At 48.2% G+C, this 124,770-nt stretch overlaps 5 protein-coding genes across 10 annotated transcripts; 3 read left to right on the forward strand and 2 right to left on the reverse strand.

The window, feature by feature from the left end:
* Positions 1–5,957: 5,957 nt before the first annotated feature.
* Positions 5,958–10,970, forward strand: ARPC5 (actin related protein 2/3 complex subunit 5). Its single transcript, XM_063165467.1, has 4 exons — positions 5,958–6,130; positions 7,126–7,198; positions 8,780–8,956; positions 9,728–10,970. The coding sequence occupies exons 1-4, from the start codon at positions 5,988–5,990 to the stop codon at positions 9,788–9,790; spliced, it is 456 nt and encodes a 151-aa protein (XP_063021537.1). The 5' UTR covers positions 5,958–5,987; the 3' UTR covers positions 9,791–10,970.
* A 2,656-nt stretch (positions 10,971–13,626) lies between these two features.
* On the forward strand, positions 13,627–22,153 carry NCF2 (neutrophil cytosolic factor 2). 2 transcript variants are annotated; one of them, XM_063165468.1, is made up of 15 exons: positions 13,627–13,899; positions 14,332–14,414; positions 14,722–14,830; positions 15,037–15,174; positions 15,472–15,579; positions 16,533–16,592; positions 17,384–17,427; positions 17,533–17,674; positions 17,863–17,925; positions 18,283–18,361; positions 19,510–19,553; positions 20,061–20,197; positions 20,268–20,379; positions 20,599–20,761; positions 21,938–22,153. In XM_063165468.1, the coding sequence occupies exons 1-15, from the start codon at positions 13,726–13,728 to the stop codon at positions 22,033–22,035; spliced, it is 1,554 nt and encodes a 517-aa protein (XP_063021538.1). In that variant the 5' UTR covers positions 13,627–13,725; the 3' UTR covers positions 22,036–22,153. The 2 variants fall into 2 exon arrangements, with proteins under 2 accessions (XP_063021538.1, XP_063021539.1); XM_063165469.1 differs by having other exon boundaries at positions 15,040–15,174.
* Positions 22,154–23,154: 1,001 nt separating this feature from the next.
* Positions 23,155–74,518, reverse strand: SMG7 (SMG7 nonsense mediated mRNA decay factor). Of its 5 annotated transcripts, none has more exons than XM_063165472.1 (24): positions 74,436–74,518; positions 53,626–53,657; positions 52,278–52,395; positions 51,134–51,266; positions 48,182–48,353; positions 47,287–47,358; positions 46,202–46,352; positions 45,740–45,875; positions 43,552–43,714; positions 42,337–42,493; positions 40,043–40,113; positions 39,828–39,888; positions 39,319–39,438; positions 39,061–39,082; positions 38,647–38,976; positions 34,895–35,039; positions 33,292–33,683; positions 32,180–32,545; positions 30,574–30,723; positions 28,128–28,208; positions 27,432–27,591; positions 25,971–26,141; positions 25,707–25,858; positions 23,155–25,215 (listed from the first exon to the last, which is right to left on the reverse strand). In XM_063165472.1, the coding sequence occupies exons 1-24, from the start codon at positions 74,462–74,464 to the stop codon at positions 25,102–25,104; spliced, it is 3,498 nt and encodes a 1,165-aa protein (XP_063021542.1). In that variant the 5' UTR covers positions 74,465–74,518; the 3' UTR covers positions 23,155–25,101. The 5 variants fall into 5 exon arrangements, with proteins under 5 accessions (XP_063021542.1, XP_063021543.1, XP_063021541.1 ...); XM_063165473.1 differs by having other exon boundaries at positions 33,292–33,425; positions 33,543–33,683; positions 38,647–39,082; XM_063165471.1 differs by having other exon boundaries at positions 38,647–39,082; positions 42,340–42,493.
* Positions 74,519–80,548: 6,030 nt separating this feature from the next.
* On the forward strand, positions 80,549–104,129 carry NMNAT2 (nicotinamide nucleotide adenylyltransferase 2). The gene is made up of 11 exons (XM_063165478.1): positions 80,549–80,707; positions 95,032–95,120; positions 95,827–95,894; positions 96,549–96,627; positions 97,645–97,774; positions 98,400–98,480; positions 98,592–98,636; positions 99,446–99,522; positions 100,788–100,889; positions 101,121–101,188; positions 101,311–104,129. Exons 1-11 carry the CDS (start codon positions 80,623–80,625, stop codon positions 101,411–101,413), a joined length of 927 nt encoding a protein of 308 aa, XP_063021548.1. The 5' UTR covers positions 80,549–80,622; the 3' UTR covers positions 101,414–104,129.
* A 136-nt stretch (positions 104,130–104,265) lies between these two features.
* On the reverse strand, positions 104,266–120,670 carry LAMC2 (laminin subunit gamma 2; the record flags this gene model as incomplete). The annotated part of the gene is made up of 23 exons (XM_063165477.1): positions 104,266–106,120; positions 106,329–106,428; positions 106,516–106,674; positions 107,218–107,417; positions 107,505–107,619; positions 108,085–108,234; positions 108,446–108,590; positions 109,347–109,481; positions 109,837–109,916; positions 110,186–110,391; positions 110,513–110,663; positions 110,946–111,082; positions 111,293–111,526; positions 111,982–112,161; positions 112,944–113,162; positions 113,432–113,544; positions 113,896–114,085; positions 114,196–114,318; positions 114,758–114,894; positions 115,351–115,449; positions 116,301–116,430; positions 116,617–116,805; positions 120,610–120,670. Coding segments are annotated over 23 exons (3,504 nt in total), but the record flags the coding sequence as incomplete, so codon positions are not given.
* Between the last annotated feature and the right edge of the window lie 4,100 nt (positions 120,671–124,770).

Genomic DNA, 124,770 nt, shown 5'->3' on the forward strand with positions numbered 1-124,770 from the left:
GTGTGCACACTAATCATTTGACCCCAAATCTTAAATTATTTTCTGAACTGGTATTTTCTAAGAATAAAATATGTCTCTTTGAGTCCCAAGAATCATCTGCATTTTAAAGGGAAAGAAGATGAAGCAGAATATTATATATATATATATGTTTTATATATGTGTGTGAAATCTATTTGTTATGTGCAGTATAGGAAAGGTCTCGTCTCCTTCCATCTCTAAACTTTCATTTTCTTCCTCCATATTTTCAATCTGTAAACACAGGCTCTTGGCAAGTTCCCTGGCTCTTTCTTAGGGCAAGAGGAAATCTGTCCAATTGTTTGACAAACAAAACATCCTGATAACATTTTATAATTAATATGTAAGAATTTCTCCGCCTGTAATCTCTGGTGTGGCCACACTCAATAGAATGGGATTATTTTTTCTTTTAATAATCAAAATCCAGGGTTATTTCTGTAATTTTTCCTTATGATTTTTGCTGTCCTAAAATTTAACTTGGTTACCCTGTCTATGTCATGTCCTTAATTGTCATTTCCCTTACAGACTGCTTGGTGCTCTGCAGGTTTTGATTCTACTCTTAATAGACAGAAAATGTAAAAACACTTCTTTTCAGGCATATAGAAAGGGAAACAATCAAGATAATGAAGCCCTGGAAAAATCTCTGGAAGTGAGGTGATAATTCCAATCACTTTGAGGCTAAACAAGCCACATGAGGTAAATTTACTGGAATGGTTTTGTCTGACTTTCCCAGGAGCTCAAGCAGGAAACATTCCCAGCTGAGGACCTAAACCTGGCTAATCTTTATGGCCCCTTGGCAGAGTGCAGAGCTCCAGGGCTCCAGAGCCAGGAGCAGCACTCCTGTGGCATGAGATATCCCATATCCTCCTGTGTTCAATGAGCTGGAGAGCAGGCAGCGTGGTTCAGATGGTCTGCATATGGTTATGAGCAGCTGTGGACAGATCTTGCTTCTTCCCTCAGATCCTTTGTTTCTTATTTTTTAAACCTTAGGGCTGCACAGGAACATCAAGTCTCTGGCTCATTACGGGGCCATGTGACTGCTCTGGACTTTGAACTCAGATAAACTCCCTACTGAATGAAAACGTGTAAAATGCTTCCAGCAGAGATTATTTTGCACCAAGCTGTACTAAGAAATGCAGCAAAATTTCAACACTCACATTTCAGAGGCACAAAAGAGAGGAACCATCCTTGTCCTGAGTGCAGCGTTTGGGGGAAGCTCCAGAGTGCACCTCCCTTTCCCCCATGCACACAGCAACACTTCTACCAGCCTGTGGAAGCAGATCATGGTTTAGTTTGGGGAGTAAAACATCCTGATTCCATATAATCACACATCAGCTTCTGTCTAATCAATGCACACAATTTTGCTTCCAAAAGACATCTTCAGAAATCCCAAAACCACACGCTGACATCAGTAAAATCAGGTCCAAACTGGCCGCGTTGGGATGGATCAGAATTTCTGCATGCTTTTAGCCTGGAGAGATACCAGAGTTTATCTAATATTTGGATAAAGAAAAAGAAAATCCCAGCCCGGATCATTAGGGTGCTTTTCCCTAGGTGCAGACCATATGGCTTGGACTCTGGCTCACTTCCAGACAGAGTCATTAGAGACTGTTTTCCCTGTGGTTTTCACTGGATAAAGCACTCCTCTCCAGTTCCTCCTGTGAACATTTGTACCTTGTCATGGGGCACTAATCAGCACCTCCTGCCCTCTGCCCCAGACAGGCATTTCAGCAAAAAGTTAAATAATTTCTTAAAGTTGTATTATATCCTAGTCTCTTCCAAATGTAGTTGGGAGGGGCAGAGATAGAATTATAATTTTAAGTATATTTGGAGAGACAGATGGAGATAGAGAGATAGATAAACAAGGATTTGTTAACAGTCATTTTGAGTTCCTAGGGATGCATCAGACACTCTCTCCTGTATCAGAATGGTGGCTCATGGAGAGGCACAGCATCGGCAAAGGAGACAAAGGCTGATGCTGCACATCCAGAAATGCACTTTGGTTGTGGGAAAATTAATGTATCCATTGGGGTAGTTTGGGATTTGACTCCCATCCAGTAAGGATGTGATACTGTTGACTGAGGAGATTGAAATTTTGACAGGTTTTTATCAGGACAAAGTACCAAGCAAAGAAAAAGAGGCAAGTTTCAGGGGAAGATGTAAAATTTCCAGTGCCTCTGGTTGAAAACATCTAGAGACACTTAAACGGAGCTGGAGAAGCAATTGGCTCCATCCAGCAGAAAACACCACACATCCCCGAGGTGCGACATTGCCCTCCTGTGGCCATCCCAACTCTGCAGGAACACCAGCAGGGACGGGAACCGGAACGTTATCCCACATTCGCAGCTTTTTCAATTGTCTCCAGCACTGGCAGCCTCCAGGAGAGCTGGCAGCTGGTGACACCTTTCCTGACACCCCTCTCCAAAGAAAAACACTCGTTCTCCAGAGCTGCCCTCCCTTATGCCAGGGAGCAGAGGCATTTTCCATTTCCCCAGGCACGGCACTGCCAGGGTGACCTGCCCTGCACAGAACAGAGCACAACTGGCCATCCAAAATGTACAGCAACACCAGAAATGACAAATGGAACATTCCTGATGTCAGGAAGCCAGTCTTTAGGAGAAATCTGAATGAGAACAGCACAATGGTCTGGATCAGGAAGGAACTACAGCAGATATATATGCAAAAATATATGAGGACAATGTACAGAAGTTAGTATAGAGTCAGGAGCGGAAAGCAAAGCAAATTAACAAAATTATTAATTTGAGGAAAAAATTAAATACTGACAGAGGGCAAAACAGGGTGGAATACAGAATGAACTGTGATAAAATATGCAGATGGCGATGTTTTACAGTGGAGCAGCAACAGAATTAAACTGGATTCAGGAATGATGAGGGGCAATGAGAGCAGCAAACACAATTAATTTCCTGCTTGAGCCAAAAGCTGTTCATCCACACAAAATTTGTGTTTGCCCTCCTCTGGCACCCTGGTACAAATCACCATTGAGCTTACTCACAGAATGGCTCAGTGCTTCCCGGAATTACAGCCTCAGGGAGGGCGACACAAACTTCCTAAGAAAGGGAAAACCTTGGTGCAGAAGTACAACAGGAGTTTTCTGTCCAGCTGGCACATCAGGCAGATAAACACACAAATCATTTGGAAAGAAACTCAGATGGACATTTCTTATAACACCCAGATTTCAGCTATAACAATCTTGTAGCAAAACTTCACTAATAAAAAAGGGCAATAGTATAACTTGATAAATGAAAAAAAATATTGACAGGCACAGAACAGCAACTCAACTCCCACAGATGCCTGACCCCACAAAGGCAAATTCTGTTTGTGTTCCTGTCTCCCAGAAACTGGCACCTGGAAACATCTAAAGAACCTGCCTGCTGTCACCATCTCAGCTGGGAAAGATCCTTTTGCACTGAACTGCCCAGACAAGGGAGGAACCTTCTTCTGCACCACAGCATTTGCAAAGAAAGACTGCAACAGCCCTAAAGTGGAAAGCTAAAAAGCCACTGAAGGAAATCAGATAAATATTTGCTATTACCCTGAGCTGGACCTGCTGACATGATAATTGTACCTTTTAAAGTTCTTTTTTTGATGGTGTTTGCATGGGTTTTTTTTTGCCATATTGAATCGTGGAATCACCTGACATGAACAATCCTGAAAAGTGTGGCTGTTTCTATTATGCAGTTTATCCTCCCAAGGGTAAAAGAGAAATTTTTGCTCTTTTTTTAGCAAAAAGGATTATTTGTGAATAATGCCCCCAAGCTCCAAGAGTTTTTTTTTCTCTGTATCATGAACCAAGTTTCCACATGCTGCTGCAAATTTCAGTAGCTTCTTGAAGAGACTGTTTATTTATGTATAACATACTTTGTGTGTGGCATGACAGGGGCAGCCCCTCATCACCCAGCTCAGCCAGCAGGCACACAAAACCTACATCAAATTAACCAAACAGGAATTTAAACATCTCTTAGGACCGCCTTTCCCCAAGGAAAGCAGGGGACACCAGCTGGACAGCAGAATTTAAAGGCTCTTTCCTCTCTCAGCCAGCCTCCCAAAAGCCTTTCCCAGCCATCTGCTTCCCCTGATGTCTCCAAGCCAAGGAGGGCTTTCCCCATGTGCATTTCTGCCCTCTCAGAGGGAACAGCTATACCCCACACCCAGAAATATAGTAAGGCATTTAAAAATGCCAAAGGAATAATTCAGTGGAAAGTGCTCATTGTGAAGTGTTTCCCTATGGCACACACCTGCTCTGAGGATGGCACAGATCTGTCCACTTTTTGGTGTGAAACTGAGAACACAGATGGCAAAAAACAAAGTCCTCTCCTGCCAAATTTAACCCATGGAATAACTGTGGGTCTCAAATAATGGATTATGAGCATACTTTTCGTTTAATCCTCTACCTCATAAGCCAGAGCAGCAAACCCTGAGCCTCAGTACTCCCTGCCCATGGCAGGCAGCTGGAACTACATGACCTTTAAGGTCCCTTCCAACCCAAACCATTCTGTGACTCCCTGACAGTCCATTTACCTCCTGCAATTACTTTGTTGCCCTTAAGCCAATTTCCAGCAGAAAAATGCCAGCAGTCCCCAAGCTACAGCCACAGCTACGGCTGGACTGCAGCTTCCCAGGCTGAGGCAACTCTGGTGGAACATGTGACATATCCTAAATTCCTCCTCTGCCAAGGAGGTGGGTGGTCCTGCAGGTAGGGCTGATACAGGAATACATTTCCCCACCTGCTGTTTTCTGCATAATAAGGGGGGTGGTGGTGGGTGTAATATATGTGTGTATATATATGTATGTGTGTGTCTGTGTCTATTTTTTTTTCCAGGGCCGCTGTTTTCTATTAACAGGAATCTCACAAAGCTGTGTAATTTCCTAATTCATAATAGGATATTTATTATCTACACAGGCCAAGTGTAACTTAAAAACAAATAACAGTCAAGGTGTGGCTGTTTTTTAACCTGCAAGGTCACTAGGTGCTGTTGGAGTAGGAGCTCCCTGAGCAGTCTGGGCAGGGCAGCTCTGAGCTCACCTGGAGCCACATGGGTCCTGCCCAGCCTGGCGCTGTCCTGGGGGGACACAGGGACCCAGACAAGTTCGGGAAGAGCTCATGGGAATCTCATGGAATTTAACAAAGCCAAGTGCTGGCGCTGCACCTGGCTCAGGGCAGCCCCTGGGGTCAGTCCAGGCTGGGAGGAGCAGATGGAACAGCGCTGGGAGAAGGGTTTGGGGGTGCTGGGGGTGAGAGCTGGAGCTGCCCCAGCCCTGAACCCCTGCCCTGGGCTGAGCCCCAGCCTGGGCAGCAGGGGAGGGATTGGGATCGTGCCCCTGTGCCCCTGAGCATGGTGAGACCCCACCTGCAGAGCTGCCCCAGCACAGGGAGGAGCTGGAGCTGCTGCAGAGAGCCCAGGGCAGGCACCAGGATGGGCAGAGGGATGGAGCAGCTCTGCTGGCAGGGAAGGCTGGGAGAGCTGGGATTGTGCAGCCTGGAGCAGCTTTGGGGTGACCCCACTGGGGCCTTGCAGTGCCTGAAGGAGCTGATGGGAATACCCGACTTCAATTCGGGTATGGGCCGTTTACTTAAGAATTGGATTCAATGATGCTTGTGGGTCTTTTCCAACTCAGAACATTCTGTGAATCTGTGAAACTTCAAACTGAAAGATACTAAGTTTAGATTGGCTGCTGGGAAGCAGTTGTTCCCCGAGAGTGAGGGCCTGGCACAGGTTTCCCAGAGAAGCTGTGGCCGCCCCATCTCTGGCAGCCTCCGAGGCCAGGCCGGAGGGCGGCTGGAGCAGCCTGGTTCTGTGGGAGGTGTCCCTGGCCGGGCGGGTGGGCTGGGCTGGGCTCGGAGCTCCCTCCAGCCCCCTCAGGCTCCGCTCTCTGACAGCGCTGCCGCTGCGCCGGCGCCGCTGGGGCGGGGCGGGCCGGGCCGGCGGCGGCTGCGCGGGGCGGGCGCGGCCATGGCGAAGCACACGGTGTCCTCGGCGCGGTTCCGCCGGGTGGACGTGGACGAGTACGACGAGAACAAGTTCGTGGATGAGGAGGACGGGGGCGACGGGCAAGCGGGGCCTGATGAGGGCGAGGTGGACTCGTGCCTGCGACAATATCCTGAGGGCAGCGGCGGGGGCGGAGCGGGCGCGGCCGCCGCCGGGGCGGCCTTATAGGGGAACATCCGTGAGCGGCACCGCGGCGGGCGGGAAGCGCTGGGACGGGCTGAAGGGGAAGGGGCTGAAGGGGAGAGGGGCTGGCAGGATAAGGGAGAACGCTGAACGGGGAAAGGGCTGACAGCAGGAAGAGGCTGAGGGGGAAGGAGCTGGCAGCAGGAAGATGCTGAAGGGGGAAGGAGCTGGCAGCAGGAAGAGACTGACAGCAGGAAGAGGCTGAATGGCTGGCGGAGGGAAGGGGAAGAGGCTGAAGGGGGAAGGGGCTGACAGAGGGAAGAGGCTGAATGGAGAAGGAGCTGGCAGCAAGAAGAGGCTGAATGGAGAAGGGGCTGGCAGAGGCAAGAGGCTGAAGGGGGAAGGGGCTGGCAGAGGCAAGAGGCTGAAGGGAGAAGGGGCTGGCAGAGGCAAGAGGCTGAAGGAGGAGGGGCTGGCCGTGGAAGGCGGCCCACCTTCCTCCCCTGCCCGCAGCAGCCGCAGTGCCCCAGGGCAGCGCGCAGGGAGATGTCCCGGGGGATGCAGACAGGGGGTTCCTGTGCCCAAAAGAGCTCCCCATGCCTGCTGCCAGGGCTGCCTTGCCCTGCTGGCCCTTGGTCACTTTTCCCTGGGCTGCTGGGGCTGGATGTGACAAGCTGAGGCCTGTTCTCGAGGGCTGCAGATTGCAGAAGTGATGGGTACTGGTTTCTTTTGTTTTGACGCACATTCAGGGAAAGGCCTAGGAAGTATTCAACAGTCCTGGAACTATACAGCTGCTTGTTGATGCTGCTCCTGCCTCAAGTGGCCTGAAAATTGCTGTCTTAGGCTGTAATGTCTTCTTAGCTGGTGAGGCAATCGCTGCATCAGAGTGTTTTCAGTCATGCACAAGCCAGCTACAGCTATAGCTGTCCTGGTACTTGATGTCCATGTACTTGGTGTCTGGTCCTTAACCATCTGGCACAGGGAACATGATGGCAGCACTGCAGGCAGCTCTGAAGAACCCTCCCATCAACACAAAGAACCAGGCAGTGAAGGTAAAATAGCGACTGTTTGCTCATGGGTTACTCCCTAAAAATCCTCTCCTGTCTCTGTTACCTCTGTGCCACTAGTTGTACCTTGAGGAGGTCACAGGAGTAGAATTTAGAGTATCCTCTGATATTGAGACATCCATGACCACAAGTGTTTTAATCTTGTTCAAAATACTGTAGCTCAGATATAGTACTGTCCACGTACCTTTCCCTTGGTGGGTCTCCTACCAGTGCTGGTCGTGCTTTGTGTGCCCAGGTGTCACCAGGTGCCTGTGTCTGACTCAGACCAGACATGGCAGCTCACAGAGGTAATCGTTGTATGCTCAGGGAGCCAGGCTTGCAGTTCTCACCTCTGACTAATGAAACCACCAGCAGTGAGCCTGCAAAAAAGGAAGAATTGTTTTTTGTCACATCCAATCAAAATGAAGCTGTTAAAACCTCAGGAGAAGCAAGCCCTCCCCCTGTGACAGTGTGGGAGTCTGCTGGGTACGTGCATTTCTGACTGTCCCCAGCATGGATCCTGAATAGCTCATGATTGCAGTGGTGGGAGGAACAGGCTGATAAGATATGGCACTGCCCAGCTGCTGAGTGCCTGCAGTCACTTCTCCCTGCCCAAGGAGAGGCCCCGGGGCATGGTTCCTGGCAGAGCTGTTCCTGCAGCCCCAGCCCTTTCCTGCAGGGTGTTACAGAGCTCTGAGAACCAGCTGTTACAAATAGAGCTGTACTGCTTTGTCCTCACATTAATGACTTGTTTCCATTAGCCTCTATTTAAGGATTTAAGAATACACTTGGTGGTGGAATTGAAGAGGGTAGAATGACTGAACATTAATACCTCTCTTAATTTTTTGTTATCTTAAAACTTACATAATTTTGCTTACAGTCATGTGAGAAGTCTTGCTAAGCCAAGTGGTTATGGGATATTAAATTGGGCAGGAAAACTGACATCCACAGTTTCTGTAGGGGGAAGGTGCCTGAGGTATTTGTGTGATGGAATTATTCAAAAGTCCAGCAACCCTGAGGCATTCTTCTCTCATGCTGCCTCAGTTAGTGATGGATGAACAGGAGGAGCTGCTCCTTGCTGATGACATCCAGATCAAAAGTTATTAATTCTTAATATTAATGGCCAGTCTGCATCCACTGGGACTGCTTGGAAAGCACATGGCTTCCAGCAGTCACCTCCTCCAGGCTGCCAATGGCATTTCCCTGGATCACATTAGTGGTTGTGAGATATGGAAAACGCTCTGGTGGGAAGGGGGGGGCAGACAAGCACTTGATTGTTATAATTATTTTGGAACTTGATAGATCTTGAGCTTCCATATGAGCATTTACAATTTAGCCACAATTAAGGGGTGCAGAATTGCAAACACTACAAAGGCAGAAAAACTAAAGCAGGGCAAATGTGTTGAACTCTTACCTTGTTTATCCATGGGAGGATGTGTTTGTTATACTTTGCTATGACAAGCTCTTCACACACCATCCTCTTCAGAGGTGTTAATGATAAAAATGCTCTAATTCAGTTTGCCTGAGAGAGGAGCAGTGTTTGGCTGTGCCTCACAGCAGGATGGTTGTGTGTGTGCCTGTTGACAGGACCGTGCTGAGAGCATCGTGCTGAAGGTGCTCATCTCCTTCAAAGCCAACGACATCGAGAAGGCGGTGCAGTCACTGGACAAGAACGGGGTGGACCTGCTCATGAAGTACATCTACAAGGGCTTTGAGAGCCCCTCTGACAACAGCAGTGCTGTGCTGCTGCAGTGGCACGAGAAGGTGGGTGCCTGGGGACAGCTCCTGCCCTGAGCCTGGCAAGAACCCCCTCCTGGCTGGTGGGACTCTAGTGCCAGATTCAGGCTGTGAATGTGGAGCTCACAGCTGAGTTATACCTCCTGCCGCTGCTGCTTCCTTGGGTAAACACCCAACAGTCAAAATTTGGGTTTCTCTTAGACTGAGGCAAATAAAATAGTTTCATCCATTCATTCAAGGAGAATTTCTTTCCTGGAGGCAAGCAAAATTTGCAGCTTGGTTATGCAGGGAAATGAAAGCTTAATTAAACTTAAAAAGCTTTCTTGAAATTGAGTGTGATTATCGTACCCTGGCACCCTGGCTGCTTGTGTTTCGTGGAGGGCAGGCAGATACTCATGTACAGTATAAATGTGATCCAAGTAATTTCATAGACTCCCAGGATGGTTTTGATTGGAAGGGACCTTGAAGTTTATCTCATTCCACAGACAGGGACACCTTCCACTAGCCCAGGTTGCTCCAAGCCCTGTCCAACCCAGCTTTGGGCATTTCCAGAGATAGGGCAGCCACAGCTCCTCTGGCAAATCTGTACCAGGGCCTCCCCACCCTCACAGGGAAGGATTTCTTCCTGATACCTACCTCTACTCCCTGTCAGTTTGAAGCCTTTCCCCCTCATTCTGTCACTCCAGGCTATGTTCAAAGTCCCTCTGCATCATCCTTATCAGCCTGTTTGGGTCCTGAAGGGAGCTCCAGGCTGCAGCTGCCCTGGCCTGCTGTTCACTGCCCCGTTTCCTTTCCCAGGCGCTGGCTGCTGGCGGCGTTGGGTCCATCGTGCGTGTTCTGACTGCCAGGAAGACAGTGTGACTCCAGCAGGGAGCGTTGGTGTGACTCCAGCAGGGAGCACCAGCCCTGACCCCCTGGCACAGCCGCCCCCGGGCAGCTCTGCCCCCCAGCTTTGCCTTCGCCCTGCTGCTTCTGTCATACCCCACCAATGATGCATCGTGATCTCTTCTGCAGTTCAATCCTGGAAAATTATGAAGGTGCAATTTTACTTCTAACAGGAATCTTTGGTACTCGCCAGCCTTTCAGCGACATATTCAGTGATGTAAACAATTTGGTGTTTAGAGTGATTTGCATTTGTGTGTAATTGTGGCAGATTTGGACCTGACTCTCTGAGCAAGTGCTAAGGGACACAGGGCAATGTCTTAATTTTTTGCTAGCCATGCAGCGTTTTGAGCTAAAATCTTGTATTTGAGAAGTGGGGCAGCTATTATTGACACAGGTAACTGGACCATATTGCCTTTGGTCAACCTCTGACCCTACATCTGTGAACAGGAGAGAAAAAAAGCTCTTTTCCAACCCCAATTATCATTCCAGAGAGCTGAGTATTTTCCTTAACCTGCTCAGGTTCCTTGCCATCAGTCTGATGCTGGGTCCACAGTGGGAAGGTCACAGTGGGATGGAGTTGTCCATCATGCAGTTTAGAAAAAAGGTTAATGGTCCATTTACACTGGAGCCCAGCCCAGTGAACTCTTCTTATTTTGGGGAGCAAAGCTCCTGAGGAGAAGAAGAAAAAGCAGCTTTTACACAGCAAATCACCTTTCAGCAATTGGAAAGTGATTTGGTTTTGTCAAGCACAACTAAATGGCTGCTTGGGGTAGTGTGAGAAACATATCCTGGTATCGACACCATCCTTGCAGAGCCTCCCCTATTTTGTTTTCTGGGTGTGTAGGGTCTGTAAGGATACCAGACAGTTCACATTCCTGTTGCATTGTGCCTCATCATGTTATCTAGTGGGCCAGTCAGGTTCCCAAACAAAGAGAATTTTAAAGAATTAGGAAAGCCCAGGGCATCCCAGACCACGGATCACCGTAGAAGGTTTAGGGCCAGGACTGAAATATATGTGTTTTAATTTCACTATTTTACTACAGTTCAGTTGTGTAAAACTGTTGGGGACCTTGTGAAATCTTTGCTGTTTTTTGATATCTGCTTTGTTTTTGTAATAATAATAAAGACCAGACAATAAATCATCACTGAATATTTACTCACTGTGTCTGACATGCCTTCAGTGGGGACCAGGAACCAGCACAGCTGCCCCTAAACCATTCAGTGCCTCCCGAATTCTCTTCCTAGGATGCTTCTGTTTGCTCGCTGCCTCCAGAAGAACACAGGCACAACCACAGGAGGCACTGCGATCACCAGGTGAGAGACCCAACCTTGCTACAGAAAGGATCCAGGTTTCACCCATAGATCTGTACAGAAATTCTGGTTGTGCAGTGAGGGTTCTGTCCTTACAGCTCTGCCAGGAACTGTGATTGGCTCCTCTGGTTCTTTCTGCTTGCCCAGATCTGGGTAAAGACATCGATGAACCTCATTTAAACAAATAAGCTGTAATCCCAGAGAAGTGGAAAGTATTTTCCAAAGCAATTGATGCCAAAGCAGACCAGCTGCCTCTAGATGGCATTAGATGAATGAAGTGAATAAATGGAGTGGTCTTAAGGTTCTGCAGATCCCCTTGTGTGAGGCTGTGATGGACTTAGGAACATTTACAGAACATGTACATCCATGTTTCTGTTCAGGGATGTGCTAAAACACACATTGATATGGGGATAGGGCAGGATTTGCAGGGGCAGCTCTGCTGGTAATGAGTGACAGGAGGGGAAAAAGTAAATCTAGTCTTAAAAAACAGCTTTTCCTCCAAATCGTGCCTTGCTTGCATTGGTGGATGGGTTCAGATTCCTGCTAGGAGAACGAAACCTTCAATGGAGAGCCTCATGCAGGTCAGACTGGGAAGGGTGACAGGGCTTACAGAGTTCTGCTGCCTTCAGCTCTAGCCAGAGCATGTGGCCATGGCACCTTCTCATCACCTGCTTTTGTGCTAGTCGAGACCTGCTGCTGTCCTCACATCCACCTCAGTGTCTGCCTCCATTTGGGAAAAGAGCCAAAACCCCCAGGTCCTGAGCAGAGAGCTCCAACTTGCCTTCCTGGGAACGAGCTGGACATGCTCCTCCACTTCTCCTGCCCAGTAAAACTCAGAAAAAGATCTTCCCTCCTGCATAATGGGGGGCTCTTTGTGCCTGAATCAGTCTTTGTTGACTCTTCAGAAATTATGAACTTGTACCTATTGTAGCTGTACAAAGTCAAAAGCTGTGCACTGCACCCCAGCTGGATTTTGGACATTTCATATTGGTGAACTGGGTTTGCTGGATTCCAGGAGTCTTCCACAGGAAATGTCACCATCTCTGTTACTCACTTCCTGTTGGACGTTATCGTAGAAGAAACGAGTTTACCTACTGAGTCAGCTTTGGGCAGAGAAAGGGGAACAAGAGACTCACTCTTGCTACAACGGCTGTGTTTATCACAGCTCTGAAATCTCACTGTTAATTACAAATACCCAGCTGCTGTCAGCATCACAATGGGGATGATCTCTCATCCTCCTCCAGCTCCCCTTGTACTGCTTTTGGGATAAACTTGACTGAGCAGTGCACCAATTCCCATAATTAAATGAGCAGGAAATTAAGCCTCCAATAAGGTGAACCATTTGCTGCTCCATGGGGTGTCCCATCCCTCACAGGAATCAGAAAAGGCACCTAGAGGGGTGTTTTTACACTCACCATGTTGTTATTCCTGCCCTTTTACCTGGGCATCACTTCAGCTTGCTGCATCTCCCTCTGCTTTCCTGGAGATCAGAGTCTTGCTGTGGGAAGCCCATAGGAGGCAGGGGGGATGCTGAGGGCACACATGCAGCTGGAGAACCAGAGAGCCCCAGGCTCAGAGTTCTGTTTGCTCCTACTTTGGATTAAAACCCCAGTCTTTGCTGCTCTGGGGCACAGGTTTCTCCATCAGCAGTACTCAGAAGTCACCTCCCAGCCTCCCTCCCACTGCTGGAGTTACGTAATTTGCTAGGGAAGTTTTGGTAAAGGCACAAGGGCTGAGTCTTGCTGACATATTTTAAGCTCTTACAAAATATACATCACATTGCTGGTAGATGGGGCAGAGGCAAAGTACTTTCAAAAATGCCTAAAAACCATGTGTTCCAAACCTGTGAGTCAGCAGCAGGTCAGAATTCTGCTGTCACCACGTGCCCTGCGCTCATCTCTTGGCTCTGTGCTCCCAGCAGTGCTCCAGAGCCAGTCATGCTTCCTTGGCCCTGAAACACCTGGACAGAAGAGGTGATGGGCTGAGCCCTGGGAACACGGTGCAGCACAGCCACTGCCCCAGGAACCCCGTCCATGGGCAGCCCTTAGCAGGGAACTCGACACAGGGACAACATGGTGGGGTCAGGAAGGACAGAGGGTTTCCTAGGCACTGCCTTGGGCTCTATTTCACCTCCCCGCTCAGGCAGACAGGGGAGCCCCAGGGCTGTGCCTGCCAGGAATTGTCGGCAGGAGCCGCTTGGCAATGATGAGGCTGCGCTTTGCAGGGCACCGAGGTGCCCGCAGCCGCAGCCCAGCGCTCATCCTGGGATTTTGCAGCCTGAAATTTGACCTGATGAACTACCCAGCTGACAAAATCCATGGTTCCTAGTGTAAAAATGGGAAGATCAAAACCCGAGCAGGCGAGGAGCGGCTGCCCGAGAGGAGCAGGGATGCAGCCCGTGGCCACCGCAGTGTCACACGCAGCTTCTGCCCCACCTCCCCACGCCGGGGCTGATGCGAGCGGGGCCACTTCCTGCCGGGTTAGTGACACGGCGGGGAAGGCAGAAGTGCAGGCAGAAGGGAGCCAGAGAGGCCGAGCTGCGCCACAGGGAAGGACAGCGACAGGGTGAGACGACACGGGGATCCCTCTGCCACCACGCCATGTCCCTGGTGGAGACGATCCGGCTGTGGCAAGAAGGGGTGTGCGCTGCGGACAGGAAGGAGTGGAGCGCTGCCCTGGACGCCTTCTCGGCCGTCCAGAACCCCCCTGCCAAAATCTGCTTTAACATCGGCTGCATCCAGCTTGTCCTGGGGAAGCTGGCCGAGGCGGAGGAGGTAAGGTACAGCCCCTAGGGCCGCTCATCCTCCCCTCTGGGACTTGCCCAGGGGCTGGAAGGAATTAATAGCATCACACTCTAAGGGATGGATTGGGGGCCTTTTAAAGCTGTGAGGAAGGGGGCAGCCCGAGGCTGCCAAACCTGTTCTGCCAGTGAATCAGAGGTGAGGCAGCAGCAGTGGTACACAGCTCACTGCTCACTCTCCCTCTCTCCGGGAGGTGACAATGCTGGCATGGCTCCAGCTCAAAAAGCCCAGGAGCCTGGTCCAGGCTCTCCCCCATCCAGTGCCCAGTGCTGCAGGGAGACACAGCCCACAGAGCCCAGCCTGGGCAGCTCCGCTAAGGCAGGATAGGTACAACTGCTCTATGCCCTCAGTTTTGTTAAGGTGTCCCCTTTTTACCCACCCTTTGCCCCACTCCTACCTCTGCAGGCGTTCACCCGGAGCATCGGCTGTGACAAGCACCTGGCTGTGGCTTACTTCCAGCGGGGGACCGTGTTTTACCGGAGCCAGAAGTGAGTGGAAGGGTTTCAAGTTTCATTCTTGTCACTTATAGAGATGCCAGCCTTCATGTGAGGATGGCCCCAGGCAGGTTGGTGCCCCAGAGCCCAGACTGAAAGCCGCTGAGGTTAAACAGGCTCCTACTCTTCAGCACTGCAGTCTGGGATTAATATGAGCCTCAAAACCTCTCTCCTTCCCTGGGGTGTCTGAAACACTGCAAGGATAGAGAGGAGACCCTGAACTCACCAAGTCTGAGTACAGGCTTAGAGGCAGGCAGGTTGCCACCACGAGCTGGTGACACCTTCACCCTCTGCTCCCCAGCCATGGAAAGGCCATGGAGGATTTCAAAGAGGCGCTGGCCCAGCTGCGAGGGAACCAACTCATCGACTACAAGATCCTGGGGCTGCACTACCGGCTCTTTGCCTGCGAGGTGAGACATACCTGGCCACCAGCTGCACCCCAAACTCTGCTCTCCAGCCTTCTCCAGCATGAGAAATCTTAAGAGGACACAGCCAGCCTCTTTTGTACCTTGCAAAAACCAAGCAAGTGGGTGCAGTGCCACTGCCCCACTGCCCTTTCCTTTCCTGGCAGCTCTGGCTGCTCCAAGAGCTCTTTCCCTTGCTTCCATCCCTCCAGCAGATTCTCTACAACATTGCACTGGTGTATGCCACAACAGAGAACTGGGAGAAGGCTGAAGAGCACCTGACCCTGGCCATGAGCATGAAGAGTGAGCCCCAGCACAACAAGATAGACAGGGCAATGGAAGCCATCCTGGTATGGAGGAGCAGGTCTCACAGGGAGAGGGAGGGAAATCCCACTGACAGCACATCCAGCTTTTAGCAGGATTAAAATGACGTGGCAATGGTTATTGCAGTGGGACACGAGTCTGTGGGATGAGCTTTGGGTCACAGGGAGACAGGGATGGGAAGATGGGATTCCATGGACCGCACCTGGGCTGGAATTGGGCTGTCATGGTGGGGGTCTAGAGCAGGCCCCAAGCCCAGGGCAGAAGGCACATTCATCACTCCCTGCTCTCACCTCCAAAGTCTCCATGACTTGTCTGTGCCACAGAAGCAGAAGCTGTGTGAGCTGGTGGCCATTCCTGCAGGGAAGCTGTTCAGGCCAAATGAGAAGCAAGTGGCTCAGCTGGAGAAGAAGGACTACCTAGGAAAGGCAATGGTAAGAAAGATCTGTACTATTTATTCAGGCCAAGCCTGTGGGCTGAGAAGAGCTGCTGACTGCCTTCTCATCATCCCTCTGGGCTGCTGTCTGCTGCCTGGGAGGCAGCCAGAGACAGGGAGCTGGTCTCTGCCTCGGGGATCCCCCAGACATGGAGAGAGGGATGGCACACAGGGATCTCGTGGGAAACAGGGAGACTGCAAGAATACCAGAGCTAAAAGCATGTTCCTGCTGAGCATGGCCTATTTCCAGTTTGTCTCCTTAGTGAGACATGAAGGATAGTCAGCAATGAGCTGCAATGATCCCACTGGAGCTTCAGCTCATGCCAAGGCATTTTCAGGGATGGGGGAAAGGAGCTATTTAACATTTGACACCCACGACCAACCTCCAGCTCTTCCACCTCTCTGTCTGAAAAGAGCTTTTCAGCTCAGATAAGAAAGCAATCTTTTCTCATGTGAGTGTGCAAAATCCACCCACTGGGATACCACCTCTGGGTTCAGGCCCTGGGAGGCAGCACCCATCCAGAAAAGGAACCAGGCACTGGGGAATCAGACAGCTGAGAGCCAGGCAGCTCCTTGAGTGCCAGAAACATGCACAAAAACATGTTTCAACTTTCTAAATTACATTTAAGGTCACCTGTAGGAGGTATGGGCTTGAGCTGGACACTGGCTCCCTTCAACATTTGTTATTAAAACAGAATGGGAAACTTTAAGGTTTTAACACCTCAAACCACAGAAACAGCCAGGCTAAGAGCAGAAAACTTACCCCAGCTGAGAGGGAACCTTTGGTACCTGAGGCACTCAGTCCAAGATGCTTAACCTAAAATCATAGCCTCTCCAGAACTTAAAGCACCCTGAGCAGCTTGGCTTGGCCAGCAGCAAAGGAGGAGGGTGGACATCAGAGGTCTGAGAGGGGTCTAGGGCCACCAAGTCACTCTTTATCTCTGGCCCTAGGTGGTGGCCTCTGTGGTGGACAAGGATGATTTTTCAGGATTTGCTCCCCTGCAGCCACAGGTAAGATCTGTCAGTGAACAGCATGAACAGCATGCTCAGGGCAGAGTGACATGGGGGCTGTCGCCCACTCTGGGGAGCACCCTTACCACCCTGAACTCTGTGCCACCACCGTGGGGAGGAGGCAGGCACTGCTTCCATGGATCCACTGCTCCCTCCACCATCAGGAAGCTCATCCCAACCCCACCCACAGCTGGGGCTGAGGTTAGGCTGGTTCCCTGCATGGGGAAGCAGTGGGTGGGGTGATGGCTCTCTGCAGGGAGCTGTCTCTGACCCTCCCCAAAGGAATCATTAGGGATCCTCTGCCTAACAATAGCAGTTTTATTCTCACTTTGCACCCTCCTGCCTTTCCACAACTCCTTAGCATTTTCCATGCCATTTTCCAGATGATGTAATGGCATCTTCCCATTCCCAAATGTGGCAAGAGTTTTTCCAGGAGAGTTTTTTGGGTGGATATGGGGAAACACAGCACAGCACCACTGCACAAGATAAATGACAACCTTCTCAATGCAGACAGCATTGACAATTTCAATCCTCTGTGAACTGAAACTAAAATCAGGAGTGAAAAGAGGATCATGCCTCTGAAAGCCAACTGTATGTTGAAGAGTGTGGAAACTGGTCCTTAGAAGGAACAAAGCCAGTGATATTCCTCATGGCACTTAAGGCACCACCTGCATGTGGAGGAAGGAACAGTGTTGGGGTGAGAGCATGGTAAAAGCCTGCAGGACATTTCTTCAAAGCAAACAAAATCCTCTGACTTACTGGTATTTTCCTTCTTGTCTTCCTGTTGGCAGGCCTCTGGTCCTCCACCCAGGCCCAAGACCCCAGAAATCCTCAGGTCAGTTGTATGAAAGATGGATCACCCATGCAGCCAGGCACAACCCCATCCTGCACTCACACAGCATCACCAACATCCTGACCTGTGCACTGCTCCCACCCCCAGGGCCCTCACAGGGCAGCCACACCGTGTCATGTACGAGTTCATTCCCGAGACTGAGGAGGAGCTGCAGGTCCTGCCAGGAAACATTGTCTTTGTCCTGAAGAAAGAGAAGGACAATTGGGCTACAGTGATGTTCAATGGAAAGGTATACCAGGAGTGTGCTGGACAGGAGGGGCAGACAGCAGATTATGGCTGAGATTCTGCTAAACTAAACTTCAAGCCCCAGGAACCCTCCTGGATGCAGGGGAGGGTGAGGACACATCCAGTTGTGTCCTCCAGCAGTGGGTTGCCTTCTTGCCAAGCAATCACTACACAGCTCTTCTCCCCCTGCAGAAAGGGATTGTCCCCTGCAACTTCCTCGAGCCTGTGGAGCTCCACAATAAGCTGCACATCCAGGTGAGGCAGCCCAGGAGGAAATGGTGTCCTGGGGAGGGCAGATCTTGAAATATTCACCCAACACCTGCCTCCCAGTGGGACCCATATATGTGACTCCCTCCTCCTCATGATGATGGCGTTGGTTCTTCTGGCCCATGGTCACCTTATCATGAGACCTGCACAATCTGTGCTGGTGGCACCCTAGCGGTGGTGGGCAATGCTGGGGAGATAATGGATCTAGCTAAGTGACCCCTCCCCTGTTCAATACCCCAAACAGACTTGGGGAAAAGCAGGTTGGAGGGGAGCTGCACAAGGCAGCAGCACCCCAGTCCCTCAGTGAGGGTGGGACTGACAGCTCTGTCTCTTCCCATGGCACAGGAGGAAGCCCCTGTGGAAGCCAAGATCCCCGAGTCACCCACCCGCAGTGCGCCAGAGAGGCCGCGGCGGCTGGCGCCAGGTCAGTGAGGGCAGCTGAGGGCATGGGGACACAGGGTGACATCCTCACCCTCAGCAGGCTGAGGTGGCACATCCTCACCCTTTGGGAGCAGCGTAGGGCTCATCTCCATCTCATTCCTGGCCCCTTTGCAGTCAAGGAATGGGAGACATTGCAACAGGAGGCAGAAACAGAACTGCAGTGCTGAGAATGGAGTAAAATAGCATCTGTGGGGTCCCTGAGGAAAGCAAGTCCCTCTGTGCTTTAATTAGCACAGGGAGTAATGAGGAAAAGGGCCTGGAGACAGGAATGGGGCAAGGACCAGCTTGAAGTAAAGGATTCCTTATAGGCTTCTCCTTCAAGCAGGGCATCCAAGATAGTTTCAGTGCTGCTTGAGCTGAACTAGGCTTGAAGGAGCTGTATTAATTACTACAGCTTAAAGGAGCTGTGTGAAGGGGAATCCTGGCTGGTGGTACCCAGCGTTCCACATCCCAAGCTCCCGTTCCCAACAGAGCGGCCTTGTAGAGAGTCCATGGGTAGAGCTGACACAGAAGAAGGCTGCGGCTCATGGAATTGAGGACAAACACCTCACACACACAAAACCCCCAATGATCATCTTTATGGCACCAAAAGCCATCTCAGGTCTATTAGTGGGACCATGTTCAACAGTGTAGCTTGGGCTCTTCCTGGAATGAGCACAGTTGTGCCAAAGCACTGCCAAAATGTAAATCAGATCCTCATGAAGAGGCTTCCACAAAGCTGCATGAAATCACCCTGCCTGGAGGCCTGAGTTTAGCTTTACAGCCCCATTGAACGACAGGGACTGCCTTTGGTTTTCAGGGATATCAAAGGAGCACAGACAATAAAACCAGCAGCTCTGTGTTGGTACTTTTTGGATCCATCCATGAAAGAATCCCACCCCTCATGCTCCCATCTCTGCAAGAGGGAAGGCACAGAGCCAAAACCTCTGCCCAGTGGTTGTATCTAGACCTTACAGAAGAACACCTGTGGCAGACGCTGTATCCATTCAAGGGATCGCTGCTGGCTCCAGGGCTGGCTGGTGTTGCTGGAGATCACGATGGGCTGCAGGAGGCCTGGCTGTGTGTTTATAAACATTTATCCCATCCCATTCCATTCCATCCCTCCTGAGCCACTTTTTTCCTCCTCCCCAGACCATGTTCCTGCTACCGTGGCGCAGCCAAGAGACACAGCAAAGGTAACATCCTGTGAATGCTGACCCCGAGGTCCTGCTCTCATACAAACCTGCTTCTACCAGGAGACTTAGGGATGCTTTTGGGAGTTCTCATCCTGGCCCCAGGTCAGGGGGCCACTGGATGACTCTCATCTTAGTCAACCTGAGGCACTTGAGAGGGAGAAATAGGAGAAAGCTTGACTGGAATGCACATAACTCCAGGGTATGGTCAGCACATCAGAAAGTCACACTGGGAAGAGATAGGAAAATACAGCAATTCCAACTAAAAAAAAAAAAAAAAAAAAAAAAAGAGGGACTTGGAGGGTGGGCACAGCTCTAATTTGATCACCCCAAAGCCACAATTTGGTGCCAAGTCCCTAATCTATTACTGAGCTCTCTCCTGAGACGAGCCTGGGTCTGCCAACCAATGTCCAAGGACGGCTGGGGAGGCACAATCTAACTCAGGCAACAGTTTCCACATGCCTGTGCTTGCCAAGCCACACAAGGTGACATCCCATTTCCTGCCTGCAGGAGGCTGAACCAACTGTCCTCAAGGTGCATTACAAATTCACAGTGGCCCTGAGAGTCGATCGAGGCCACTCCTACAGGGAGCTCCTGGAGCTGGTTTGCAGGAAGCTGGAGCTGCAGCCCGAGCACACGGAGCTGAGGTGAGGCACTGCCAGCCCCAGTGAGCCAGGGCTGGGCTCCAGCACTCCTCACCTGCATCCCCTGCACCAGGTACAAGCCTGTGGAGGGCCAGGAGCTGGTGACTCTGAGTGCAGAGAACGTGGAGGCAGCCTGGAGCCAGAGCAAGGACAACTGCCTGACAGTCTGGTGCAATGGCACAGAGGTCAGTGACAGCTACAGGCGGCAGCCACCTTCTCTTCCCTCCTGCCTTTCTTCTCCTTGCCACAAGAATGGCTTTGTGGCTTTCAACAGAAGCCAGCAACCTCATGAAAGGCAGAGGAGCAAAGAGAGAGGAGAAGAGAAGCAGAGCTCATGTCTCTTGCCCTGCTACAGAGGAAGAAAACCAAGAGGTTGTGTCCTCACCAGCTTGTTTCTTGCCCAGGGAGAGGGGTTTGTACCAGACAGCAAAGCAGAGGAGTCACTGCAGGAGGCAATGCCTGGGGAGACGGGACCCAAGCACGTTGTAGCTCAGTACAGTTATGAAGCCACCCAACCTGAAGACCTGGAGTTTCAGGCAGGAGACACGATCCTTGTTTTATCCAAAGGTAATTGTGCTCCTCCTGGGACAGGAGAGGGGAGGGACCCCCAGCTCTGGTGAGAGGGAGGGTGGTGTGGCAGCAGCAGAGCCCCTCCAGCTCTGCACTGGGATTCCCATCCACACATCCCTGTTACACACACTTCTTCCAACAGATTTTCATCACTCCTGTTTCCACCACAGCCCTCCCAAACATCTAAGACAGGAGCTACACTTGGACTGTGTTTAAGCTTATTGATCACCATGGACTCTTTCAAGGAGATATCTCATTTTAGCTTCCATCCCCACAATGGGAGCATGCTCTCACTCCCATTCCTTCCACCTGGAACCTTTTTTCATCTACTTTTCTTGTTAAGAGTAAAATCTTTCAATAGTCATTCAATATTAGCCCTTAGAGTTTCTATGGGAATTGAGGCTTAAATACAGACTAAATCTCAGGAAGATCAATATACACAGGGCACACTCCCCATCTCATTTGAGCCTCTGAGTGCAATCAAGACATCAGGAACAGGTTTTAAAGGAAAAACTCCCTTATATTTAGCTATCTGTAGTTATGTCACTGATTTCTGGTGGCTGGCAGGCTTTGGCAGTAGTACACAATCAGTCCCCCATGTAACCTTTCACAGGTTAGATTCTGCACCACACAATACTGATCATCCCCTCCACCCCAAAATCCTACTTTCCCCTTCATTGCTGAGCTAAATATTTCCCAGTACAAAGCTGGTTTTTGCCTCATTTGGTTCCCTCACAGCAAAACTGCCAGAGCTCCTAGGCTTTACTTAACCCAGGGTAAGGGCTGAGTGAGGGGGTTGGTTTAGGGTTTTTATGTGAACATGAGAAATAGCTGTACAAAACACTTCAGATGTATCCTGAAGAGGACAGACCAAGTATCAGATAATTTCCTCACTCTCCACACTCACTTTGTTTCCACTCAAGGCAGTTTCCAAGCCCCCTGGTCTCTATTTTGATCCCATTTCCCAACCCCATTTGATATTCCTTCTTACCTTACCACTTTACTGTCTTCCTCATTCCTCCCTTTCCTCCACATTCCACTCCCTGCTGGGTCTGCACAGCTCCAAGTTTTATCAGCAGAACACCATAAACAGTGATCTCAGGCCTGTCTGCAGCACATTATGCTCCTGTACATTCCTAGGGTCATAAGAACTGTGTCAATTTTCCCTTCCAGTGAATGAAGACTGGTTCGAAGGCAAGTGCAAGGGGAGGACTGGCATCTTCCCATCTGCATTTGTTCAACAGCCCAACACCGAACACCCAGAGAAGTGATCTCAGAAAAGCTTGAAGTTGTGGAGAGAAATTAACAATTCAACTGTTGCCATTATGTAGTCTGCATGTTAATCCCTGCATCTGAAAATAAACTTTAAATGTTATTGCTACTTGTATTAAAAGCTTTATATTTTCTCTTACCTTTTGTGTTGTTCTCTTAAAAAGGAACTTGTTAAGAAGTTGCTAATTCCTGTTAGGGATACATTCATTCCTAAATCCTGTGCTTGGAAAGAGACTTGCCATGTTCCCCCATCCTTAAAAAAGCTTTTATACAGCTGGGAACACCCACAAGAAGGTGGTGCAGCCTGCATTTGCAGCCCTGCCAGGAGATCCCAAAGGGGAAGCAAGTTCAGGAAGCTACAGACCAGGAAAGCAATTGCTTCCTTAAGACATCAGTGCCAACCCCAAGAACTTAGAAGACACCACACAGCCTCACCCTGCCCCAACCCACAATTCAAATTCACATGGACTTTTAAAATTCCACCAATAAAAGCAGACACATTTTCTTCAGCACTGGGAGCCGTACATCAAAGTTTCTCCTGATCAGTCAGAAGATACAGTAACTTTGAAAGACAGAGCCTGGAATTCCAGAGCTTTACTCCAAAGGTGCTAAGGGGGCTATCACACAAGTCCAGAAAACCCTACTGCCCCATTAACCTAAATATCACATTTCTTTTTAAAGGAACTTATTCTGGAGACAATAAACACTTGTAATTTCAAAACCAGAACATCTCTGGAGTTTCCTGTCACATACCTGGAAGCATGGAAACAGTGAACACACTAGTCTGCAGGCAAGTCATTGGCAGAAGGATCTGTGCCCTCCCTCTGCATACTGCATACACTGTACCAGGATGAGTCTGCAACTAGGGAGGAACTTTGTAAGCTGCTCCCATCTTACATATTTAGTTCAGTATGTAAAACACACTACACAGGCAGCACAAAACCACAACCAAATTATCTGTACCAAGCCCAAGCCACTGTGATTCATTTAGGTCTGTTTCAAATTAAAAAAAAAAAAATCAACTTCAAACATTCTTCTGGCTTCTACAGAAAAGTAATGCATTTTTAAAGGCCTGAAGCCAAGTCACACAGGAAATAAATGCTACACACAGACCTGGATGGAGAGAACATGGTTTAATTAAAGGCAAAGCTGATTTCGGCAGCTGCAGTTCTTGCACAGACAGACAGAAAACACAAAAAAAGCTTACAACACAAACCAGTTTCTGTTGGGGGCCCCTTGCCTTGCTCCTGCAGGTGCTGGAGGGCAGGGGGCTCAGATGCATTCCCGAGGCCGGGTGCTCATGCACAAGTGGAAGGGTGCAGCTGGACCTGCCCGGCCGGGAGTGAGGTGGTGCTCCTGGTCTGGGGTGCAAGAGTCAGTGACGGTGCAACACGGGGATGCCGCAGCTGCCTGGGCACACAGCTTGGACACACAGCGGGAGGGCTGGAGGGGACACACAGGGTGGGCTGGGTTACCACCGGGTGGGAACTTCACTTTTTGGACTTGTTAAAGGAAATACAGCTTTGAAATGCAACACAGAACAGTGATGTTGCTCAGGTGGAGCTCGTAGGGAGCTGCTCGCACCCCCGAGGGTATTGGGTCTCCTCCGCCTTCCCTTTTTGTATTCTCTGGGGCTGCCCAGACTCCAGCGTCACTTCGGCTCCTGCATGTGCTTTGTTCTGCAGCTGAATTCTAGCCCAGAGATCCTGAATCATCACACAAACTCCTACTGCTAAAAACAGCAAATGGACATTGAGTCTGTTCCTGTAACTTCCCTGGGAAATCTAACAAAAACGCTGTCCTTTTCTTTAACAAAACTTCCAGTCTTCCTTCCCCCTAATAAATAGCAAATAAAATGTTTTTTTTTCTTTTCCCTTCTGCACCTTTTCGTCTATGAACAGCACTGTGCTGTTTCCGTGTGTCCATGGGTGCCTTGGATTTGTTTCTGGCACTGAAAGCCTGGGGCTGCAGCTGGGACAGGTTTCTGCAGAGCTGACCTGTGCCTCACCGGGCGTGCGGATGCCCCATGCTGTCTGGGCTGGCTGTCGGATTCACCCAGCCCTGCTGGACCCCTGATTATTTTCTGCCATGGTAATGAAACTACGAGCGTTCAGCGAAGATGGGAGGATGGAAAGAGAAAAAAACAAAACCAAACCGAAACAAAACAAAACAAAAACCCATTGAAAGCTTTCTACCTACCTATTAAAATGAGTCAGGCTGTGAATGCACAGACTAGCCTGCCCTTTGCGGGGCTAGCCACTATGCTACAGTAAAATGTACAGGAATCACACATTAATTTAAAACCCCATAGCAGTTAACTTGCTTTTCAGCAGAGTGCTGTGAGGCCCCATGTCACCCCTTATAGCTCAAACACCTACTGAGAGAAGGACATTTCATGCTGGAGTCTCTAACCCACCCAAAGCCTCCGGGTGAAGCAGTGCCAAGTGCCAGACTCTCTTTCATGAAACTCCTTTGCTAGGCCGGGATGCAGAGCCCCACCTCATCACCACCCACTGTGACTGGAGCAGCAACTGGGGCTTTCATTGCTACACACTGACTATGAAGCACATCTGTGTACAGAATTCAGTGTGATCTTACTACTGAGATAGTAATAAAGATGTTTAGGAGTAATTTCAACTACATTCTCAGTCAGCGAAGCAATCATTAATGGATTCCTATTGTATCTCCCCAAAGAGAGGAAAAGGATTGAGAAGTTCTCATTGGCTTCTCCCATCTGCCCTTTGCTCTCAGCTTTTACTTCCCATGTGGCTGGGGACATGCACAATGGAGAAGGTGAGAGGCGGTGATATTGGGTTACTGAGTGAGCCAAACAGCAGTTCCTCTCTCCCTCCGAAGGGCCCGGGGGATGGGAGAGTTCCTGATGTTGTTTGCTTGCACTGCAGACGTTTTGTGCACACTCAGTGGGTTGGTGGAGCACTTACGCCCTCCTGACAGCAAGGAACAGAAGAGAGGGCTGCCACCTGCACAGGACTGCGTGTGCCAGTCCCACAGACCCAACATGCCATGGTTTATGGAGCCGTCGTTGTGAGGGTGTCTCCTCTGTCTCAATGCGGCGGGTTCATGGCACCTTGTCCGCGCTGCTGCTTCTGCTTCTGCTGCATCAACAGCTGCTCCAGGGCCGAGGGGCCGGGGTGCATCATGGAACTGGACCAGATGGACTAAAAACAAACAGCCAACACTAGCACCTCCTTGCATCACACAGGACCTCTGCCAGGTGGGAAAGCAGACACCATGTTGTATATGCTCCCTCCTTATCACTCATACCTGGCTTATCACGAAAGTTAACCAGGCTTCAAAGACGACCTTCTAAAAAGAGAATCCCTGGAAGAACTTTATCCTCCTCCAGAACTCTCATTACCATAAAAATTCATCCCACATTTACTATTACTAATTTTAGACTAGTCAAAGCTAATGTTAGAATTTCTTCCAGTTCTGCCAGCCTGGGCTTGTTCCACAAAATCTCAAAACCAGCAAGAACTGTAAATTTGTGACATCTTCCTGCATTGGTGGCACCTCCCACGCTGCCTTGTGTAAGTTAATCTGCAGGAAAAACTGGCACTGAACTCTGACACTTTCAACAGGCTAATGGCCATCACTTGATCATCCAGCCTGCAGACCCATCCCTGAGCACAGCCACAGCCAAACCCACCTTCAGGCTCTCCATAAGCACAGCAGAGGAGTCCTCCATGGCAGGAGGGCCTTGCACTGCCCAGGTACCACTGGGAGCACTGGACTGGTGCCAGCTGCTCTCTGAAGAGGACGATGTTGTTGGGAGATAGTCCAGACCAAACCCTCCCATTGCTAAAATGGCAGAAAGACAAGTTCAGAGTGAGATGGCAAGACCAGTGCAAAACAAGCATCATCAGATGATGGTGTCTGACAGCTCTGTGCTAACCTGGAACCCAGCACTTGCCTGGCTTATCTGTTTTCCAGCGGTCTGCAACTCTCCGGTCTCTGTTGTCCGGAGTCCCAATGGGTCCAAAGTTGGAGAAAGGAACAGAATTGTGGTTATGGGTTGGAGGGGAGCTTGGCAAGCTGCTGGGGTTGGAGGAGTGAGGAGACTGGCTGGCTGGTGTTGAATGATCTAGGGATTACAAGGGAAGAGGAAAAAAGGTCAGCAGAGACAGCACAAGCCTCCCAGTTTTGAATTTTTTAGTGCTGCTGCAAATTCTGCCATCACCCAGTTTGATACAATGCTGAAGGTCAGTTTTTATTCCCTCCATTACATGAATGTAATGCAAATTCCTAAATTCTGAGTGAAAAATTTATAAGAACAGAACGACTGTGTTTAATGCTTGCAAGAAAAACAAAACCCAAGACACCTCATGAGGGCTGGTTAGGCAAAGGCAGTTTCCCCCCGTCTCTTGAAGAACTTGCATCAAACTAAAAGAAGAACTGTCTCCAAGCTTGACAAACCAATTGAAAAATTAGATTAGACCTTGAGGAGTTTGCAAGTTTACAACTTCAACTCCCAGGTCTGAGAATGTTTTGTACTTATGTGAACCCTAAAACAATTGAGACCAGAACTCATAAGTGAGCAAAAGAGGAGAGGGAACATGAAGCAGGCTGTCCACAGGCAGAACAGAACAAATGAAGAGGTGAAGGGAGAGGGAGTTGAAGCCACTTGAGCCAAAAATCCTGCTAGAATAAAAGCACTTTGCAACTCCCTCCATCTCACCCACAACAGCTTCTCCTGGCTGGGTGCACAAGTCCCACCAAAGATCTCGTCCAGTGCAGGTGTTATTTAAAATCCACTTTTCTTAGACTCAACTAACTCCTCTTTCACACTCTTCTGAGATTAAAATCCAGATGTAATAGTTACGGTTTATGCCTTTAAGATAATTACTAACAAAGAAGCTGGTCTGCTTTATGGGCTGCTTAACATTAAAAAAAGAAATGCAACAAACTCCAGTACTGTTGTATTTTCCTCCATTCTTCCCTCATACAATTTCTTTTTTGAATATTTGCATTATGAAATCCAGTTCCTCCTGCTTTTTCCAAAAAAATGCAACACAAAGTATATGGATGTCTGAGTTAAAGCACTACTCCCAAATGGCTGTCAGGAAACCAAGTTAAAGAGATTTCAGGATTTATCACCTCCTACAACATTTATCCTGCTCAACTACTTAAATTAAAATCCAAGTTCTTACACTGTATTAATTACAAAATCCCCTCGTATTTCTGCAGATATATAAAGTAAAACAGAAACCTTCAGAGATCTTGCCAAGCAAGTTTGGGGTTTTTTTGGTTTTTTTTTTTTTTTTTTTTTTTTTTTTTTTTTTTTGTTTCCAGTTACATATAACTTGCAGTTGGTTTAGAATTAACTCAAATCCTCTTAAATCACTAGACACAAGAAATGCCGTACCAGGATTACCTGAGCTGGCTGGAAGGGATGGAGACCACGGAGTCCCTTCAAAGAGAGAATAGAGTGAAGTCTCCTGATGGGCAACTGAAGGGGTGACTTCTGTTTTTGTGCTGGTATTGATGTTTTTTCCATATACCTCATTGAACATGCTGTTGTTTGGGTATCTTTCCTGAAAAAAACCAAACAATATGAGAGCTTATGTGTTAGACTTATTTCAAACACTGAGACTGTACAAAGAAAACAATTCTAGTTCAAAATAGTTCCTAATTCCTTTTTCACTTCCTAGTCCCATCTTCTTTGACCATTTAAGTCCATGCTGAATCAAGACAGATTTCCCCTGGCTGAACTGCAAAGTCCTCACAAAATCTTGATTCCCAGTACTTAGAAAAGTTCTATCAAGACCCTGCTCAATTCTCTGGAAGAGAACGGGTATTATTGCTCTGGAAATAAAAACCTACACACCACAGCACCCTGAGATGCACTTTTCAGTCGATTTCATGGCTTCACTAAGAGCAAAGGGCCCCTGAACTCAGTAATAAGATCTGCAGAGATATAGCTAAGATGAATTTGGGAAGAAAACTGATAAATGCAAAGATTAGGGTTGATACAGAGTGGAATTACACAGTGTGGATTTCTTTCAGGTTTTCCACTGGCTTAATCACAAGCTGAAACAAGAAAAGGTGTTGGACTCTGGTTCACACTCACCTGATTTAGAGAAAAGCCGCTGAGGGACAGGAAAGATGATGACTGAGACATCAATTCTGATGGTTTTTCCAGCAGGGACTTCTTCAGAAAGCAAAAAGGGGGAAAGCACAGTTAGTGCTCAGCGTAGGGACCAGGAGGGAAGTGCATAATCAGAAACTGCCAAAGTGGTATTGGTCACATTTACAACTTGCCTTGCATTTTACCTCCAGTACCTTGGAGGACAGGGGAGGCAAGCTAACAAGTGCAAAATATCAGCAGTTTTCCTACTATCTGTAATTAATAATTTACAAATCAACAAACATTACAGCTGAGAGTCTCACACCCAGAACAGGTTTCAAATGCAAAGTCTAATACTGTGATACATCTAATGGGGAGGCTCCTGCCAAAAACACCTTATGGTTGTGTAAAACCTTGCACAAGTGAGACAGGACCCTTCCCAGTGACACAAGGACTCTTTCAAACAAGATTAGACTCTTGTATGTGGCTACTGACAGAGTATCTTTGCAGTTCTGAGAGCATCTCTGCTGTAGAGACATTCTTAGACAGCAAGAGCAGCTAAGTGTTTTTTAAATTAGGTTTAGTAGTCCAACTTCATTTAGCACTCTCTCATTTCCATTATAAATTACTTGTAGACAGGAAGGAAAAAAATATCCAACCCAAATGTTAAAAAGTAAGGTTCCAAAACTCTCCATGGATTTTACTTCCATGTAAAGATACTACGGGCCATGACCTTTCATCCAGCATGTATGCCACCTCCATCTCCCACAGTTGTTATTTCCAGCATAATATTTCTTGTCTTTCTGTTTGGGTTTTACTATGATTAAGGAGTGAAAAACAGGGTCTCTGAAATGAGCCTATTCAGAGAAAAAATAGCTAAGTTATCACTGACAGAAACCAAAGAAAAATTGTCAAGCTTGCCTGGTAGACAATGAACATCACCAAATCTAGGATGTGCATCACCAAGCCATAGCATTAGTAAAACCCTAAGTAAAAATGTGTGTGAACCAAAATAAAAGCTGTAGTCTTGTTACAAATAACCTCCTCTTGCACTCTCACCAGCTCAGCATGTCAGATGTTTTAAAATTTATTATTCAAACCACAAAAACCAGAACTAGCATCTTTCTGTCTTTAACACAGCCACAGTACCTGGAATACTTTTGCTTTCATCATGTAAACTTAAGACAAACAGCCTCATTTTCTTGGCAAGCAGCCCCATGCTTGTTAGATTTTCAAAGTGACAGCTCATTACTTTGAAAGCACATTTTAAAAGCCAGACAAAATTCCCACTCTGCATATCCACACGGCTTGCACAGCGAAGGATTTCCTTCCATTTGGCAGCAGACACAACAGTAGGAGCTTCAAAGGAAGCTGCTAAAGCAGCAGCTATTAGTTTCTTAGCAAAGTTATCTAATGAGACAGAAATTAGTATCTTTTGCAACTCCTTGGGATGGCAGGTAAAATAACTGAGGAAGAGACTTAATCAGAAATTTTGAGTGGTCACAAATAATTCTTTGTTACAGCTACTAATCTGAATCAGTATGATTTAATGAACATGCTTGTAGCTAAAGTAGAAAGGCATGCTGCACTTTCAGAGACAATTTAAAAATTCAACAGCTCTGAGACCTTCCAGCTAGTGAACTAGGAAGGTTTTAATACAAAAAAAATGTGGGCAAAAAAACTGCCCTGTCAAAAATTACTCTATTTCTATAAGAGTTATTGTGTATTTATCCAGTTAACTGCTATTTTCTTCCAAAGCCATCCTTCTTCTTTAAGAAACTCTTCTGCATTGAATAGGGGCAGCATCCCCCTGCCTCTATGGAATTTTTATATGCAGATTATAATCACAGAATCACATCACAGAATTGCAGAATGGCTTAGGTTGGAAGGGACCTTAAAACTCATCTCATTCCACCCCATGCCCAGGGACACCTTCCACTATCCCAGGCTGCTCCAAGCCCCATCCAACCTGGCCTTGGACACTTGCAGGGATGGGGCAGCCACAGCTTCTCCTCAACTTCACAGGGAAAAATTTCTTCCTAGTATCTCATCTAAACCTATCCTCTGTCAGTTTGAAGCCATTCCCTCTTGTCCTGTCACTACACCCTGGTTCTGATGACTCCCCACAGCTCTATCAGTGTCCCCAATCTTTATTACTAAACCCATACAACTGCAGAAGAGCAAGTGCATTAAATGACATACCATGATGCATTAACACCTCTCCTGTGGACTGTACTTACAAAAACCCCACAGTTACTCTGGTTTCTGAACAGATTAGCAGGCCTGGATTCAGCCCAAAAGCTGTAGTTTTCACCCCTGTGAAAACTAGCTCAAAGGTGAGGCAGGAAAGTGGACAGGAGGTATGGGGGAGAGAAAGGAATTTCACATTTCTTACAATTTCACAGAAGAAAGAGATGCCAGTTAAGAGTGAGAAGCAACAAATACATACAAAGAGGCTTCGTCCAGGAAGAGAGGCGAGAGGCCCCAGCAGAGCTGGGTAAAGATCAGGAGGATTAGAGAAAATCAGCTCTTCCTCCTCCTCCAAGGCAGCCAGACTCTTTAACAGGTCCGGAGGAAGCAGAGGGGAGCTCTTGGGGTCCTAGTGACAGAAATGAGCACAGTGAGACAACAGAAGGCAGAGAGAACAGCCAGAGCAGGAGAGAGAACAGCAAGAGGAAGGCAGAAAGCAGCATGCAGAGGGCGAGGTGAGAACGGTGCTGAGGCACACACTGAGAACTCTGAGCAGAAATAACCACGTGGCCAAATGTGCACGGGGAGAGGACCACGCACCCAAGTGACAGCAGGGAGCTTTAATCAGCAGAGCCAGTGCTTCCCCTTGCATCCATGCCACACACTGAATCTGCTTCCACGTGCAAGGACAACAAACAAAACCTTATCATCATTCTTCTACAGCTGACCTGGGAGTAACTTAGGTTTCAAGTAGAATCATGTTTGCATCATCTCCTTTTCCCTGCTTGTGGAGTTTAAATCCCATGAGACTCATTTCCACTGGTGACAGCTACTATGCCAATACACAGCTGACCAGCCCCCTGGGTCAGTAAAATCTGCTCAGTGCTGGTCAGACTGGACATCTTTATTTTTGTAAAGAGGGATACTTAAAGCACAAGCATCACAGGCATAGCTTCTCTCTGCAGCACAACGTTTCCCTTTTAAGAAAGAAGATCAGGCTTTGACCCTGTCTCTATCTAAAAACCACTACATGACACCAGGGTAGTACTGTGCATTGTCTGTACATGGTACTCCTGTACACTGTCTGGCTTTTCTCTTGGAAGGAAAAGTCAAGTGATACCAGCTGACCTTCTCAATGTCCTGAGTGCATTTACAGAGGCACACCCAACCAAAGGTTTAAAAGGCCTCTCTTTAAGCTTCCTTATAAACATCACCAAAAGCATTCACAGATGACTCCTGGACTGTTAATAAATAACAGTTGGTGGGTTTAACACCAACATGAATCATGATCACATGAAGAGAAGTATTCCATTTACTGCAACTGGGAGCTAAGGAAGCCATTTAGCTCCCTCAGTGTGGTGGAATTTTCAAGAACAAACAAACAAAAAAATTCCAAGACAAGACCACTGCTACCATCCTTGATTGCTCAACCTATTGTAGCCTCAGCCATTCAATTCACTATAGCAGTGTTAGGAGTTCACCTAAAGCGCAAGAATTCAACTGCAATTATTTGGGTGGCTTTTATGGTTTTTACCAGTTGCAGCCAAGCATCTTCCCCAAAACTATCAGCTGTCATGTTTATCAACCTGGCAGATACAGCACAGAGATGGATGTCACAGCCATACTGAACAAGACTTAGATTCACTTGAAACCAAATCTTTAAGAGACTGACACTACACACAGCCTACTAAAATGGGGAATTCATTACTTTGTGCTGGAACCCCAGGTACTGACACTCAGGTCCCTTCTAATTAAGTTTACACTGACCTACTTGGGACCACGGGGCATTCCTGAAACAGGGAAATGCCAAGAGTTGCCAGGAATACCAGAGCCTTACTTTTCCCCACTTGCAGCATGGCTCTTACCTCAAAGGTCATCCTGGAGACAGCGTCCTGCTCGGAGCGGAACACTCCCTGCCGCTTCCCCCTGCGGTCCATGCCCGACTGCTGGCTCATCACCCTGTTGTCCGTCATGCCATAGGAAGAGTCCCAGTAATATTCTGGCACCTTGACTTCTGAGGGGTTCTGGTTATATGGCTCCATTGGGAAAGGCTTCATTTTTTTCTCCAGAGGTTGCTGTTGCATCACAGGAGGCTGTAATGACTGTTCAAAGAGTTTGAGAGGGTCCTGGGCCTGCAGGTAATAGGGCTGCTTTACAGACATGATCTTCCCCAGGGAGCCTTGGACTTGAGGGGGGTTCCAGAGCTGCTTGGACGAGTCTGTCTGTGGATACTGAGGCAGAGACACAGGATTTCACCAGCAGGGAGGAACAACCCATGTTACCTGAATGCTTAACTCCATCCAAGCTGTCAGCCTGGCTCATGCATGATAGCAAATCAGAATGTTTGTGGAATGTCTGTGTTATTCATCAAAAACAATTTCCATAGGCATCTAATGCTCTCTAGTCAAGCCTTACACCAACAGCCAAGTATAATCCTTACTCTATCAAGATCCTTTTAACCCAAAAGCCTACAAACTAAACCTTCAGTAAGGTACTGAGCCAGCATTTTGCTGCCCAGAACACAAGCAGGGTCTCACCATTGGGTCCAGATTTGCCAGAAGGGAGATTTTCTCCAGCACAAGGTGAGCAAAGGAACTAAGAGCTGTAAGGGAACTGACACTGCAACCAGTTAGGCAAAGGAGAGTGCAGGTGGAGGTTCACACTCAGCCCTCATCACTCACACAAGAAAACCAGAAAGGCCTGAGAAAGACACACCACCTCCATACCTTGTCTGTATCAGAAATACACAGCAAACAGATGACAGAAAAGACATTCCATTCCAGTACATACCTTCCTTTCAGTTACAGCATCATATGTTCACACCAAATAAACTTCAGCTCATTTTCAAATTTGCCCAGAAGTTCACAATCAAAAAATTCTTTAATGACAATTTTGAAAGGTAATCCAGGAAGACAAGTTTTGAACATTGCCACTTATTTTTAAATAAAGCCCAGCATGTAGCACAGGCCAAGTTTACCTGCTGGAATCCAGAGTGGTGTGGTGGGCTCTTCCCCAGGCCCTGCACAGCTTTCGTGGGGGACTGCTGCTGCTGCTGCTGGGCCAGAGCTTGCACCTGTAACTGGCTTGTGGACTGTGCTGCTGTTGCCTGAGCTGGTAAAGATGAGAGGGGTTGCTGGGAAGGAGGTGGTGTTTGCTGAGGTCCCTGGGTCATTGGCCCTGGTCCAGAGGGCCGTTGCTGGCTGTAAGGAATGTGGGACTGTTTCCCACCTTGCACCTGGTTTCCTGCAGGCGAGTGAGCTGTGGGCTGGAGGAAGGTTCCTGGGACAGAAACACCACCTGGGAAGGTGTACCCCGTGCTCATGGAGAAAGCCACAGGAGGGGGGACAACATAGGCTGGAGGAGGAAATCCTGGAAAAGATTAAAAAAATGCACCTTTAATCACAATTTGACAGATCATACAACTCCCTCCAGCAAACTTTTAGTGGGGGGTTTTTCTTCCTATGCTGTTTATTTAGGAAAGGAGGCACCAGTCTGCACACATGCACTACAATGCTGTTCTTCACCTTGGCATGTGCGTGACTGTGATCACACAGGAATTCCAAATTTGTTTTGGAGCTTTCTTGCAATATTCCAGGAACTGATAGCAGTATCTGAGGGTCATATGTTTCCACATCCCTGTGTTCCCTGTCCCTCAGTCTCCCTGCTTTTTCTGACCCCCACTACCTTTTCCCTTCATTCTTCTTGGGTGTTTGATGCTTTACCCCCAAAGTTTCCTCCACTTCAAACACTTTCCAGGGACTAAACTTCTGCAGGAGCACACAGAAGCAATCAATACAATAAGTGTGTACTGCCTCCTCTCAGAGGATCACCAGTCTCTGGATCAATTTAGACAGAGACAGATGGTAACCAAACAAATCCTCATATCTGTAAGATCGATTCTTTCCCTGTAATTTACACTGAAAAGTCAGTTTGGAGGGCAAGCTTTAATTCTGTGTCTCACAGGTCAGATTTTATGCTGACTTTGGGACAGGGAAGATGCCCATCTATCTTATATTGAGGAGCTCTATGTAACACGTGCAGGGAAGACACAACTTCCAGTTATTCCCTGAGCAAACATGGATAGCAAGGTGTGACAGGCAGACTCCATAGCAAAATGGGACACACGACACAGCAACAGCAACAAGTAAGACCAGACAAATTACAGCTTCAAACATGAGCACCACTACAAAAGAAAGTGAGTTTTAAAGCAAGCAGTGTGATTGATCTTTTGCAATGGAGTGTGAAGCACAGGGAATGCTTCAGAAGCAGTGCTAGCAGAAAGCTTTGTCATGTTCAGACTAACTACAGGAAGAGCCTAGAGTGAAGTTCCTTGATCTTACACCCACTAAACCAGAAGGCAGGTGGCAGATTTCATGACAAACCTTGATTCAAAGCATAAGGGATCTTATTTATCTTGTTTCAGTTCTGCTATGCCCCTTTTTACCACTTGATAAGACGTTCAACAGGAAAATTCATGGTCATTAGCAGAGCCCCTACCTTGCAGAGGCTGTACCAACCACTATTACAGGATTTTCTTCAGTCAACAATAAATGACACTTCAAAAGAATGATGCAAATTACCTGGACGGCTAGGAAGGGGAGGAAAGGCTCCTGGGTGATGAATAGGGATGAACTGGGAACTGCTGGCCTGGCTTGGAGTCTGAGTTACAGGTGTTTTCCTGGCTTCAGATACCGGAGTCTTCCTCATCTCCGTCTGGGATTTCACCTGATACAAAAGAAAGTACGAAGAAATTAAATCACTTGTCCTAAATTTCCATATTAACCATATCATATCTCAAGCCAAAATTTAAACTCTCAGATTGTCTGAGCAATTCTTTTCTTTTCCCTAAGTAACTGAGAGACCTTTGGAACACAGAGCCCTCCTCACTGACCTCAGGCAGATTATCCTGCATGTCCTCAGGCACTTCTCACCTCACAACAGCACTCAAGGATATTTACTCAGAAGATGCAAGAGGCTCCTTCTCTAGCATGAGAGTGAGAAGCAGACACAGTATTCTCACGCCATTCAAGGAACTTACCATGCTGCTCACCTGCAGTGTTTGAAAACAAAAAGTGCAGATGCTGCTACGCTTCTAGGGCACTGCTCCATCCTAAGTTATTCTACTTACCTGCAGCACCTTAAAAAACAAGCACTGCCACACTCTTCCTGGGGAGTCCTCTCAGCCTAATCCATACAGTGGTGTATATGCACAAACTCCACACTATGGAATTCTTCTGACCCAGAGCATACAAGACAAACAGCAGAAGTGCTTCACCTCATTCAGTTGACTGTGTCACTGTGGGGTGTTATGTTACAAGAGCTGCACCAGTTAAAGGCAGAGAGAAGAATGGAATGTAATGTTTACCTTATTCTGAGTCTCCCGCGGTCTGGGTCTTCCTGGGGAGGAAGACAGAGGGGAAGACTACTTTCCCTTTCTGTTCAGCTCGGCAGAACTGCCTGGAATGCAAGATGGAGCAGGCAGGAAAAAGACAGCAAGCAAGGAACCCGGGCAATACAGAAAGGGCCCAGGAGCAGACCTGACACCAAGCCTCAAAGGTGAGTGAAAGAAAGGGTTGTATCAGGGATCAAATTAAAAAAAATCCAAACCAAACAACAACAATAACCCCTACACCATAACTGTGTGGGGTTTATTTAGACATGTAGTGCTGCTGAGTTGAAAGGAGTTACAGGACAGCTGTTTTCTGCCAAATTACAGTAGTAAAGGGATAGATGCATTCATATCCTTTCTTAAGTTCTTTTTCAAATTGAATTTCTCCATTTAGAAATTATGGGAGTGTAGGGTTCTTTCTGCATTTGTAAAATTGGGAGACTTGGGTGGGTTTTTCATTTCCCACTACAAAAAGTCTGGAGGGAACTCCACCTCAAGGTTCTGGCTGATGCCAAGCACCATGAACAATGCAGGCCCTTGCTCATGCTGCATCTCTTCACTCTCCATCACATTCAGCACATTTAACTTAGATTGTGCTGTCCCTTTCCCCTCCACAGTAAGCCAAATATTTTTACAACCCATATCAAGCACTATGCATTGTTTTATGGAAATGCTGGAGAATTCAAAGACATTCTTCCTGCCATGTCATTTTAAAACTCGAGCTCCATCCATCAAAACCTCAAGTATGCTATAACACATTTCCAGAGGATGGCTTCCAAAAGGCCCCCTGCATGATTTACAGTTAACTTTATAAAAACATAAATTACTAAAATCAATTAATCAAGACAAATTTCAGTTCCTTCCTCGCTTCTACTTGATATTACCGCAGAAGTGTCAATGCTACCAAGTATTTGCCCCCATAATAGCCCTAAGTGTTCCTACACAGTGCCTGAGAGAGGCACCATTTTATCACAGGGACCTCTTAAGACTACGCTACACTTTGAGTTAGTCTGCACTGAGCTTCCTTGGCTCCTAACATTGCCCTCCCTAGAGAGCAGAAATTCAACCCAGATCACATCCTGCCTGAGCAAGTTTCCCACGTATCTGCAAAGCAGGACTGATCACCTCTGTACCACATTCTTCACATTTTTGCCAAGTAAGAACTGCAGCATTTAAGCTTTTGAAGACAATGAACTATGTAGGAAATAAAGCATGAAACTGTCAGGAGTGCCAAAGCAGAACACAAACAGCCCATCAACTGGTATGAAACCTACACTGGTTTCTCAGTGTGGGGGGAAGGAAGCCCTCCCTCTATTCTGGAGCAGGTCTGGATAAGCAAGCCTACCAAATTATACAAAACAAAAGTTATTTCCCTGGACTTGTTGCCCTAAATAGAGCGGACAGAGTTAAAAAGCCAAAATTAATTTCTATTCAAGAACAGACAAACAATAACAGACAACATCAGAGCAGATTCTGCTACAGCTGGGTTTGTTGTATCTTAAGACTTAATCAAGCAAATTTATGATAAATAAGCTATTGTCCCTCTCCAGAAAGCTACACATAATCCTCAGATCTGGCAGGTTCTAATCCACCTGAAGTCCTTATTTTGCAAGACAGGGGCACAAAGACCAAAGCTGGGAGTTATGCTCAGACCTGCAATGACATTCCAGATCCATTTGACAAATAAATAAGAAACTTGCTATTCTAACTCATCTATGTTGGCTTTCAGATACCAGAATCACGTTCCATGACTCACTCCCTGGTTTCTGTAGCCTTTACAGAAATCCTCTGTACCATAGGTATGGCTCCCCTGCAAAACCAACTGAATAATGCTGCCAGTTCAGACATTCCATTTCATAACCAGGATATTTAACAGCAAATCATTAGGAGGAAAACAGGGAGAATAATCCAAGGCTCCTAAACAACACAAGCTGGAAAAACTGAAAGAGATGGTTTGTCTAGCCTGGGGAAAAGACCTCAATTGCACAGGCCTTTGGAGCAGCTGCAAAGAGGAAGAAGAGTTATTCTGCAGACCTGTCCTGGGCAGCAGTAATGGGCTTACACAGAGGCAAGGGACATAAGGTGCATTAGGAAATAATTTCCACTTGCAAGAACCATGAAGAACTAACAGTTTCTCTAGGGAAATAACAGAAATCTCCATCACTACCATTGTATTACCAGGAAATGACTGAGATACAGCCAAATTGTCCAGGTACAGATCAGATCAGCCCTGTCACTCTCTGCCCTCATTTACTACGACTCGGTGGAAGGCAGACCAGCAAATTCACTGTTTACTTGATATATTTCATATGTAATGCTCAAATAAATAGATAAAAAAGCATGCCTCTAAAAAATATAACTGGTAAAAGAGCAGCTGAAAACAAGCCATTATGACCAAGTGCCTGAGCACAGACTGATGATTTAAGAGCACAGTGGCTTTCTTTACTTTGACAGACACTTGGCTGCACCCACATTACAGAGGATCTTACTTCACATATATACAATTTGCTGCTTTTGTGACATGTTCAGTTTGTTGAATGTGCACCAGTCAAGTGAAGTGAAAATGCAGAGTACCCAGCTCCTTCACAACAGACCCCAGCAAGGCAAGACCATGACTATGACTTGGCCACATGAACTGCCTTGGTGACTTAAATATTTGTGGAATGGGTAGAAATCGGTTCTTTTTAGGACAGTTATAGCACCTCTCATTGAACTATTTTTCTCCCTCTCTCTCCCTTTTTAAGATAGCATCAAGGAAAAGCAAAGAGATGCTAAGATCACCATCATCTGGTCTTTGAGGTAGAAATATTTTATATTATTGAGCATTAGCTGCAGCTGCAGGGCCCACAGCAAGACCTCAGCTCTACCATAGACAAGCAGTGACTGCCCTGACACAGCATGGCACTGTTTTAGGCACAGTATCCCTCTGAGCTAAAGGCTTACCTGAACTGCCACATTCTGCTTTCCTGCTTCCTGCATCTTCTCCAAGACACATTTCTTGGTCTCATTCTTCCTTTTATTGTTATCCTTCTTGCCATCATTCTTATTTGCTACTATTCCTTTGCTAAAGTCCCGCCTCTCCCTCGCTATGTCCTTCGGGGGGTAGATGCGCCCTTGCTCTCTGTTCATCTCCCGGGGCTTGATATTCTCTTTGAAGGTGACCATGGGTTTTTCTCCTGCATCACAGCTGTTGCTCAGGCTTCTGCCAGAGGACAGCACTGATTTGAGTCCAGGGCTCCCATCAGCACACAGTGGCTCCACCATGGATGTCTCCTGCAAAGTGAGACTCTCTTTGGCTTCACTAGGGTCCTCCAGTAAGAGCTCCGGGATTTCTGTCACAAACAAGAGCTTTCCTACCTCATTTTCACATTGAATCAACCTGAAAAAGACAGCAAGGAATTAAAAAGCAAGTACACAAACTACATTACTTATCATAATCAGTCTGTGAAGGAATAGCATGCTGACCCACAGAACATGTTATTAGAGCTGTCAGCATCTTGTGCTCACATTACAGCTAACTGCTGTGGTGAACAGAGAGAAAAATAACACTCCACAGTGGCTCCTGTGTCACCTCAGCTTCCAGCAGCATGGCAAACACCAAGTACTTGCAATTACCTTGGCTGGTTATCAGCAATCCATTTGCCTGTGAAGATCAGGCGCTGCTGCCGTATCCGGCGTTGCTGCCCTTCTTTATCCCCTGTAATTGCCTGGTGGCCTTTGGAAAAATCCAAATTCCTAGTATTGAAGCAGAAGAGGGAATATTAATTACACAATTACCCTCTGCAATATCCTATTTTTCTAGAAATACATGTCAGCATTGCTCTATTAAAAGCTCTGAACTTTGACCAGATATTATTCAAAACATGGCTATTAAGAGATGTCTGATTTACACCTGTAATTCTCATCTGTTAAGATGCATCTACATTAAAGAGGTTCAGCAGGGTCATGAGCAATATTATAACCTCAAGAATTTCTCAGGGCTACACCATCCATTGCAGTTGTTTTGAGGAGACCAACACCAATACAGCAGTAAACAGACACAGATAAGATATTGTATGGAACAGGCCAATGTCTGTAAAGTTGTGACATCAGCAAGGGTGCAGGATTCTTCAGCGGTCACCCACCTGAATGAGGGCCTCAGAGCCAGGAATCCTTGCAACTCAAATTCTTCTGGAAGCGGGGTTGCTGGCAAACAGACAGTAAACAGCATAAGGACAGCATGAAAGCATTGAACACAGTATCTTATTGCTTATTTGCTCTTCAACTGTAACTCCCCACATCAGCAGGAAAAACATTGTTTTTCACAGTTCTTTACAGCACAGACCGTAAGTGTCCTTACCATTATTACTGGATAGATCTTCTTCATGAGGCTGGAAACTATTTAGAAGAGAGATCAGCCAGGGCCATACGCTAAAAATTAGAAAACAGGCAAACCCTGAGTGAAAACTGATAACATGGGATGTGTTTGCTTTACCAAAAACCACTGAATGCTGTTACCATCACAGTTTACATTAATCCTCTGATTCCCAAGAAAAGTTTCTTGCAAAGTGTGAGTGAACCACTTTCTTGAAAGAATTACTATTGCTAAAAAGCCAACCTAAAGTTCCCAAGGAAGCCAGGCTCTCAGAGCACAGACAGCAGGCCAGAGAGCCTGTTGTGAATTTAACCAGATAAAACTAAAGTGTGAGCAAGTGCTGCAAGCACCTGTCTGCAATTCATGCTTTGCAGTCCAAAGCTGATGGCTCTCAAGCCATTAGTCAATGAATCAGTTTAGGCAGCAAAAGAATTTAGGAAGACACAGCTGTGCAGAAGCACTTCTGCTCCATGAACAAGAACACTGCACTGTAGTGCTGGAGCCTTTACCACCAAGGGACGAGACTCTAAGTAAGGGCTGCACCAAGCAAGACCATTAAACTAGAGGTGAACTTGCAGTCCCCTGCCTTGCCCTCACAATACCAGTAACAAGCAATGATTGGAAATTCTTCCCAAAGGCCCTGGAGCAAACAATTTTAAAATCACACTGATCATTGTGATAATGTTTAACTGCTACCACCAGACTGCTTGCTCCTGCTTGCTAGAAGCTCCCACTCAAAAAGTAAAAAAAAAAAAATCCTTCTGCTTTAGTGATGGGCACCACAGAAACAATAGAAAACGATTTCAGGATTCCCACTGTGCTCAGTGTAGGAGAAATGAATGTGTTCCCCCCAGCAAGGCTTCCAGCCATCATCCAGCACAGAGCCTGGAGAATGCACCGTGCCCCTGACAGCACTGTACACCCTCAGCTGCTCTCCTGCATGGCTGCAGGCACAGACAGCATGATCTTCATGATTATTCTCTACACTACACTGAGCAACAGCTCCTTCCCATGACTGACACGGAACAAAAGAAGGAAAAACCACTCCAGATATCTTCAATAAGGCAAGTAAAGTCAATGATATGTTGTTCAGAAAATGGGATCCTTCAGAGAATCCCAGAATGGTTTGGGCCGGAAGGGACCTGCCATCCTGTGCCAAGGGCAGGGACACCTTCCACTACCCCGAGGTTGCTCCAAGCCCCACCCAGCCTGGCTTTGGGCACTTCTAGGGATGGAACAGCCACAGCTTCTCTGAGCAAGCTGAGCCAGAGCCTCACTGCCCTCACAGGGAAGGATTTCTTTCTAACCAATCTAAATCTGCCCTCCTTCAGCTTAAAGCCATTTACTCCATGAAGTACTACCTGCATGTCCTCTCTGCAGAGATTACTTGATATCAAGCAGGTATCTTGCCTATTAAAATACAGGCATAGGTCTTCCTTGAGGATGTGTGAATGACAAAAGTTGTCAACATCTCAAAACCACATCTGAACTCTTTTCCTTAATCTTGCCTTTAGGAATTCTGTGGTTTAAGCTCCCAAAACTCCACAGGGCTTTTTGTTTCTTATTTAACAAACCAAAGTTGTAGGCACCCCTGTTTCCTCATGCATCACACTGCTTTCCTTGGAGAGCCCATCTTAGGAACAATACTCATCCAGCTGCATCTGTCCCTCTGATCTTAAGAACCACTTTACAGAAACAGTTTCTTGAATCAAAACATTTATGAAAAGTTAACAGACTATTTAAAAAATTGTGAGTTTTGAGCAATTTAAGCCTTAATTTATGAGATTAGTGGCAAAAGTGAAAAAAGCAGAGCAACAGTCCAGAACAGTTATGCCTGCATTGATATTTAAAGAGCCCCTCTACTAAACTGAATTTAACTCCTAGGTGACTACATCACAGCACTGCCCAAGTGATGGTTTAGTGCATAAAATTAAGGCAAGTATTCTCCTGCCACTTCCCCCAGTAATCTGAGAAACCATCATACTAGATAAGACTACAGGAACACTCAGTAATTATGCTCAAACTGGACATTATAAAATAGATCCCCCAATTGTAAAAAACTTACAGGAAACCTAAACACAATTAAAAGAATCAATTTGCTCATGTAACCAACAAATCTCATGTTTTGCTTTATGAACCTTTTAGCACATACACTTTCTGTCATTTTGGTATCTGCAATGATGAGTTGTATGATCACTTTTCCCATGACTAATTTGTGGATCAACAGTAATTAGGACCTCCATGCAACAAAATGTAACAAGGGAAAGATGAACACTCACTACCGTCTCTCATCAACCACTGCCTCCTGGAAAACACTGGGCCTAAGTTTCAGCCAGTCCATGGAAACCTTCACAGCTGGAAGAGGATATGCAGCCCCAGAGTCCTCCTGGTAGTCATTTTGTAAAGGACACTTGCACAGAACTCCAAGAAATGACACTAGAAACAGAGTAAGAGGAAAAAAGCAAAAGAAAAAAACTCCATTATGTGGGAATGACACTTCAAAGTTGACCAAATAACTTAATCAAACATGTCCACCTTATAAACCCCTATTCTAAGACCTAGATCTTTAGACCAAAGCAGTCCAGCTACCTCATCTTAAACAGTCCACCAAGAGATCACAATACAGGGATTTTTAATAGTTTTCTACTATGGAGCAGGATCTTGATGTTTATATCTCTTCAACTGTCATGGCAAGTCATTTTGGCAAGTCAAAAAAATCAGCTGAAAAGCCCAGTGCAAAAACACCTCTTTATCAGAAATTATCAACACAACTACCTACCTCCACTTTATTCACTTCAACCAGCAGGCACACAAACGCACTGGAGCTCCACAGGCAGGCACCCAGCCCAGACCCCTTAGAGTAACCACACCCATGTGACCATGGTGCCTTCAGAATCAGCTCCAGGCTGGAATTTGGAGAAATCCAGCTATTCAGAAATTTAGGTGTTGACAAACAAGGCCAAGCTGACAACAGGCTCAATCAGGTTAAGCAAATCAGCATTATGTGGCTAGAGTCTAAAATGCTCTGCACTCTCACTTATCTCCTGGTTGATATTACCAAAGGCCAAGAAGCAGCTGAGGTCCTGGTTGACTCAACTTCAACTTCAGTCCTGTTGAATCAGAACCAGTTCCATTCAAAGCAACTCCAACTGTTTGCAGCTAACTGGGGAGCAGCCCCCAAGAGGGGTACTACTCACCACCAAGCTGGATCCAGCTTTGCACCCAAGTTAAAATGTTCTTTCAGAACCAGGAAAATGATGCAGAGTTCTGTAACGCTTCAAACAGAGTAAGTCTGAACACAGAAATCCAGTGTTAGTCAGCACTGCTGACAGAAATGATCCTGTGTGACCATCATCTCTCACAACTTTCTCCCTAATGTCTATTCTCAGCACTTACCTCAGCCAGCCATTAAGCTAGATCCTGACAGGAAATTACTAATGGATTCCACATTAAAACCAAGGGAACTACAAAAATCAATTAGCTCCCACACTTACTGAAGAGAGCCAGGAGCTGTGTCCAGCAGAGCTGCTCATCCTGGCTGTAGCTGTGCTGCTCCGTTTCGTTGCTGAAGTCCCGCAGGTGGTGCAGCTGGAACAGGTTGATCACAGTAATATGGACTAACTGCTGAGAGTTGAAGGCCTTCTGGAACAATAACCTCTGCAACAAACACACAGGGTGCACATATTTTCAGATGGCAAAACACATGCTTGAAAGGACTGGTAGGTGCTCCTTCACTGCTTGACTAACGTTTCTGCTCTTTCACAACATTCATTCTGGATTTTATTTTCAGGTCAGCCCTCCCAGCACAGCACTGGGCTCCCCAGGAGGACCCCACTGTTAAGCACAAAGTTTTTGCTTGCACACCAGCTCAGACACACAACAAATCAACATCCCCTTTGCATATGGTTCTCTTCCAGAGGAAGTGCTACTTGGAATGTGCACAGACAGCACTGCAAAGGCCCATGGATTCACTGGGTTTGTCTGCCCTTCAAAGAACCAGCATGGAGAAGGTGACATTTTAAAAAACACCCCAGGAAAATTTAACTACTGCATGGTTATGCATTCAAGACTAATTCCACACCTGACTTCATGGGTCACAAAATGCCTCAGTGGACTAAAATAGAGAGAGCTATTCACAAATGTCTTTCAGTAACTATGCTAGAAAAGACAGCTCTCTCAGGACAGGAAATGAGACTTCAAGCTTTTTGGGTGAAAAAAGGAGCTATCCTAAATCTCAGCAACACAACAATCAGGGAATCAGGTGAATTAACTCGTGTAAGCATCAGGAAAAGGTTTAAGCTCCACATTCACCCTTGACTCTCATTTAGGGCATGAAGCACGAGCACTGCACAGCTGACAACTGAGACTGGCAGAGCTGCCAGCAGCAGCACCCAGAGCCTGGCTGAATGCTCCCAATCCTGCAACTGCTCTCCTCAGAGTTAAAATGAGCCACAAAATTAAAATAATTCACAAGCATACAGCAAACTTCACATCCACATTCAACTTGGTGAAGTCAGAAGAGTTACTCTCTGATAAATTAGACCTTGTGTTGCATAATATAAACAAAAAAGGTAAACTAAGCAACAAAGCAGGGCTCAATTAGCTGTTTTAACACTCTGGATCAGTCCAGAAAATTAAGACTGTTCCACATGCCTGAGCAATGCTCATAATTATTGATTATAAGCACTGTGGAAAAAGCAGCACTTTTTCAACAGCCAGAATCACACACGGAAAGAGAGATACAATTATTTCATTTTGAAACATAAATTGCCAGGGTTGGAGCAGTCAATTCATAGAAAGTTCTGTGGATTTTTAAATTTATTTTAAAGACATTGTGAACCTAACTGTAGCAGCACAATTCAAGACAAAAAAGTATAAAAGGACTGTAAAGACCATTTGTGATTTTTTATATTGCTCAGACCACATTCCCCTTTCCTATTTTTGAAAAGCATCCACTGCTCTGCTGAACATATTCATCCTCCCTGATGCTTTTCCACAAATTAGGAAGCTGAAACAGAGCAGTTTCCAAAAGCCATTTACCAGTTAACACCATGTCCTCTCTGAAACGATACTACTTTGCATAAATACTTCATAAAATTCTTTTGTTTTGATCTTGGCTGTACTGTCCAACATAATGAGCTGGGTATGTAACCAATGGGACTCCTGAAATTTCCATGGAAAACGTGTTCAGCATAGTTCTAGTCTGCACAGAGTAAGGTTGTATGGGACACTTTTCAAGGGCAAACTGTTAACAGGAGAAGCAAGTTTCCCAAGGCAGATTAAAAGCAGCCTTAACAACCACTGGGAGTGAATGATAGACATCCAAAACATGAAGCTCTCTTAAATTCCTCAGGCCACCAAGCCAAGATTTCACAGCTTAATCAAGTCCTTTTTACAGGTATCCAAGAATTATCCAGGTTGAAGAGCAGAGAATCAACAGTGGTCACTGATTTCTCCTGTATCTCCACCAACAATGGACCATGTGTCAAATGGGAAAAATCCCTAATCTTGGCAGAAGTTACCAGAACTATCCACTGTCAGCTGCAATGCAAACCTTCCCTAACTGGCTACTTGAGCTTCCTGTATTTTATCATATGAAAGAATGATTAATGGACTGCAACTTCTGAACTCAGCTGGTAAAAATATTCTCAATATAGTAATTAATATGTTGTTACAACTAACCTTGAACTGTTCTTCCAGCTTTTCTCGAAGAGGGCTCAGCTTCTCCAAGCTCTTACTCAGGTACACATGGCCATGAAATTTAATAAATGCCTTGATGAAGTCAGACACGCTCCATCGAGTCTTCACCTCATCACGACTGCATTTAGAACAGACACACCTGATTCAGTCTTTGGAATTATACACAGCTGCACACAACACCCCAGAATTACTCCAAAATGAGGGAGGAATGTCCTGCAAAGTTACTTTTTGTGTTGGCATAATATGCTTATTTCCTGCATTCACTAATCACAATCAGGAGCATCATATTCTTTGTTCCATGCACCTCTGAGGATGCTCTGACTGGACAAGGGCTGAGGGATTTCTGTTTCCACTGCCAAATATGAGTAACTTCTAGCAAGGCAGGAACTTTTAGAAGAAATATCTTCCTACTCACCTGAGTGGCAATAATTTACTTAGTCTCACCTTTCCAGTGCTTTAGAAAGTGCTTTTTGTAGGTTAGTGGAGGCAGCTGGGAAAGGAAACTTCACAGCAATGCTTCTGCAGTAGTAGAAAATTGTGGTCAAGTGGTCTCCTTTGGAGGAAGCTAGGATAGCCAACTGATTATAAGGCTGACCTAAGGGAGAAAAACACAAGCTGTCCAACAAGGTTGTCCTGGGGGAAACATGCTAGATTTCAGAGTACATGTGGTCACCTGAAAAGGGAGCATAAAGTCCTCTGTTCTTCAACAGGCAAGGCTTAGGTGCATCTGCTGACCCTTCCATCCCAGCCTCAGATCTGAACCACTTCAGTGAAAAAGCTTCTAAATTTGTGGTGCATCAGCTGTTTGGAGGGTTTTGTCTGTTTGCTTGTGTTGCCTTTGTTGCTTGCTTTTTGTTTTGGGGTTTGGTCTTTTTGGTTGGGGGTTTTTGTTTGTCTGTCTTGTTGCCTTTTTTTTTTTTTTTTTTTTTTTTACTTTGGATGGAGAAGGATTGGGTATGGGGGTCTCTGATTTTGTTTGCTTGTTTGTTTCAGGGGGTTGAGTTTTTGTTTTGTTCAGTTAGAATGCAACTGGTTAAAAAATTGGATCACTGGTTTCAGCAGCCCAGCTCAAAAGTAACTTAACCTTTCATCACCATCCCTACATTTTGGGCCACTGGAAGACAATAGCTACAAAGCTAGATCCCTGGACTAAAGAACTCTAACTCCCATCAGAAACTGTAAATTGGCATGGGAATAAACAATAAAAAAAATGCTGGTGTAAAGCAAGTTTTCATTAATTGTACTTTATAAAGCATGAATGTAACAGAGTATGGCAGTAGTGAAGCCTTGGAGTAAAGCTGTGTATTACTTCCCTTGTTTCTAAACCTGCACAAAAGGAAGCAACACAGATCATGCAAATAACCATTATCTACATGATTTACTGATGGGTGAGGCTTTGTTGTATGATTGTGTGGAGAATTGGGAGAGGGATATTTATGTAAAAGCCCAGGTTTTCAACTGCCAGAGAAGAAAACAATACCCCAAATCTTCCTTTGGAATTATGAACTGGAAAGGTATCCCAGACTCACCATTAGAAGGGACAAGCTGAGCTGCATGTCTATAGTAAGACTCTGCCTGGCTGGTCTGATTCCTATAGCGAGCTAAGAAAACAGCAAAAAAACCCAAGTTGAGGCACAAAACTCCAGTCTCCTGCAGTTACTTTCATAAAATGCAACTTACCAGAAGAGCATTTCACTAGCATTACAGGAATAAGCATCAGAAGAATGGGCAATTACACCAAACAGAATCAAGATTCGACACATTTAATTCTGAGGTGGCTGTTTTGCCTCAGACCTAATTCTGTCTTATGGACAACAGTGCCAAGAATACCACATACAGAGAGCTAAAAATATTTTTCATCCCTCTTTGCAGGATCACCAACTAGATCTATTTTTAGGTTGTTCAAAAAGCAACTGCAAATTCCTGTGAAAAGAGAACTTTCTACAACACAAAGTTTTTCTCGAATCAAGAAAGAAATAAACTTGTTGAACTTAATGTAAAAAAGAAACCCCATTTATGAAAGACTGGATTTCTAAATGGTGCCCCTGTACATAAGATATTAGTGTTCTGGAATGGAGAAGTTGCCAGCCTGCTGCAACAAGCTTTTGTAATAGTTACCAGTTTCAGCACTTCCCTGTGCCTACCAGCTAGAACATGATTAAAATGCTAGGAGACAGACTCTAGCAGATCACTAGCAAGTCAGTGATTAACTGTCTCCATGTGTTAATGTGTAACAAACACTAGATAAGTCTGAACAGGGTTTCTTTCCAGGTCTTTCCCCCTGCTGCAATCACCACAATCGGCAACTAGCTGCTGAAGTGGAGCACACTTGCTTCAGCAGTTACCCTGGTCTATGCAGATCCCTCCCTAGAAGCTGAACACAGACAGAACTCCATGTCCCAGCCCTTTCCTTGTGAAACTCACCAATATCTCCCAGGTGGACAAGGCAGTGCTGGCAGATGTAGGAGCAGGAGCTGGACTGCGGCTTCACGATGGCGCTGGTGTGCGTCTGTTTATTGCTAATGATCCCCAGCTGGGAAGACTTCACACGGCACGGCAGGTCCACGTTAAAAACTGTGCACAATTCCTGGAGTAACTGCAAACACGGCCTGGCTCAGTGGCAGCTCCAGACAGCCATTGCAAAGGCATCAAAACAAGTCACTAAACTAACAGAGTGCCACTCAGGTGTGTGCTCACCACTGATGAGCCAAATATACTTGAGGTGAACAAGCTCAATTTACTGAAAGTGAGACTTGACAATACATTCTCCATATGGAATTCATTGAGTTCCATTGTGTCCACTGTGTTCATCTGCCCAGTAAGAAAAAGCTCTACATCCCAAACCAGCAAGCAACTCAATCCTCCTGATATTTAAATCACCAAGGATTTATCAGAGGAGATGGACAATGGGAGGTCTACAGATATTGCTGGGTTTTATGGTTTTGCTTGGTCTTTTTGTTTTTTCAGTAGGACACTCAAGAGGAACACAGTGGGTTTTATACCTTCAAGAAGTGACACTATTCTCTGAAAATATTAGAAAGGAACATCCCTCAACCTCCAAAGCAGCTGGTTCCAACACAAGAAACCCAACTTTAACTTTAGAAAGAAACTATTCCAAGTATAAATTTCGAAAGAAGCTGGAACATAACCAAATTGATAAGCAACACAAGGCAATACTAACAGTTCAGTGGCTGAGGTGTCAGTAAATATTTGCACTAAGCCAACACTGAGACTCTTTCAAGGAACAAGGCATCAGCTACTTGATCAAATATTTCAAAAGCTGATTGAAAGAAAGCCTCAACTTTGCCATTCTAATTAGTGCTTTTGAAGTTCTTCCTAATGGACTCCAACATAAATACTCTGCAAAGTAATGGCAACCAGAGAGTGAAGAGTGTTTGTTGGACTGATTACTAGGACAACAAATGCAGGTAAGAAGTGACAGACTTTCTCCCAGCTGGGAACATGCTCAGTCTCCAAATAAAACAGACCTGCAGGAGGGTTGTACTTCCAGATAAAGGCACAGAGAAAGCCCATGGCTGACAGAGACACATACTCTGTCAGCAAGATGTGACATGATGCTTTTGCTTGCTGCAGAAAGAGGTTTGTGTTACACCTCATACCTCTTTGCCTCTTTCTTTATACAGTAAACAAAAAATCCCCAAACAAGAGAGACCTCAGAGATGAAAGCTGGATAAAAGAGAGCATCTTGACATCTTCAAAGATGCCAAATTAAGAAAATTCATGCTCTTGTTCAAAGATGTCACTTGGGGACGCCTCACAGCTGGAGAACAGGTACCTTGGCTGAGCCAAGGCTTTAGACTGAAAATGTAATTAACATCACAAACAGAGAAAGATGACCCAGTCTGTAGTGTCAAGCTCAGAAAGAGTAAAATTCCCTGATCCACTGCAGGAAAGAACAAGGCTTTTGCAAGATAAACAGTGTACAGGTAGAATGCCCTTGGCAACCATGACAGCCTGTGAAACTGGCTACTTCCAACAAGCAGCTTTACAAAAAAAACAATGCTGAAGGGGAAAAAAGGGCAGCCACAAGGGTACCCTGGGGTTGGCATGGCAGATGTCTGGAATCCAACTAGGAAATAATACAGTACAAATGACCTACTGGGAACGCTGTAAGCTGAAGACAGTGTAAATCAGCCACGACAAAGTTTACTCTGAACACTGAGAGAGGATTCAGCAACCACAATGTTGTTGAAGCAGACACCAAATGAGGGGGAAAAAGGAAGGAAAGGCAAGTTGTCTTTACTAAGGCTATTATCATACACTGACTCTTATTCTCCATAGTTTAAATCTAATGAAATCTAACATAGGAAAGAGTGTAGGCAAAAAAATGTCAGTAAGAAATAAGTATATGAATAGCAATCACACTCCTTTGGCAATTAACTGAAAACGCTGCAAAAGATTCTTGGCCCAAGAGCACTCAATACAGTTTTGCTTTAGGGGAAGAAAAGTTCCTAGAAGTGAACTAATTATTCTAACTGTTGAAAATTAAGACTTACACCTCAATGCTCATCATTGGTGTTAGGAGTCACAAGGAAGAGGCAAAGAACAAAACATTAGGCCATCACACACATCCTATGCATCTGCATTTTCTGCACATATTTCTGTTCCTGAGTAACTTAATCCAAGAACAAACTGATTATCCTTGCTTATCCTTCACTATACAGCAAATGAAAAGGAATGAAGGCAATGGCCCACAAACATATATAGCAATGAGAAGCCAAAGGGGAATTTTTAGAGAAACAGCAGGAAAAAAGTACTAAGAGCACATCAACTAACTCATCTGCTGCGCTTGAGATTTTTTGTGTCATCATTTCTGTAAGACATGACAATTAAAAGACAAAATTCCTCACCACAGGTCACTGCAGACACAGAGTAAATGGCTTTAAGAGGGCCTGCAGAGCCAGTGAAAGCTAGACTTTCTAATAGTCAGAGAACTCATACAGGTGGTAGTTCAAGAAGACAACAGATGCACAGTGAGAAGGCAAGAGACAATGCAAAGAAGCATCATACTACCCTTTCCTGCTGCTTTATGATTGCTCTGAGCAGGCACAGCAGAGCACAGTAAGAAATGGACCTCTGACCTTACCCAAAACAGTGGGGTTCAGGTGTCAAAGTAGATTCTATTAGAAAGGAACCTAAACTGCACCACAACCAGATGCACAAAAGTTTCAGCTCAAGACTGATCAAAAGAAAGCCCATCAGCAGCTCTGCAGACATCTCCTGCTGAGAGCACCACGGTTAGCAAGGTGCACTGCTCAAACCAATGCAGCAGCAGTTTCCTAAGCTAAGGGCAAAGAACAGATTTTACCCAGCTAAAACTGATCCCCCACCCAGCCTGTATTTTGTGCAACTCACCTGTGTGTAGAAGCCACTAGCTGCCTCTAAAAACAGAGAAAGGTTTGCCTGAACTTCGCTCCGATTCGGATTTGCTCTGTTTTTCGCCTGACCCTGGAGTGTTGTGATCTGATTTTTAAAGGCATGATTCCAACTGAAAATAAAAGAAGCATTTATCTTTTTACTTTGGAAGTGTCTTATGCAGATGGCATAAATAACAGGAACGAACTGTTTAATTACATAGCATCAGACATGAAGAATATTCAAATTCAAGCAACATTCAGATGAGAACAAATGTTAAATATGGAATAACCACCTTTCCTCACCTCTCATATCTATGGAAACAGATCCTGATATATACATATAGCTAACATACACGTGTATATACGTATAGGGCTAATGCTAGCATCATTGATATTTGCTGGCAATTGCTCTATTTTAGGCAGCGTAGAAGTCCCTCCCTAAAACAAAATGTGGGGTACATAAATGAGGTTTAAAAATCATTCAATAACTGGAAGCCTGGAGAGGAGAACTCAGCCAGCCAACTCATCTGGTTTCCCTCAATGCTGAAAGAGCCACATGCTTCTGTTAACTAAACTTATTACAACTCATGTCTGCACCTTAAATAACAGGGAATGGATTCAGGGCATGGAGAAAATCCAGCTGGATCTTACCCTGATTTGTAAGGTGTCAGGAGTAACCTATTAATTAACCCCATGAGCAACCCTGATTATTCCTCCCTCTGCCCAGCTCTACCTCACAGGGCTTAAAACCAGTCTTCAGCAGCCCCTGTTAAACCTTGCTCAAAGCTCCAGGTGATTACATCAGGCAAATTTCCTCCTCTCAGGAAAATGCAGACTTCAGCCCTCCCCTGAGAGCAGAGCAGACTGGAGCTCCTTAGCTTGTCTGCCTCCACCTGGCTCTCCAAAACACAGTCCTGCATGACATGGCTGCCTCTGAATTGCCAGAGGTAAAACTCTAACCTACTGAATGTTCTTTGTCAGCTCTGCAGGGCATTCTCATTTTTCACCCACAGCACAGCTCTCATTTTAAAGGAAATAAGACAACTATTCCATAGGTTACAATTGCTTTTCTGGAAGCCTCAGGGTTTCCTGCTGCCCAGCCCAGATCACATACACACACACAAATTCAGTGAGGTACTTACAGGTCCTGCTCCACTTTTTTATCTAAAGCGTATTCCAAATCAGTCACTAGCATTTTTTGATATAAGTCCTGTAGAGCCTGTCTGGATGTCCAGACTTCTGCTGGACCCAGCTTTGAATCTGAGCAACAAGAAAGAAAAAAAAAAAAAAAACAAACCCAGAGTCACACAAATTTATGGAGTAAATCTGATTTTTCACTCATTTACCAAATGAAAGAATAGAGCTCAGTGTTAGATACACATCACCAAACATCTGCTTTTATCATTTTCCTCAGAATAGTGAAATACAAGAACTACAGAGGGGTTGAGGGCTCACTGCTTAACTGAGGAGTTTCCTACAACTCCAGAATTAGATGTGAACAAAGTTAGCAGCTGGCAAGTTAAAAACCAAAACAGGTAGGAGAATGTGGCTCTCCGTAAGTTATAAAACGGCAAAATTTCTTGCCACTGGATGAAAAATTTCCAGTGTAGCCAAAAAATAATTAGCAGACAATAAATCCATGGAGGGATGCTAGATAGGACAGTGCATGGACACACACTGTTGGTGTTTAAAGAACACTGTGGGCATTTTCTAACTCTTCAGTAGCTATCTGCTCTCCACCCCAGAGGGCGAGTGCAAACACTGCTCCCTGCTATTGAGTTACAGAGTCCAATTTCCCAGGGCTGGGGCTGCAGGAGCACAAGGGATGGGCCTCACCCCAGGGAAACCATCCTGATACTGATGGTGCAGCCACTCCTCTTGGGTTGGGTGGATCCAGGTGGTTTTAATGGTCCTATGGGGACTACACCAGCCTGCTGCTTTAACTACACCCAGGTGGCAAGCACAGCTGAGCAAAGGTTCATGAGAGAAGCTAATTGTGCTGCAGGGCTGATTCATTAATATAAACCATTTCCATTTCCCATTAATATATACAGCTTAAATCACAGCTCACAGCATTTCACTGCATCTAGGGCTGCACTTTCACAACATGGGGGAGTGCTCAGCATTTCCTCATCCAGGTTCCTTAAAATCACCCAAATCCTGGCTAATCCCAAATACAGCAGTTCCTGTGCTGGTCTGGGCAGGAGTCTCAGGTTTCAAGAGAGAGGTAGAGACATGAGACCTTCATCTCCAAATGTTTAGAACATCCAAAGTCAACTTCAAAAATATGTATTAGGTATAGGCCAAAGGGGCACAGTTGTTAAAATACTATTTACTTATTTAGATACAAAGGACAAGCCTTTAACACAAGGTCACACACTTTCCAGAAAATTCTTAGGAATGATAAGCAAAAGGAACACAAAAGGAAAACAAAACCAGGAATCAAATATTATTAATAAGCTATATAAACTGTATAATAAAGGCAATTACCTGTCATGTCAGCCTTCAGGACTTCTGCCTGCCTGTAAGAAAGCAAAATGACAATATATTAGAAAGCTCAAAATAACTGACTTATGCCAAAGATAATTCATGCAATGGTGAATCTGCTTACAACTCTGCTTTAGTTCACCCCATGCAGGATTTGAGCTACTGTTGGTTCAACAGCATGACTGCGTTTATTTCATCCCATAACAATAGTCAGCTGTTCACTTTTCCCTGCTTATGCCTCCTTCTGAACAAATATACTAATAATGCTCACATGAAAGTTTATATTTTCAGCTTTATGTGGCAGCAGCGTCCTGCCAACATTAGTGATAACTGCCTGGGACATTTTTATCAACTCTAAGTTGTCACACAGGAAATACAGGAGCCAACAGAGTCAGAGCAACACCAACTCCCATCAGTGTCTGTCAGCCCCTCAGTACAGCTCTCCTGTCCCCCACACTGCACAAGTTTCTGTAGGGAGAAGGGATAAGACTATGGCTTTCCCAATTGCCTCTTTTCCTTGAGCTGCATCCCTAAAGCAATGCTTTGATCAGGCTTCCAAGGAAAAAAAAAAAACAGTACACACAGAAAGAATGGCAGCTACAGGTGACTACCTACAACTCCTGCACTGAGCATCCTCTGCAAACCCCCACTGCTGGTGAAGGCTGGCAAACAGCTTCCAAAAACAGGAACACTGGGGCAGTCCTCAATAAATAAATGCTTCTGAATGGTCCGTATCTGGCTGGAGCAGGCAGTGGAGGTGCTACAGTTCAGCACTGTGTCAGCAGTACATAAAGCTTCGAGGAGCAGCCCTGCTGGTCTGTCTGATGGGCACAATTAACCCAGGGCTAATTTGGGTTTGGATCAGACACGTCCCTCTGCTCCTGATGCACTCAGGTGGTGATGCAGATTTGGAGTGCAAGCTTTCCACACCAGACATGGAATCCTCCCCGTATATGAAATGCTCCCTTCACCTGCCTCAGAAAAAAACCTAAAACCAAACACAGTTGGAAGACACACCGCCTAACATGAATGTCAGATGCCAGCTTGGAAAAGAATGGAGAGCCAGGAGAAAGCACCAACTAATCCCTAAAGGGGCTGCAGGCATCAGCATATACTTTCTCTTGCCAATGTGAAGTTGTGGTGACTGCAAACAGTTTTTCAGTTTGTTCTGGGATCTACCTACTGGCCAGAAATTGTAGAGAAGGTTAAGAGATCCACATGAGAATTAAAAAGGTATTAGAATAAGATACACGTAAGTAACATGTAAATTTTAAGTTTTTAACAATTTGCAAAATTGTTAAAAACTTAACAATTTACATGTTACTTATGTATAACATGTAAAATTCTGTTTATTTTGCAATAATAAAATTGCAAAATTCTTTGCAATTGCAAAATTTTTTGCAAAATTCTGTTTTTTAAGTGCAAGCATTATCTATAACAGCTCACCATAGCCACCTCCATCTAAAAAGCAATGGCATGCCCCAAGGGCTTTAATTGTCAGGAACATCTAAACTGATACTAGAAGTGAACCTGTATGCTCCTCACCTAATCCAAATTCAGTAACTGGAAGCATGGAGAGCATTTATTGCCTTTAAGACAACTTCTTTCAATTGTCAGAAAGAAGAGATAACAGAGACAAGCAAAGCAAATTTTAGCTATTGTATCAGGAGAAAGCTGAAAGCCCAAGAAACATTTTTCCCTCATCCATACACAGGCAACAAAAGGCACCTAAGTGAAGGCTCTCTGTGGCTGCAGGCAGCAGGATGGGAATGAGCAGATCCTGGCCCCAGGGAGCCAAGAAGGGACAAGGAGGGACAGCAACCTCCTGTGCAGGCTGTGCCTCAGCAGCCCCTGCACTGCTGACCTGCAAGCCCAGTCAGGCCCAGAGCTGAGGCAGAGCTGCGGTGCTGGCAGCCAGCAATGCCACTGCTCCCAAGGAAAAGCTGACTTGCTCAGGTGCTGGAATCTCGCTTTTCTGAACAGCCAGCCAAGTTCCTACAGTCTGGCTCATGCTTCAGACATCTTCCAGTGCTGTGAAGGTCTCCTCTGAGCCGAGAACACAATCTGTGCTGCCAAAGCCACGAATGCTGAGAGGCTCAGCCCCAGCAGGACACGCAGGACTGCGCCCACAGACACCAGCCCAGAATTCTCTTCCAGGCACGAAGGCTCTGCCCTTTAAAAGCCAAGAACTGCTCCTCTGGAAATTACTTGTGCAGAACTACCTTCCACTGAGTCTAATCTTTAAATGAGGAATGTAAAAGCACCTTTTTTTCCCCCCAGAATTTTGCCCACACTGCTGCCTAGAGAATTCTGGTGAAGAGAGCCTCAGCCTCTACATCAGTGCAACTGCTGACAGGCTCTCTGTAAGTGCACAGACCTGATCATATGGCTAGACCTGAGCTTCTACCAAAAAGAATTATTTAAAAACACTATATTTTGGAAGAGAAGACTCATGGGCTCACAGAACAAGAGACTTTAGCACCAATCGCTTCACCAGCCATAACACAGACTGCCCTGTATAATTTATAAAATTGCAACAAGCAATACTAAAGAGGTTAGCATTGTCATTTTAAATAAAATGTATAGAAATTATTTCAATACTTCCTAGACTCCAAAGAAATTAGGAGAGTTGACCTAACATTAGTATGCTGCTTCTCATTTCCACCTAGAAACAATTTGTTTCAAATAGCTGCATTCTAAGCCAGGATAAGAGGGGGCAGTCTAGGTACAAACCTTGTTCTGCACCAGTGGGAAAATATTAGCAGAGAGAAAGAGAAAGAGAGGGATGATAGAGAGAAGATGCACTGCCTGTTCATTAAACAAACTTTACAATGGGCCTTTGCTGGTGCTCAAGGACTCCTAGTGGGCACCAACTGGAGTTCACCGGTAACAACTGGCAGGAGTTTCTCACAGTGCCAATGGCTCCTTCTATCACCCAGCATTTTTAACAAGCTTTTCTGGCCATATATTTTATTGCACCTCCTCATATTGAATTTACATTAGAATGACTCATTCTGGGGCAAAAAAGGTTGCCTACTAGAAAACCTGGTAGGGCTTGCTTATACACTGTATCATTGCAAGAATATTCTCAGATATCTCCTTGCCCAGTTGGACTCAGCAGTTCAGTCAAGCTTCCCTAAGTTTGTTTTTTTGTTTTTTTTTTTATCCAGACCATAGTTCAGAAAAATTATATTTCAAGTATTTCCATATACCACCTTGAAATAACAGCTACTCTTTATTATTTCCTAACCAAATATGTAGATTCAGCTCTGTGCTTTAGTCAAAATTTAAACTAAAACACAACAGCCTCCCATCCAATTCAGTGAAAATGTTTGATAGCTAAAGGAATTTTCATTTTATTCATAAAGTGAAAAGCTTCAAAACTTTAAAACACAGTAGTCAGGACTGTCTCGCAAGGTTGTAAAGGTATGAGATAAATAAAAAATTAGGAGACAAAAGAAACTTCTCTTCTCATAAGAACCTGAGAGTATATAAAGTTCTAAAGCCCCTGGAACTCAGAGGCTACATTTAATCTGGAATGAACCACTGGACTTGGCAAGGAAGACAAGAAAGACACATTTCATTTTCCCTCTTCCAAGTTTTTACCATTCTTCATCAATTAAGTTTTCCAAGTCAGAATAAGAAAGCAAGTTGTTTCCCTTGAGCTGGTAAGCAGTACAGAAAGAAAATCCCACAAATATTGGGATGTCTCTCCCATATATATTTTTGAAGTGTTTACCCCATCACACTAAAGAAACATCAAAAGATCATGCAGTCGCACCTTCTCTTTAACACTAGAGCAAGTTTGCTTAATTTGATGTTAAAATCATGTAAGATCATAGAGCCACTTTGGTTAACTATTTTATTCAAGTTTTCCTCTTGTTGCCATGTGACTTCCAACTCTATTTGCATATCACTGAACAAATGGATCTATTTTACCATTGTCCCCAAAAGAACTCATTTCTGTTCCAATATCTGCCTTCAGTACAGCTATAATTCAAGCACTCAATCACAAATTTTCAGTTCTGCATACACCACCCTGCATCTCTAATGGGGCTGTATCCATTCTACAGAAGCAGGGGTCTGCTAACAAGCTTCATTAACAAGCACAGATAAGCCAATGAAATTAAGCCAAACTTCTCAAAGCAGCAGTTTTGTGTTACCCAGCTACCATCCTCTACATTTTGGAAGTCAAGCCTCATTTACACCACACCTCTCATCTTCACAGTGAGGATCTGCCAGGCGTGATCTGCTGTGGCACGATAAGTTCTACAAAAAAACCTGGAAAACCCCAGCTCTCACAGAGCCAACAAGAACACCACCCTGCTTTCACCCTTCCTGAAGGGGAACTCCACCTGGTTTTCCCCTGACAGCCCTAAGCTGTATCAGCTGTATCAGTTCTCTCATCAAATCTCAGTAACACAACCCCCCAATGAGGAATTGAGGATTTACATGACTAAAATGGGCAATGAATCCAGGCAGCTGGACTTATAAAAGCCATCAGATCCAATCTCATTACTAAAAACTAAAAAAAAAGTGAAGTGGTCAGGAGTTTCACTCCAAGCAGAAATTCAGACTCCTGCAGTTCTCTTTCCTGGAGGTACTGTACCACAATGAAAAGCACCTGCAGCCTAAAGTGCCTCAGCAGGAGGTGACTGATCCCAAGGCTTATCAAGGGCACTGCCAGAAAGCTTTCATTCTTCTGAAAGGGAATAGAAAGATACAGAGAAAAAATAGAATAAATGTGTGAAATGTTTCATTTTGGGTAGAAAAGGTAAATTTTCTATACTAGCATACTAAAAGTCAAACATTTAAATTAATATTTTAATTTCATTATTTCAGTATTTGGCAAGGGTCACAGCAGAAAGAACTTCAAAGCAACAACCTGCCATTTTAGATTTTCCTCAAAAAACAGCTATCTTCAACAAAAACTTATAATAGTTTTAATACTCAGTGGGGTTTTTTTCTTTATTTGTCTGTATTTAAGCATACTCATGCTGATTCAGGGCAGGTGGAAGCAGTAGCAAACACTAACAGCATGGACACTGAATATTCCACAGCATATTTAGGGGAGATTGATTGTTCAGAAGCCCCCAAGCACAGTATCCAAGACATCATTCACATCTGGAGTTTGGCACTTCAGATGTGAAGAAAACTTGCTGATACAAATGGTTGACAGTTTTTTGGAAAATAAGTATTTTTCCTTCAATTCCTAAGACTGGCCACTAACACTTGCTAAAATTGAAAAGTTTGTTTTCTTTACAGTTTTTAGAGACTCTCTGGCTACCAATCCTTTACAGCTGGTCCACTGTAAAGGTTTTGCTAAAGGTTGAATTCTCAAACATAACTCTGACTTCCCTAAGCTGTTTTGTAGACAGTTAATATATCTCTAACTATGACCTGTCACAAGGAAATATTTTTGCAGCAATCTTAGGATTGTGCATAAACCTAGATGGTTATGCCTGAAGTACAGTAATAGCAAACTTGTGGGCAAACTTTAGCTTTTATTTTTCCTCCACCCATTAATTCAACATCACCTGAATACAACAGGCTTCAGACAACAGCTCTTGTTAACACATAGCTTTTCCTGAAGGGGCAAATGGATGCAGTCAGGATTTTGCAGGGGTATATAGCATCCAACAATAATTTTATTTATTAATTTGTGTAAAGACTCTACCTACTCATATATCAGACATGTACTGTTAACAGTTTTACTTCTATAGAACAAGTTCTTACTGTTCCAAACTTCCAAGTGTTGCCACCTAATTTAAATGATCATAGCTTGCACAAAGTTCTAGAATTGCTTGCTTTGGGAGCTGGCAGGTTTGAGTGATGTCAGCTCTTACTGAGGGAGCAAGAGATCTTCAGCCTGTGGGTCATGAAATGAAATGTTCCAGGTGCCTTGGAAGGCCACTGCTAACACACACCAATGAAAAACACCTTTAACAGAATCATCTTATTGTCAATTTTATGTGCTAAGTAGTTTCAATCTTATTATTCCTCTTACAGGCAGCTGAAGCCAGGGTACAGCTAATTTCCTTGACCTGCAGTTTAATCAGATTATAGCGGTAGATCAAAGCCACAGAAACAAGTACCTCATCACCAGTAAAAACAAAAACCTATGCTTCTGCAAGCAGATATAAAAGCAAAGCAATCACCACCTGAATACAAACCCTCTCCACAGGGAATCCTGCTCTATTCCTTTTGTGTTGTCACTGTGGCTGAGGAGGATGTCAAGAAATGGGGACACAGAGCACGGTTTTCCTTAATCCCATCTTCCCTCCTTCTCCTCTATTAGAAGCAAGTCATAATAATCATCCTCCTCAAAACACAACTACCAAAAGCAACTCTTTCCAAGTTTGATCAGAGCTGACAATCCTCCTCCTTGGATAAGGGTACAAGTACCCTTGCAGTCAGCTTCATTCAAACTCATTTTCTTCCTCCAGTTTCACGGAAGTCAGTTTCTTTGTCTCAAGATTTTAAAACGATGTGCCCCAAAGGTAAAAGCACTCCTAAGGAAAGTTAATGTGTTCTTAATCTCTGATTTAATCTACAGAGAGGGAAATACAAACCTCCTACACTGCTCAGGCTTCTGGCATTCCACTGCCTCCACCAGACTCTCTGCTGTCCCCCTCCTTACACAACCTGGAGTCAGAACATGAGCTAAATGCCTCAGAAATGAGGTCCAGCCATTCAGGATCAGCAATATGCCTCCATCTGTCCCACAGAACTCCAAAATTTATGCCAGGAGAGTAACCTGAAAACTATATATCCAACAACCTGGATTTTCCAATTCAAGCAAGAGCAGCTGGCAATAAATGTAATGTTAGGACTACCTCAGAAAAGCTCAGCTGTGTTTCCATAGTAATTTTTAAAAAATACTGACTATGCTGTTCTTTAACCCATCATCTTGACCTACTAGTTAAGTGGAATTTTATTAAAGACAGCAGGGATAAGAATAACCTCTAAATGGATGCTGCCCAACAAAGAAAAGCACAAAAACTCCAGTCACCTCTAACTTGTTTACCTTCCAGGACCTGACAGCATAGCTCCACAAGTAACCCTGACAGTATTTTCAGTATAGAAAAATTCTGGTTTAGTAACAGTAATAAGAATTTATTAGATATAAAAAAGGCATGCTCAAGAAATAATAAATGGATACTTAATACCTTCAAAAGAAAACTTTTAATAGCAAACAGTAAAAAAGTAAAACTTTGTGGAATACCCTGGCACATCCATACTGCATTTACTACACTAGCTGACAATATGTCAGCTTTGCAGCTAACCTGAGAACAAGTGAAAGGCAAAACATTTAAGATCAAATACAAAATCCATCTGTATATTTCTTCCAATTTTTACATCATCCCTTGCATAAAAAGCATTTTTTGCATTTTTTAAAACTAAGGCAATCTTAAAGGTACAAGTGCACAAAAACTTCAAGACTGCCCTCCAATCCTCTCAGTCATTGACAGCCCTCTCCCTTAAAGGAAGTTAGACACCAAAACAAAGCTCTGCTCCCTCACTACCCACAATAAGGAACTTTGGGGAAGCACACAGAAGGGTCACCAGTTCTTAGGGCTGTAGTCCCAAGAGGGATGTGAAAGGTTTACAACTGAACTTGCCATGTTAAGTCCCACGAGGTTTTGAGACTGAACAAGGAGAAGCAACAGAATTATTTTCTGAACAACCACAAACCCCCCCCAAAAAAACTATGCCCTTGTAATAAACATATAGTGTGATGTTTGCTCTTGCAAATGTTAAACGTATGTTCTAAGGTTAAAAGAAATTCTGTTAAGATCTGGTGGTTTTTTTATATAAATTTTGTAATGTTGAAAGTTGATCTCCAACCACTGGGAAGTTGAAGCAAGAAGGACTTCACAGACTCCAAGGGGTGGGATGAAGGAGGAGCTGGTGCACAAGTGTGGGGAGGTTGGCTGGTCAATAGCATAAACAAGGATTGCTATGGGCGTGGGCCATGTGCTTGTCAATAGCATAAATAAGCGTTGCTATGGGTGTGGGCTGCGTGCCTCTGGCTGCACTAAGCACCCAGCACTGTCCCTTTTTCCTTATTCAGTCCCTTGCTGTGGTTCAATAAACTTTTGAAAGTTTTAAGAAGTGAGGAGTCGTTTCTCACACCCTCTTTTCTCTTTCAAATCCTGGTGAGAGCATACACTACCACGTCTCAGTGCTGATAAATGTATAGTAACACCAGCAGTAATTTGCTATATTACAGTTCCTGACTTGGTAAAACCACTTGTGTTAAGGGACTGGAAACTGCAGACAACAGATGTTAGAACAAGTGAACATTACTTCTTTTAACAGCTTTTGCAATGAAAACCATTTTCAGAATTACAGAAAATGCAGATATCTGAGCACTGAGATCAGCTTCAGATGGGTATCATCAAATCAGTTTCACAAAGTTCTGCTCCTCAAGTCAGCCCTGCAGAAGCCCAAACAGGTGAGGCAGGAGCTACCAGCCCTCCTGGACACTGCACAGGATCCCCCAGACAAGTGTAGAGAATCCAATTCAAAGGAAGGAATTGCAGTCAGTTCAGTGCCCCACTTGCCATGCAGACAAAATGTGCCCTCTCACCTGCCCACAGAGCTGCAGAGCAGTGACACACACCACACATTTCCCTCTACAAAGGCCACTCCACTTTGCATCAAGAGGACAAGTGCAGCATCTAAATTCTGACTTTCAGCTCCACAAGTTTCCTGCTGCCTCCAACCTCCACTAACAGCTTGGAATATAAAACTCAGATCTCTTGCTCATTTCTGGTGTTCCCTACAGAACCCCTTCCTCAAACTGCCCCTTGCACAGAGGCAAATGCTGACCTTCATGCTCAGTAAGGCTGGAATGACTCCAAAACAGAGGAAAGGATCATTTAAGAGGAGCCAGTTACTGGGAATTTGAGATACTGTCCTCATTGCTAAGCAGCAGATGGATAAAGAGCAAATCCATAGATGGTACCATCAGAGGTGGCAGAAATAAAGCACAAGTAATCCCTCACGCTGTGTTTGTAGCAGGTTAGCTATGACAGGTACAGTGAAGTTCAGTGTTTTCAACAGGTGCTCTCCAAGTCCTTATACTAAGATCTATGCCCAGATAGTCAAGGCCTTCCAAAATATAAGCCTTAAAGCAAAATTATTGATATTTAAATATTGTGGTCATTCAGTAACTGTAAACTGGTTTTTGCCAATCCCATTCATTTTATAAACTCCCAATCACATCAACATCACACAAAACCCACATCTATGCACAAAGATGACATACCCAAAAGTTTAAAAAGCTTTTCATTATTAAGAGGTTCGAAAGGACACCACATGGTACACACAAGCCTTGACAAAAACACACCTTGATTACATCTGGATATGATCCTAATTGCAAGCTGCATCTTAGAAATTATTTTCAATTTTCCATCTTGAAATTACATGCAAACCATACTCTGAAAGCACAGTAACAGCAGAAGGCTGAACACCAGTCAGGGAGAATATTATACCCTCCATTTATGATAATTAAATGGGTACTCAGTACATCTTTGCCAATCATTTACAGGAGTCTCATTAGCTGCTCCCCATTCTCTATCACAAACACATAGGCAATGCTGTTCTGAGATAAATTTACTTTCCAAGCAGAGAATATTCAAATAATTTCTGTCTTAGCAACACAAAACTCACCTGCAGTCTTCTACTGTTGGTTCTCCTCAGGTCAGGAGTGGTTCATGCAGAAGGGCTGCTGCCTACAATACCCAAGCCCATCACCAAAACACACAGTACTCCTGGAATGTGGGAAGTTACTCTGCTCTGTATTCAGCTGAAGGGGAAACCTATGACCAATCCAACCAGCTCAGATCTAGCAAATGTTATTGGCACAGAAGGAGGGAAGCAGATGGATACACTACTACAAGAACTGTCCCCTCCAGGAAAGGGGCACCTTGAAGCTTTGGGAGCCCATCAAACACCAACAGGTCTGGAGGAAATCCAGCCTGGTTGAGGAGATGCAGCTCCATGGCCCAAGTCCAGCTGAGCTGTGCAGCTCTGCTCCAGCAGGCCCAAACTGCCTCTGAACAGGATCTGCAGCCACCATTGCCCCACTGAGTGCTGCCAGGTGCTCCCAGTTAACCAGTAACCTCCTTTCCTGTTTTGAAAACTAATGGATTTGTTAGGAGCAAGCATCTGAGTAAATTTATAACTCCCAAGGTTAAATCCACTTGCGAGGCCTAAATATATGTATTAAAAAATGAAAAATTATTTCAAATTTAAATCTCAAGGCCTAAAGACAGAGTCCTTTCTAGTTCTATGTCAGAAAAGTTCACATGATATTCAGCTGACTACAAATCAGTATCTGCTTTATGAATCATATATGGAAAAACGTGGGGGTTTAGCAGACCTTTACTAAACATAAACTGTAAAAAAGAATAATGTGAATGCAGTTTTCCAGACTGCAGTCTCCCTTTCAGCAGTCAGACCAAACCTCATTATCTGCAAACCTCATATCCTGCAAAGGCTGAGGAAAAGGCTTCATAGCAATGGATTAACACATCCCACCTGAAGATCAAATCATAAGCCTAGAAGGGCCCTCCAAAGGTTATAGAGCCCATTCCATCACCCTGATGTTATTTCTGACAATCATTTAGTTGCTTGTTTTTAAAGTCCTACCAAGTCCCCTCCATAGCCCAAAGCAGCACCCTGGACACTGCCAAATCATTCCCACATGGCATTATGCCCTGCCTTCAGGAACTGCTCAGTGCCTTGGCTTCGCCCACTCCAGCTCCTTCCTGCCACCAAATCCCACAGCAAAAATCACCAGCCTTGCTCAACCCACTGCTACTTCTGCAACATGGGGAAGGGTAGTGACTGTCCCTCACTCACAGGAGACATTCCCTGAATCTTTGAGGCATATTAAGCAAGAAGAGACAATGCCATCAAAAGATTCAACATGTGACCACATAGTTACCAGTTATTAACTCAGTATTTGTGTGCTACTCAGGCTGCACAAGCCAATGCAGCCCCTGCATTCCACTTTGCAATCAACTATAGAGGGATTTCATAGTAATTTGTTTTGTGTAGTGTACCAGCATGTCCAAAACAAGCTTGAAAATAGAATAATTTTAGCACTGTGCTTCAGCATTTGACAATAAAGCAGGGAAGTGAGGTGAATCATGCTGCTTTAATACCAAATCTGAAATCCAAATGTTCAAGAGCATTTCCCATTATACACAAAAAATTTCCAGCACCTGAGTCCTTGAAGTCCCAAAGATCTTCATGTCTGTTGGATCTGTCCTTCCTGACGACAAAACACTCTTGACCCACATCACCTAATGCTCCAGCATAGCAATTCTCAATTATTTCAGGAATTAACACAACCAGTTATGCAGGACAGAAGATACACTTTTGTAACCATCTTTAATCAACGAGTACAGAATTTTAACTGATCATGAATGAGTATCCCCAAATTCTTAGCACATAACAATGTTACAGGCAGACACGGCACTTTTTTTAGTGCTGACTTCTGACTGGCCACCTATGATGGAAGGGACCAAAACAGTCTGTAGTTGCACAACCAGCATCAGCAAGCACTTGACATCTTCATCAGAAACACACTGGAAATATTATTCTGGGTACTTTTAAGCCTTAAAGATTATTTTAGTCCTTGATATCAAACCCAGAAAACAAGTACTCCAGCTGAAGTCAGAGCAAGCCCCAATCCCCTATAGATGTCTTTGCCCCAAGCCCCATATCTCCTGCCATTTACCTCAAAAGAAAATAAATCTCTAAATTAAACAGTCATGGTATGTTCAAGCTGGGTGGAACACCTGCCAGACGTTCATGCCCTGGCATAATCTGTGTGACATGCTCATAAATTAAGGCCTGCTGTAATAATTCAGATGCATGTCAACAATGCAAATTAAGGATTTTATCACTTCTTTTCTAGTTAAAGATTTCACATATATGTTCAACATTTCACCTATCAATGGTATTATTAAGACAAACTGAAACACTCTAGATTTTTACTGCAAGTCCACTCTGGATATTTTAATAACTGAACTTACAATCATTAACCAATATAGACATCTCACTTTTTTAAAAAAATTGAAATTATATTTCCTTTATTTTTCTAGTAACTGGAGCAGTATGTTTGAGCTCTAAGAGCTGCTTCAGTTTTCATGTTTTTATACACTTTTGGTGGGTCTGGGTCTTTCTTTAATACTTATAAGTGTAGTTTAAATCCTTTGAACACAATTCTTACCAACAGATTGGCTTTTTCCTGGGAATATCTGGCTGGATCAAGTCTCTCTGCTCACAAGTTTGGTTATGGCAATGTCATCAACAAGAATTTACACTACTTCAAGACCAACAACTTCAACAGCAAGAAGTCTTGTCCCATTCTTCCTTCTCCATAGGCACAGAGGATTAGCATTTCCATTTTCAGTTATTATTAGGCTAGTTTGGAAAATCTGCCCTGAAGATCCCTCATAACAGCTCAAGTGTACCTTGAACTAAGAGGAGGAATGCCCAAAGGCCCTGCCAAAAGCAGTACTGCCTGCAGAAGGAACCAAAACTGTCAAAGTTTGTTTGGGTTAAAAAAGATTACCACAGTCACAGCTGTTGGACACACAGCAATATCCACATGCTTTCTCCACATCATGGCCAGACCAACACAGGACACGGCAAATCAAATCCCAGGAGAATTTCACTGCAACAGACAGCAGCACGATTTACAGGACTATCATAAAACAAAGAGAAAAAATGGTTTTCCCAACAGATTTATCAAAAATGCATTTATTCTTCATGTGCAGGGAAGTTAAGATGTGGTAAATAACGCAGCACAGACTATGGGGGATCCAGAGGGCCCAAAACAGGCAGGCTCCAAACAAACTGCCCTTTGCCATAGCCTGACCAAATAGGAACAACTCTCAAAGCCTCATTAAATCAAGACATCATGAAACACCAAAGTCTGAAATAAAGATACTTAATGCCCAAAAGGCCCGTTTTTCTGTTTTCCAAAGAAAAAAGCAGTTTCCTTTAAGTAGTTCAGGAAATGTTCCCCCCACTATTTTGGCAGAATCAGTCTTAAAGGTTCCACATTCAAAATGCATTTCTCATTTTCTAACAGCTAGAGAGTAGCTTTCAGATATTTCAGCTGTACAACAAGCAGGGCCTGCAGACTCAAAACAGACAATGCGTCAGAGGAGAGGATGGGGAGAAATAAAATAAAAATCAGCTTTACCCATACCATCATCAGACAAAGCAGAAAACTGTTCAATGAGGCTGAGCACTACAGGACACTTTCAGCATCAAAAACATTAAATAAAAAAATGAGAAATAGACTGCTGATGTATTCAGGATATAGTAAGTACTTTCAGAAATATTATCTTTGTTTTCTCTGAAGATGGAAGAGAACGTGAATTCTAGCAGGACTCCTAGATACCTCAAGGGTATCTCTGATTTGAGTCCCATCAGTGAAATTCAGTCTGTCACCCACAGCTCTGTAACAATCCCAAGAGATTCAGAGACTCCTCAGCCTTCTGGCTCCTTATGATAACCCCTTGAGTGTAGAAGCGTGAATAATCCCAGAGAAGTCCGACTGGAATACAGAAAGGAGGGAAAGCACACCTAATGTCACTCCAAAAAGTTTATTCCACCTCAACTCACAGGATTACACTGATCTGAACAAGCACCTGCTGATTTAACTCAGAGGGATTTAAATATCCAGCTTCAGAACACTGTTTAAGCCATTTCCTCCTCATTTGGTCATCTGGGTAGTCCCCAAGTTTACAATGAAAAGTTCATCTTGAATTCAAATGGGAAGAGAGGCAGTGGGCAGACAAGTGTAGAAATGTGGCCCAAAGGCAGGACTTGGAGCAGGGCTGCACAAGTGGCAGCTGGTGATGGCTCCAGTACAGCTGTAATGCTTCCAGCAATGCCCTGCCCAGTGCACTCCAGTGCTCAGCAGGCACACACAGACAAAGCCACCAGCCCTCCACCCTGGGATCATGAGAAACGATGGCCCGGAGTCCTCACATCACCTCACAACAAACAATCTGTTATTCCTCTATTCTGTCCACAGCAGTAAGATGGAGAAATAAGTTACCATATCCCTCCCTGAGCACAGGAAAACACGTGTTTTCCCAAACACCACTGAAATTTATTACCTCCCTCATAACATATTAAAAAGTACAGAATCAAAGTATGCATCTCTGCTAATGATTTTAAGGAAAAAATCTGTGGGTTTATTCCCCTCCTGCCTGACAGCAGCTGTGCAGTTTTTCCAGTAAGATGAGGACAATCCTCAAGTTCAAAGTAATGAAAGCAACAACTAGTGTCCTCCCACATATATTCCTTACAAATTATAGCTTCATTCTTTAACTGCTCTTCTACCAGCCTGCTGCTATGAGTGAATCTCTGCTACTGTCATGAAGATGAAGAACCCTTAAACCTCTACAATCCCCAGCAGCTCCTCATCCAACATAATCAGATCCTACAGCAAATTATCCACTTTTCCCTCCCCAGCCACCATGCACTTGAACTGCAATTATTTCCCTTCCATACTCATTTTTGCTGGCTGAGCAGGGCAGGGAACATGCCAAGGTATTTATCCATCAAGTCACTGACTTCTCCCATCAACCCAACCTTTCTTTCTCCAATAGGAAATGCCCACAGCAGCCAATGTGGCAAACTAAAAAAAGCAGGGAAGCTTCAACTTCCAGATACATTGACTTAAACAGATTTACGTTGCTTAAATTAAAAGTTTGTGATACAATTCAGTGCCCAGATCAGCTTATTTAAAGGCCAAAATCATCTCACTGACCAAGCTATGGTTACTTGTTACAACTTCTTAGGATAGAAGAACAGACTTTAGAAGTAGCCAGAATATCACAGTATACTTTACACTGAATACTTAAATAAAACAATTTTATTTAATTATTTTATTTATTTAATTTAGCTAATTCACCAAGAAAATGTACTCTCTTACCATGCATTGAAATGAAGAAACTGAGGAAAAAAAACCCTCCAATCCCCATACTCAGGGAGGGGGGGAGCCTTCTCAAAATGCTTCGGTGCCCTCCCTTATTAACACTTCAGACAAGCATCACCTGGTTTTACTGCCATAACAGAACTTTCTCTTTTCCAGTAAAGATCAAACTACATTGGAATATGCAGACTAGAACAAGAACTAATTGCTACAGGAATCATCCCTGCCATCGAAAATAAATAAAAAAATAAATACATGAATACAGCTGTAACTTTACTTACACTAACCTGCACTTCTAGGTCACTGGAACACTGTGGTGCAAGTAACCTCACGGCAGAGCACAGAGTGCAGTAAGAGCACACACTGTGCTCTGCAGCAAGGGGAGACTCAGCCCAGACTGGAAAGAGGGGTATGCTTTGTGGACAATGAGACCAGGTAAATTCTATAAGGATGATATTCTATATATAGCTACAGCCATATTCCAGGAAACACGACACTATTTACTGGGGCTGTGGGTCAGTGAGCACTTTATTGATAATGAGCACTATCACTCCAAGCAGCAGTCCCACCCCACTCTTAACCATTAGTGCCTCAATCATGTGGCACACAACTTTTGTCAGTACATCTGTAGTAACACAATGAATGGGATCAGGAAACCGACTTGGACCAAGCCCCATGGGTAAAAAACAAAACTAAAGCAGTTTTAACCTAGTGTGATTCCCCAGTTCAGCTTCTTTAGACTTGGCCATAAACTCATAAACTTATGCCCTCAAATCAGGGCTGAGGGTGAGAAACTTCCATCAAGAGCTGTTCAAGTTTAAAACCCACCCTTGTATGGCCAAGCTTTTGCCAAGTGCTCAGCAAGTCATGTTCTCTGGTTACTGCACCCTCTTCTCCCTGGCACATGTTCACCTTCCTGCCAGCCCCTCCAGCAGGAAAATACACCCAGCACCTGCAAACCTGCCCAGGCACTGCCACCCCTGCTGCTACCTCCCTATGGAGGAGCATGGCCAAAGCCCAGCACAGAAACCAGCACAGCTCAGGGCAAGTTCTGCAAGTGCTGCTTTACCCCAGCTGGGCTCTGCCTGCTTCTCTCTCACCAGGCACACTGCTTTGGATCACCCACACACGATCACCTAACCAGCTAACTTTCACAAACTTATCATGGCAGCAACCAACTTCAGGACATTTCAACTTGTTTCCTCAGGAATCTAGGTTTAAAAAACAAAAAATTATCACAGGTGTGACAGTGGCTTTAACACAAGTTGTCCCTGGGTGACAGGAGAATGCTCAATAATTTGGATGCCCATGATAGGAAATAGGGAACAAGTAATTGCTGCCCAGACACCTGAGGAGTATGGTGTGAGTCTTGGGGCTCTCAGCAAGATGAATTTCCTTCAGCAGAAAGCTCAGTGGGGAACTGCTTGACGCTTTTTTGATTGTGATTCTTTTCACTTCATAGGTCACCACAAAAAGCTTGTTGATCCTAAGTAAACAGCAGCCATCATCAATCTTTGCCTTTTTAAATCATTATTCTCACCCTCAAAGAAGAATAAGAAGTGTTGCTCCTATTAAATATTGGCAGAAATTCTAGTTATCAAATGGTGGAGACATCTTATACAGAGAAAAAAAGAAAAAACTAGAAGGGAGACTTTATGTTTCCCAAAGAAACCATCAAGCTATGAGGGCCCTCCTGGAAGGCCAAAGCAGACCCCACTATGTCTCCCCTGCTTAAAATTCAAGAGTAAACACTGTATGAAAGTAGCATTAATCATTTCAGAAAACAAAAACCTGGAGGGAATACTTTCCAACACTGATTTGGTCATGTTCAGATACCAAGACAAACCAAGAAAGCTGTGGAACAACTGGAGCAGGGTCTCCAGAGCAGACAGGGCTGGAGCAGAGGCTGTGGAGCCAGGCTAGGACAGTGTGAGGCAGGGAAGGCTCCAGGGCACCCACAGCTGCCACATGCCTCCAGGGAGGGGACTGAGAGGATAGATCCAGGCTCTCCACGTGGGAGCACAGGAGACAATGGGCATAAGACAATATAGGAGAGGTTCAGACTGGATGTACAGAAAATCTTTTCCACCACAAGGATATTCAAGCTGCCCCAAAAGGCTGAAATGTCTCCATCCCTGGAGGTTTTCAAGCCCTGGGCACTTGGTCTGAGCCCAGAGCTGTCCCTGCTGCGAGTAGCGGGCTGGACAGGAGCCTCCTGAGGCCTCTCCCCCAGCCTGCCAGCTCCAGAAGTCCATTACAGGGACACAGAGTTCTCTGTTAAGAGGTTACATTTACTAACTTTTTCCTTCATATACTCCCAAGATAATTAAATAACTGACTTAGGCCTGCTGAGACTCACTCAAGCAGTATTCTGGTTGGTGCCTTTCCAGCACAGACAAGCATCACCTCTACATCATCCTGACCAATAATCAGTACCAGAACATGCTCACACACAGACTGCAATTACCTCTGCTCCAGCCTCCTTCTTTAACAGAGAAGAAACTCTGCAAAGAGGTGTGTCACAGGCTGGCAGACAGCAAAGGAGTAACCATGAAGAGACACAGCAGATGCACAAGTTAATGGAGCTACTGATGAGTCTTCAAAAAAGAGACCCACAATTTGAATTATTAAAGCAGTCAAACCTTTAATGAATTTGCTTATAGCCTCATCATAAGGCTACAGGAAACTACCTACTGGTTCATCAGCACTGGAATTTCTAAGCAGTGCTCAAGCCCTGTAATTCAAGCACTTTTTATTCTACATTTGTGCTTGTGCACAGTTTACCAGAGCAATGCCACATTTAACTGGTAACTGAGCTCACATCTTTTTGAAATGCAGTTGAGACAATCATTTGTCAAACTGCTAAACTTCTGAATCCTAGTTAACTCCTTTTTGAACATTAACATAAAATTGGCATTGAAGATCATTTCTCTAAAGTGAATAAACACGGACTAAAGCTCAACACTGGCTTATAAAATGGATGTGCTCAGAAGTTTGTGCTATTGTGTCAGAATTCCTATCGGTGATATTTTGCTTAAAAGTGACTTCTTTTATATCTAGCAGGATACATGAAATGTCTAGTTTAAGACAAGTGCCCTGTAAGATTAATTAGATTTCTGGGGAGTACTTGCAGATTCCCCAAGCAGCACAAATAGCACGGATACAAATTTTCAGGCAGTGGCAATGAACAGATTCACCTCAACAGGGAGACTTGAACAGTGTCCCTGTTTCCTAAAGTATCTTTTAGGTTCTTGTCTCCTAAAAGAATCCTCTGAAAGGTCTACTCACCTTATCAGATGCAATGCAAATCTTTGAGAAGTTACTCAAACAATGACTCCAGTGAAGTATGTAGGAAACTAGATGGGAGAGAATATACTGCAATACTCTTGACAGATGACTTTGAAAAGGATAAAACTGGGAAAGCAAAAATCCCAAAAATCTATTGCAACATAGGAAGATGACTTAAAACGGACTTCCCTACAACTTTTCAAAGACTCAGTACATGAAACCTGACCTTATTTGCTCTTCCTGGAAGACTTCTGTAGGGGGCTCATGTGTTCCTCAGTTCTCCCAGGTTGACTGAAGGGGCACAGTCCTTCAAGGATAGCATTTTAAAATAGCTGATTCACACACATACAGAAAGCAAGAACCCAGAAGTGGAAGAGTTAAGGTAGTCCAGCTAAAAGTCCATTCTTCCCCACTCATCTTTTCAACAGCTTGATTCTTGCAGAGTCATTATTTCACTAGGTATTCAATCACTACATGCTCACCTTAGAAATCTGTCTAAAATCCAAATACACTGAAAAATGATTTCTTGCAGAAACTTTTCTGTGCCTCCTTAGTGTTAAGCCAATGAAGACAGCAGAGACTGCTTGCCTCACGCCTTCATTTGGCATAACATTTTGCTAAGCTGCCCTCTCACATTGTTACTCTTTGGTCTATTCCTTCCTCATTACAGTTGGATTGAGCCTGTCCTGCCACAGTAAAAAGGAGCATGCCCTCCTCCTTAAGACAGAGGACTAACAGAACTGGCTCTGAGAGTCTGAGGCTTAATTCCCAGTTCCCTTTATGAGCTTGGGCTGCAGCAATCTGCAGCTGCATTTCTGCCCTATGCAAATCAAACAATTTAAATGAACGTTCTGTGGATGCAAAAAGCATTTCACAGCTTTTCAAGGAAACCCTCCCCAAGCGCATCTTCTGCAGAGAGAACAAACCCAAATGGTCTTCAGAGGCAGAAGGAAGGTGATGACAAGTTTAGAAGAGGGACTGCCCTGTTGTTTTAGGAAGAGAGCCCTTTATAAAGGTTCTTGGTGACAGAGACACTGACTGCAACACATTAGTTATGTGCACACACTCCAGTCCTGTTGCTTTGGCACAATATAAACAAAGCAGCCAGGAAAAAGCAGGAACAACCCAGGATGAGCTGAAGTGTGGGAGGAACAAAGAGAGGAGAAACTGGTGATTCCTGCCCACAGCTTGCAGGAAGGATTTCCAGCTTGGCACAGCAAAATGCTAAGGAAGAGCCTGGTGGTGCAGGAAGGTGACAGGAGCAGGGACATGTGTAACATGTACAGCCTCCCACAGCCCAAAGGACACATGCACTCACAAGAAGGAACAGGGAGCCAGATGTTACAATATTATTAACACCTGTCCTACAATAAAAAAACAAGTCTTTTACTGATAGAAGATTGCTAAAAACAAAGCATATTAAAGCTTTGTCATGATGTAAGAGGAAAGAAAGAATGAAGAAGTTTCATGACAACATAGGTGTACTCACCTGGAAGAGCAAAAGGTCATAAACTCACTATTAGATAAAAGAGATTACATTCTTTTCGTTTTTGAAGATATCAACTTGAGGTAGGATCTGGGATAACAGAAGGCAGCAGAGGTAAAAGACAAGATGAGGAGGAAGGAATTTGGAGAACCAGCAAGGAGAGACTGCTGAAGTGTTCCAGAACTTTGTATAGAAAGTGCTTTTGAAATGTAAAATCCTCACTGAATTCACTCCTTCTAAATCCTTCCCGAATCCTGAACTCCTCAGGAGGAACGTGCATGCCCTTTTGGCATACCTACTCCGTTTCCATGAGGTGTTCTGGAAGCATCAGGGGTGACACAACACGATCAGCCTGGACACTGAGTACTTTACAGCTACTGAAAAGCCATTTGTAGCTCACGACGTTGCTCTCCAAAACCACTAGAGAACCACTAGAGAACGAGCATTTGGGTATAGGTTCACCCAAACGCTAAGTTCACCCCAAAGCCTATCAAAGTTCTGCTCGTATCACCGTGAGCTATCTCTCATGCTCTCGACTTGAGGCACCGAGCACCGGTTCTGTTTCAAGGCACAGCCCTGGCAGCCTGACTCCTCTCCCAAGCCTGGGCTGCCCGTGCCCGACACGGACCGGCTGTGCCAGCCGTGACTGGGGACTCGCAGCTGATGGCGAGGGCTGAGCCACGGCTCCAGCGACTCCCGTTCTCCCAGAGCACCTCCCGGGGCTGCGAGCGCCGCTCCCGCTCCACAGCCGGGGTCAGACCTGGCGGCAGCTCCGCAGCGCTGGGTTACGGGGCCGCCCCGGGGGAAGCGATGGGGAATTCCGCCCGGGAAGCCGCCGGACTCTCCCACCCTCCCAAAGCACCGGCGTGACCTTGCTGGGGAGCCCTGGGCCATGCGGCAGCCGAGCCCGGCCGCCGGGGAGCTCCGGAGCGCGGCGGCCGGTCCCGCACACCGGCCCGGACACGGCCCAGCGCCCGCAGAGCCGCTGCGAGGCCCGAGGGCTCCGGGTCCGCCCGCTCCCCGCCGCTCCCGGTCCGCCCGCCGCGCCCCGGAGAGACTCACCGGAGATACTGCGCGCACAGCAGGCTCATCCTCCGCCGCTCGCCGCCCGTCCCGCCGCGGCTCTCACAGCCCGGGCCGGCCCGCCGCCCCCGCGCCACCGCCGCCGCCGCCTCCCGCCGCCGCCATCTTCCCGTGCAGGGCCCGCGGGGAGGAAGGGGCGGGGTGTTCCCGCTGTGCGCTCCGGCCGGGCAGGCCCGCCCGCGCCCCGCAGGCCCCGCCGCTCCGGCCCCTCGGCGGCCCGGGCAGCCCCGGCTCCGCCGCTCCGGCACCGGCGGCGTCCGCTCGCCGCTCGCCCGCCCCGCCGAGCCGCTGCGGCCCTCCCGCCGCGCCGGCCGCGCTTCCGGGCCGGACCCCGCCCCCGCCGGCACTTCCGGCGGCGCCACCGGCAAACCCTTCCCCCGCCCGCTGCCATGGCAACCGAGGGGGCGGTGGGGCGTCGCCATGGCAACCGCGGCGCATCCCGGGGCCTGCATCCGCCGCCCGAGCCGCGCCGCCACCGCCGGCTTTGTCAGCGCTCCCCTCGGTCCCGGAGGGACCGCTCGCCGGGAGGCCCGTGGGGCTGGCGGGGGCCTCGCCACAGAATTACGGGAACACAGAACGGGGCAGGTTGTAAGGGATCACAGTGGGTCATTGGGTTCCACCTCTCTGCTCAAGCAGGGTCATTCCAGAGCACATGGCACAGGATTGTGTCCTGACAGGTCTGGAATATCCTCAGTGAGAGACTCCACAGCCTCTCTGGTCTCTGTGCCAGTGCTTGGTCACTGCACAGGAAAGAAGTTCTTGGTCATGTTCAGGTGGAACTTCTTGGGCATCCATTCCTGCCCATGGTCTCTTGTGCCACTGCTGGGCCCCAGGGAGCAGAGCCTGGTCCTTGCTCCGAGCCCTCCCTGCAGACAGGGACACAGGGGGATGAGGGCCCCTCTCAGCTGGGTCTGCTCTGGAGGCTGAACAGCCACAGGTCCCTCAGGAGAGCTGCTCCACGCCCTTCCTCATCTCCTCAGCCTCCTCTGGGCCTGCTCCAGGAGCTCCAGCTCTCTCCTGCCCTGAGACAATTAGGTCACACTGGGCTTTATTTTCTCCAGGCTGAACAACCCCAGTTGTCCCAGCCTTTCCTCATAACAAAGCTGCTCCATCCCTCTGATATCTTGGTAGCCTTGTCTGGACTCGCTCCAGCAACTCCATGTTCTTCCTGTGCTGGAGATTCTGGAGCTGGACAGAGTGCTCACCTCAACATGGAGCACATCAGGCAGTAACTTTGCACCTGGGTGCAACATTCTATCACTGTTCAATATTTACAGTATTTCCACTATTTATCCCATGTTGTCCCACCTCCTATGCTGACTTGGTGACTTGATTTGTGCTCCAATTTGTTTTTTTTATGGCAGGAAAATCCCACTAAGTTTAGTGCCCATTTGAGCAAATGAGCCAGCCTGAAGAAATGAGGCAAATTTGGGATCAGATGAGCACGAGGTGTTTGGCTAATAAAAGTTGTGTCATTTGAGACTGTAAGTGACCTGAGGACAAAATGAAAGATCATGTTTCAAAAATAAGTCCCCCACATTTTTTCAGGTTGAAAATACATATTGAAAATATATTCAGGTGTGGATATTTTCATGCACAGAGGTGGCACTGGACTGTCCTCTGCCTCTGTGCCAAACTTTGGCTTTTATGTCTTTGAGACATCACATTTTCCTGCTGCTCAGCATGAAAACCTGGGATCAAGCAAAGATGAGTGAACAGCTCAACAGCTGAATGATGAAACATCAAATTCTCTGCAGGTTTGGTGATTATTTCAATCCAAATGTTGTGATGTGGGGAATTAGCACTCAATAGCATTCAAAGGAAGAAACAAAGCATGAAGATACCTAAACAATTCTAATTTTGTCCTCTATTCTTCCTGATCAGTAATTATGTTATCATGAGTTAAGTGTATTTGTTGTCATCCAGATTATCCTACCTAGATTTTGAATTGTTAGTGACAAAAGCCTCATTTTACCCTAACAATCTCTTTCCCCCAAATATAACTTGTATGTAAAACTTCAGGAATTTCAGCTGTGTAGAGGTTTGTTAAGACTTCATTATTCCCTTGCAAATACCACCCAGAAGAAAGAAAATTTTATAAAATAGGCCTCATTTCTTAGAGAAATTCTTTCTAATCCTTATAATTCATAAAGCAACAAATTTCCTTTTAATTTTTTGAGAATAAATGCTGCACATTCTGAGCAGAAGTGCCCTTTCACACTGACTAAAAGCTAGCTCACTTTTGGAAGGGAGAGAGCAAGCAGCCATTCCCAGGTATCCATGCTGAGTGCCTTGGCCTCACTGCCCATCCCAGGAACCCAGCCACAGTCCCACCTGCACAGACTGATGCAAGCTGTCACCTCAGAAACATTAAAAGGGCTGCCAAGATAATTGTGGCCAGTGCTCAGCTAGTGTTGCTGTGTGTGGGCAAGAGAGAAGTCAGTTCCCAGGCAGACCTTCCCCAGGAGATTGCCTGGAATGTCAGCACAGTGTCCCAGAAACACTGCACAGCACTTGGGGTCAGCTCACAGTCCTCAACCTCAATAGATCTCCAGCTTTATCTCATGGCACTCTTTGGCATCTTCTTCCAGTGCATGAGGAACCAAGCCCTGAGAAGAGCTCCCCAGTCTACTCATAAGTTTTCAAACCTCAGTTATAAGTCATGTCTTTCACTGGCTGCTTTTCAGTCTTGCTAACTCCTTCCTTGTTTGAGTGTCTGATCCTACAATGGGTCATCCAAAGTGGAAGATTTCTCCCTTTGGGCCGGGCTGTCCCACCCCATGTGGCCTCAGACCTGGTCACCGTGGGTTTGGCAGCTCCCTCCATCTCAACAAGGCTCCCACCAAAGCAGCTACCTCTGAGTGATTTCATTTATTGTTATTCCATTTATTTATGCTGTTGTTCCATTAGCAACTGGGTCAGCTTGGCCTGTCTGGCCTGGCCCAATCTGCCAGCTCAGTCTGGCTTCTTTATATTTGCAAATCCCTTCCCTCCCATGGGCTGGGTTTACAAGCCTGAGTTTTGGCTAGATATGTTCAGATTATATCTCAAAAATGGGTATAAACTAAATATCTGCCTTTGTGGGAACCAGGGGTTTTATTCCAGCTGGGCCATCAGGTGAGCACTCCCTTATTCAAGATTTTTTGCTTCTTCTCAAGGAAAGGCCTCTCTTTTTTTATCTTTTAAAGTGCATTGTTGCATTACAAAAATTTCTTAGAGTCATAGGGCTGGCATGTGGGAAGCAGAACTGAATCTGCTTCTCAACCCTTATCAGAAAAGGCTCCAAAATGTGCCAGAATGGTTTCACAAATGGTTTAAGCCCCTCTAATTGTCTTTTTCTCTGATAGATTTGAGTTCTTTTGAAGAGTTTGCACACTGTCAGTTTAAAAGCCTTAAGCTGGAAGGTTTCTGTTCCTGCTCCCAAGAGGAGGGACAAGGTGAGAGGCAGTGCTGGGACAACTGAGGAATTCCCATCCCTCACCCCATGAACACAGCCATGATCTTCCTTCCTTCTGGTGCATGGCCCCCTGCTCTGGAGGCCTGGCTGTGCAGATGGTGAAGAGTTGGACAAATCCATGTGCAGAAATGCCCTTGGTGTGAGCCACAGGCCATGTTTCAGGTGTGCTTAACAGGTCTCAAGTCCCATTGGCAACGATTTTGCAGTGCTGATATGAGTTTCCTGTGTAGGCAGGTCCCTGTGTTTGTCCATGCTGTTTTCTTCCGCAGGGAATAAACCCCAGCTAATCACCCTTCTGCCCCCTCTGTGTCCTGCTGTGCCAGCTCTGCAGGTGGCAGATGGCTGCTCGCCACCACGGGCTGGGCTGGAGCTCAAATCCACCGGGGGTCTCAGGATGCTCCAGCGCTGCACAACCACCCCAGGGAGGCTGGCAGGGGACATCTGGCTCCTGCAGCTGGGGCTGCTGTCTTCAGCCATGGGAAACCTGCACCCACATGTTCGGGGAAAGCAGCAAGTGGAAGGAAATACACGCTGGGGTGGAAAGCACTGAGGGGAAAAGGTGAAATAAGCACTGCACAGCCTTGCAGGCGTCGCTCCCGCACCAAAACCTGGTGCCGCTCCCCAGCCGGCAGCGTTGCTAAGTGACAGCTGATTTACCACATCACTCACCATCCAGCAGGAAAGCCAGGGAAGAGCTACAGACTCTGCCACAGGCTGCCCAGAGCTCATCCTCACATGGCCTGGCAGTGCTGGGTTCCACCTTGTCCCCACCATGGCCAGGCAGTGCGTAACCTACATGGGGACAAGTGATCTTGATCTTTCACTGGTGTTTAAGGTCAAACTCTCAGTGTGAAACAAAGCAGGCAGAGAATTCAGCTGCATGGCAGGAGCTGTCAGGACTAGTGGGATGTGTTTGCCATCACCAGGCAGTGGGAGAACTTGGCCACCAGCAGTTTTGTCCACTTGTGCCTTCTGCAACAGCAGTGCTTAATGCTCCTACAGCTGCAGGTTGTATAAGCTGCAGAAGGGAAAACATGCTCCCCTGCAAAACTCCATATGCAAAATTGGCAGGGAATGGGGTCAGCATTAAGAAAAAAATTCAGCTGTCTCACCTCAACTTCAGCCTCTTCTATATAAAAGGAATCAATGAAGAATCTTCTCATAAAGGGCACACCCCCATATTTCATATCAGGGCAGTTGTACCACCTTCCAAAGGGAAGGAGGTAGGACACCATCCTGAGTGGGAATGTGCAGGAGAGGAACACCCATTTCCTAGGTTCATTCCCCAGTGGTCTTGCTCCTTCATATCACTCAGATTGATGAGTATCCCAGCACCTGGCTGAGCTGGGAGGGAAAAAGTTTTTGAGCACAACACTGTTAATAATTAATCTTAGCAGGACATTGAGAAACACACAGTGCTGTGGGTAGGGCTAAAAGCTCTGCCATGAGAAGGCAGAAATTAATGCCTGGGGAGTGTCCTCTTAAGGACAGAGGAGGAAGACAGATGAAGGTAGCAAGGGAGACCTGTTGGTGGCAAAAAACTCCCTGCTGAGTGGAAAATCTATGTGTAGGAGCCAGAGATAAGGCCAGGAGAGCCTTCAGGAAGGGGTTGAAGGCAGCTGCATGCAGCTCTTCTTAGTGTCTGTAGGCAGAGAGGGCTCTGCTGGCCCTTGCTCAGGACAAGGATCTTCTTTAGTGAAGAACAACAATGCTGCAATCCTAAAAATGAGACATTTAGAGAATTAGACAGCTGAGTAGTCTGGTACCAGTTTGCCTTGCAGTAAAGTCTGGTTTTTGGTGAATGCATAGCATCTATTTAATGTTGGTCTCTTTCAGGCAATGAAATTGATGTGTTGGGTGAAGCTGAAGCCCACGAGTTATTTTCCCTGTAGAACCTCAGAAAAGGGTGCTGCAGCAATGTTGTCCTGGGACTGGAGCACCTGGGAGACTATGCAGGTACACCTGAGCAGCAGGGGGAACACAGGTAGCCGCTCATGAGCACTGAGTTGTGCAGATCACAGAATCGGGCTGGAAAAGACCTCTGAGGTCATCAAGTCCAATCTATGACTAATTGCCACCTTGTCAACTACATCATGGCATTAAGTGCCACGTCCGGCCTTTCCTAAAACACCTCCAGGAACAGTGACTCTACCACCTCTCTGGGCAGCCCATTCCAATGTCTAATCATCCTTTCTGTGAAGAAATTCCTCCTGGTGTCTGTTGGCCTAGGACTATGTCTCCCTGTCCTGTTGCTGGCTCCCTGGAGAAAACACTGACCCCCCCACCTGGTTACACTCTTTTTTTAGGGCGTTGCAGGGCGTGATAAGGTCACCTTTCAGCCTCCTCATCTGCACGCTGAACCTCCCGTTCCATCTCCTCAGTCCTGGGGATGCCGGCGTGTCCCTGCTGCGCCTCTGTGGGTGTGAGCGATGCGTGCCCATCCCTGTGTGTGTGCCCGGGCGCAGCTGTGCCGGGCCGAGTGCCGCTGTCCCCGCGGGCGGTGGCACGACACCACACACACACACACACAGACACACACACGCGTGTCTGGGACCCCGCGGGGCCGCGCTGCCGAGGGGCGGCCCCGGCCCCCTCCCGCAGCCGCGGCGCCGCCCCCGCTCCCGCCCGGCCCCGCTCCATCCCCCGCCCTCCTCCCTCCCGCAGCCGCACCGAGCCTCAGACCGCGGCGGGGCCGGGCAGGGCCGCACCATGACCGAGACCACCAAGACCCACGTTATCCTGCTGGCCTGCGGCAGCTTCAACCCCATCACCAAGGGCCACATCCAGATGTTCGGTCAGTGGCCGCGGCGGCGGGGCGGGCTGGAGAGGGCGGGGAGGCCCGGGGAGCGCCGGGGGCTGCCCCTGGGTGTGGATGTGAGGATGTCTGGATGCGGGGATGTGCGGATGCGGGGATGTGGGATGCGGGGATGCGCGGATGCGGCCGCCGCGGGGCTCGGGGCGCGTTCCCAGCGCGGCTCCGCTCCCGGGCGCTGTCCGCGGCGGGTGGTGCTGAAGGCGCCGCGGGCGGGGAGCGCCGGGGCCTCCCGAACCCGCTGGCCATCCCTGGCAGCTGTCCCCAGCCCTGTGGGGCTGTCCCCTGGCATGGCGGGGTCCCCCCTCTGCACTCACAGTCTCCCGCTCCCGGGCCGCAGCCCCCGGGGTCGGTCCTGGCGCTGTTTGCCCGCTGCTGCTCCGTCCTCGGGTCTGCGAGACTGCAGCCGCTGCAGCACTTCCATTTCCTCTGACCAGGGAGGAGATGGAACCAAGCAGCCGCAGCCAGGTACAAAAGTCAACAAAAATACTGGCACTTAATGGAGATATTGGAGTAGTCAACCATCAGATTGATACTAGGTCGAAGGAATGGGAAATGTTTGTGTGAGATGATGGATATTATCGAGCGTCCCTGTGATGATACAGAGGATAGGGATGCTGGAATCACTGCTACAGCCTGGCAAGACAAGAGGGAGGGAAGGAGGGAGAGAGGAAGGGCAGTCTCCATCAAAGGCGGTCTGACATGCCATAGATACTGTTTGGGTAAAGCTCAAAATGCCCGGAAATCCCAATGCAAACAGAGGCTCCCTTGGCCGGGGAGGAGTCCTGGGAAGTGTCCACTGCAGACCACTCCAGAGTGCAGAGACAGGATTCATCCTTTATGTCTGATTGGAGATTTGAGCCTGGGAAGCAGATACTGAAGGTCGTGTGCTACCAGTGGAGAAGCACCCCTGGGGTTTCTAAAAGCTGTATATAAGTTTCTAAATATATAAACTATATAAAAATACTTGAAATCAGCTTGGGGTATTTCTGCATAAAACCTTGGTTTTGTAGAACATAATCAGTTGCACATCAGGTTTGAAAATGATGGTTTTCTAGATGCAAAGGATCACATTGTTATTCCATTTCATAAGTGCCAGCAAAATGTAGGCCTGGACACCAATATGGTTGAAATTTTAAAAATATATATATCCTATCCCCTAAGCAAAAAGAATTTGCCAACAAGGATCAAGAGGAACTATTTAAAAATAAAAACAATTATTAAATTAAATTACAAGAACTTGGTTGATGGAAGCAACCACTGATGAAAAAATTTCTTTAGTCTTATTTTGATTAAGCAACACTAAAGATATCCATGTGGCCGTTATTCAGTGGACTAACAACAAGTAACAAAATGTATTTTAGAAAATAAGGATCAGTGAGATATTAGTATGCAGTGCATGTTCTTATAGACTCGCAGTAAGATTTTCTTTTTACTCGGTACTCTTCAGAATCTTTATCAAAGATGTGAAAGAAAATATATAATCCCTGATGGCAAAAAGTGGCCATGGCCCCAAAGTGGGCAGAATAGCAATTCCCGCTGGAAATGAGTCAGTTGTGCTGCCTAACTCTGGTTGTTTGATGAAAAGGGCTTGTTCAACAGCAGAGTCAAAGGCAAAGTCATATGTCCAGCGGGGAAGAACACACTTCAAAGATAAACAAAAGGCAAATGTCTTCTGCAAACAGCAGTGGTGTCAAGGACTGAGAGGGGATTGTGCACAACCCACTGAATGCAAACTCTGTGCGGTGCTGTAAATAAAGCAGCAAATGTGACCCTTGTAGATACGAGCAGGGGAATATCAGGCAGAAGAAGAAAGGTTGCATTATTTTCATGTACAGCATTAGCAAAACCCTTCTCTGAGGAACAGTGAGAGGAATTACCTTAGTTTTGGAAGCCAGGCTTCGTGGCAGGAGCCTAGGGAGGCTCAGCCTAGATCCATCCTTAAATATGTTGAGGGGTATCACATATCCCTGCCCTATGCTTAGGGGAGGGATATGTGATATATGATGAAAGTGAGCGACTTCGCTCAGCAGAAAAAGTACAGGTGAGATGCCAAGATTGGACCCCACAACACTTCAAACTACAAATCTGTTGTGTGGGTTTGAGTGAGGGTAATCAAGTAGTATGAGAAAGTACCTGGGGACCTGGTGGATCCTCTGTCACATGAAGGCTGTAAATAAATACTCAGACATCTTTCAGGAAGACAGGTTTTAGCTAAAAAAGGGTGGTTTGATGTTGAATTTTTCTATGCATGTGTCCTGTAGAGCTCCTGGAATACAATACTTGAGATACCTGATAGGGACAAAGGAGACTTCCATGAGGAAAGGACACAGAATTCAGTTTCTAAATCCATCATCATTTTTGTTTGAGGAACAATTCTCCCCCAAAAAAGAGTAATCCTCTGAAGCCATGGGAATCTCAACCAAAATCTGTGTTACTCTTCCAGCTCTACACTATAGAGTCCAACCAAAACAGTGTTCCATCCTGTAAATGATGCATTTCAAACAGCTGAATTTGGGCAAAAATATTGCCTTTGTCATTCAGACAAATATTTGGGCTTTGAGGACCTAATAGGAGGATTTTTTGCTTAACATAGAGAAAGATAATTTATCTTTTTAACACAGGGCACTAATTAAGCCAAAAGGAAGTACAATATTTGCTCAGGTATGTCACTGTAAGCACACCATTTTATGTCAGCCATCGTTTTTCTCAGTGTGGATTTTACCATGTTTTATTCAGACCAAAACCCAACCTTTTCCCATAGGATTTTTGCCTGAATAGGGGATTAGTTAATTATGTGGAAATCTCTTCTAGTGGGGGAAAGATTCCCATTGAGTTATTCTTTCCATCAGTCATATGAATTTAAGACTCATCCTTGGGATTTCAGAAAGCTGGGATTCTTCTTACAACCCCAAATCTGCAACTGCATCCCACTGCTGAACCTCGTGAGCAGCTGAACTTACTGCAACAGAGCTCCCTGCTTCATCTGCCAGTTAAAATTCTGGGTCACTGGGGCTCCCCAAATGAGGCTGAATCGTATCTGTGTACACAAAATGAATATCATACATATAAATTAATACTTTGCCTAACATATATGACATATAACAAAAAAGTAGGTGAGACACAGTCATGTACAGCCATCCCTACCAAGGGGTCGAGACAAACACCCACATAGTCCTGAAAACACTCCGAGCTATTTGTGGTGTCAGCTGTGCTTTGAGAGGGTTCTGAATCACAAATGTCAGTTGTATTTTCCAGCTTTCTGTGGCTATGAGAAAAAGTTTGGGATGTTTCTGTGGTGGGCAGGAAAGATGGAAGGACAGAGAGGGCAAAGGTTGTTTCCAAAGCTTGACACAAACATTGGTGGCCTTTAACACAAAATGAAACTCCATTTATAACCTAAGGAGGTATGGAGAAGAAAAAGCAGAGCCAAATCAAAGAAGAAAAAAAATTCTGAACAAAGTCCTGCATTAAAGCCACATAAAACCCCACCACTGTTGGATGCAAGGAGCCCACCTGCTCACCTCAGCCAGTACACACCAACCCCAGGATGCTCACTTTCCTTTCTTGCTGCCACTCAGAGGAGCACTGAGCATGGGCTGCTGCTTATCCCCCCTGCCCTGCAGCCAGCTCAGGAGGGGAACCCCTGAGACATCCCCACGCTGATTTTGGGTCTCAGCACAAAGCACTGGGGCACACTCAGTGGCACAGACACCCAGCAGTGGCATCTGCTGGCTGAAGTGCATCTTCTCCATCTTGGCCTCCTCTCAGTTTGCCTCCTCCTCCCTTCCCGTGCAAGCAATGCCACCCAAAGGACAAAAGCCAAGGCACCAACGTCAAAAGCAAAACCTAATCCATGCAGCTCTCCTCACACAGCACAGCCCATGCTGGCACTCTGCCAGACAGCAAGCTCGTGCTTGCTTTGACAATTAAATCACTTCCCCATGTGGTCCCAAGCTCAAGGAGCCCTAACACAACTGTGTCCAGAGCTTCAAAACCAAAAGGCAGCTCTGCAGAGCAAAGTAGAAAGAAAATTTTTCAATTCAAAAAAATATAGTTCATTTTGAAGATGGCCTTGGGTAAAAAGCTGGGATTAAAGGCATCACCAGACAAGGTCAGAGGCTCCAGGTTCTCTGTCATAGTGTTTCAGAGTTGGAGATAGAGCCAAAAATTAACTGGATTTGGAAGGAAGGTGCTGAGAGTAGTTTCTTTGTAGGTTCTGCAGTGGGAAGGGCTTGTACCATCCGATGGATATGTGAGAATTGGAGGATTGTTCTGATGATTTCTTCAAACTGAAATGAGGATTTTGGTGGAGTGAAATGGTATCTGGTCAAACACCATGCTGTGTTTTGATACTGACTTTTTTCCTCTCTATTTTCTTTAACTGATTTTTCTTCAATTGTAGAAGAAAAGGTCCCTCTGGAATTGCCCACACCCTCTATTTTGGCATTTTAGACTTTTTCTTTCCTTGCCTTTTAAAAGTTCTGAAATTCTTCACAATCCATTCTTTTCATGTACAAACTTCTGGCTTCATTCACAAAGTCTTGCTCATCAACCACAGTTTTATTTCTACCCACCTCTAAGAACAGCTTCATCTTCAGGGATTGGATGACCCCTCAATTCCCCTTTCCACCTCTGCTTATCAGCCTGCAAGCAGCAGGGCTTCACTGGGGCCTCCCTGCTCTTGCAGAGGGAGATTTCAGCCTTCCTCCCTCCCTTCTGGATGCACAGTGCCCACAAAGTCCAGCAAGGTGGAGTTTGGGGTCCATGGGGATGTTCAGAGCTGGTCTCAGAGGCAGCAGGTTGGGTAACCCTACCAAAAAATGGGACATTATCTGACTTAGTCACAGGTACTTGGCTTTTTAACAGCTAGTTTTTGGGTACTATGAAGCACTTGATGGCAAATAGAGGATTCTAATCAAATCTGTATCATCCGCCTGTATCCATACTGCCTCATCTCCTGCATGTGGATTTGTGGGGTGATGGGTTGCTCCAGATCAGCTTCTTTGGGAGGAAGAGATTTGTGAGATGTCATTCATGACAGGGAGTTTTGGTACCTCAGATATTTTAAATGTGTTTGACCATGGAGTTTCCCCACCTGCCTCATTTCAAGCAGTGCCCAGGACCTGGACTTGCACAGAAGAACACTGCCAGTAAATAGCCTGGATCCTGAAAGTCAGCAAATCCCCACTGCTCTTTCCTTTTTGTCTGACTAAATTTTCCTTAGGTCCTACGTGCATCTGTTGTTGAAGAGAGTTAATATCCCAACCAACAGCTGGGTAAAAAACATTTCTGGTGGAAAACAATGAAAGAGGACTCTGCTATCAAACATAAAACCCTCTTGCTTGGTTCTTAAGAAAACTTGAGCAATTAAAAATCTCAGCAGGCTGCTCTTTGATTGTGCACTGCAATCCTTGTAGAAGAGCAGCACTGAGGGCTGCTGCATCCCAGAGCAAGGGATTTGAGATGAAAGGATGGAGTTCCCTAAGTAAAGAGGGATGAAGAGGCAGGAGCTGAGGCTTTTGTTAATGATGTATTGTCTTAATGTCCTGAATTTCAAGCATCATTTTTTTCTTACTTGATTGAGATGACTGGACTGCAGAGCAGTTTAATGAGAGCATCACTGCCTGGGACAGAGCTGGGAGAAATGCCTGAGCAGTGTGACAGCTTCACCCTTTCCCCTTTGCTTCAATAACAATGCATCTGCAAATGTCCAGGAGCAAAATTCCTTCCCTCTCCATCTAACAAAAGCTTCTCAGGAGCCTGAGAGAGACTTTGCTGTCTGCAGCACGAGTAAGAAGTGGGGCCCTGTGAGGCTGCCTTGTGGCTCCATTTCCTCCTGTGCTGAAATGGGAACGAGTAATTAGCAGGAGGGATCGATGGACGGAGGGGAGGTGCCGTGCGGCTCCGGGAGGACGGACAGACGGACAGGGAGAGGCTGGGTGAGCAGCTTTGGAGCTCAGCAGCAGCGGCCGAGCGCAGTGGGGATGGCTTGAGCAGGGCAGAGCCAGGGCAGATCTCCCTTAGAGCCGCCGGGTGATGTGTCAGACACGGGGAGCTGCTGCATCCCCACTACAGAGGGATCTCTGTAAGAGAGCAGAGGAGCTCCCACTGACACCCGAGCCGCTGCAATCTCAGCGAGCAGCCCAACCCTCCCCTCGGTACGGGGGGCTGGGAAGGTGAGCTGTGCCCAGCCCAAGTGTCCCTGGATCAGCGGGACAGCGACACTGCCAGCCCTGTCCTTGTGCCAGGGGCTGGGTCACAGCACACCTCCACACCCACCACTCGCCCCAAACACACTGAAACTGCTCTGCTGGGAGGGCAGAGCAGCACCCATGGCTCTGCTGGGGAACGTTTTATATCAGCTGATGTCACATTCCCATCACTGCACCCCATACAGACTCATTTTTCACAGCCTTTGTCATCAGCTTCCTGCATCTCCTCTTCGTAACCCAGAGTGAGTTTTCCTGAGCATGAGACTAAACTCCATCAATAACTATTCAGGGATTCTTTTAAACATTTATAAGCTATTAAATATTTAGCAGTATTTATTACAGTCTCTGAGACATCACATTGGCTCCATGATAATGCCACCTCCCAAAATGTGCCACATACCTTCTTTTATTCCACCGACAATAAACAAACCTGGCAGTGAGAAATTCAGTTCTACAACCTCATTCAAGAAGGAAACAGGGGCTCTGCTTCTATTTAAAAACCATTTGCACTCACTGTGATGCTCTCACCCCCTGCACTGCCTTCTCTGATGCTTTTTAACATCAGCCTGTGCAGTGCCAAGGTATCAATTAGCTGCATGCTAAACACCAGCAGCCCACATCTCTCATGTAACCTTGGGCAGCTCATTTAACTGCTTGAGTGGTGCAGTGGGGGGATCACATCCTTCTGCTGCCAGGCTGCTGTGGGGCAAGCACCCCAGGGATGGGGGCCAGGGTAGGAGTGGGTCATGACTGTGCTGATCTGCCTGCATCTGAGTGGTGACTGGCCCAAAATGGGTATCCTCACCTCTGAACGCTTTGGCTCCCAAAATCCCTTCTGGCAGCAAGGCTGGGGGGCTGCAAGAGGCCCTCTGAGCCAAGGAAGTTCACCTGTGTTGAAGTGTAGCACAAGTACCTCCACCCTTAATCCTAACCCTAACCTCAACCTCCATCTGGGACCAGGGAGACCAGAGCACCTCTGGGAAGACCCAACAACCTCTGAGGACTGAGAAATCAGCATAAGATAGAGACAAAGCCCGGGCACCTCTGGAATTTGGCATTAGCATGCCCTCTCTGGTATTTATAACCCCTCAGTCCAAGCACTTCCATGATGCCACCAGTGCCCAGCCAAGCAGGGAGAGATTTTCAGATGCCATGTGTGGAGACAGTCAATAGTACTCAAGGCACAAGCTCTCATTCCACTGAAACACTATTGTTGCTAGAAAAGGCAACCTGGCTCAAAAACACTTTTACCCCCTCCCTCTTTTCAGCATCAACTAGTTTTCTTCAGTAAGCCTGAGCCACTGGATGTATCTTGATCATAACAGCAGAAATTTGCTAAATCAATATTTGGGAACAGAAAAGCCTAGAATCTTCAGAAATATGCACGTTCAAAAGCCACTGTAGGGCTTGCCCCAGGAGCAGATTAACTGAGATCAGTCTGTTTCAGGGCTGGAATAGGAGGGACAGGCAGCCCCCATGGGATGGGTGGAGAACCCATCTCCCAGCCAGGCAAGGAAGAACTTGCACAGCCCCTGCCACACAAAGGTTTCTATTTTCACTGAAAATCTAACAGCCCCTAATTGAGCTTAAGCCTTCCCCGAGGAGATGACATTTCTCTGTGGTTCATTGGCAAGGGAAAGCAGAAAATCCACTTTTCCCAGGACAAGCTGGGTTGGGGATGCTTAAACACGTAACTACGCTTCTGGCACCTTTGCTTTGTGCACAGACATGGCTGATGTTTCTTTTTGGGGAAAATGGGGTCTTGGGAATGAGTCTGCCAAGAGACAGGGTTTCACTGCTACACAGCTGCAGTAACAGAGATGTGACATCCCTATGGTGTCACCTTGAGCCTGAAATCCTACCATGGCTGTGTCACCCCACACCCTGACCAGCATCCCCCAGCCTTTCTGCCCCTCTGTAGCTGGGATGTTTCCTGCCTGCACAGTCCTGGTTCAGCCCACACAGATCCCACACAAGGTCAGCATCCTCAGACACCCTGCCAGCAAAGGCAAGCCCTGGGTCAGACAAACAGGGGTCAGCTCCATGTGGAGGCAGCCCAAGAGCTGCTGGACAAAGGCTCCTCATCCCTGCTACGTGGGGAATTGGGAACCATAAATAATCCTCTGCTCCTGGTGGGATTGTGATCCTGCCACGTGTCAGCCCAAAGGAGCAGCACCACACACGCCAGGACGTAAAAAGCTCTGCCTTTGATGTGCTACAACAGCTTGGAAATGAAAACAAACACAGTGCTTCCTCAGGGAAATTAGGGCACTGGAAAACAAGTGTGAAAATCTGTTGGGGTTTTAGTTCCCTTTCATTTTTTTAAAGGCACTATGTGACACCAATTTTCCCTGAGTGAGATGGGGACTGGGACCTCTCCAGGGATGTACATTAAGGTGCCTGTCCTATTTTGGATGTTCTATCCACATTTTGACTAAACTGACATATAAAACCATGGCAGAATAGTGAAAATCTTGCCTTTTGCTGCTACCCTTTTGCTGGGTGGGGTGACAGGTGATGCACCAGACAGGGAAATGTACATGACCTTTCACTTTCCACTTCAATTCAACATATACAAAAAAAATGATCTTACCTAGAGATGCTTAATCCTTCTCCAAGGGCTTCTAAGCAAGTTGTTTCAGTGCTGTCCTGCAGAAGACAGCTGAAAAAACCTTCTTTAGGTGAAGGCCTCTTCTTCATCCAATTTTAGAATCACTGAATGGTTTGGAAGAGACCTTAAAGATCATTTTGTTACAACACCATTCCCTAGAGCAGGCTGCTCCAAGCCCCATCCCACTATCTGGTAAGAGTTACTTTTACCCCATTAGATGCTTTGCCTTACCTCTTTAGCCCCAAGACCTCTGAGATACCCAGGTGCTGAACACCTCACGGAGGTGTTTAACATCCACCCACTTGGCTGCCCACACCTCAGGTGAGATCCAGCAGGGTGTGAGAACGTTCCTGCTCTCCCTGTGGTACCAGAGTGGAGATCTCCAAGCAATAAGTTACATTGCTTCTCTGTGCAAGTGGAGAGAGTGGCAGCACTGTACCGATCAGAGAAAAGCAGGATCAGTCCCTGCTTGGAGGAGCTGGTGGCACTTCAACTCAAGAAGCAGCTCCTTGTACTCCTCCTTATGCTGCTCACCTGATGGGCATTGTCTGCTCCCTCCCACTCCACAGCAGCAGGAGTAGCAGCTACAGGAGGGAAAAGCACCTTGGCCTGGGTTTTTCTGCCATGCTTTTCCTCAGATGCTCCTTCTCAAGCTCTAGGGCCTGAGACCTCTCCTTCCTGGACTCCTGTGTAACTTCTCAGGCCCACTGACACTTGCAATACTCCACTTCTAATAAAAGAGGGAAAATTAGGATGTCTTCACTTTCAATTTCAATTATATCAAAGAGGTTGTCCCTCTACAGCTTCAGAGAGGAAACCCAGATCCTCTGGGACCAGCCAGGTCCCCTGCCCAGGCCCCATCTAGCTGGGGCTCCAGGAAATGTTCTGCTATTTCTAGATCAGCTTACTGTGACTCAGTCTCCTACTTTTATTATTTTTAGTTAGTTAGTTTTAAACACCTAGTTGTACCTTTCTGCTTGAAGCCAGGAGTGATCAACAGATGGTGATAGCATGAGTCTCATTAGTCATCACTTGTGTGGCTCTGAGCTGGACACTGGTGGGGACCTGGGTGGGCTGGCAGGGTCAGGTCCTGCAGCATCACCTCTCAGGGCCTTTCACAGCCTCCTCTTCCACCACAAATCTTGAGGCATTTGGTGGCCAGTGCTTTTTTTGTGCTTATGGAAAGCTGATAAAGCTGATGTACAGCAGCACCTGAAGCCCTGTCACAGCACATGCCACAGTGGAGACAGCCATGGTACACAGAATATCACCATACAATATCAGAAAGCTTCAACCCATGTAGAGTAAAATCTTGCCACTTGAGAAGTCTTCAAGCTTCTTGTTCTGTAGCCCAACTTTCTATCCCCTCCTGTTGGTGCCCTGCCCCTGTGTGCCCTCTGTTCCCTTTGGTGGCTGCTCAGTGCCCCTGGGCACTCCATGGCTCATTGCTGTCAGTGCTGCTCACCTGCTGCCACAGCTGCACCCACTGGGCATGAGGCTGGGCCAGCCCCACTCCCAGTCACCACACACTGTGTGCCTACAAAGCCTTTCCCATATTTGTTATTTCCACAGTGCCTGGGTACAGCTATGGACTAATGGGCTGGGGGAAAGTGTAACAGAGCAATTAGCTGAGAGATTAATATCTTTTAAAAAATCATTAGGGGGCTTAATGGGATTTTTCTGCCAGCTAGAATTCTCCTGAGGATCTGACTGAAATTGTCTAGGAGGCACTGAGCATGAGGCAGGACAGGTTATTTGGGTCAGTGGGACACAAGGATCTCCCCAGGCTTGCCTTGGGAAGGGCCAACCCCGCGGTGGAGAATCAGTCTCCTGCTTCTTCCCAAAGGAGAGACCTCTCCTGAAGAGCAGCCAGGGCTTGCTCTGGTAGAAATGTTTCTTCTGGGAGCCCAGGGAAGGGAGATGCCAATAGTGTTCCCAGCAGTAGCCAAGACCTGACAATGTGTGAGGACACTGCTTGGGACCCAGAACAAGGCTCTGGGCTAGGCAGGAGAGCTGGGCTCTGGGAGGAGGACACCTCTGATGAATACATCCCTGATTTGGCATTCAGAGAGGGCTTTTTTAAAAAATATCTCTATATATATCTATATACATACACATCATTCAATTAGACTGAGAGTAACTGCTGGCTCCTTGCCCACACTGAGCTCTGGAAGCACCATTTAGGTCCTGCAAGTGCTGCTAGCTGAGAATAAAACAAAGTGTGCTGGCATATCTGGGTCACTCTCTCCTGCAGAAGAAGGGATTTTAATGGCCATGTCCCACCTCCTGCCCAAGGTTGTCAGAGGCCAAATTGCTGAAAATAAAAATGAGACACTTGGGAGATGGTTTTGCCTTTTCCATCACCTGTGGCTGTGCAACTTCTGTGTCCCAACTCTCAGGGCCATGCAATGAAGGCTGTGCAGAGCTTTCTTGCATCCCTGCTGCCTTGTGTGTGTTTTCAGAGAGCTGGCACAGTGTGAGCAAGCTGCAGCTTCAATCCCCTCTGGGGGAAGGGCATAAATCAGAGCTGGCCTGTGGCTTTACTCTATAAGGAGAAAAAAAAAATAGAAAAAAGGAAGGCTTAGGGGTGCAGATGAACCAGGTACAAAGGCAAAGCAAATACAATCCGAAATTACACCTTGAAAAATTGAACATGAGGAATATTTGATTTCAGTAATGTCAGGTTAGGTGATGGAGCACTGCCAGAGGAGCTCAAACATTGTTATTAAATATACTCAGTGAGAACCTCCAAAAAGTCACATCTCCTAAATAAGGACTGATTTCCTATTGGGCAAGTGGAATGCTATTTTTTCATTCAAACCAAAGAGCCATCACTTTTCAGTTTTGTAGCCCTGGAGCATATCCTCTGACTGGTCTTTCCCTATCTTTGTCCCTCAGGAAAGCAGCAGAGATGAAAATACCTGAAGTGCATTTGCAGGGCAGGCGAGCAAAGCTGGGCTGGGAAAGCAGGAAAGTGTCACCAGTGCTGGGATGGGTGCAAGTGTCACCCTTGTCCCCTCCCTGCCCAGCACAGCCAGGCTGTGGCCACCCAGCAGCTGCCAGGCACAGAGCCATGGCTGAAAGCCTCCCATGCCACAAGGAGCCTGCCAGGGGGCTAATGCATGTCTTGGCAGAGCCACCACCCCGGGTTTATTTATGTCACCAATGTCTGAAAGCCAGGGAGGCTGCCTGGAGCATTGCAGGCAATTTACTGCAGACAAGGAATGGGCTCTGTATTTACAGGCTGACATCCTTGCATTGATGGGGCAGGATATAAAGTGCTCGTAGAAAATGAAAATACTGGAGGGGGTTTCTGTGGTCTGGTGTAATCTCTGGACATCACAGGTATTCAACAGGCAAGAAGTGGGCTGGGGAAGGGATGGGGAGCTGTGACAGAGGACAGGAGGAATGGAAAGTTATGGGCAAGAGAGAACCAGAAGGCAGGTGTTCCCATTCCCTACACTGTACTGCTGCTTCTTAGCCCTCATTTGCCCAAATACTTCCCCTGCATATTGAAATTATATGTGGTGTTTCTGAGGTAGACAACAAGCTCTTGGAAATGCCGATGCCAACTTAGAAAGCAGTCTCATTTTTACAGATTGTGCAGGTTAAAACCCAAATGAGCAGTTTTGATGGCAGTACAGAGCAGTAGCATCCCTCTCCTGCCAGCAGCAGCGCCTCCCTGAGCGCTGCAAGGCCATCAGCAGCCCCTCAGGGACACCTTTCCCTAGAGCCAATTGCTCCAAACCCCTGCTTACCGGGCCTTGGACACTTCCAAGGATGAGGAATCCAAAGCTTCTCTGGGCATCCTGTTCCAGGGCCTGTTTTCAGCAGAAGAAATGTTCTGTTGAGGCAGAAGGTGGTGGTACATGTGTGGTGGAAGCTGGAAGCTGGAGCTGAGAGGACCTGCCAGCAGCAAGGGCCACATTGCCTGAAGATGTGGAGAGGGTGCCAGGCTGTTTAAATAGAGACCTTGAGATATTGGTAAACCAGGGAAAACCTTTGGCTTTTGCCACCAAGAACTCAGAGCAGATTAATACCGTCAGCCACCCTAGAGAGCCTGAAACAGAGTTTACATGCAAAGAGTTCAGCTCCTCTGAAAGATGAACTTCATAAACGGGACATAAGAGGGACAGATCAGTGTTTTTAATCTTCCTTTGTCAAGGAAAATCAAGTCAGGGCAAATCAGGAAATAATGAAAGGATGTGTTCATTTAAAACTCAACGGCATCTTTTTTGTTAGGGAATTTTCTTTTTCTTTTAATTTGCATTTTAATTTGCATTATGATAATAAAGGTAAATGCTGAGCCATCAATCTTCACTTCTCTCTACCTGTGCAAAAAAACCAAACCCAAGCATACTGTGTTTTGCTGCATGTGCTCTCATGGGATTTTGAGGGCACAAAGGATAATTTTGGTGCATCCAATTCAGGCAATCAGATTTTACTCCCTGCACCAATCAAATGATTTAAGCCCATTTTTCCCTCTCTGGAGGCTGGTGTGTCCAAAGCGCAAGAGCTGGGAAGGCAGCCAGAGTGAGGATTTCAGGTGAGTCTGAGGCAAAGGTTATATATAATCGCTGGCAAATTTCCCACAGGCTGTCACAGAGGCCTGAGGCTGCTCAATGCCCTCGAGGGGGAAAAAAAGGTCCATGGCAATTATATTTCCTTAATTTACTTTTAACTGACAGCAACTGAATAAAATTCCCTAGCAGAAATTTCAAAATTTGGAAAAAAAAAATTGCCCAAGTGACTTAGAATCCTGGAATGGTTTGGGTTGAAAGGGACCTTAAACTCATCCCATTCCAGCCCCTGCCATGGGCAGGGATGTGTTCCACTAACCCAAGTTGCTTCAAGCCCCATCCAACCTGGCCTTGGATGCTTCCAGGGATGTAGCAACCACTGCCCCCCTGGGAACACCCACCCTTCAGGAAGGACCCCTCATCATCCCCTAGGGCAGTGCCAGACACTGAATTCAGTGTCTGAAGGATGTGATGCACAGTGACATCTTGGGATTGCTGATGGATCCTGAAATCACCACCTCCATTCCAGAAATGCTCCTTTTATTTGCAAATCCAAAACATTTTATAGATCTTGAAGAAAAAAATTATCTGTCTAATGGCTTATCAATCTTATCTGCCTTTTTGCTCTTACCTTCCTTATCTTCTTTTTCCTTGGTACTGTCTCAATAGCTGGGGTAGATATGTAGCAGACCAGGTGGGTTTGGCAATTTGTCACCAGCACTTTTATCCTCAAATGTCACCTTTAGGTAAATACCAGCCTGAAACTGAACATCTCTTAGGACAGCTGGGACATGGGTGGCACACGGTGCTGGGACATGGGCAGCACGTGGGGCTGACACAGGCCAGGGAGGGATGGGGCAGCTGTGTGGCTGTGAGGGACTGGCTGGGCCATGGCTGGTGTTGCAGGGCTCAGTGGGTCCTGCTAAACCCCCTCCATCCTTCTCCTTGTCCCCCCTCCAGAGCGAGCCCGGGATTACCTGCACAAGACCGGACGCTTCATCGTCATCGGCGGCATCGTGTCACCCGTGCACGACTCCTATGGGAAAACGGTGAGCTGTCCCCATGTCCTCTTTGCCTCCAAAATTAGGGCTGAGCACTGGGCAGCACTGCCTGACCCGTGGTCCCTTCATGGCCCTCTTCTGCCTGGGGCAGCTCCTGACCTTGGGAAAGTCTCGGAGAGAAGGGAGAGGATGAAACCTCTCATTGTTTAGATAGAAACTGCAGTGAGACCCTAAAATGAGCCAAAGTACTAGGCAGCAAAGAGAAACAGTCCATCCAAAACAGTAGTGATGGTGATGCCTTAGGTGGGGGTTGGTGGGGGTTTTTTAGTTTTAATTATTTCAAAGCAAATTGTTAGGGTTAGGGGTTTTTTTGGAGGGGATATCAAAATTATGCAATTATGAGTGGCCTTTAGGAGCATTTGTCAAATTAGGAGTGGTGAGCTCACTTGTCTCCTGAAAGCTGGAGGAATTTCATCAAGAAATCACCCCCTCAGGCTGGCCCCTTTGGAGCACAGGTCTGGGAGTGGTGCTGCTGAGCAAATCTCCCCACCTCAGCACGTAGCCAGGGCTGAGCCCAACAGAGACTCCCCCCCTCGAGCAAACAGGAGCTTAAATAAACTTCTGTGGGCAGGAAGGAATCCTTCTGGCCTGTCCCACACGACTGAGCCTGATGTTGTGCCCCAGAAGGGTTTGCAAGCCCAGGCTGGCCAGAGCACAAGGCTTCATGAGTGTTCTTCCTTCCCTTCTCGCGCAGGGGCTGGTCTCCAGCCGGCACCGCCTGACCATGTGCCAGCTGGCCGTGCAGTCCTCCGACTGGATCAGGTGGGTGGCACAGCTGGCACTGCCATGGCACCCACCACAGCCCCTGCCCCTTCCCTGCACCCTGGGCACAAAGTCCTGCATGCACAGTGGAGATGCCACCAGCTGGCACAGCTCCAGGATGAATTTCCTCCCAGCCCAAACATCAGAGACCTTCCTCTCCCAGTCCAGCAGAGAACAGACATGGAGGGTTACACCACCCTTCAGGATCTGGGGAGTCATTCAAGCCCTAACTGAGCCTGAGGTGTCTGGGTGATACCCAATGTTACTCAGCTCACTCGTAGCACCAGCCTGCAGACTTTCACCTTCCCAGCACTGCCATGGGGCATCTGGTGGTTGAAGGGACACCAGAAGCATCCTGGGCTGCCCTCAGAAAGAGGGTTATGACACACATACTCACATCAAAACCCAAAAAAAGCTGGTTAGTTGCATACCAAGCATGGAAAGATGACCTGGCACACATTCAGCTCTCCAGAGCTGTTAGGGATCACTGTGGAGAGGGGCTGGAGGAAGGACATGGTCCATGCCGGGGCTGAGGGATTGATGATGGCTGCTCATGGCACTGCACTGGCCAGCCATGGGGAGAGGAGGGGGCATGGGCAGGAGGTCCAGGCAGTGGCCATGAGCTGCACTGTTGCCTTGCTGTGCTTCTGGCAGGGTGGACCCCTGGGAGTGCTACCAGGACACCTGGCAGACCACCTGCAGCGTGCTGGAGCACCACCGCGACCTGATGAAGGTGAGGCAGCCATGGGGGCACCAGGGTGAGGGCATGGGGACAGTGCAGGGGTGGGGGTGCCCTTCCCCAGCTCAGGGCCGTCAACAGCCAAAACACTTCAGAGACTGACAGAGAGAAGAAACACGTCAGAGACTGACAGAGAGAAGTCTTGCAGGAGCACAGAGAGATCCTGACCTGGAAGGGGTGAGACTGTCACAGCTGCTCTGAGGTCTGGGCCCGGATGCAGAAGGAAATGGAGCCCTCCAGCTGGAGCCAGCAGCCATCCTGGACCCAGCAGCACCAGGAGGGCAGCAGGGCTTAAGGCAGACTCAAAGCAGGGGTGGGCACATCATTAGTGACACCCTGCTTCCTCCTCCCTGAGGGAGGGAGGGGTGGAGGGGCCTCCCCACTCACCAGCTGAGCCAGAACTGCTGTATAAACCTGAAAAAGAGACCTGACAGGAAAATTCAGCATCTGGGAAGTCCCCGGGGAACACAGCCCCAGGAGGAAAAGTTCAGGCAGTGCTGAAAGCCAAGGAGGAAAGTGTCTGCCCTTGGGTGACAGGGGTAGCAGAGCTGCTGGTACACTCAGATATAGGAAGAAAAGCAAAGACAGGAAATGGATGAAAGAGCATTGTACAAGCTCACAGACAGCCCAGACAGGAGGCACAGGAGTGGCACTAGCCAGCCCAGCAGGATGTCCAGTGCATCCAGGCACTGTGGTGCTGAAGCCAGGGAGTTGCTGGTGATACCTTCCTTTCCCTGCAGGGATGGGTGGAGCAGAAGAGAACATGCATGCTCCTTGCTAGCCCACACAAAAAGCTTGATACCACCTTAAACACAAGTCACAGGCTATCCACAGGGTCCTGATAGCCCCAGGCCCATTTGATGAGGTTAGATGGGACTGGGCACCCTAAAGTGAGCTGGGATGTGCCTGTCACCAAAGGTAAACTTGAACCAGGGGTGAGAGGGCCAGAAAGGCTTTGTGAGGTTGCTGGGGTGAAGACACTCTTCCAATTACATCCTTCCCTGATTGCAGAGAGTGACTGGCTGCATCCTGTCCAATGTCAACACGCCCTCCATCACCCCTGTGATCGGGCAGCCCCAGAACGAGTCCTCGCAGAACATCTACCAGAACAACAACAGCGTCTCCAGCAAGCCCACTGCAGGTGGGTGGGGTGGCACAGGGCACACAGGGGTGGCTGCTTACCCCCACCTCCCAGCCTGGGCTGCCAGATATTAGAACAATGCTCCATCACCTTAATTTTGGACAGGTGTCTCGTCAGTCTTGGTGCAGGGAGTCCAGGGTGGGGCAGGGCTGTGATGCAGGAGTCAGCATCCAGCACAGCAAGGGCAGAAGCCAAGAACAGCTTAAAATGGCTGTGAAATCTCCTTGGACTTCAGCTGGATGATGTCTAGGCAGTGAAACCTACAAAAGGAAAGGCTACCTGGTACCAAGGGATGAACTGGCAGGAGAGATGATGCAGTGGGAATCCCTACAAGTTAAAGGGATGTGCACCATAAAGGTATTAGCTGAGAAGAGGGAACACTACTTAAATCCCATTAAAATTTACATCCTATTATTTTATTCATGATTTTAGCTGCCTAGCTGGTCCCTTCAAGGCGCAGTAGAGCACTCCTGGGAGTTAAGACCATGAGAGGAGGTGCTGGGAGATGCTGGGAGTAGTTGCACACCCAGGCACAGGAGCATTTTGCAGAACCAGGGTGGCTGAAGCACGTGGAAGGGTTAATGACACAGCCTCCTTCCCATTAATTTTCCTTCTTGCCCTTTAGCAAAGATCTTGGGGAAGGTGGGAGAAAGCCTGAGCCGGATTTGCTGTGTCCGCCCGCCCATGGAGCGCTTCACCTTTGTGGGTACGTAGAGGGAAGGTCCAGCATCTCCTCTAGAGAGCCCCTCCCCTCCCTTCCTCCCAAGCCCTCTTCCAGGCTGGGCACCAGCACCTCTCTTTTGCTGCCCTTTCTCAGATGAGAATGCCAACCTGGGGACAGTGATGAGATATGAGGAAATTGGTAAGTGCACACATCTCTCCACCTTGCTCCCACTCCTCTGGGTGAGTGCTGCATGGCTTGGGGGCATCTGCATGGCAGCTCTGCCAGACACAGCATCATTCCACCTTGGTGCCAGCTACTGGGGCTCAGGGATGCCACAGAAACAGCTCCAACTGGGCTGAGCCTAGTCCCATGACAGACAGCAGCCTGAGATAAGGGAGTGCTGGGGACACAGCTCCCAGCACTGGCACAGAGCTGCCATGGCACCCTGTCCTGACAGTCCCCTCAAGTGCCATCAAACTCGGCCTCCCATGGTGGTGTCACCCCATGCCCACACTGCCTGCAGCCCTGCAGAGCTTCACACAGCAGCAGCAGGAGAGATTTTGGCTGCCTGACCAGCCACGGTGCCCCTTGCTCTGAAGGCTTTTAGGGTTTTAGTCCCACCAGACATCACCCAGAGCTCTGCGTGGGGACTTTACCAGTGGTTTCGTGACCCTTTTCAGGCACAGCCTGGGACTACAGCCATCCTAGCACTGGCACCATGTAGAGCCTAAAGGCTTTGGCCACCTGGGAATGCCAAATAGGGAGGCATTTTCCCATGCAGTCACCTTTTCTCATCCCTCTTGGGTGGGGCGGTTGGGGGGTTATGGCTTTTGTCTGGCAGTTGCGCAAAGAAATTAATCTTTATGGGCCTGTCAGAGCAGAAAAGTTCCCACAGCACAATTTTCTCACTGAGCTGCAAAGCCAACCCTCAAAGCTGGGTGGGGGAGGAGGGAGTTCCTTCAGCCCCCTGTGCTCCCACCTCTGGGCTTCTCTCCTCTCTTTTCCAGAGCTGCGCATCTTGCTGCTCTGTGGCAGCGACCTGCTGGAGTCCTTCTGCATCCCTGGCCTCTGGAACGAGGCAGACGTGAGTCACCACTGCCAGGCACCCCTCCATGCTCCTCCTACTCTGCCTCCCACAGCCAGGGCTCCTGGGAGCCACCAGGTCCCTTGGGATGACAGGAGCTGTGCCCACCATCTCCACTGCCTCCTCCATCCCTACCCTGACTGTCATCTCCCCTACACATTTCCACAGGGCTTCCATGGCCCCAAGCCCTGCACCCTGTTAATGCAGAGGATGTCACCTGGGGTGGAGGGTAAGCCCATCCCAAGGCACTTCAAAGGCTGTGCTCCCACTCCTTGTCCCTTGGAAGGGGCCAGTATCAAGCCAGGATCTGCCAATCCCAGCAGAGTGAGGTGTGCAGGTAGGAAATAAGGTATTTACAGGAGTGGTTCAGATGTTAAGAATTCAACATATTTAGAGGCAAATCAACATGTTTCACTGTTGTTCCTTGCTGGAAGAAGCTGTATTTTCACGGGAGAACACCAGCCCTGGGCTGCTGCCCCACCTGCTGCTCCTGGTTGGAGCCATGCTGGCTGTGAGGGCTCCCCAGCTCCTCCCTGAAATCAGGCACTCAACACAAACCTCCCTCCTTGAACTTCTCAGCCTTCAAAAATCAGTTAGCACATCTTCAATCCTTAATTTTTAAAGCATTTGGGCAGCAGGCATCTCTTTTGAAGGGCTGAAAAAACTGAAATGAGCTGAGCCAAGCCCTGAGCCCAGCACAAAGGATGCAGAAATGACATCAAAGCACAGGCAGAAGATGTTTTCTGCAGCAGCACCTCCTCATAGACTCCTGCTGCCTGAATTTGCTGACCCAAAGTTCTCTTGGATGACCCTGATTCATCTCATCTGAGAGAGGTTTGAGCACTATGAGTGCTCCTCATGCAGCAGCAAATTTGGCCAAACGAGTTTGGAAAAGCAATCCTCCCAGACCTCTGTCAGGACCAATACATCCATCCTGCTCATGAACCCTTCCAGCCAAGCAGAGATCACATTCACCTTGGGCAACCTCTTCTGCTGCCACCTCCTTCTGCCACAAGTTCTCCTCAAAGCCTCACCTCAATGTCTACTAGTAGGATTTAACCCTGTGCCTTTTATTTGATCTACTGCCGACCACTTGCCTGCACAACTCCATGTTTCTGCCAAGGCCGGTGACATAGCCTCAAATTCACTCCCCATCTCCCTTCAGACCATGGTCCAGCTTTCTCAGGGCAGGGTGGGGTTGGCAGGCAGTGGGAGGTTTTGCATGGGGTGGCTCTGAAGCTCTCCACACTTTGTGTTGCTGGCAGATGGAGGTGATTGTCGGGGAGTTTGGGATCGTGGTGGTGCCGCGGGACGGAGCCGACCCTGAGCGGATCATGAACCACTCCTCCATCCTCCGCAAGTACAAAGTGAGTCAGAGGGTGCACGTGTGCCCAGGGAGGGCTGAGAGAGGACTCTCAGTCTCTCTTCACCCAGGGAGACAGTTTTGTCATGGGACACAAAGCATCTCAGGGTCAGGTGCTCTCGGCTGGTGGATGGGATGAACAATGGGTCACCACACAGCAGGGTGGGGAGGCTGGAGCAGCAGATATCTGCTTTCAAGCCATCCCTTCACTCCTCTTTTCCTGTTTCCCCTGCAGAACAACATCCTGGTGGTGAAGGATGACTCAAACCACCCCATGTCAGTTGTCAGCTCCACCAAAAGCAGGTGAGTGAAGCTGGGCTACTCCCACTACAGAGCAGGGTGTCCCCAGCCAGCCCCTCCATTTGCAGGGACACCTGACCCACCCAAGTGGGCTCTGACACCTTTCTCTCTCCCCACACACCCAGACTGGCCCTGCAGCACGGGGATGGACACGTTGTGGATTACCTCTGCCAGCCTGTCATTGACTACATCCTCAAGAGCCAGCTGTACATCAACGCCTCTGGCTAAGAGCCCGAGCCCTCGCAGCGAGACAGCCCCGTGTCCCGCCTGCCTGCAGCTCTGCATCACCCCTCTCTCTCTCTCTCAGTGTCTCCATCTGTCCCCCATCCCATGGCCTCCTGCCCGTGTCTGCCTCTCACCCCCAGCACCAACACTCTGTTGTGCAGCCCTGTCCAGGGAATGGTTTGGTCTCTTGCTCTGGGGCACTGCCCTGCCCTGTGTGCATGGGGAGGGAGGGGGGCTGCTCAGGGAGCGACGTGCTCCGTGTGCTCCCAGCATGTCCCTGGGAAACAGTCCCCTCAGTCCATCTTCCCAGCATGCTCAGGGCAGGGGCTGCCTATTCTGCATCATCTTACACAATCTAAGCTCAATAAATCTGGGTGGATTTTTTTTTTTATTAAGTAACTTTACTGTGAGCCCTTTGGGCCTCTCAGCCCAGTGACCAACCAAACCCTGGCTGGCAGCAGACAGTTGTAACACAACCAGCTCAGTGCCCCACGGCAGGGGAAACCTCCTCAGGCCAGCCATGAGACAACCCAGCTAAAAAAACCCTCCTCCTGCCCCTGAAAATCATGGAGAGGGCATTTCTAAAAGGCAGCAGAGGCCTTGGTGAGCACTGCTGCTGAAGCATTATGGAGAGAATGTCACATCTCACCTTCCCCTAGCTGCAAGAACTGAAGCCACTCCCTAAGATAGTGAAGTTGGGGTGATGTTCTATCCCACAGAACCTAGAAAGGGATCTGCCTTTCATGGGGCCAAGAAATTATAGAGTAGAAAGAAGCAGGTGGTGAGCCAAAGCCTCTGGTGAGAATTTACCCCAAACCTGGCTGTATCCATCCCCATCCTCTACCCTCCAGATCTCCATTTCTGCTCTATCCATCTTCTCCTGCCATTCCTACTCTCTGCCTCTCCTTGAAGAGCTCATTAAATGCACGATAACCTCCCCCTCCCAAGCCAGCCATGGCTGCTTTGCACATTCCTTGGGACAAGCCAGGCTCCTGTGGTACTCCCCCTGATGCCAGGGATGGATCCTAGAGGAGATGCTCACAGTGAAAGCAGGACAGGTAATGCAGAGCAGTTACTGGAGTCTTGTGGAGAGGAGGATTGCTCGAGCAGGGCCATGTCTTGCAGATCATCCCTAGGGCACAAGGACTCTGAACAGCTCCTGGGAAGGGTCACAGCCATCAGAAAGGTCTGGCCCTCACCTTCTCCTCTCCCTTTGCTCCCTGCAACCTTGGATCACTTTGGGTACAGTCCTTCTGCTGTGGCTGAGAGTCCTCCAGAGTCTTTCAAGGAAAAATGTGAAAATTCTTCTATTTTGTCCCTTAAAAGTCCATAAAGGGTCACAAGGAGCTCTCAAGCAAACTCCCAAGGTGGGACTTTGTGCTAAATTTGGTGACCTGCTGGGTGCTGCTGGCATCCTTGGAACAGCAAGCCACTTTGGACAAACAAGGAAACCCACAGGGTCCTTGCAGCAGACAGGATATTAGGAGCAGTAGTTCACAACTTCTCAGGAAGGCACAGCCCTTCCCAGAAAGATAAAAGTGATGTGACTCACCCAAAGGCCAGAAGAGGTGTTTCCTTGTCAGGGATTTCCCTCTGCATGGAGAGATTTCTTTGGGAACTGTTCTAAATGTGGCAGCTGAGTCCCTCAGTGCCAGCTCTGGTATCTCCAGGCAGTTGAGTACATATCCCATAGGATGAGGAGATATGGAGATGCCAAAGCAGAGAAGGTGGTGAGTGTGTGGGGGACTCTGCTCCAGGGAGGCCTTCAGCAAGGTCACCACCATCACCACCCCACTGATGTCCCCTGGCAGTGACACCTGTGAGTGCCCTGAGACACCCAGGGTGTGTCAGCTACTCGCTGGGCTGCTCTCCACATTCTGTTTGTCAGCCTCCCTTCCCTCCCCACCCCAACACACAAGTTATCCCAGACAGCAGCCTCTCCTCCTTCCAGATGTCCCCTGTGTTCCTTAGCTCCAAGCCCAGTGATGGCAATCAACCTCCACAACACACAGAGGGACTGAACCTCCTGGGGAGCAACACCTCTGAGGTGGGAGCAAGGACAGCGGGTTTTCCCCGAGGAAAGACAGAAAATTAACAATGGAGAGGGAGGAAGAAAGAGTAATGTCCAAAAGTCATCTCTGATCCTCCCTCCAGTACACAGAAGGAGACCTGGGAATGCCATGGCCTTCTGATCCACGTGGTTGGGATGGTGAAGCTTAGCTGTGGTGAGGATGAGGAGTTTGTTCTGCTCTTACCTTCACATACCTGCTCAGTAAAACTCACAGGATGGGGGGAGGGATGGGGGTTTGTAATGGGGCCTTCAGCTCTGGGACTGGTTTGGAAAAATGTCTTTGGGTGGGAATGGGAAGAAAATAATCATCTGTGATGATCCATGTGACCGCTGGGGAGGTGAGAATGGGGGTGTCCAGGGTGCAGGAGAGGTGTGGGAAGAAGCTCATGGGTTTTGGTCTTTGAACCGCCACTTTTTAACAGTCAATTTGCTGAAAGTGAAATGAACTTCAAACGTCTTTTGGGAAAAGAAAATTAATAAAGGGGGGAGGGAAGGGGTTGAAATTGCCATGCCACCAATTTCACCTTTGTCAAAAGTTTTGGAGCCTTTTTTTTCTTTTTTTCTGTTGCTATATGAAAAAACAGTCATTGACAAAAAATACTTTATCAGCAAAATGTTTAAATTATGTAATAAACAAAACAAAACAGAGATATTACTGGTGTGATTTTAAAAAGCCCCAAGACTGAGTCAGAACAAGAGAGCAAATGCCTGCACTGCTGGGATAACCCATGGCCAAATCCCCCCAAATGAGGAAGCCTGAAAAAAGAAAGTGATAAGCAAGATCTAGCCAAGAGTATTGATCATTTATTGACCTCTTACCTGTCACAGCTGGGACAGCCATGGTACACAGTGTATCACCATGCAATTTCAGAAAGCTTCAACCCATACAGAACAACACCAGGCTGCAAGCCTCTGCCCTTCTTGTTCTCCAGCCCAGCCTTTTATCCCCTCCTGTTGATGCCCTGCCCCTGTGTGCCCTCTGTTCCCTTTGGTGGCTGCTCAGTGCCCCTGGGCACTCCATGGCTCATTGCTGTCAGTGCTGCTCACCTGCTGCCACAGCTGCACCCACTGGGGATGAGGCTGGGCCAGCCCCACTCACAATCACCACACACTGTGTGCTTACACCTGCCTTTCAAAAAAGCCAGTTCATGGAAAAACAGGTTCCCTAATAGCTGTCCCTGTGCTGTACAACAGGAGAAGGGACACGTGCCAGGGCCTAAAATACACCTCACTTAAATAAAAGTGTAAAGCAGACATAATACTCAGTATATCATAAAGCAAAAGCATGGATGGTGCTTTATCAGACACCACTTTATCAGAGACTTGAGAGATAAGGAGGGGTGAGTGAGTCCCCAGTGTCCTTCTCCATCTCGGACCTCCTCTCTCACCAGCACACAGGGCAGGGGTCCAGCAGAGCTTCAGCTTCCAGCATCTGGTGGCACCTATTTCCCCTGAAACTTTTTCCCCCTGCATGGCATCTGAAGGAAGGTGGGAGCAGTGTGCAGTGCCCCAGAATGCAGCTGCACCCACGTGAGAGCTGCAGTGAAGGGAGCACTGTGGTCTTTGCCTCATCCAAGCTCTGTTAAGGTGAACAGTGGGAAACCCCTGTGGAGAGCTACCTTAGTGGTGATGGTGGCCTCTGATAAACATGCAGAACCATGAGGGAGTGGGGGAGGACAGGCAGCACCAAATCAGATGTGGAGACACATTCAAGACATCTTCAGTATTTTTAAACTAATGAATCAGATTACAGACACTGCAGCAGAATGGGATGGGGCTCTCAGGTACAAGAGCCACAGAATGCCAGCACCAGCCCCAGCAAGGGGAGGACTCCAGCCTGGGAGGAGACACTGCATGAAGCATCACCAGTGCCACAACTCGGAACTCATCTCTCCCAGCAGCCTCTCATACTGCTCACTCCCTGTCACTGCCAAAGGTGAGGAAACCCCATGGAGAACAGGAGGAGGAGCTGGTGGTGGCAGCGTCAAAAGTATGGACAGAGACCCCATACTTTGTGTGTGCTGGACCAGGACAGGGCAGCCGCAGGTGATGGGAACCGGTCAGCTATGAGCTTCAGGGTCCAAACTGTGCCAACTCACCAGGCTGACACCTAACCCTGCACTCAGAGATCTATTGTAGGGATGGGCTGTTCTTCAGACAGTAGCACCTTCACAAACCAGGAGTCTCCTTCCTCCCATGAGCAAGGGACGGAGCACTTTGAAAACTTAGGGATTTTCCAGGGCCAGCGGAACATTGTGAACTTCATGTGCCACACTGATCTTGAGGGTAAGGATCAGTTTAACACAACAAACACAGCCAGTTCTGCCAGATTTCGGGTGGCCCTCCTGCCTTCAGCCTGGCAGGTGCTGCAGCCCTTCCAGAGCTGGCTCAGGGCAATTCAATGGCTTTTGTGTTGTAGCAGCCTGGAGGAAGACTCTTCTGGATATCCTCCAGGTTCTTAATATCAGCCAGGATGCCATCGATGCTGCTCTCCAGCGTACGCACCTGGGCCTTCTGCAGGGCAGCTGTCTGCTCCAGCTCTGACATCTCCTCCTTCAGCTGCTTGCTTCTGCTCTGGGCTTTGCTGAAGTTCTCCTCAAGTTGCCTCAGGCCATCCTCATCCACAGCACCAGGCTGGTCTTTGGCACAGAAGGAAAACAAGGAATGGGAAAGCACGCATGGAGGCCGAGGACTAGATCTTCCCAGATACTTCATCCCCACCCTGCTGCCCAGCCTGTTCACAGGCATCACATAATCTAGCTTCCCACTAAACTCCCAGAAGCCCTGCCTAGACCCCAGAGGGGACCTGTCTCCATCCACACCCCACAGAGACGTCACAAAACCTACTCATGAGCCGCAGCAGCTCCTCCAGGGCACTCAGCACCTGCTGCACAGCTGCCCCTGCCTGGCCAGCCTTGTCGTGGACCCTCTGAGCTTCCTGAGCTGTCTGTAGGAGGAAAGGCAGGAGCTGTAAGGTGCAATCAGGCCCACAATCAACAGGGGAGGAGACAAGGCAAGGGAGATGGGAACCCACCTTCTCTATGGCAGCAGCATCTGCCTCAGCCTCAGTGAGCTTCCTCTCAAATGCTTCATGCACTTCCTTGGCCTCCAGCTGCAAGGTGGCCACTGCCTTCTCCAGGGCCAGGACACCATCAGCTGTCTTGTTGGCTTCCTCCCTCAGCCGGGCAATCTCCTGGGGTTGTGTTGAGGAAAAAGCACTTTTAGAGGGCAGAACGCAACCAAAATCATTCTGGGTGCACGTTAATAGGGAACTGGTAGAAACTGGTCCTTCTACAAGAGATTCAAAAGATCACAAGCTGTCCTCATGTTCTCCCACCAACATCTCCAGAGATGTTTCTATGCTCATGGCTCAATCCCTCCCTCACACATGAGCAAATCCCTGGGGAATTACAGCACACATGTGGGAGGTGAATCCACAAACACCATTTTGGGACATCACAAGCCTGAGAGTGACTCTGGCTGCAGGAGTAAAAAAATCCCCTTGGTCACTGAAAGGTGGCTACAGTGAGATGCCACAGAGATCCTCATGGAAGAAATGTGTCTGCAGAGATCACCTACAGCCAAACTGTATCTGCAAGATCCACTGTAGAGAAACTTCAGCTCAAAAATCAACCCAAGGGGTCCACCAAGAGGTTGCCAACCATCTCCTCTTATTCCACATTTTTCCCCTTCCCAATCCTTTTCTGCCAGCAATAGCACCAGAGTCCATCCTCACCTCTTGGATCCCTGTGGTGATTTCCGCCACCTCCTCTGCCACACTGCTGCCTGCCTTGGACTCAGAAGCAGCTCTGCCCACGATCCCTTTGGCTTGGTCTGTCTTCTCCCTGGCAGTGGTGACCATGCTGCTGATAATGGGCAGCCTCCTCATGGCATCTTTGGCTTGCCTTCTCTTGTCATCTGCTTGCAGGTTGAACTCTGGAAGAAACACATGTGGAAATGAAGCCATAGCACCTTTGTGAGATCCCACATGGAAAGGAAAATGAAGGGTTTCTGGGATTCTACCCTTGAGGCTCTTGAGGATCTGTTCCACCTCGTAGAAGGTGGCATTGCCAGTGCTCACGGCTTGCAGGGCTGTGCTCCTGGCAAGGGTAGCTCGGGACAGCAGCTGTGTCAGCTTCTGCAATGCACCAAGGGACACAAAGGGCAGGTGAAGGACGTGGTATGGGAGCATCACACAGTCCCAGAGCAGTCTGAGAGGAGCTGGGCTGGAAGACACCCAAGAGTCTGTTCCCAAATGCTTGCTCTTGCCCCTTAATCAAGGCCACCACAGGCTGATCTGCCATCAGAAGCTTGTGCCCATGTTCCTCAACCAGCTCCAGCTCTACTCTGAGTCATTTTAGCTCTAATCTTTGCAGGAGCAGGTCTTCATCCTGCCTTTCATTGAGGAGAATGCAGGTGAGACCCTGCACCAGCAGCTCCCTGCCCACACTGAGCTCTGCAGCCCCAAGGAAGGGCCCAATCCTGCACCAGGCAGGCAGAGCTGCCTTTGACAGCCAGACAAGGACACGGTGGGGCCACAGGCACCCCCAAGGCTGCAGCTCCTGCTGGGGATGGGATGAGCCCTCACTGGGCAGCCTCTTACCGCTCTGTGGCCCTCCTGCCCCTGCAGCAGCTCCTTGGCCTCCTGCTCCCACTGCCCCACGCGGCCCCGCAGGCCCCGGTACTGCGACAGGGACGTGTCCACCAGGGCCAGCAGGGCACCCGAGTCCTGCTTCAGCCTCGAGGCTTCCTCCTGAAACACAGACACAGTGAGGCCCCCAGCATCTCCCCAGGGCCCACCAGGAACCAGAGGCAAAGGGGGGAAAGGGTGGGAAGAGGCCTATCTAGGGCTCTCCAACAGGGATGGAGCCCTGGGAAGGGCTGAACTGGTGGCAGGATAAGCAGGGAGGGCATCAGGAAGAGCCAAAGGGGATCTCCAGGCCTGACAGACATGAAGCCCTCACCTGAAAGGAGGTGATGTCCATCTCTGCCAGGCGAGACAGGGAGCTGAGGAGCACCAGGCTGCCCTGATAAGCCGTGTCTGCCTTGGAGGCCATTCCGTCAGCATCAGCCTTCAGGCCTCCAACCAGTGACTTGAGCTCCTCATACCTGTACAGATGTGAGGTTGGAGAGCCTGGTGCCAGCCGAGCTGCCAGCCTCCCACCCCAGCACTAATACTACCATCTGCATTGACTTGTTCACGTTCCCTAAAGCTCCACACAGATTTATCACATGTAACAAGTCAATTACGAACATTCCCTGCATCCCAGCCCCTTGAATGAGCAGGGCATCTGCTGGCTCCTTACTCCTGCTCCAAAATCAGAGCTTGTTTCATACAGCTGAACCCTCACAGGCTCCATGGTGGCTCTGCTGATCCCTGCCCTACCACTGCATGTTTCTCCTGCACATCCTTGTTTAATCTCTTAACTTCCTTCAAGGCTGCTGCTCACATCCCACCCATGGTGTGCAAAGTCCCAGCACCATCGTGGTGGCCTCTGGAGAGGTCAAGTCTGACCAAAGGAGACACCATGGGCTTAAATTCTCCCTTGGGCTAAACCCAGCCCAGATTTTCAACCACATGTGGAAATCATCCCCAGAAGCCTGTTCACACGTGTGGTGATGCTTTGCCCAGCTGCAGGCAGGACCTCAGGAGCATTGAGGGCTGTGAGGTGGGAAGCAAACCCTCCACAGAGCTGCTGACCCTCCATCTGCACCCCTCAGACACGCCAGTGAATTCCCTGCCTCCAGCTGCCCATTCTGCAGCTCAGATGGGGAGGGCAGGGAAGGTGGCCTGGATTCTTGGCCATGCCCTGCTCCCCCCCAGGTGCACACAGAGACACAGAGGCCAAGGCAGGCAGTGCTCACCTCCTGGGCAGCCCTGGCAGGGAGCCCTCGGTGCCCTCTCCGCCAGCGGCCGCGCGCAGCAGCTCCAGCGCCTGCCGTGCATCCTCCCGTGCAGCCCTGGCAGCCTGGTCAATGGCATTGGCTACCTGAGTGTGCCTGCAGAGCACACAGGGGGCTTGTCACAAAGGATTCACACCCAGGTTTCCTCCACCAGCTTCCTGTACTGCTGCCTTCACTGATTCACCCCCCTGAGAAACAGCACATCTGTGAAGGTGACCTGTATTTGGCTTGCTCCTCCTGCATCGCCCCAGGAGAGAAGAGCACTGGGGAGGGCACAAGCTCTCTGTTCCAACTGCATATCCAAGGGGAAACTCTGATCCCAAAGATGCTTCTAAATCACATCCAGTTACATCCCCAAAGGCAGCTGAGGATAAGCCTATAGGGCAGCAAAGACAGTCCAGCAGTTTTATCTTCCCCTGCTCCAGGGCTGGTAACAGTGGGAGCAACTCACCTGTTGGCCAGTCTCAGAGCCTCCTGGGCCAGCAGCAAGAACTGATTGGAACCCCCGGGAAAGCTTGAAGCAGGAATGGTCTGAGGAGGGAGGAAGGAAGAGAGGTGTGAGTGCTCTTCCCTGCTCTCCATCCAATTTGGCAGTGAAAGAGGCAACTACAGCAAGTTAAACCTCCACCGCCCCCAAAGACTCCTGCCAGCTCCTCCTAAAGTCCTGGCCCCAAAGAAAGGACCACCAGAACACCCACATTCATGAAACAACATCTGTAATCCTTTAAATCCTTGCTTTCTCTGTAGATGTTTTCCAACCCTGAGCTGAACCAGGAGCGTGTCACACGGGATGCTCTTACCACCCGAAGGAGAGCAGCGCCGCTGCGATCCAGGTCCAGCCTGGCTCTCTCCAGCAGCTGCCGTGTCTCCTGCACCTGCCTCTCATACTGCCTGCCCAGAGACCTCAGGCTCTCCACTGTTGCCTTGACCTCATCCAGGCGACTCTGGGAGCTGGACCCTTGTCCCTTCATCCTGGCCACACGGCCTTCCAGAGACCTGTCGGAGGCTGGAGAGAAGGAAAGAGAAAGGCTGAAGAAAAACTCGTTGTTGTGCAAAAAGGCCCAGGCAGCAAACCCTCCCTGATACAGCCCAGATGGCCCCATCCCAGGGCGGTGGGCAGGTGGTACCTTGAAGGCTCAGGGTTTCCCTGAGGATGGTCCTCAGCATCTCCTCAGCCTCCAGCATCCTCCCCTCCAGCTCCTGGCTGGTCCCACCGCCAACTCGCACCTCTGACAGGAGCAGCTCCAGCTGTGCCAGCTGCTGCAGGTAGAGCTCCACCTGCAACCACAGACAGGCATCAGCCAGCAGCACACTAACCCCATGGGGAAAGGCCAGGGGGAATCCAGGGCCACAGTCAGGCCTGAGGACAGAGACCAAAATGAAGGCTCATTTTAGGATGGGACAGAAAGCATCAGTTAAATTAGGTACAAAACCAAAGCTTGAATTCACATTTCACTGGCACCAGGAGCAGATGCTTGAGGAGGACAGGAGACCCTGAGGGTGAGCAAATCAATGCACTCCTTGCTGCTCAGTGGCCCTGGGGCTGGCACAGATGCTCACCTGCTCTTTCACCTGGCCATAGCAAGCTGGGCACTCACTCTCTTCACAGCGGGGACCCTCAAAGCCAGGTTTGCAGATGCAGCTCCCGTCACTCCTGCACTTCAGGGGCTCGGCACCAACCGAGTCACAGTCACAGGCTGCAGGTCAGAGTCACACATGTTCAGGGGACCCGGCCCCACCTCAAGCCACAGCACATCTCTCCCTGCTTTTCCCCCACCATTCAACCCTGTGCTTTGGTTCCTGCTCACCATTCCCACTTCCCAGCATCCTCCTTCCCATCAAACCACTCCAAAGTCACTCATGGCTTTTCTTCCTCATCCTCAGCTCAGACAGCACCTGGGTCTCACCTCTGCACTTGTCTGAGGGGTCAGAGGCCAGGGGGTTCCCAAAGAAGCCATCCTTGCAGCGGTCGCAGTAGAAGCCAGCGGTGTTGTGGAGGCACTTGAGGCACTCTCCAGTCTGGCGGTCGCAGTTGCCCACGGCGTTGGGCTCCACGTTGCCATTGCAGCGGCACGGCTGGCAGGGCTGGGAAGCTGCTGGCTCTCCAAAGTAGCCATCAGCACAGTACTCACAATTGGCACCTGGCAAAGGAGACGTGGGCAGAAGGTAATGCTTGTGCCCGGGAGGCAGAGGCTGACTCGCTGCTTGTGCCCCACAGAAATGGGGGTGTTCAGCCCCATCAGGGCTGGCACCACAGCTGCTCTGCTGCCAGCACCAGCACGGCCAACACACAATGCCCCACACATGCTCTTGAAAACTGGGTGCCACAAATTACCTTCTACAAGTCATTCTTTTTTTTTTTTCCTTATTTTTTGCTCCACTCCCTCTCCTACCCATCCTTTCTCCATGCATGTTACATTTAGAGGAGAACTCTTCCCAGAGATCTCGGTGTGTTTAGCCAATCCTTGGGGCTCAGACACCCCACTGCCCCAGGAGGGGCAGTGTCACAGACAAGCTGGGCTGAGAGGATGGTGTGAATCTGCCCACTCCAAGCACACCTGTATGAAAAGGCAGAGCAGAAGCAAAAGGGAGTTACCAGCAGCTCCAGGAGGGCAGTGGTCACAGATGATCTCCTCACCACCGGGCCCCACGGAGCAGCCCTGGCCGGGCCCACAGGGGCAGGGCCTGCAGCTGTGGGGCTGCCGGGGGTCCCGGTAGGAGCCGAAGGGGCAGCTGGCACCATTGCCCACGTGTTCATCTCCTGAGTAACATTCACCTGGAGGAGCAAGGAGAGGGCTCAGGGCAGTTTGCTTACACTCCTGGCGGGACATCCTCCACCTCTGCAGCCACAGCAACAACAGCACAAATGGTCCAGCAAACTCCATGAGATCTCTTCAGATCCCCAGCATGCCCACATCGTGCACATCATAAAATCATGAAATGGTTAGCGTTGGAAGGGACCTTAAAGGTCATCTAGTCCAACTTCCCTGCAACAGACAAGGATTTCTTCAACTAAACCAGATTGCTCAAGCTCTATCCAGCCTGAGGCACTGCCATGCTTAACTCTGAAATAAGAAGTCACCAGTGAAGAAATACTGCTATCTGGGCAGCAGGAGATGGTTTTTCTCTCTCCCAAATGCATCCAATTTGTTCCAAATGCATCTGACACAGTGCTTCCATACACTGGGGAGTTTTGTCTTGGATGCTCCCCACATTTCAGACCCAAGTCACAGATTTATGATCACAGACAGAATCTCAGAATCACAGACTCATTAAGACTGGAAAAGCCCTCCAACACCATTGAGTTCAACCTGTGGCAGACTCCCACCTTGTCAACCAGCCCAGAGCACTGAGTGACACATCCAGTCCCTCCCTGGACACCTCCAGGGATAATGGCTCCACCACCTCCCTGGGCAGCCCCTTACAATATCTAATGACACTTCCATGAAGAAATTTCTGTGAACCCAGTGATCTCAGCTCCCCACAGCCCTATTCTTAGGACACAGGCAGCCTCTCTGCATTCCCATCCAGCCCACAAGCACAGCTGGCGTTTCTTACCGGTGTCAGGATCACAGGTTCCTCCCCCCTGGCAGTTGCAGGGCACGCAGGAGCTGAAGGGCCCCTGGCTGGGGGTGTCTCTGCGGTATCCAGGGGCACAGCTCTGGCAGAACTGCCCGTGGTGCCCCGCCGGGCACTGGCAGCGCTCCACCCATGGCGCCGGGACACCGGGCACGGGCTGTGCTGACACCAGGGTGACATTGTCGAGGTAGCCGGTGCCTGCAGGGGAGTAGGGACAGTGACCCGTGGGGACAGCGGCTCCACCCGCCCGGCCCCACAGCCAGCACCGGCACAGGGGGCACATTCCACTGCAGTGCCCACAGCAAGTGAGGCAGTCACATCTGTTGCTATCCTGCTCAATCTCTTTGCTATTTAATTCTGCCCCCCTGGAGCACTTACTGTTTTTATCTTTTAATAAATTCTAGCAAAGGTGTATCCATCTCCACTAACTATGAGAAGCCAGCCTTGTCAGCTCCCTCGGCACTTACTGTACTCCCCAAAGGTGGCTCGGATCCAGAGGGCTGTCAGGTTTCCCAGCAGCCTGCGAAATTCAAAGTGATTCAGCCTTGGGCTCCACTTGCTGCTGGGGTGCTCATCCAGCCTGCCAGGGAGAGGGGGGAAGTGGAACTGGTTCAAAAAACTGAGATGTCTCTTCCGAAAAACACAATATTCCTCAATCATCTGCCGCCTGGGAGCTCAAGGCTTTGGGCAACGATGTCCATGCATGCAACTGATCCAGAGCTGAGAACTCAACCCAAGCTCAAGACATATTTTTTCCTGCCCCTCTCACAAAGTAACCTCCTTATCCAGGACAGAAGCACCTGAGATGCACCCAGCCCAAACCAGGCAGCCATTTGCCACCACCAAGGGACCACAGCTGAATCCAGGACCTCCTTGAAGCTTCAGCCATTCTTGCTCGCCCTGCCCCAAGCACCCCAGCTTCCCCCTTTACCTGAACGTGTACACGTGGCTGACACCGCAGGGCAGGGCCTCTCCCTGGGGCAGGAAGGGGGCAGTGACTCTCAGGCCGTGTCCCTCCAGGACCACATCGTGTGGGGATGGCTGCCGGCCCCCCCGGTCCAGGCGGTATCCAAAGGAGAGCGTCTGCCCATAGCTCAGCTGCTGGTTCCCAAGGAATTTCGCTGCAGAGGGAAAATCAAAGGCTTAAAATCTTTCCTTCCTCCTAAATGCTCAGTTCATGGGACCCGCGCTAGCAAGGGTTCACTCTGGCCACCACTGACCCCACACCTACCAGGTGCCATGAAGTATATTGGCTCTGATGTCCTTGCTGCTATGAAGGCATCCTGGTGGTGTGGGGACCACTGGAGCTGGGCTGGGGAGCCGCTCTCATGGACCCCTCGCCAGCCCTCAGCACCTGGAGCACAAACAAGGAGCAGTCAGTGTGGACAGGGAAGGTGTTTCCAGGATTCCAGCAACTTTCTTGAGCTGTGTCTTATCAAAGCTCTCCAGCTTCCCACCCTGACCTCTGGGCACAGTTATCCCTGTGCCCACACATCTGTAAATCAGCCTAGCTGGGCACAGAGGCCTCTTTCCAAGTGGCAGGAAAGACATAATGAAGAAATTCTATGCTCCCCTCAACCCTTGGACTATACTTCTGCCCGTGACAAAGCCATCCCATCACAGCAAGGTTGCTGCAGCCACAGGCAGGATGGATGAGCACCCAAGGAGCAAGCACAGCCCAAGGCTGACTTCCAGCAGGGTTGGGATCCATGTGGTTCCTCCAGCCCACTAAAGAGCAGGGATGGCAAGCACACATGGCCAGGAGCCATGGGGATGTCCTGCTTGGGCTTCACCTTGCTGGAAGGTGGAGGTGATGTTGTGGACACTGTGGGTGTCCGCACTGACACACGTGTCCGAGTGCCCGTAGCAGAAGCAGGGGGAGCATCCTGCAGGGTTTCTGGCATCCAGGTTGTAGAAGTGTCGCTTGCACCTGGGAAAATGCAAGAAGGTGACAATGTTCAAGTGATTTTCTCCTTTTACTGGCCCACACAACCATCCCTGTGATGCAATACAGCCATCAGCAGGGTTTAAGGTCATCACTGGGCTGGTGAGATGGGCACATGAAATGGCTTTGACCAGAGAGAGGACAGGGCTAGATTGGATACTGGGAAGAATTTGTCCTGTGAGGGTGCTGAGGGACTGGCCCAGGGTGCCCAGAGAAGCTGTGGCTGCCCCATCCCTGGCAGTGTCCAAGGCCAGGCTGGACAGGGCTGGGAGCAACCCGGGATAGTGGGAGGTGTCCCAGCCCGTGGCAGGGGGTGGCATGGGATGAGCTCTAACATCCTTTCCAACCCCAACCATTCTAAGGCTTGGTGGACTTGGGAAGTGACTGCAGAGAGAAGGAGGCAGTGCCAGGCAGTGTCCAGCACGTGCTCCAGCCCCTCACCTCTGGCAGAGCTCCCCAGTGACGCTCTCCTTGCAGACACAGTGGCCGGAGTGACAGCCGCCCACGCTGCCCGCGGGGTCACACTCACACTGCAGGCTCCTGCAAAGGCACAGCACCAACTTCTACCTGGCATTCCAGCTTGGCCTGGGAGCCAGTGCTTCCTGCTGCCACACGAGACAGCAGAGAACCCTCCCAGATACCATTCCCATGCAAGAAGTGGGGAAATAAGCTGCACAGCCACCTCTTTCCAGAATCTGCCGCTCTGTGGGTGCCAGGTTGAGCCAGTGCCCATTGCTACTGCTCCAGGGCATCCCAGAGCATCAGACCCACCCACAAGCTCAAAGTGAAGCTCCACAGAGCTTAATAAACCCTGGCTGAGTTTAATAGAGCTTGGCTGAGCTCCAGCAAGCAGCAGCACCCCGGGGAGGCTTGGGCAGGAGGCCTGGCCCGACACTCTTTGCCTGCCAGCAGCCCCAAAGGAGCAATGGCAGGCTGAGGCGAGGAAGAAGAGGACACAGCTGAGGAAGCCAGATCAGAAACATTTCTAAAGCTGTTTAAACAGGGCTTCATGAAAAGGAAGGGGTTGGTTTTTGCATACACATCTCCTTGTGAGTGGCACCAACATGAGGCAGCCCCACTATGGGCAGGTTTTGTTTTACAGGGCTGTAGCTTGTTGAGCATTATCTGGGTAATGAAGCCATCGCCTCAGAGAGTGACCAAGTTCAGATTCTGATGGTGTGGCAGGACACCAAGCCCTACAGGTTGACAGGGAGGCCCAGCCTCACTCAAGCCACTCTCCTAGCACGGCTGGCTTAAGTTTAAACATGAGCTGCTATGAAACCAGCCCTGCTCCCCCTGCAGGGGCTGTTCTCAGCCAACACAGGCCCCAGGAGAGCTCTGGAGGCTGGCCCTCCCTCTGGCCCCATGGCACCGATGGTGGCAGCACTCACTGCCCGCTCCTCCTGCAGCCTGCCTCGGACAGGGATTCGAAGCCCGGCTGGCACTGGTCACACTTGTCCCCCATCACTCCAGGCTTGCAGCTGCACCGGCCATCGCTGTCACACTGTGGGCCAAGGGAACCTGCAGGGAGACAGGAGGGAGAGGCTGGGACGGGCACCTTCCAACCCACACCACTCTGAGAGTTTGTGATTACTTCAGAGGGCAGGTGGGGTTTTGAAACCTGTGCTCTGGTAGGCAGGGGCTCAGAGCCTGCCCTGCCCAGGGGGTGCCCTGAGCCCCAGAGCCCAGGCAGGGCGGTGCACGTACCCCAGGGGTGGCAGAGGCAGGGCAGGCAGCAGAGCCCCCCGTGCTGTCGGTAGAAGCCCTGCTGGCAGCGCTCACAGCGCGCGCCCTCCGTGTGGCCCTGGCAGCCCAGGCAGCGGAAGCCGTTCCCCGTGTCCCGCAGGAGCTGCCAGTCAAAGATGCACTGCCTGGACATCCCGTTGCAGTCACACACTGCGGAGAGGAGAGCAGAGACGCGTCTCAGGTGGTGCAGCAGTCCCACCCCGAGGGGCAGGGAGCAGGGCGCAGGTGCTGCAAACCTCCCCTTCCTGCCCTGCCACAGCGAGCTGCTGTGCTTGTCCCCATGTCTGTGTCCATCAGCCACCCCAGTGCCACCCATGTCCACATCCCCACACAGGGGAGGAATGTCCCGTTTCACTGCTGAGGATGGACAGACCCAAGCCAAGCAGCTGCAATCCACACAACAGCACTACCAGGGCCCTTCTCCATCCTTCCACAGGTCTTGCAACAACCAGGACACTGAATAAGCAGAGGTGGTTTAAAAAACCCAGTCTTGTCCTGAGAAAAGCACAGGTAACCTTACTTATAAGAAAAGGGAAAGTTTCCTGAAGTTATCCTTTGTTTCACCTGGCCAGGAGTGAGTTGAGTAGGAAAAGCTCAACCAACTTCCACCAGGTCCCCCCACAGCCAGGTCTGCAGTGCAGGGTGATGGGGAGTGGTCTGTGGTCCAAGGAGCTAGGTGGAAGTGTGCCAGCCACGAGGGAGATTAACAAAAAAGGTTTGGATGGGATTGGACCCCACCCTCCCTCATTGTGAAGAAAAGCTGCAGCTCCCACACTGCTGCATGAGGGATGGCAGGAGGAACAGGCCTGAGATTCTGCATTCCTCTGCAGCCAAGACAGATCATCCCTCTGGACATCAGACTCAGGCATCTCACCAGATGTGCCTGCTCCAGCACCCCACTGCCTTGTCCAGCTGCTCCCTTGTAGCCACCTTGCACCTCCTTGGCAGTCCCTCAGTGGCCAGAACTGGAACATTTAATGCTGAGGACCTTTACTCCAGACATGCTCCTCAGGATCACTGGGGGGACCAGGCACAGCCGAGAGAATGGCTGGCAAAGACAGGCAGGAGAAAGAAACATCCCAAGGGAAAAGCCAGGTACTCAGGGGCACAGAGCCTGCTGAGGAACTGCTCCAGACCAACCTGATGCTGCCATGGGTGTCTCAACCTCCCTCTGAGGAGCTCTACTCACTGCTTGGGAGAGGAAAGGCCATTCCCAGCTACCCAACCCCTGCCCAGGTCACCTCTGAGAGCACAGGAGGGGGAGACAGCCCAAAACCGGGCAGAATCCTGCTGCACGGATACAGACAGTGTCCTGTGCCTGTACACACTGAGCCTCCTCCTCCTTCCCAGCTCTGTCCTGGCACAGCTCAGCCCCAGGGCACAAGGTCCCTGTGCTCTGCACTGTGATTCCTGGGGCCAGGCACTGCCTCCTGCTCCCCGCTCACACCTGGGCGCCGCCCTCCCACACACCCATCGGCGCCGCATTCCGAGGGAGGCACTCGGGAGCCTCTGCCAAGGGAGAGCTGACCTCATGCGCCAGCAAACAGCGAGAGAGGCTTCTCCAGCTCCAGCAAGCACAGCTCTTCCCTCCCAGTCTGGCTGCAGGAGTCTGAGACCGAGCTCAGGAGATCTTCTGCCAGCCTAGCCTGCGGGGAGGGGACCTGTGGGCACACAATTCCTGCCTCCAGGGCTTGGGAAAGCAACTCCAGCCTCAGAGAGCACCACCAGTGACCAAAGGGCATGGACAACACAAAGGACCACTGAAGAGCAGCAGTGTGAGATTTTCTTTCAGTCTTTGTGCTCACCTTCGCAGCAGAAAGATCCCACTTGGGTTGATCCCACTCCCCATCCCTCTACACTCCAGCTAGATCTCAAGTTGGAAGGACAAATAAGGATCTCTGAGTTGAACTCCACCCATGCATCACCCTACGCAATCCAGAGGATTTACTGGCTTGCTAAATTACAGGCATGAGCACCATTCCCCCAGGGAAGGAAAACCTTTCTTGGAGTGTTTCTCTGCTGCTGCAGCATGTCAGGAACCAGCTCTCCGCCCTGGAATAAATTCCTGTCTCGCTGATTCAAAGCCATTTATGGCACTGTGGCAGGTTAGTGCCACCACTGCACTGGAGTGCCTGCTCCTGGTGTTCTCCCAGAAACCCAGCAGCTCAGGCAGGCTAATCCTTACCAAGAGCAAGGCACTGGAATTGATAACGAGATGGAGCAGGAAGGAGCTGCTGGAGCATGAGGACCAACTGATCACTTCTCTATCCAGGTGCCCCGAGGCTCTGCTCTGAGATCACCCATGGAAAAGATCAGGTTCCCTTGGAGGAAAAGCTTTTCAGCTGGATTTCTTCAGTGCTATGTCAGGATGCAGGAGATCCATGGCACACACTCAGCAGGATGTCATTCTCCCAGCTCCCACCCAAGAAGAAAGCATGAAAAGTGCTTGATGGCTGTGCTCAGATGAATTCTGACATCAGAAAGCCTTGGAGAAGAAGACAGGTGGCTTCAGGCTTCCTAAACTGTCTCCTTAAATTCACAAAACCAGGCAATGAGGGTGGCCCTGGGTCTGTGAGGATCTGACAGCCCTGTACAGATGAGCCAGCCTGCAAAGATCCCTCCCTCCATCAGGAGAAGGACAGAGCTCTGCGTGCAGTGAAGGCTCCATGTCAACAGAGCCCTTCCCTGCTCCCGGGACAGTGACCCCAAGGCTGTGCCATCTGCTGCTCCAGGGCTGGCTGTCCCCAGTGCCCACCTTCACAGCTTCTCACTGCAGGAACACCTGCCTGGGGCTCCATCAGCACACTCAGTTGCACCACTGAACCCACTCGAATTTTTATGCTGCACCGTAAGACCACAGCTGTTACCAACCACTGGCTTTACATACACACAGAAACGGGTTCAAGAGTCCCTGGGAAAGCAGCACTTTCCCACACACTGCCAGGAAGGAGCAGAGGAAGAATTGATATCAGTGTTTTAAAACGTAGATGTAATTAGGGTGATGTAATAATTAACCCAAGTAGCGTGTACAGCAAAACATTTTTTTTTCTTTTGAAAAAAACCCAAACCAAAACACTTATTCAGCACTTACTTCCCATTGCACCAAACTCAAAACTAATAAAATTTAACTTCAAGCCCAGAAAGCTTATTTCAGAACATCAGTACTAGGGTGAAAAAAAAATTAAATCACTTAGTATTTACAAAATCACACAGTATTTACAAAATACATGCAAAAACCTGATTTTGGCCAAACATACCCATCTCCAGACTACAGGCCAATGAAACCGAAATTCAAATAGCTGAATTACCACTGGGCTGAACAGGTTTAAATCTCCCTCCGTGCCACTCTGCACTCCATGAGCTTTGCATGTCCTAGAGGATCTGCATTTTTAAAGCTGTGGACTGCAGGAGACTCCTGTCTCTCTTAGGATGCAGCAGGACTGTGGGACTTTGTGAGTTTCACAGACTCACAAAACACCCAAACACCACCACATTATTACAGCAAACTGGATTCTGGATGCTCTTCCCCAGGCTTGGGGAAGGATTTGGTTCCAGCAGTGATGGGCAGATCAGCCACTGCCTGGGGGATGCTTGTGCTCACACCCACATCCCACCTGGGAGCAAAGCCCTGCACCGACAGCAGGAAGGTAACTGCACACAAATGAGTTATTGAAAAGGGATGCCAGTGACAAAACTGACAGAAACTGACAAAATTATTTATGGTGGAGGAAAACTAACCTCGGAGGAAAGCTAAGAAGCACCTTCAGATCCAGGACCAATCCCGAAGGCAGGAGGGGAAGAGTGCCCCATCAGGGTGTCGCGCACCCCAGCCAGATTCCAGCTCCCGGCCCTCTCCAGCATGGAGAGCTCCGAGCCGATCAGCGGCGGGAGCAGGGCAGGAAAAGCCGCTCCAGAGCCCCAGAGCCCCATCCCCATCCCCGGCCCCGGGCTCACCTTGTCCCCCGTGCGCGCCGCGGGCCGCGGGCAGCAGGGCCAGGCAGGCCAGGGGCAGCAGCCAGCAGCGCTGGGCCATGGCCGGGGCCCACAGCAGCAGCAACAGGGCCCGTCCCGGCGGGCTCCGCACCCGCTGCCAGCTCCGTGCCTTTTTTTGGGGCGTTTTTATCGCTGCCCCACCTGAGTCACTCCCAACAGGAAGAGCGGCCGTGACTCACGGCAGAGCCCAGCCCAGGCAGCGCAGGGAGCCCGGCCCCAGCGGGACAGGGGCACTGACGGGCACAGCACCCTCTGCGAGCACCCCCGGAGAGCCCCTCACCCTCCTGGGGGGACCAAAGCCCCCTGCAGCTCCTGCCCACCCTCCTGGGGGGACCAAAGCCCTCTGCAGCTCCTGCCCACCCTCCTGCGGGGATCACACACCCTGCAGCTCCTGCCCACCCTGCTGCGGAGATCCAACAGCCCTGCAGCTCCTGCCCACCCTGCTGGGGGGATCCAACAGCCCTGCAGCTCCTGCCCATCCTCCTGGGGAGATCCAACAGCCCTGCAGCTCCTGCCCACCCTCCTGCGGGGATCACACACCTGCCCACCCTGCTGGGGAGATCACACACCCTGCAGCTCCTGCCCACCCTGCTGCCCGTCCCGCCCCACCGCGGGGCTGGCTGGGGACGGCCGGGCTGTCCGGGCACGCCAGAGGCTTGCAGGGAACAAAGTGGAGCAGGATGAGCTCACGGAACCTGGGGAGGGTGGATGGGGGCTGCCTGCTCCAAGCCAGGTCCAGCCAGCCAGCCAGCCTGCTCGTTTACAGATGACTAGCAGGACTGGGGATGCAAAGAGACCCAAGAACAGCTTGAATAAATGCCCAGAAAGCAAATCCTGATTGGGCTTTACCAGATAATCATCAAGTTCAGGAAATCCCCAGACCTAGAAATGAGCTGGAGGTGAAAGTCATCCGACATATTTGTCCACTTTTGCTCCCGAGATGGAAAGTGAGCTTAGATGGCTCCTTGGCCTCACCCACTGCATTATTTTTACGCTAGAAGAAGGATGAGGAGAGGAGACAGAGTGGGGAGAAATGCTTGTCTGAGGCTGCTGACAGGGCCAGGAAGATGCCAGGCTCCACAGTCCCAGGTCCATTAGCACTTTGCTCTCAAGGACAGCTGACAAGCCACACAGGGCATGAAGGCCAGTTCCAGCTCACTCCTTGCCTTTGCCTTGCAGGAGGACATGACCACTTCTACAGGGAAATAGAGAAATGTGGAGGCAGGGGTTCTCCACATCCCACACACATCAGGACAAGCAGGACTCCAGCACATCCTCCTGCCCAGTGAAAGCAGCACATCAGAGGGGCACAGTGAGGGATGGGCCCTCGTGCTGCATCACAGCAGCTCCCCTGCCCAATGCTATGAGACTCCTTGTGTCACAAGTGACTGTGAGCGGTCCTTTAAACAGAATGAAAACACCCAGCAAGTGCATCCCCAGAGACACACGTTGCCTTTTAGGTCCCCTTCTGCACTAGGGACTCAAACTCAATCCCAGGTGTGACATGCTGCTCACTTGAGGCCTGACAGAGCAGGGTGATTAACAGTGAGCTCCTTGTCTGAGCCTCCTGCACTGCCCAACAGCCTCCAGACACTGCAGACACCTGGAGCTGACTCACAGGGCTTTCCTCTGGCTCCTGGTGATCTCATGGGCACAGCCAGCCCAAACACACCCCATCTCTGCACCTCCCTTTGCCAACTGTACCTGCCTCTGCTGCTTGAGTCAACTTTTATAAACAGGAGGTTTCCTTTTCATTTCACTTGCTGCATCCTAATATAGCTCACAACAAGGAACACAGCTCCCCAAAAGTAATAGTGGTGTGGTGGGCTTTGGCATCTGAGGTTCTTTTATCTTTTATCTGGTTTTCATTACTAGTTTTTAGGTGAGATAAAATTATTTATGGCGTTCCCACTAATCCAGCAGTTCTTAGGATCCCACTCATACCTCTGAGTAAACTTCTTAAATACATCACTTGCCCACACCACCTCTGCTGGTCCTTCCTCCCTGCTGACACCCCTCTCCTTGGGAAGGCATCTCCAGCAGCGTGGTCCACAACAGCAGCTCCCTTAGACCTCACCCAGACCACATCCCTGGCTGACTTCTCTCCTGGAAAACCAGCCCTCCCAGCAGGAAGCCTTTCCCCTATCTGTCTCCTCTGTGTTTCCCCATTTATGTCACCCTTGCCACCCCACTTGTGCAAACAAGGCCGTGACAGCTCGCTCCTCAGTCATCTCTGCTTGCTGACTCAGACTACTCTCACCCTGCCACCTGCCCATGCTTCAACAGGACCTCTGCAAACCACATGCCATGAGACTACCAAGAATGTATTTCCTGGGGCCCTGAATTTCTAAACACATCTGATCTGGAACGAACAGTTGCCCACCACCCTCCACAGAGCAAATGTCCCACTGCAACCTATGCCAGCACCCCTTAGAAAAGGTCTGACACCAACAGGATCACCAGAGATGTCTCACCTTTTAGAGTAAGAAAAACTGTAAGCAAAGGGAGGCATAAAGAACAGCTCTGCTCACCAGACACTGCAATGAAGCAGTTTTGTTTCACTGGAAAAAGTCTTTCAATCTGCAACACAAGAAAAGTCCTTCTTGAAGATGGTTCATGTTCATTCCCACAGAGGCAAAAAAGCTGCTCCTGCAGGCAGACCACTGTGGCTCACAAGTTCATCAGTCCTTGAGGATGTGGCTGTGGCAGAATTAACTGCTCCAAAACCAGTCTGAAACAACATAATAATCTAAATTTTGCTGATGGTTGCTGGTGAAAAGTGATGGGTGTGTAAAAACTCTGGACTGATGGTTTTACTAATGTAAGCAAAGGAGAAAACCCATTTTGGTGACTTATGCTAGATGAACACCATGATGCTGTGAGCCCTTGCAGCCCGGGTCAGCCCTTGCATCCCCAAGCCTCCTCCTGCAAGGGCCCATCTGATCTGCCACATCATCCAGGAGGAAACCCTCTGGGATTTCCTCACAGTGTGCAAAATCAGAGACCATGACGTGCTGGTACCACCAAACACCAGTGCAGTGATGGAGCCTGGACTTCAGCCTCTCCTCTGACATTGGGGTGCCCTGGGACAAGTCGTGCTGCCAGCCAGAGGCAGCTGGAGCAGGGATCGTTCAGGCAGCAGCTGTAGGGGATGGGCAGAGGCAGGAGCAGGCGGGGCAGGGCAGAGCACGGGCACAGCACGGAAGGGCTGTCATGTCTGGCCTTGCCTTGCTGTGTGCCCTGCCCGGCCCAGAGAGGGCTGAGACAAACTGGGATGGAGGGAGGAGGCACTGCCATCCAACTGCAATGAGGGGAATTGCCATTCCCCTCTCCGTCCCCATGCCCGGCCTCTGTGGGATAACTTTTACATGGCATTGCTGATGTTTCTGGGATGGGGGCGCTGAAGATATCAAGCCAGCAGCCAACTACAAAAAATAACTAACCAGAATGTGGTGCAGCATGTCACAGCTGTAGATGGGGTCCACAGGACATTGCCAGCTCAGTGTGACAGCTGCATGACCTCCTCCACTTCCTCAGATCCATGCAAACACACCAGAGACATCTCCCTCGAGGCAGTTATTCCCAGCACATTACCATTTATAACCTGTAACAATATCTTGTCCTCCCCAAAATGAGAGGGAACCCAGATGAGGTCTGTCCAAGCCCTCCCCACTGCCATCTTCTCACCAGGCCCTCCTGCTTCTCCAGAGAGCATGTGAGAGAAGATGGAGCTTGAACCTGGGCAGTGAGAAGAAACCCAGGGAACTGAAGGAGAATAAAGGCTACCAGGGCATGGCTTGGTCACTGCTCAGCAAGGTGCCGCCTCACCCACCTTGGTCAGGCACTGGCTACACTGAGCAGAGTATCCAAGGAGGGCATCTCTACTTGAGCTTCAAAATATTGGTAGAACAGTTTGGCAACCTGTAAGCCATTATCGTGGGGCCTTGGAGCTGGGTCTGCTCCTCCCTGTAAGAGATTTCTGAGCAGCTACTCAGGGTACTCTTACCTCGTCATCCTGCACTGTCCTCCAGCAGTACCTCTGAAAACCACATGAATGCAAGGCTCATGCTCAACATCACCCCTGAGACACATTTGCACAATGCCCACAAAAAATATCTTAAA

This window comes from Melospiza melodia, chromosome 11, assembly GCF_035770615.1.
Source record: "Melospiza melodia melodia isolate bMelMel2 chromosome 11, bMelMel2.pri, whole genome shotgun sequence".
Lineage (NCBI taxonomy): Eukaryota > Metazoa > Chordata > Aves > Passeriformes > Passerellidae > Melospiza > Melospiza melodia.

Excerpts from the sequence above, each read along its gene's own strand:
- SMG7 (XM_063165470.1), bottom strand. The coding sequence starts at position 74,464 with ATGAGCCTGCTGTGCGCGCAGTATCTCCG. Across the intron at positions 52,396-53,625 it reads CCTGAAGGCTGACATGACAG|ATTCAAAGCTGGGTCCAGCA; the intron begins GTAATTGCCTTT and ends CTTGTTGCTCAG. Across the intron at positions 46,353-47,286 it reads TCAGCTTGTCCCTTCTAATG|GTCAGCCTTATAATCAGTTG; the intron begins GTGAGTCTGGGA and ends TTTCTCCCTTAG.
- ARPC5 (XM_063165467.1), top strand. The coding sequence starts at position 5,988 with ATGGCGAAGCACACGGTGTCCTCGGCGCGGTTCCGCCGGGTGGACGTG. Across the intron at positions 7,199-8,779 it reads CAAAGAACCAGGCAGTGAAG|GACCGTGCTGAGAGCATCGT; the intron begins GTAAAATAGCGA and ends GCCTGTTGACAG. Across the intron at positions 8,957-9,727 it reads TGCTGCAGTGGCACGAGAAG|GCGCTGGCTGCTGGCGGCGT; the intron begins GTGGGTGCCTGG and ends TTCCTTTCCCAG.
- NCF2 (XM_063165468.1), top strand. The coding sequence starts at position 13,726 with ATGTCCCTGGTGGAGACGATCCGGCTGTGGCAAGAAGGGGTGTGCGCT. Across the intron at positions 14,415-14,721 it reads GTGTTTTACCGGAGCCAGAA|CCATGGAAAGGCCATGGAGG; the intron begins GTGAGTGGAAGG and ends TCTGCTCCCCAG. Across the intron at positions 15,580-16,532 it reads ACTACCTAGGAAAGGCAATG|GTGGTGGCCTCTGTGGTGGA; the intron begins GTAAGAAAGATC and ends CTCTGGCCCTAG.
- NMNAT2 (XM_063165478.1), top strand. The coding sequence starts at position 80,623 with ATGACCGAGACCACCAAGACCCACGTTATCCTGCTGGCCTGCGGCAGC. Across the intron at positions 95,121-95,826 it reads ACGACTCCTATGGGAAAACG|GGGCTGGTCTCCAGCCGGCA; the intron begins GTGAGCTGTCCC and ends CTTCTCGCGCAG. Across the intron at positions 99,523-100,787 it reads GCCTCTGGAACGAGGCAGAC|ATGGAGGTGATTGTCGGGGA; the intron begins GTGAGTCACCAC and ends TGTTGCTGGCAG.